The sequence below is a fragment of the Stegostoma tigrinum genome, chromosome 37, assembly GCF_030684315.1.
Source record: "Stegostoma tigrinum isolate sSteTig4 chromosome 37, sSteTig4.hap1, whole genome shotgun sequence".
NCBI classification, from domain to species: Eukaryota; Metazoa; Chordata; class Chondrichthyes; order Orectolobiformes; family Stegostomatidae; genus Stegostoma; species Stegostoma tigrinum.
Window position 1 is genome coordinate 12,892,448 of NC_081390.1, and position 141,216 is coordinate 13,033,663.

A 141,216-nucleotide genomic window follows, 5' to 3' on the forward strand; every position below is an offset into this window, starting at 1 on the left:
TTAAATCAAAGCCCTCAGGTCTCAGACTTCACACTGCTGCTTGAAGGACAGAAACTTGCCCTGGCAACATTAAATTTTGCTGAGGTGGACATTATTCAAAGCAAAAGCAGGGGTAATTAGTTTTATCAACATTTTAAACTGTGCATGCATTTATCGTGTGCACATTTGAAATTCAGCTAGACAGAGGCATGCAAAGGGCGTTCAAAGTTATTTTTTCAAATTATGCCTTCTTAAACTTGAATTCATTTAAGTGCATTTATCTTACTGGAATAAATGCCTAGTTATGCTATCTAATACACTTGACAAGATGCAGTGGAGTGCAGTTAATTTCAATTTTATTGGCATGTTTGTTCCACAGAAATCCAAAACCATGTTATTTTGCACATTAAGCACACAGCATTTTATGCATACTTCAGGCTTAATACATTTTATCATTTTCAGCTAGCTTAAATCAAGCAAATCTGTGGATTCCTGCAGATATCATACCAGTGACGCTTTACTAGGCTGCTCCTGTGGGGTACAGTGATACAACAGCTTCAAACTTTTAAAATGGCACTTCACATGAAAAACTCCCATCTACAAGTCTAGGGCTAGAGATTTATTTCTCATCGTTTAAGAGTGCTTCCAAGTAAGAATAAAATTTAACTTTCAGACCTCTCAACAGAAGTCACTTTAGCAGTAGGAAGATCAGGTAATTCATAATGGGGTTTAAACATACGAAAACAAGCAATATTCTGGAAGCACAAGGCAGTCACATAATTAGAAATATCCATCATTAAAATAGTCCATGCTGAAATGGGAATACAGGTTTAGATTCTTCCTCACTATTGCTCCACCTTGCTGTCACACACTGTATTAAAAGTTTTCAAAATACTCTTGATAATCACAGCTTAATGCAGAGTTTGGAAATAGCTGCTACCCTGTACCATCTTGCCAATTCCACATCCATAACCATTGCGGGGACTAATTTCTATTTGTGAAAATAACACAACAAAATCAACAAGTGCAAGTACATTAAATTTAAGCTGTTACTTATCCTTTCTGATTTTATTATTAGATTTCAATTCAGAGATTGGGATGGAACAATTAAATCTGTGATGTTATGGCCATTTATAAGCATCAAAATTTTAAACTCCTGATAACAGGATTTCCATTCTCTGCTGCAAGTGAATCAAGGCAAGCACAATTCTTTTCAAAGTTTCTGTCTAGCATCAGTCATGACCAAAATGCAGCCAAATTATACCTTCAGAATACCAAAAAAGGTAATTTGTTTTTTTTCTAAAAACAAATTCAAACTGCCAGGCAATCAATTAAAAATAATTCCAGAGAGTAAAGGTTGCTTTACACAAAGGAATGCATCCATTTCAGCCTGCAGCTTGGAATCCAAGATGAGATGAGAAAGTCCAAAGGAACAAGTTTGTACAGGGCACACCATAGTGCACAATTTAAATAAAATAAGACAAAGGACTACTTAGATATACCAAAATGCTTTGCTCAGAGTGACTGCCTACATGTTCGCAGAAGAAAGGAAACTGAAGGAGCATATAAATTGTATGACTATCAGGAATTATCCCAAAGCACAAAATTTAATTATATCACATGATAGAATGAAACAGATGCTGTTACTTTGGTCGATTTGTCACTGAACACTATCACACTAGCATGGCATCCTATTCAATATGAAATAACTACAAACTCAATTACTTTTCAGCTTTGAGAACAGTCATCAACTTATTTATTACCACTAAGTTACCTGAAAGTGTATTTATGATATACAAGGGTATAGCTACATGACAACCTTTAAAGTAATTAGTGCAATACAATTGTAAAATTGAGCACCTGAACTCAATGTCATTATGACAGCTATCACCTACTGTTGTTTTAAAAAAGTAATCTACATCCCTCAAATGATCATAAATGGAACAAATGTTGAATTAGGATTAAAAGCAAAAATAGACACTAGGCAAGAAGCAATCGCTTCCATTTGGTATTTGTCTTCATGACCACTCACCTTACCCATCATTCACTGGTGTAGAACCTTCTCCCACCGATCTAAAACCTTGAACCTACCGATTTTTTTTTTTTAAAAATCTTAACGTTTTTGTAAAATTCATCCACCTAAGTATACCAGTCATAATGAATTATCGCAAGGCTCAATGTCAATTACATAATTTAAAATTATGTAATTATGAAGATAATCTAATTTCCTCGATTTAGTGAAGTGTTAAAATTCAGGTGAATCTTCACTAAATTTCACACCTAGTTAAAACTCCCAAAGTAAAATATCTAGTACCAGAATACTAAAATTAATTTGGCCAGTTTCTCTTCCTCCTAGGTGCTTTGCAGAACTTAAAGCTAATGCAAATTAGGAGACACAGGCATTATGCAAGTTTAAAACAAAAGTTCAGCATTTTATCACTTCAGTTTTCTGACTCTGGCCTAAGAGTACCTCTCCACACTACTGGTGAAATAGCCTTCAGTAGTCAGCCCTACCACACAGAACTTTTCCAGCCCAAAAGGTATCCAGCTTTAAGTCTCTTAAAAACCTCTCCTACAGATTCCTTGTTATATCTCAACATAGTTCAATTCCTGAAAATCATGAGGCACCCAGGAACAATTTTCTACAAAAGCAATGTATTGCTGCCAGAGTCAGCTCATGCATTTGTGGTGCCCATTCTATAGAGACAATGAAATCTTGCACCAATCCCCTAGACACAATATGATGCTGCACTTCAATGCATGGCAGTCCGCGTGTAGGTGCAGCATGCACTTGGCTAAGCAAAAGCAAAAGGAAATATAAAACAAGTCCACAAAAGATGGTCATCTTTTACAGCCACCATAAAGATAGTCAGCTAATCCACTGCTCCTTCCTGGAAGAAGCATGAGTGACCATACTAAATTCAAAACGTCACAAAGAGGAAAGGGATAAACAACACACTGTATTTGAGATTTTTATTCAGCATCAACTGTATGGGTTTGGGATAACGAAAATAGTTGTTTGTTTTTTTTGCTATACACAGATTCCATAAAATTTAATTGCAACTTGGATAATTTCAATTTATCCAGACTTTTGGTGAACTGTCACAGCACAACGTCTCAAAATAGACATTAAACCAGGAAACATGCAGTCACGGCTTGAGTTTTGTAAAGGCCTACCCCATTATTATTAGGACTGTTGTATTAACAGTTAAATACATTTTTAAATTATGTATAAATGAGTGACATATGACTTCTGCATCACCTTCTAGATAACCAATTTCACTCAAAAAACAATTAAAGTACTAAAAATACAGGTATGCGGTTGATTTGAAACTTCCTTTTCAGAAAAGCCCATCTGTCAAGTTGGAATTACACGTAATGGCCAAATGCTGCTTTCTTCCGAAATCCCTTTGTCATTGAAGATAAAAAGGTGCACATCTTAAGCTTCCAATTCAAGACCCAAACCAAGTTTGTGACCGCCAGAATTGATGCTCTTTCCATCAATTAGGGAACACAGAGTGAGTTTTATACCTGCAGAAGAAAAGTCACATGGTTACAAAACCCAAATGCTGTACTAAATCTCTCCTGTCTTAACATTCAATTTTAGCAAGAACCACAGTAGAATTTTAAAGCAGGAACTAGAGCAAAATTATTGAGATTCATAACAGGACTTTTAAACTGTCTTTTAAAAATGATAATTGATACAAAAATTAGAAAGCAGTTCAACTTTGATCAGAGCAGTAAGGTACTTGCAGAGGAATCTAGTTTGAACCTTTCTCCAGTCTTTGCTCCACTTGAAGGGGAGATCTAGAATGAGGCGACTTGTTTATACTTTTATACCCACAGCATAGTGACAGGGACCTGTGCCTGGCCATCAGGTCCATGGCAGAGCACTTAAGGACACAGAAACATAGAAAATAGGTGCCGGCTGGAAGGACTGCACCATCATTCAGTATGATCATGGCTGAGTATTTCAGTATCTCACTCCTTTTATCTTTCCATACTCCGTGATCCCTTTAGCCACAAGGGCCATGTCCAACTTCTTCTTGAATATATCTAACAAAGTGGCCGCCACAGCTTTCTGTGGTAGAGAATTCACAGGTCCAGTGAAGAAATTTATCCTTGGACACCAGCTGGGGTGAAGAGTTAATTGCTGTTTAGTCATGTCCTTTAATCCCATCCAAATACAGCTGCTGTATAGTAGTTGTGGTAATCTTTCCTATTCAGTTTGAAATATCTATAATATTTAGAAACCATATTTCTGAAAAAGCAGTGTTCTAATGCTAAACAACCTTAGGAGATTCAGGGAAATTGTACATACAATAACGCTCTAGGCAACAATTTTACTGCCATCACACGTACTCAAATGCTTAGATTGTGAAACTTAATTCCATACAAACTAGAAACACTCATTTTTACATAAGCCTTATAAAGGAGTCAGATTTCCCAGCTGCTTCTGCCTCATGGCTAATCAATAGAGTCAATGGAATAAGAAATAAACTGGCCGAGCGTAGTACCACAATCTAAAAAGAGCCTTTAATCCGAGTCGAGTAGAAACTGGAGGATTGCACGAAACTTCAAAAAGGAATTCTACATCAGTCTATATTTGAATTTAACTACCAGAGTAATGAAGCGTAGGAAACAAAATAAACAGAAACATACCTGGCCTAAGAATCTGGCTGTAACTTATTCCAATTAGGCTGGAGTTATTGACTTTTGCCTGAAACACATTTTTAGAAATAAGTAACAAGGCCAAAAAGACAAGAAACACAAAACAAACAAACATGTAGGAATAGAGCAGAATAAAGAAAACCATACTTACAGAAATGGAAGCGGTAGAGTCGAGTTGGTACTTTGCAGCAATGCCAAAACGAGTACTGTTGTTACCTGCAGTCCAGGCAAGATTTACAGCAGTATCCAGGTTATCGCTCACCTTCTGGTAAATGGAACCTCCAAATTCAGCACCATCATTACTACACAAATTTAAAATCACAAAATTAAGATAAACATTTTCTTTGGATGCCTCAATACAATAGCCTAATCCAAACTGGTGAAATAATGTTCAACTCTTAGGAGGTATGTCTGTCACACTGCCCAAGCATTCATTATTCTAACATAAGCATTCGTACAATACAAGGGAAAATACATCAGCTTAAGTTCACTACCTCTTGATGGTTAAGTGCCATAGCAATAGCAAAAGCAGAACTTACACATTAGTGTGCAACTGGAAATCACCAGTTTTGTAGCCAACTGCAAAGTTGTTCTGGGTCAGCTTTGACTTGGCTGTGTCAAAGGACATTTGATAACCAGCAAGCCATCCTTCGTAACCAGCAACTGCTGAAGCATGGATTGCAGGGCCTGCAAAGTCAAAATCTACATCACAGCCCAGGTTGATATATTCACGCTTGTAGGCAGTCTTTACTCTGCCACTCTTCTTGCTGAAGACAGAAAATTGGGACAATTTAGTATCTAAAACACAAGACAATGCAGTTTTAAAATCTGTCCAATTTTTAATTGCTAGACTTACCCAGTGTTAGGTGAAAAGGTGGTGTCAAACGTCAACTTCAGACCTTTGGCAAGCTAGTAAAAGGGAAAAAAGGTGAGTGCTTCAGTGCACTATTCTAGATAAAAACACTATTCTTTTCAGAGTTAATGTGACCATTCTCATTTAACATAAAAAAGTGCTTTAAAGAAGTTAAGTGCCAATTGTTCTAAAAGTGAAAAATTGCACAATACTGCACAAAACTATAAACAGCACATCAACACCAGCTAGGTGAACCATAATGCTGACCGGCAAATTGGCACAAGATATTGTTAATATATTGCCTTCCTGATCTGTTCCCACCACAATCCAGCACAAACTAAGACCAATACTAGACTTAGATCTTCCACTCCAGTTGTTACCTGATCTTCAATTGCAATCTCTGTGCCCAAAGTGTTGTCAGTGTTCCACTTCTCTGTAAACGTGAGGCCATACTCAGACCACTTGTACTTGGTTTCCAAGCTTCCAGATACTTTGCCGCTTTCAGTGTTGGATGAACCTGAAGTTGTAAATTCCTGTCAATTTAGTGACGAAAGAGTGAGAACTCAGGCCTTTTCCATTCATTCATTTGCAAATACATTGTATTTACCAGTCAAAGAAAACAGCAATTTACACTTGCGTTTAAACAAAGCAATATGAGTGTTTTGCAGATTAAAAATGGATATCATTTTATAATTTATAGCTATTAAGGTACAGATCCAATTAAGTTTCTAATATATTCATATCCAGTTCTACAATAAAAAAATTTCCCTGGGGACAAATGCTGACTTTTATTCAATGCAACACTTGAATGTCAACATCCCAAAGTAGTCTGGAAAAACATTGGGAAGGGCCTCATGTCAGCTATGTTAACTGACCTTAGCTTATAGAGCTTAAGAGCATTTCAACCGCATGATACCTTCAGGTGTGTGGATGGCAAAGGATAACACTGCAGCTCCCAGAGCACCCCCCCCCCACCCAGTCCAATGGCATCCACAATATGCCTATGAACAGCAGTCACTGCTTCAAATAAAAACTCAAAAATGAATGGCACACAGGACAGCTGGGAGCACCACAACATCCTGCCTGAGGTTGTTGGAAAAGTGTGATGGAGAAAAACACTGGAGATTACAGTAACCAAAGGCTAAAACCAGTTCCAGAAGGTGCCATAGGCCTTACTCAATACTTCAATTGGCAAATACTGCCAAAGTAAGTTCTATCAGTGAATCCCCTCCCAAAAAAACTCAATTCAATGCTGTAAAGCTAAACTTTAGAAAATTCCATTTCTTCAAGTATCTTAGATTCATTATATTAATAGGGTGAGGTGAAGTATGATGGTAGGGACTGAGCTTTTTTTAAAATAAAAAAAGTACTTGGGAGGTATGGTTATACCTGGCTGGGCCAGCATTCACTGCCTGTCCCTAGTTGCCTTCAAGAAGGTGGTGGTGGTGAGCTGTGTGGATATACTAAGCCTGAATGACCCGATTTGGTGTTGTAAAACTATGAATTTCTATGTAATGGAGGCACAACAAAAGAAAGTAGTTAAATACTGCAAGGACATCTATTTACAGGCAGCGTGGGAAGAATTGTTATGCCTCACATGCACTCCACTGCTCAATGTTTAATCACTCTAAATAACACAAACAGTTGACCAGAATTAACAACAGATCCCTGTTTGTTACATGGCCCCGTTACAGGCAAGATCCAAGCAGTTTCTATAAAACAGTGGATTCAAGCCAAGATAAACAGGGGCACAATTCTAAGGCGGGAAGGAGTGGTTGATAGAGTAGAGAGACCTGGGCAAATACATGCACAGATCATTTAGACTGACAGGACAGGGACAGCAACCACAGTTTTATTAATATGGGCACAGAATGCAGGAGCAGGTAGTTGACGTTGAACTTACACAAGACATTTGTTAGACCTCAGCTGGAACACTGTGTATAACAAGGATGCTACATAATCAGAAGGATAATATGCATGTAGAAGCTGTTTATAAGAATGGTCCCAAAGATAAGGAATTTCAGTTATAAAGACAGACTTGAGGTTAGGACTCTTCGCCTCGAACAGAAGGCAGCAAAAAGGAAATCTGATAGAGGCTTTCAAAATCATGAACAGGTTAAATAGTAGATAGGGATAGTGCTCTTACAAAAGAAAATAGGAACAAGAGGGCATAGGTTTGAAGTGACTTGCAAATGAAACAAGGGTAAAGTAAGAAATACAATGACTCAATGAACAATTAGTCTGAAATACATAGACTGGAAGTGTGGTTGAGGTATGTTCAACTGAGTCACTCAAGAGCGCACTTGATAATTATTTCGATAAAAATAAAGTGCAAGCATATGGGAAGAAGGCAGGAGGTTGGCATCAGGTAATGATGCTCATTTTAATAACCCAGTGTGGTAAAATGGGCCGAATAGCCTCATCATTTCAATTAGACACCAAAGAATCCATCATGACTGACTGCACATTCATTTAAAACATCTCACCCCACATGCCTTCCTCCAACATTGAGGAGAAACAGAAAAACATCAAGTATGATAAACAACAAACATACAATGCATCAAATATACACACACTTCAATATTATCACATCATTGCTCCAAATCAGCCTGTAAGCTTTTTGAGTATTTCTTCAAGGGATGTACGCATCATTGACTAGGCCAGAATTTATTGCCCATCCCCAATCACCGTAGATGTGGTGATGGCAGTGAGCTGCCTTCTTGAACATGTGCAAGTATTTCTGCAGTGTTATGGCTAGAGTTCTAAAATTTGAACCTAGCTACAACAATGGAACTGCTACACAGTTCCAGGTCAGGATGGCGAGAGGCTTGTCTCATGACGAAAACGTTAGACAGGCTAGGTTTATAGTTCTCTGGTGTTTAGGACAAACAAGAGACAACTTAAATGATCCTGAAGGGTCTTGACAGGGTCCAATAAAACATTTCCTATTTAGGATGAAGAACTGGGAATTATTGTTTCAAACAAATAGGTGACTGCTCATCTAAAACAGACAAACACAGCAAATGTTTTCCCTCCTCAGGGTAAAGACTTTTGGGACTCTGCTTCCACCACCCTTCGAATATTCAAAACAAAGGCAGATAGATTCTTGACAATTGAGAGAGTGAAAGGTTCTCAGGAATAGACTTGCATGTGGAATAATAAGTTCAGCTGTGATATTACTGAATGACAGCAGAGGCTTGAGGAGTGAAATGGCCTACTCTCAATTTGTACATTTGTATGTTGTTATCTACCCTAAAAGCTACCTTTCCACCCTTCCACTGATGAAAATGGTTTCTCACTACTCATGCTGTTCAGGTCTCTCAGTATTGAGCACATGCTGCTGAACAGCTCCTCTGGATGCTGTTCAGCAAAATATCCATAATATTGATTAACAGCACATATTTATCCATTAAAAATTATTTAACAAATATATAAAAATGCAGATCTTACCACTCCACTTTGTGATTTGGTTTTCACTTCAAGCTTTATCAAACCAAACCCTGGAAAACAGAAGAATCACATCACCAATGCCCTCTGAATTCTAATGAGGTACATCTGCACTTTACAGATTAGTCACCAGTTGAAATAGATCCTATACAAATGGCTGGTAGCAAAGCAAAATGTCCCACATCAGGAAAAAAATTAATCCTTAATACCAAACATACTATCCGTAATCCTATTTGGCCCCTTAAGGTTACAATACTTTGAATCACTTGTAAATTTACACAGTCGCTGTTTCTCCTGGTTGGCAAAGCTGCTTTCTTCCTCCCTCTCTCTGGATGGTCAGCTGTTCTCTGCCTTTTGCCATGTCTGACCTAAAATGTCAGCTCTTATTTAACTGATAAAACCCTCAGTTCTCACAGGGCAGTGACTTGAAAGAAATTCAGGGATTTACATATACATATTAATTAAAACCTCCTAACCAATTAAAGATTTAACAGCATCTTTAGGTTTGATACATCCTCAGTTGCATGACCCTTTGATCTTTTACTTATAAATTCTGCACACTGCTTCTTTCTCACTTCACCTGCCAAAGGGGTTGCGCTCCAAAAGCTTGTGCTTTCAAATAAAGCTGTTGGGCTATAAAGGTGGTGTTGTGATTCTGACCTTGCCTCACCATGCTATTCTCGTCAGAAGGCAGAGTGTGGGGCTGCAGGGAAGCCCTGTTTTTATACTTTCTAGATGGTTTTCTGGAACTTCCTAGACTTCTGGCCAAACAAACAGGGAGATACACTTAATTTTAAGCAACGGTCAATCATTTAGATGGCATGGTATTGTTAGATTCTGCATGTAGCAGGACCCAGTGCCTTTCTACATGAGCTCTTTTGTTTAGGGGAAGTGTTGTTGGGGTCTGTCTGTCCAGACTAACTTTAGCTCTTTACATTATATTAATGTTATTAGCACCTGGCTGCTGTGTTTGCAGTGTGGGTTTTGTGATTTCAGAGTTTTACTTGGCTAATGTACCTAGCATCCCTTGCTGTTTGGCCAAGTTACCAATGTGTGTTTTCACAGCCAGGAGACTGCTACAGCACATAAGTAAATTTTAAAGAAAACATAAGGGTCTAGGCCCGAAACGTCAGCTTTTGTGCTCCTGAGATGCTGCTTGGCCTGCTGTGTTCATCCAGCCTCACATTTTATTATCTTGGAATCTCCAGCATCTGCAGTTCCCATTATCTCTGATATCTATTATGATCATTGTCATTGCTGGCTGCAGCATTTATTGACCATTCCCAGCCATCGTCAACGTGGCTGCAGCTCATTGCCTGTCTGAACTTCTACAGTACATTTAAAACACCATTAAGAGGAAGTTCTAGTATTTTAACTCAGCAACACGAAAGGAATGGTGATATATTTCCAACTCGGAACTGTGAATGGCTTGGAGGGGAACTTGCAGGTGGTAGTGTGCCCATGTATCAGCTGCACCCGTTCTTCTAGATGTATGTGGTCACTGGTTTGCAAGCGCTGTGGAAGCAGCTTTCAGGAATTCCTGCAGTGCTTTTATAGATGGAGTATATTGCTGTTACTGTGCTCATCATTGAGAGTGATGGCAAATATTTGACAGTGTAGAGCCAGAAGAGCTGCTTTATCCTGAAGGTGTCAAGTTGCTCAAGGGTTGTTGGTGCTACATTCATCTGAGCAAGTAGGAATTTTCCATAACATCCCAGGCTGGTGCTCACAGATGAATGTGTTTTGGGAGTCAAATGAGTTACCTACCACGAGATCCCTAGCCTCTAATCTGCTCTTGCAGCTAGAATGTTTAAATGGATAATTAAGTTTAGGTCAATTTAAGCAAATGCAAGTATTAAATAATTTTAATATAGACAGCTGCTTTAACACCAAGCACAACTGACTCATGAAAATTGTGTATTTGCTGCTAAATGCCAACTTTAAATCTATAGTGTACCAAAACCAAAAGCTTATATTACAATCATGCTGCTCAAATAGCCAAACAGCAGGCTTTGAAACATTAAATAAATGCTGGCATCGTATCAATTCCAGGTCTCTCAATTACACTGCCCTACAAACACTATTTTTAATCTAATCTCAGTCTGTCCATTTACGTTATCACTTCTGCCATGTTACAAATTCTAAAAGTGGGATTTCAGTAAAATGGCAGGCCAATTGCATATGAGCAACTGAACGAGTCTATGAACCAGGCATTAGCTGGCTGATAGACAGCGCTGTTGCATTGGTATACATGTCCAAGGTGACACTTATTTATCACGAGTGCTGGTCTGGTTTGTCAGTGACCAAAGACTGGTCGGAGTTTTCTTGCTGCATGCACAATTGCATCAACCAGCAGCCGTACATGCTGTAGAGAGACAATAACTCTGCACTGTAAATTAAGTGCCATAGCCCAGACAGAGGCTGAAGACAATACTTCTTATAGATATCTCACAAATCTGGTATCTGAACTATGACTTCAGACATAGATAAATTAGTGGATGAGAGGTCGGTCTGCCTGTTACTGCAGTCTTTCTTACTTGTTCAGCATGGCAATGGGTCATTTCTGACTCTCTAGTTTCACCATTTTAAGCAAAGATACTAACTCAAAAAATCTTGCATACACTTGTAATAGAGGGCAATACTGTACCTATACATATTTAAACACCTACCACAAGAAGCAAAACAAAGCTTCACCAGCTCTGTTCATGTTATCATCTCAACCAAAATTCATGCCTGGTAAATAAGAATAGATAGCAAATTCCCAAAGTCAACATCTGGATACAGCTAACATACTGTACACAGATCCAGTGGTACAAAGTTCACTCATCAAGTTTCACAACTTCATTCTTGTACTGATCAAAACATTGTACACTTGAGGCCTTCGTTTCACTATTAATAGAATAGCTGTTGGCCAATTTTGTTGTGCCAGGGCAGTAAAAAAGTAATTCATTTCTAACTGGAAGCCAGCCACACCTCATATGGATGGGATTAAAACCAGAAAAACAAAACAGGATCTATCCTAACCAAATAAGAAAACAGAAAGCAAGCTATGAAAAAAACTTGCAACATTAGATGTTTAGGTGAAGGACAATATTCAAATTGTGAACAGTTGTTCAAACAAATAATGTAGAACTGCTTTTTCTACTGTAACTCAACTTGTAAGAACAAAATACAAAACAAATTTTGTGAACAACTGAGAAGTTGAAATAAGTGAGCACCATGGAAAATGTTACCTAATGGGTGGGGTGGGGGCGGGGGAGGAGAACATTTCACACTTCATTACACAGCAAACTTCCTTCCAAAGGAAGTACTTTACTTTGGTCCAGGGCACTCCCTACCTTCAGCCGGGACACAAACCCCCACTACTTCTTCAGAAACTTTCAGTTTTCTGGCCCCCAGCAGTTCATCTTTACTATGGACGTTCAATCCCTACACACATCCATACCCCACAAAGACTGCCTACAGGGCCTGAGTTCTTCCCTCTCCAACAGACCCAGCCAGTTTCACCCCACCAATACTCTCCCCCACCTGGAACTAGTCCTCAGTCAATTTTTGCCTTCAATTCTTCCCACTTTCTCCAAATCTCGGGATTTGCCATGACAACTCACAAGGGCTCCCAGATACACCTGCCTCTGTCGGTTATGTTGAACAGTTCGTCTTCAGTACGTACACCTATACTGTTCCCCAACTCTTCTGCTGTTACATTGAACACTGCATCAGTGCTGCATCCTGCACCCAGGTTGAACTGGATCAGTTAATCAACTTTGCTAACAACTTCCATCCAAATTCACTTGGTCTATCTCGGACACTTCCCTCTCCTTTCTTGACCTCTGCAACCAGAAGTGGCAACAGTTTACAGACCAACATTTACTATAAACCCATAAACTCCCACAGCTACCCAGACTACATCTCCTTCCACACGGTATCTCAGAAAAACTCCAACCTGTTTTCCAAATTCCTCCATCGCCATCACATCTGCTCTGATGAGGAGATGACATTCCACTCCCAAGCATCCCAGAGGTCTTTTCCAAACAATGCTCTTTCATTTGCACCTCCACCCCCATCATCCAGCCAGCCCTCCATAGCTCTAAACCACATGCCCCCCAAATAAGAAAAATAGGGTCCCCCTTGTCCTCATTTTCCACCCAACCAGCTTCCGCATCCAACATATCATCCTCAAACACTTCCACCATCAAGGATATTTTCCACTGTCCATGTCTCTCTGCAAGGACCATTCCTTCCGCCATTCCTTAGTTCACACCACACTCTCCACCAACTCCTCCCCCAACCTTCCCCTGAAAGCGTAGAAGATGCAACACCTATCTATATGCTACCTCCCTCACCTCCATCCAGGGCTCTGAACAGTCATTCCCAGGTGAGATAGAGCTTCACCTGCAACTCCTCCAACCTAGTCTACTGCGTCCAGTGCTCTCGATGTGGTCTTCTCTATGTAAGTGAGTCCAAACGTAGACTAGGTGTCCATTTCACCAAGCATCCTAGCCTGGCCCATAACAGCCAGCCTAACCTCCTGGTCACTGCCCGTTTCACCTCCACCCCCACGCCTCCCAACTGCCCATCCAACATGTCTGTCCTTGGCCTCCTCCTGTTGCAGCGATTCTGAACGCAAATTTTTAGGAACACCTTATCTTCCTCCTGGGCAGTCTACAGCCCAGAAGACTCTGCTAATTTCAAATAACCTTCCCAGCCACCCCCCTGCTCCAGCCCCATCTCCTCCCTTCCATTTCACCTGCTGACCATCCCATCAACCAACCAGGTTGTACCTACTACCTGTGTCCACTAATCTACCACACCCCTCTTGCCCCACACATACCCCTCTTCCTTTTATCTGCAGCTCCCCTGACAAACACATGCAGCTCTGAAGGGTAATACACAAAATGTTGACTTCTCTCCTCCAAATGGTGTCTGGCTTGCTGCGTTCTTCCACCCTCCTGTTTGTCTACATTAAATACAGGAAACTGGGGTACAAAAATGGATTAGTCACAAGCCAGAGATAGGGCTACATGGTGTGATTAGCTGATTTGAAACCTAACTGAACAGTATTAAAGACAGCAAAAAGAAAGGAGAAAGTTAGAAGTTAACCTAATAATTTTATAAACATGCTGAACATAAAAATAGCATACCATAGCCCTTGTTGAAAATATCTCTGGCCGCCTTGCCAAGGTCTGCATATGATGGAGGTACAGCCATTCTACCTGTTGAGGACAAAAAAAATGCAACAATTGACTAAAATGTCACAGAGCTTCCACTTGTTGTCTCTCCCACTCCTCTGCACTTGCTCAAAACCTTTTCTGTCATTACCTTTGTCCAGTTGTCAAAGACAACAACTGATCTGAAACGATAATTGTTTCTCTCTTCACAAATGTGGCCAGACTTCATTTTAAACAAACAATTTACCATCCAAAAACAAACTACATAATTACTAAACCAAATAGTTCTCTTTAGGAATTCCCCAGAAAATTACTCCAAGATTGTCACTACCTCTACACCTCACAACTGCAATGAGATTGCTCAAAAAGATGAAAGTTGGTACTAAGCTTTGCATTAGGTGACAATGTGCAGCGGACAGCAGTTTAACAACTGCGGAAACTGACAGGAAAAGAAAGGCGCAACAGGCACCTGTAGGGTTACATTACGAAGACAGGGTTGCATAGACAAGGATCTATTCTCTCTAGTACAGAAGATTAATGGGTGATCTAGTGAAGGCATTTTTTTAAAAAAAAACTGTAGAATTTTTCTCCAAAGACAGTCCAGAACAAGGAAAATAAAATAAGAGCTCAGCCATTCAAAGATCAATATCAGGAAGGTACAAGCCATCTATTTAAAAGAAAAAATTAGTGCAGCTAAATGGCCTATTCCTGTTCCCAAAACCCCATCTCCAGAAATTTGTCTGAAAGCAACTGCCACAATTGGAAATGCAGCAAATATTGGCAATACAAGTTTAAAATGTTAGGTTTGTGTTGCAAATAGCCCCCAAATATTCCTAAGACCAGTTTAAATACTGAAGATGATGTTAGTGGTAGATACAGGATTAGTTTTAGATAGCTTAAGCATAGAGTCAAGGGCCAAACAGCTTCCCTTCTGTGCTGTAACTTCAACATTTGGAAAGGTTTCCAACCTGAACAAAGCGTTGCCTGCTTTCATGCATAATGTAAATACAGTATCACACTGAATAAAACTCAGTAACAGCCCTGACAAAATTTTAAAGGCACAAAGGCCAAACCTGTCCTTCCCAAGACCTTCCTGTTTTGCAGGGCTAGCTGTCAGAATTAAGTGATAAACCTTCAAAGCTTCAACCAGGATCATGGGCAAGAAAAGTGCCAACATCCCCTGCAATCTAAGAAATTAAGTCTTTGGAAACAGTGGGTTCATTAACCATTTAATTTTTCACCAAATGACACCCGAGATTTCCTACATAAAATATCTACCAGTAGCTTAATGTACTAAAATATTGTCCCTCAACCACTAAGCAAAGCTACATATAGTGCTATTCTATTACTGCTCACTACTAGACAAAACATTGAAATATGCAATCCAGTCATACAGCCTTAAATGCAATATAATAATCAGATCATAAGCCCTCCAGTCACAAGGCTTTTATTAACTTACATATTTGATTTGGCCTATTATAGTTGATATAATAGCCAAGAGCAAACATCCAAAGGACAGATAGATGACCAAAACTCAACTACCGGGCCAGGATTAAATAGCATCTTACTTTAAAACAAAACCTCAATGGTTTCTTCTTTCTTTAACAACCCATGTTTGTAGCTGCAGTCAGTGGAATCCTGGCCTGTCAAAGAGTAAATACAGAAAGATTGCCAGGCAGCCTTAAATATTTCACCATTTTATTCTGCAATGCTCAATGCCAAAAAAAAAACACTAACGTTCCCTGAATCTCCTCTACACTATTCTTCACCGCCACCCCTCCCCTAAATAAGGTAAATCATATGCTATTTGAATATTGCAAAGAAATACCCTACTTCTGTTCTCCTCACTTGAGGTAGCTGCTAGAAGGGTCACACAGAAGTGTGAACCAATTTAATTTGTTGAAATTAAACACATTTCAGCAACATAGTTGAAATTAAAAACACTACATGAAGACAAATTGAGCTATGCACAAAATGCACCAAAACTGGCTACTGATATAGCCCTTCACTGCACAGAAAGAACACATTCAAAATCAATAATCTGTTTCTGATCTTGAAATATTATCTAGACATTGAAAATTGCACTAAGTGCATCTTTGCACAAATATCAAATGATTTAAAGTGTGTGTGTTCCTGTCATCCCTCTCTCCACTCCCTGTGACCATTCGTCCACTACGGTTTTGTTTTAGCTGCAGCCATTTCTCAAAAAAATCTAAAACAAGAAAGATTGATTACTGATCATCAAATCTGTCATTTTATATAACTTTCCTTCAGCTGTGCTTTACCCCAGCAGTGAAACAAGGGGATCAAAGACACAGGTGACTGAGTGGGAAGAGGGGTTGAACCCTCCAGGGCAACAACGGCCATAAAACAGATTTGTCTTAGCCTGCCTGGCAATAGCAAATGCCTGACAGAAGTTAGTCTACAAGCAAAATAGATTTGAAAAGTACATCTTTTAATTCCTGTGTCATACAGGCAAAATACAGTCATGCTCTTCTTTAAATGGGTGGGGTGTCCATTTACAATGCAGGATAACAAAGCCAGGGTGAAAAATTGCTGCTAAGATTCAAGCCATTTGCCAACAAGTTGCTTCATTACTTGGAAATATAAAAAGCAGCCCTTCTCGTTAATGTCTACAACTGCAGATATTTAGCCTTGACAGGACAAATGCAAAGAAGATTTAAAAATTCAGCGAGTGTACAATTCAGTGGAAAATCTCATTGCCAGGATTGAAATTGAAGAATCTCCACAATCGATATTACTGCGGTGAGGAAGGTAAAGCTAAACAATATACCATGGCTTCTTTCACTGGTTTTAAGCCAGCTTGGAAAAATGACAAGATATGTAAAAGAGAACATGATCCTGAAATTCATTCCCTGGAGTTCAACGGCATGAACACTGCAGAAGCAAGGAGTGTAAGAATAAGGCACGTTGATCAAGTTAATCCATTCTGATAAATAATACCACTGATGAAACAAAAAAAATGGAAGTAGCATATATTCTGAAAGATGTACATCAGTGCATAAATAATAAGTCATAACCTTCTTCCGTGACCTTGTGTAAGATTTTTTCCTTATCTTTTCACCCTGTTTTCCGTACTTGATTGCAGATGCTTTTTTACTAATATTTACTGCCATCAATGCGAATTTTAGTTACATCCAGACCAAGAATGGACATAAAGAAACAAAGACGATGCATTTTCAGAATGAATTTGACATTTAATTAATTAGGAAGCAAGTTTATAGCAATCCATGGCTTTCTCCTGTTGTTGGAGCCCAGGAGGCACAATGTAAAAATGAGGGGCATGCCATTTTCCTCCAAGAAGGTGGGGGAGGTGCTTTTATGCAGAGGGTGGTGAATCTTTGGAATTCTCTACCCCAGAGAGCTGTGGAAGCTCAATCTTCCAAGTATTTAGAGATCAAACAATTTTTGATTATCAGTAAGCATAAAAGATTATGGGGCTAGAGCGGGTAAAAAGCAAGGAAGTATTCGATCAGCCATGATTGTATTGAAAGGAGGAGCAGGCTTGACTTGGTGAATGCCTGGTTCTGTTCCTATCCAAACCATAGCAGTGTTGTAACTAGAGAGAGTTATCTCCTTTGTCCCAGTTCTACTTAATGAATCCAGTCATGTGACTGGATATCTGATCTGGCCAAAGTCATTGGAGTGACCACCTCCATAAAAACGGCCCAGGGCAAGAAAATCATGGAAAGCGGTTTCCTGATTAGTTCAGATGCCTACATTCCAATATCTTCTTTGTAAAGTGGGCAGATGAGGAGTCTTGGGGACTTGGCATGCTCAAGTGACTCCCTTAAAGGGAATTATTTTTGTTAATTGCATTTGCAAGGATATTATGTTTGAGTATAAATAGGTTTGCGTTTTTTGTTTCATTTCCCAATAATCCACTTCCTTAATTTTGTTTTGTACAACTGCCATATGAGCCTTCTCATAAGGACTGGTGACAATATAACTTTCTTTGAGGCTTCCAAAAACCCTAATTATTGCAGTTGAGGATTAATTCATGAAGAGCACCAAAAACTGGTGCAGTGATACTGGAAGCATTTTTTTCTTACACATCAGTACCCCAAAATTCATCAAATTTTCCATCCCTCCACAAAACTGGACATACTCTCTTGATGAGGGTTGGGTTAGTATGTTTGCTGATGACACAAAGGTTGGAGGTGCCATTGATAGTATCGAGGGCTATTGCAGGCTTCAGCGTGACATTGTTAGAATGCAGAGCTGGGCTGAGAAATAGCAGATGGAGTTCAACCTGGATAAATGCGAAGTGATGCATTTTGGAAGGTTGAACTTAAATGCTGAATATAGGATTAAAGGCAGGATTCTCAGCAGTGTGGAGGAACAGCGGGATCTTGGTGTTCAAGTGCATAGCTCCCTCAAAGTTGCCACCCAGGTGGATAAGGTTGTTAAGAAAGCATATGGTGTTGTGGCTATCATTAACAGGGGGATCGAGTTTAAGAGCCACGAGGTTATGCTGCAGCTCTACAAAACCCTGGTGAGACCACACTTGGAATATTGTGTCCAGTTCTGGGCGCCCTATGATAGGAAAGATGTGGAGGCTTTGGAGAGGGTGCAAAGGAGGTTTACCAGGATGCTGCCTGGACTGGAGGGCTTGTCTTACAAGGACAGGTTGATGGAGCTCAGACTTTTCTCTCTGCAGAGAAGGAGGAAGAGAGGTGACCTGATCGAAGTGTACAAGGTAATGAGAGGCATGGGTAGAGTCGATAGCCGGAGACTTTTCCCCAGGGCAGGACTGACTGCCACAAGGGGTCATAATTTTAAGGTGTTAGGAGGAAGGTGTACAGGAGACGACAGAGAGAGGTTCTTCACCGAGAGAGTTGTGAGCGCATGGAATAGTTTGCCAGTGGTAGTCGTGGAAGCGGAGTCATTAGTGACATTTAAGCGACTGCTGGACATGCACATGGACAGCAGTGAATTGAGGGGAATGTAGGTTAGGTTATTTTATTTTTGGATTAGGATTATTCCACAGCACAACATCGTGGGCTGAAGGGCCTGTTCTGCGCTGTACTTTTCCATGTTCTATGTTCTATGTACCAGATTTCACTCCCAGTATAGATTCTATCTAGGATAAAATAAATGTTTCATTTGACAGCCAATTTTTTGAGTTCAAGTCCCCTAAGCATTTTCCTTTTTTCCTCCCAGACAAACTTGCTTATTTCTACTTTAATTATGTGGTCTATGCTCATCTGAGTTTCGACTTCATATGACATTCTAATTGTACCATTCTGCACCCACTGTATAGACATCAATACCGCGTTTTCTATTCTGGATTAGTTGTAGCTAGTTTCCTCAGTTGTCCCCCCTGACTACAACTCAAGCTTTTGAATCACAAAGCTGGCACCAGTTATTTGTCAATACTTGTTCAAACCGCTCCCCCCCACCAACTATCCTGCTTATGCTTTCCAAGCAAGTCACAACCAAGAATGACACAGCTAATACAACACTCTTAGTAGATAACATGACAGATAAACAAAACCACTTGCCACAGTTGTGAAGTGCAGAAGAAGAAAACAGTGCAGCAAGACTTGAAAGTTATTGTACACCTTTGATGATATTGGCTAAAGCCATTGCAGCTTCAACATGGAAAGCAGTTCTCAGCCTCTTAATAAAGAATATTGCCAAGAGCATCACGTACAGAAATGCTGAGTACTGCCAGTTTTGCATTAGGTGTCAAATTGCACAAGATCACACGTTTCTACAATTCTAGTAACCTTCTAGTTTAGGGATGGCAAATTTGAAAAGTATTTACAGGGTCATCATTTAACTGTGGTGAAACTAATGGCATCATTGATGGAAACTAACTTTTAAAAACGTGATCCCAGTAGTGAGATGGAATACCAAAGCATGGACTGCCCCATCAATGCGCTTTATCCTTCAGAATCCTCCCTCAGAACAAACTGGCCTCAAATTCCATTCCTCATAGTTAATGAGGATCAAGACGACAGTATTGGGGGAGGAATGGAAATATTGTCTGTCACAAGAGAATGTAACATAGCCCAATAGCATTTCTTTACAAAAACTGCAACACTGTGTACTTGGTTTATGCCATAACAACATTTACAGGGTACATGTTGTTCATTATGTGAAGACAGACATTTTTAAATGCAAAGATTAAGGACATTTTGTTTTAAAAGACTTGATGGCGTGTAACAAACAGCAATCAGGAGTTTATATGCTCCTTTCAGTGGAAATTGTGACTCACTGCTTCATTTGAGCAAGACTAAAATGAAAACCAAGGAAATGGGAGGAATAAGCCATTCAGCTCTTTCAGCCATTTAATACAACCACGCAACTCAACATCCTTTTACCACTTTCATCATTTACCCTTTAATCCCCTCACCCCAAGTTATACCAAACTCACCAGTCTCTCAAGAAATTTCCCCTCAACTGTGTCTTAAATGGCACATCCCTTTTCCTTCGACTATGACTCCTTGGAACATCCTTCTGGCATTTAACCTGTCTAATCCTGTGGAGAACTTTATAGATCCTACCTTATTTTCTAAACCCGCGAACATAGTCCTAATGGATCTAGTCTCTCTTCATAGGTCAGTCTGACCATCCCAGGAATCAGTCAGTCAGTCAGTCTGGTATATCTTAGCTGAACCCTCTCTGTATCCAGAACATCCTTCCTCACGAGACCAAAACTGCTCACAATATTCCAGGTGTGGTCTCACCGTATGAATGCAGCAAGACATCCCTGCTCCGGTACTCAAATCCTCTTTCTGAATTACCATCCAGACAATAATCGGCTTTCCTGACTTGTTTACCAGAGTGGATAACATTACATTTAATCCACATTATACTTCATCTGTCATGCACTTGCTCACTCTCAACTTGTCCAAATCACATAGGTAGAATTGCCGCAATTCCTCTCAGTGCACACCTTCCCAACCAGCTTAGCTCGCAAATTTGGAGACATTACATTTCATTGCTGCATTAAAATTTACATATTGAAAACAGCTGGGATCCAAGCACTGACCACAAGGGACCCCACTAATCATTGTCTGTCACTCAGAAAAAGACCATTTCTTCTTTGTTTCCTATCTACCAAACTGTTCTCTATCCATGTCAGCACACCAGACCCAATCCTGGATAGTTAAACTTTACATGCTAATCTCACATGGGACCATATCAAAGCCCCTCAATGTCCAGGTAACCATATCAACAGGCTCTCCCTAAACAGCATTGAAAAAGTCCAGTAGATTAGTCAAGCTCTATTTCCCTTTTCTAAGTCCACTTTGACTTTGCCTAATCTTGTCACTGCTTTTAAAGTGTTCTGTTGTCAAACCTTTTTATAATGAACTCTATAATTTTCCCCTCTTACTGCTGTCAGGCTAACTAGTTTTCTCTGTAACTCCCTTTTATAAGTAAGATAATAAAATGTGGGGCTAGATGAAAACAGCAGGCCAAGCAGCATCTCAGGAGCACAAAAGCTGACGTTTCGGGCCTAGACCCTTCATCAGAGAGCTCTCTGATGAAGGGTCTAGGCCCGAAACGTCAGCTTTTGTGCTCCCGAGATGCTGCTTGGCCTGCTGTGTTCATCTAGCCCCACATTTTATTATCTTGGATTCTCCAGCATCTGCAGTTCCCATTATCTCTGATACCCTTTTATAAGTAGTTGGGTTACATCAGCTAATTTCCAATCTACAGTTATTCCAAAGTTTATTATAACCTTGGGGAAAAAAAAAATCACCAACACATATACTACTTCTAGAGCCATTTCCTCAATTCTAGAAGTTAGATTAACAGGCCCTAGGGATTTATTGGCCTCTAATTCAATCAATTTCCCCAACTTTTGTTCCTTACTACTACCGATTTCCTTCAATTTTTCCAGTCAATACAGCATGCGTTTTTAGGATGTACTTGTATCCTCCTGTGAAAGCAGAACCAAAATATACATGTATTAGCCATCTTTCTCTATTAAAAGTGCCCACTTGACAGTAAGATACCCACATTTGTCTTAAAATATTTCTTTTCCCTTCAAATACCTATGGAAGATTTTACAATCAGTTTCTACACTTCCTACAAGTTTATTTTCAGCCTATTTTCCACCTCTTAATCAATTTCTTTGTATTCTTTTACTGAAACCTGATTTTCTCCCAAATCCTCAGGTCTGTTGCTTTGAGACCATTTGTACACCTTTTCTTGGATCTCATTCTAATTTCAGTCAGACCACCTTTCCAGTTTTATTTTTGTGCCAGACAGGAATGAGCCACTGTTGCAGTTATTCCATGCACTGTTCAGCCCTTTCTTTTTTTAAAATTCAAGAACAAATTTTCAATAACTGCAAATTTAGTGGGTTGCTATTTTGATTTTTAGGAGTGCAAAACAAATTGAAATTGAGTGTAAAAGTGTCAAATAAATGCATCGAGAATAAAATTTAATTTACAACATCTTTCACAATCAACCCAACAGCTTGTTGGTTAAAACATAACTTGATCTGCAATTACTTATTTAATGTTTGGATATAATTCCACTTGCACAACAATTGATTCCGTGTAGCTAAAAATTTACCGTGGACTCATTAAACAGAATCTGTTGGCAAAGTTACATGTCAAAGAATCTGCATTTCCTTAAAACATTGTAAACAAGTGCAAAAACAAGTTATGGAAAAGCTCAGCATCTGTGAAGGAAAAAACAGCTGATATTTCAGGTGTGGAGACCCTTCCTTTGAATAGTTCTGAGCAAGGGTCACTGGACCAGAAACATTAACTGTTTTCTTTAAAGATGCTGCCACAGCTTTTCCAGCAATTTCTGTTTTTGTTCCTGATTTACAGCATCTGCAGTTCTTTCAGTTTTTAATATTGCAAATATGATTTCTTAGAACCTCTAAGTTATTAATATTTTAAAAATCATAACTTTGAAACAAAGCCACTTGAAAAATCAAAAGGTTTTACCAAAAATGCAACTGAATCAATTTATCTACAACTAATGGAAATGTTTCAGAAAGGGCTGACAGTAGTAGATTCCATTGCAGATAAAGCCCACTGTCAGAAATGAAACACATTCAAATTAATCAAAAATATGAACATGAATTTAAAAAATAGTTTATTCCTATTCTCCTTCCCTTACATTCTACGTACATACTTTAACAACTCATCATGAATTCAAGTGAATTCAGTGTCTAAATTTGAGAGAAAAACTACAAAGATTATGCAGCCACCGTAAATAATTGGCCAAGACTAACGTGAACATGCTCAAAGGGATACCTACCCAACCATGGTCATCTCCAATAGCCTGTAAAACAAGCAGTGCAAGCTGACAAATTCTTGATCTTTAAAAGGCAGAATAAAGTGAGAGAAATTTAAACTAGTCTAGTCTATTCTCAGGTAATTATTAGTATCAGTGGCAAAAATAGAAAAGCTCACTAGAGTCTGGGAGCTTCTGTGGACAGAAATCAAAGTTAAAGTTTCAGGTTGAGTGACCCTTTCTCAGTTCTGCCAGACCTGCCGAGCTTTGTCTCTCGTTTACAGTTTCCGCAGTTCTTTCGGTCTTTATGTTAATATCGGTGCTCGTTTCAAATAGAATGGCAAACCTAGGGGAAAATGTTGCCAATTCAATACTAAAAAGCTTTAAAGTATTTACTCTAGCCCCACTCCCCAATAACAAAACCGAAGAAGCATATTTCATTTTCTTTTAAAACAGCAAATAAAAGTCACTAGTTCACTATCAATATCGTAACAGAAAACAGAAATCTAATGGACACTGCAGGTCAGACATCACAACATCACAGACGTAAAGAAAAGGCGTGACCCAAAAGAAACGCATGACATTCACTCAGCCTCCCAAACGCACATGTCGTCCTTCCATGCAATGCAGCAATATTAGAATATTAACCCCTTAGGGAAAATCCCTCAATAAATAAATCTTGGGATTTTCTACATTTGGTGGCAAGGCGAACAATCGGCACGTGGGAGGAATGAAATATAACAACTAGGTCAATGCAAATTCGGTGAGGTGTGGCGGTGGTGGGGGAAGGCGTTTAATTCAATGAGATTCAAGGGATGCAAAATCCAAGCACTGATCGTCAGGCCTAGCAGGATGCTGCCGAGGTCAAAGCGATCACCTTGACTCAATGGGAGGCTGCTGCTAATCTGGGCCCTAGAAACAGTAGCACCGGTTTATCGCCTGGAAAGACCTCAGTTCCATCTACCCAATTCCTGACTTTCACAACCCAGCCGAGCCGCCCAGACACAGACGCCGGCGCCATTTTACACGGTTTAGATTTTAAACCGGAGCCCGGACTCCTCCTCGCCCGGACAAGGTGCCGATCACCACCATAGTCCCCACCTCGCAAGGATCCTTGGTGTTGAGACTAGGCTCCCCTCCCCGAAGACAGCGATCACTGTAGGGTTTACTCACACTCCTAGCATCTATTACCTAGCTCTTTGCTCGGCCTCTGGAGCTCTCACCGGCTTTAAGGGCGAAGTGAAGGAGACAGCACCCGCGCCTGCGCACTATCAAATAGCCTGAGAGGGAGGTGGGGCCACAGCAGCTGGGCTTGCGCGCTACCAACGAGCCCTCCAGGAGGAAGGAGGAGCGTGCTATTGCGTCTGCGCACTGTTAAAACTGCCGAGCGTGAATACGGAACACTTGCAGCGCCTGCGCACTGTCAAAATGCCGTGTAGGATGGTGTGGTCGCTGCGGGGCCCTACGCACTATCAAAGCGCCGGGATGGGTTGCGGGGAAACGCTCCAGCGCCTGCGCATTGTCAAGGTGCCGATATGGAGGCAGGATAATATTCCAGCGTCTACGCTCTATCAAATACCCAAGAAGGGTCGGGCACAGTCAGAAAGATTACGTTTGCGCGCTGTCAAATAACTGCTGAGGGCGGGGTAAAGGAGACGTCAACCCAAGCGTGTTGCCAAAAACCGAAATCGGGGCGGAGCTACAGCGCCCGAACATGCGCATCGTGCACTAGCGGGCGGGGACTTTAAAGTTCCAAAACCTGCCTTAGTGTGCCGTGGATGAATCGAATCAAATCAAAAACCTCAACGGCAAAAATAACTCAAAGCGTTTGCCCCTTTTCCCCTGCGTCCGATCTACTGGAAAGTATTTTTTTTCTTTCCTTTGCTAGTTTCATGCAGGCCGTGCGCTAGTCTGGGAAGGATCCAACATATTGGGTGCCATTAGTGGCACCTTTGTCTCTTGGTCCAAGGTCATCTGGTTCTCATAAAACTTGTGAGATGTGGGATGGGGGAAGTGAAGACGACACTGACAGCATACCAGAACTTCAGCAAAATGGTTGTCTAGCAGGTGGGTGGTGTTGTGGAAGCTGACCATTGGTGGTGATCTTTCATAAAATGCTGGAGTTAGGGAGGGTTCTTGACAGCGGAAAAATGGCTAACATAACACTCCTGTTTAAGTGTTCTGCGTAAGGGTCACTGGGATAAGACAGCAGTGTAATTGCAAGACCATAGTAAATAGACTGAATCAGAATAGCTTTGTCAAGGGGAGGTCATGCGTGAAATCTATTAGAATTCTTTGAGGAGGCAACAAGCATGTTAGACAAAGCAGGCAGTGGATGTATCTATTTGGATTGCCAGAGGGCAAGGTGCCACAGAGGAGGCGCTAAATAAGAGCCCATGGTTAGGGGGAATATACTGGTTTAAGAGGATTGACTGCATGGCAGAGAGTAGGGATGAAGGGGTCTTTTTCAGGACGATGACTAGTGGAATTCCAACTATTCATGTTGCACATCAACAATCGAGACAAAGGAGTCGAGGCCATTGCTCATAAATTTGCAGATGATACAAAGATAAGTGGAGTGGCCCATAGTGTTGAGGAAGCAGAGAAGCTGCAGAAAGACTTAGGCTAGAAGAGTAGGCAAAGAAGTGGCAGATAGAATACAGTATGGGAAAGTGTGAAGTTATACACCTTAGTAGGAAGAATTGAGGTATAGACTATTTTCTAAATAGGGAAAATCTTTTGAAACGTGAAGCACAACAGACTTCGGAATCTTATTTCAAAATTCTCTTAAGACTAACATGGAGGTTCAGTTGTCAGGAAAACAAAATGCAACATTCGTATTCATTTTAAAAGGGCTAGAACATAAAAGCAGAAATACACTGTTGAGGCTGTATAAGGCTCAGGTCAGACTGCAGTTGGAAATATTGAGTAGTTTTATCAGAGGAAGGATAAACTGGCATTGGATGGGTTGCAGAGGAGATTCACAAGAATGATCCCTGGGATGAATGATTTGTCATATGTTGAGGTCTCTGGATATGTATTCAATGGTGTTTAGAAAGATGGAGTGGGGGTATCTAATTGAAACTCTCAGAATACTGAGAGGCCTGGAGAGAGTGGACATGGGGACGTTTCCACTAGTGGGAGAGACAAGGACACAAGCACACAGTCTCAGGGCAGAAAGAAGACCCTTTAGAACTGAGATAAGGTGGATTTTTTTCAGGTAGTCAATCAGTGGAAGTCATTGCCACAAATGATTGAATATATTGAGGACAGATAAATTCTTGATTGGTAAAGGGATCGTGGGTTACGGGGAGAAGGCAAGAGAATGAGATTGGGAAATGTATCAGCAATGATTGAATGGAAGAAAAGGAAGTAAGGGCCAGTAGGCCTAATTCTGCTCCCTTGTTTGATGGTCTAATGGTAAAGTAGTAGCCCAGATTGAGGAAAGGGAGCAACAACTTAAAGATGTCACCTTGCTTGCAGACGCCCAGATTTGTTTTTAAAAAATTCACATTTATTTTCATTTTCAGTGATTTTCATCAAGCCTTCGCAAAGCACTATGCTATTGAAGAGATAATGGGAACTGCAGATGCTGGAGAATCCAAGATAATAAAGTGTGAAGCTGGACGAACACAGCAGGCTCAGCAGCATCTCAGGAGCACAAAAGCTGACGTTTCGGGCCTAGACCCTTCAGCGGAGAGGGAACTGGAATAAATAGGGAGAGAGGGGGAGGCGGACCGAAGATGGAGAGAAAAGAAGATAGATGGAGAGGAGAATATAGGTGGGGAGGTAGGGAGGGGATAGGTCAGTCCAGGGAAGACGGACAGGTCAAGGAGGTGGGATGAGGTTAGTAGGTAGGAAATGTAGGTGCGGCTTGGGGTGGTAGGAAGGGATAGGTGAGAGGAAGAACAGGTTAGGGTGGCAGAGAGGCAAGTTTCCATATTATGCAGAGGTTCCACAACCGCCCAAAGCGGATCCCCCTCGTTCTCACACACCACCCCACCAACCTCCGGATACAACGCATCATCCTCTGACCCCACCACCCAAGTCATTTTTCCATCCCCACCCTTGTCTGCTTTCCGGAGAGACCACTCTCTCCGTAACTCCCTTGTTCGCTCCACACTGCCTTCCAACCCCACCACACCCGGCACCTTCCCCTGCAACCGCAGGAAGTGCTACGCTTGCCCCCACACCTCCTCCCTCACCCCTATCCCAGGCCCCAAGATGACTTTCCATATTAAGCAGAGGTTCACCTGCACATCTGCCAATGTTGTATACTGTATCCATTGTACCCAGTGTGGCTTCCTCTACATTGGGGAAACCAAGCGGAGACTTGGGGACCGCTTTGCAGAACACCTCCGCTCGGTTTGCAATAAACAACTGCACCTCCCAGTCGCAAACCATTTCAACTCCCCCTCCCATTCTTTAGATGACATGTCCATCATGGGCCTCCTGCAGAGCCCCAATGATGCCACCCAAAGGTTGCTGGAACGGCAACTCATATTCCGCTTGGGAACCCTGCAGCCCAATGGTATCAATGTGGACTTCAACAGCTTCAAACTCTCCCCTTTCCCCACCACATCCCAAAACCAGCCCAGTTCATCCCCTCCCCCCACTGCATCCTAAAACCAGCCCAGTCTGTCTCTGCCTCCCTAACCTGTTCTTCCTCTCACCCATCACTTCCTCCCACCCCAAGCCACACCTCCATTTCCTACCTACTAACCTCATCCCACCTCCTTGACCTGTCCCCTCCCCACCTATACTCTCCTCTCCACCTATCTTCTTTTCTCTCCATCTTCGGTCCGCCTTCCCCTCTCTCCCTATTTATTCCAGAACCCTCACCCCATCCCCCTCTCTGAAGAAGGGTCTAGGCCCGAAACATCAGCTTTTGTGCTCCTGAGATGCTGTTTGGCCTGCTGTGTTCATCCAGCTTCACACTTTATTATCATGCTATTGAAGAAGTTCTTTTGAAGTACAGTCACTGGTGGTAATGTAGGAAGCACCAGTGCAAAATTGCACAGCAATGGGGTAACAAACAGAAAATGTGTTTTTGGAATGTAATTCTAATTGTTAATCACTTCCCATATTTTATGCCCCAAATTGGTTCCCTGTCCGGCCACACATTAAGTTTAATTTTTTTTCTCATTGTAATCAAATTACTGCATATCCTTAAATTGTCAGTTGACCCAAAATTCAAGTTTATTGTTTCTGCCACAGGTCTAGTGATTGATCAGGGCAACTTTTGATCAACAGATCTTTGGGTGAGAGAGGCAGGTTATCCTACAAGGTATGATATCCTTCTCTTCCATCATGCTGCATCATCATTGAAATGTTGGGAATCAAACTGTGATGTAGTTTTATGGGCAGTTGCTGAGTTTCAAGGAGAGCTTCGGAATATCTTTGAAGCAGTCTCCTTGCCCTCCTTTGGAACACTGGTCATCTGTGAGTTGACAGCAATGGACCAGATTGGAATGATAGATTTCAACCATTTCCAATCTATCAAAGTTACTGTGCAAGAATTTTGCCTCAATGTTTGTTGACCTGTCAACAGACAATAAACAAGCATTTAATGCAGTTACAGGAAGAAAGGATCCTTTGAGGTGTCAGACAGATCACAATGAAACAGTGATGGTGCAAAACACTCTTCGGAATTCAATGTTATTATCATAACTTTTGCTATTTTATTGATCAAAAAAAACCCTTTTCACATGATTGAGAAGATTTGACAAATAGCAAGTATTTTGTCCATTAAAATATCAAAGCTCCAAAACAATGCTCTCTATGGGAATAGCAAACTAGTTGGAAATCTGAGTTTGAAATAAATCAGATTCCAGGACTTGAAGGAAAAAATGTCAGACCCTGAAACCAAGTTTTGAATGGCAAATGAGAATCTCGCTAATGAAGTGAGAAGCCTATTTGCAAACATTTACATGTTGTTAGTATCTAATCTCTTTGATATTCAGTTTCCATTCACCAGAGAAAAACTAACAGCAACTAGTCCAAAAATGAAATTCAGAGATGGTACCTGGCAGCTCCAGCTCTCAGCAGTGAGCAGTTAAGGAAGTGGACGGTGATGTCAAATAGTGCCATACAGTGAAGTCCCACCAACAAAATGTGCTTAGTGGCAAATACACATGCTTCCACAAAATGACTGTGACTCAAAGTCTAAGGGGAATAGTCCTCAACTAAATCAAGGGAGAGTGTTATCAGTCCAGCCACAGTTAGTCAAAGCCAGTGTCTTATCTCAAGCTTGAGCATAGTCAGTCAGTTACTTGAGGCAGTCAGGGTTTGGGGTTCTGTATCACTACAATCCAAGGAGTGGGCGACTGTCAGTCTGAGCATGTGCTCAGTACAAGTTATCAGGGCTGTGACTGGGAACTTGGGGAGTCAAGTGTGAGGATTACAGGCAGCTCTCAGCCTAGTTAAGGCAGGTGAGAGGAATGGAAGAGAGACAAAACAAAAATAATGATAGAGAACAAATTTATTTAAAGTTATACACAAAATCATTCCGGAATTCTTACTAGATGCCAGCAAGAAAAGGCACCATTATAGTGATATAACTACACTGAGCTGATGTACAGGAATCTGCAAAACATTACTGTTTCATTTAGTTCACTTTATTAATTTCAGTAAGACAAACAATGTAAATGTAAACATTAAATACCTCTGATCCAAACTTATTTAATAACATTTAATACTGAATAGCATTTAAACTCAAATGAAAACAGCATATTAAGTTATTTTACTTTGTGTTTCATTCTAAATATATACCTGTATACTTTTTATAAAAAAGGGAAATAATGGGGTGCTTGGGACAAATAACGTATTAGGTAAATTTTGTTTCTTTTTTCTAATGTTGTCACTGGTTTACATCAAACACTTCTGTATTGCACAATCATACACAAGCCCCAAAACCACCCTAAAGTGAACTATTTTTTGGAATTTTTGACATTGAATGTTTATTTTTAAAAAAAAAACTTATAATCTTATAAAGATGATTACTTTAGGGCATGAGGAAGGCCACCTTTCCACCCTGCCTTGCATAACTAGCCACGTCCTTGCAGCATCAAGTTCAGATTCACCCTAAATAGCTGCTACATGCAGTTTGTGTTTTGCAAAAAAATATAAATAGCTTTTACTGTTGTGCTGCCATGTTTCCTTTGCTTCAATCCTCTTAGTCTTATTTATCCCTTCTTTCCAAGGTCACATCAACAATTCTAATTGTGCAAATATTACAAGACGATGTCCTATTCAGGGAAAGGGAAGGTGTGGGTTCTGCGTGTTGAGAAGAAGAAAATAGCAAGGTAGAAAGCACAAGTAGTCAACAAAACCCAAGTAATAAAGATTGAAATATAATGTTTTATCATTTTAGAATAATTCATATAACTTGCAAATTTTCCTATTTTGAATTCTATAGCCACTAATAAATTCTTGTTTCCTTGACAATTAGTATGACTCAACCTTTCGCTCTGCAATGGCATCAAGGTGCTGCCTAGTCAGAAGTTAAAATGCCTATTTTCCAACAAAACGTGGTTTGGCTTTTTCTAGTTGCTCAGATTACTAGAGAAGGAAAGCTCTTGTAGCAAAATGGTCCCCTATTACATTCCTTAAGGTACAAAATTTATTAAGCTGCCTTATCTTTGGAAATGGCTGATGTGGTGTATTGCTCTAGCTTCAAACACTCTATCAGTCTTCCCACTGGGTGGATGGCCATAATGAATTAGTCAGAATAAAGCCATGCCATTGGCAGCTCTAACATCCAACTCAAGATGATTTTGGGAAAAGGCTTGCGAACAGTTTATTAGCTCACTATCTTGAAATGAAGAATAGCAGGAGGAAAAAAACAAATGCATTTAACATCACTGTAACAATATTAGAATATCTCAAATTTGTGACTACCACACACATTTCAAAGTTCAAGGGAACCCCAAGAATGTGCACAGAACATTAGAACAGATTTTAAAAAGTCACTATCCCTCTCAGCACTTTTCTCCCGCAAGACATCAAGCAGCAGATATTCTGCATGATAGTCTGTTCTGCATTTCAATTTGGTTCTTGTAGCATTGAGGAGTTAGCTGTGAGCAACAGTACCCAGCCACAATATTCTGGTGTACAAGTTTACTTGCATTACACGCAGAAGATGTGCCTAAAGAATTCTACCCAATAAATATCAGCCACTAATATATAATTCAAGAAAAAGAACAAATATCAGGATAGAGTGAAAAATAAGCTCATCTCTGGTCATCATCCTCTGTCAACATTTCCTGACCTAATCCTTTCCCGACAATTGTCGTCATAGCGTTTCAAGCAATTGCAAGTTTCTAATGGTTATAGGACTAAAGCAGCCAATTTCATCGATGACTATGTGGGAGTTGGCAATGCATGCAGAAACTGGGGGTGGTTATTTCAGTTGTTTCACAATTAAACCTAAAATTTATGTTTGTTTCACACTGGGATTGTTACATAAACATTGCAACATACATGCTTGATGTGACAAAGCAACAATGTGAAATTTTCGATAAAAGTGGCTGATCAGTTAAAGCCAATTAAATGGAACAACATAGGACAAAAGCGAAACAATCTTTTCCAAAAGTGATCATTATCACACTGTCTGCAACTCTGTTTTGAGACAGAGTTAAAAATTTGACTGCAGAAAGGGGTGTATTAAACATGCAATTTTGCAATATTATTCAAGAACTAAAAAAATTACTTACTATTTTGTAATAAAGCAGGAGGGGGGAGGAATATATTTCACCTCTTGCAAGCCACAGAGCTCATCATTTTTGAACTGAACTTGGAAACTGAAAAACTGTTGACTCAGGAAGACCAGGAAAATAACATTCAATATCAAAAATATTTAGCAGGGTTTGTGGATGACCACAGACAATTTTTGTCAGTGTAGCCATATGATAACACAACCATTTATTAAAAATTTGCCTTTTTATGTCAGTTGCCTTCAAGAATATTAATTTTTCAAAAAAAGTTTTCAGTGCATGCAAAAAAACTCATTCATACATATTTCATCATTCTAAAGCTAAAATTATTAGATCTGCTATAAAGATTTGTAACACATACAGTTCAGGGAACTAACATTAAAGTGGAGTAGAATTCAATTTGCATCATTAGACAGCTATCAAAATGAATGGAATGTAAACAATCAATTACTGACAACCAGTTGTGAGCATGGTACAGTCACCTCATTCAGATTCAGTGCTACAGGTTATTTTTATATATATAGAAGACTTATACAATTAATCACACATGCAGGGAAATGCTTTGCTTTTCAGTTTAATACCTAGGTAACTGACATATGCTCCAGACAAAAGCAGCCAATTCTGAACTTGCTGATGTTGTTTAATACAAAAGGTAACACATTACTGTGAGACACACCTATATTTAACCAGGCAGTGGTAAACTTTTGGTGACAATTTGGAGAATGAATATTTGAATATATGAATTGCAAAACACTTCAAGTGACAAACTAAAGTTGGCAAGTGTTTCAATGTCAACTAATATTGATTTTAGTCATTACCCAATACAAGACACAAGTTAGAATATTTCAAACTAATTGTGATTTTCAACTGTGGAACAAAACACTTCAAGGAACTGCAGAGCCAATGATGAGCAGATCCCGCAAAAAATGGTTTTAACCGGTCATTTGCATTGCTGATGCCATTCCATTTCCAACAAAATAACGATCAGCACCATGAGACATACACACACTTCAAAAACAAAATCTAAAAGTAATAAAAAGAACCTGACAGATATATAAAATGTCAGCCCCTTATGTTTAAACCTGTAAACTTAACAGCAGGAAAACCCTCCCACAATAATTATCAGAGGGTAATTATTTGCATTGAAATACAGTGGAATTCTGCTTACGATATACATTATAATTCAGTCTGTTTCAATTAAATGTTGATAATGGCTGATTGAAGGAAACTAAAACTGTAGTGTTAATTTCTTTACACAACTGTCAAAATATATTCATACATTTTTAGATCAGTAATGTGTGCCTGGTGTCTTATAACCACCAAGGTATGAGTCCATGAAAGTTTTTAAACCCAGGCAAAATAAACCAAATCAACATGTAAAAGGTTCTCATGACAGGTCACTAAAGACTAAGACCATCACAATACCTACAAAATTACAGTAGTGATTCTACCAACCAGAAGTAAGTTCTGCATAGTAAACTATTCAACGGTATCAATGCTCAACACCTTTTAAAAATTAAGAACTACTTAACTTTTTAGAGTTGTGCCTAATTATATCTTAATCATTCAAATAACTATTCATTGCAAATAGCGTACTCTAGTAAATGCTATGTAAAGAGATTATAAGTGGTTCTTTGAATTTTCATCTACACATGCATTGAGAGGACTAATTTCCAGGAGTTACGTTACACTATTAATACTGTATGTAAGATTTGAGGTCTGTAAAGAGATGAAGTGAAGCTACAGCTAACAGGTAAACACCTCAAAACAAAAATGATTAAGACCTATATATATATCCCACAACGGGATAGAATTGAACAAAATTTTTTTATTGCTTGAAGAACAGACACAGTAATTTTTGGTTGAATGCCCATGTGATATTCAAGACGATACTGATTATACCACATAATGAAGACACTTCCATTGGCTTTTTTTCCACAGATTTCTGTTAGGTTTTTGTAGTGTTGCCTTTAGCAAGTATGAAAACACATCTCCCAGAAATAAAACATCAGGAAGAAAAAAAAACTCCATAAGTGGATTATTTTTTAAAGGAAATACTCTTAAAAAAACTTGCCACTATGAAAAATTCTTTCAAATACTCTGAAAAATTCCAGATTCTCACCAACTTAAAAAAGTTAACCGTCCTCTGCAGGATAACAAAACTTTCTTTCCTTGCAGCTTTACTCTATGGGATTCCCACTGCTTTTTCATTATCATAACCAAGGCTGGAAACTTGGTGGTCCATCAGGCACACTGTCGCTCCTGGGTGAAATGCTTGCCTGTTCAAAACACACACACTGCATAAGGCCACCAAATGCAGCAAAAATTCCCAAATTAAGACACTTTGACTTATTTGGGGAAAGTACATTTCCAATTTAGTGGACTAATCATGAATCAACCTAACCACCAATTAATTTGTATCAAAGTCTCCTTTCCACTTTATGTTTGCACCTGGCTTGACACAAGCCATTGTACTAATCTTGGGTGTAAAACCAACTATTGCTCCATTAATAATGTATTTTCCTAACAAATGTAAGATAACTCATTCATATTGACTACTATTTATCCTATTAGGGATTTCAATAGTCTCGGTTTAGAAAGTGGCCAGCTATATTCATTTGGTACAGGGCCATTGACATTACATTCAAAAAATGAAAACATTGGGAACCAAATCCGTGCTCTTCGGCTTTGCTGATAGGCCCGAGTGTTGGCTAGTGTATGGTAATACAAAAAGAGTCTTGTGGTAATATAAAATGCGATGAAGACATCAATTGAATAATGTTCATGTGCAGCAAGGATAAAGAAGATCCCGAACAGGTTCAACACCCAAGACAAGGTGTGCAAGAAGTTCCAGCTTCTTGGAGTATCTAATTCACAGATTAAAAAAAGAACACATTAAGAATTATGTTTACATTTCTATTTCATCCTAGTTACCAACACAAGCATAAAATAAAAACAAGGAGAGAATCACAGAATCCCTACAGTGTAGTGAGACACCATTTGGCCCATTGAGTCTGCAACAACGCTCTGAACAGATAATCCACCTAGCCTGTACATCTTTAGTCACTACAGACAATTTAGCATGGTCAATCCACCTAACCTGCACATCTTTGGACTGTGGGAGAAAACCAGTACACCATGTGCGAACACATGTAGACATGGGACAGAATGTCCAAACTCCACACAGTCACCTAAGGCTGGAATTGAACCCAGGTCCCTGGAACTGTGAAGCGACAGCTAGCCACTGAGCCACTGTGCTACCTCGATGCAAGAATGATCTTGAGCAATCACGTTGCAGCCATAATCCACCACCAGAAAAAAAAAACTTTACCTATAATCTTAGAACATTCAGCAGAGAAGAATTTAGTTCATACCAGATCTTTGAAATAGCTTTCTAATCAGCCTCACTCCCTTCCCTGGAAATCTTTCCCTTTCAAATATGTGCCCAATTCCCTTTTGAAAGTGATATTGAACCTGTTACATATATTTCACTTCATAGATTTGAACACACTAAATAAGAGCAAAAGCAAGTAATTCAGCCATCAAGCCTGCTCCATCTCAAACTCACTCTCCTTGCTTACTTACTTTGATTCCCTTGTTAGGCAATCATTTATCAACCTCTGCCTTCACAATATTCACTTACCATGCTGCTTGGCCTGCTGTGTTCATCCAGCCTCACATTTTATTATCTCCAATATAGCCTTGGTTTTTCTTCGTTGATACCTTAAATCAGTGTTTTCTGGTTATTGACCTTTCTGCTATGTAAACAGCTCCTCTTCATGTACTCCGTCAAACTTGTTCATGGCTTTGAGCACCTCTATTAAATTTTCCTATAACATTTTCTTCTGAGAATATCCCACCTTCTCTAGTCACTCTACAAAAACAAGGTTCCAAATCTCTCGTGCCCAGTTGAGTTCAATATCAAATATCATCACTAACCCAACAGTTCGATAGAACACTATCGCAATGGAATCAAGGAAAGAACCCTGCAGATACATACATACCCAAATGTGCTTAATGAGGAACAAATAAGTTGCAGTTTAAGTTAAAACCTAATTTGAATTTATAGTCTCAAGAGGTCATATATGATCCTTGACCACATAAATAGGAAATTGCTATTCTGGTTTATAGATGCAGAATCTTCTTTGTATGTAGATGCTTACTAATAATAAAATTGTTCAGCACAAATCCACTCAATTGGAAACCACTAAATCCAATTTGTTCCTTAATGATCAATCAAGCTAAAGGAGTTTTGCAACTAGGTGAAAACGTCATCTCGATTCTGCATATTTTCTGTGGCTCAGGCCAAGGCTGGTCAGGTGCTAACTGGTGTCCAAGTCACGAATTGCTGACTGTCCCAAATGCCTAGAAAATCTCTGTCAGATATGGAGTTTCTCATGCTGAATACTGTCTGTGGCAACATCCCTAGGACAGGGTAATGGATGAACATGGAAACAGTTTCTGCAGCATAGTTCGAGGAAAGAGAAAAATGTATTTGCATTTATAATAATTCTTTTCACAACTACCAGATATGTGTGTCCTAAATAAGTATGTACCTGGCAGGCAGGGAGGAAGCTGTACAGCACGGGAGCCGTGATTTATGAAGGAGGTGAAAGACCTAAGACAGCTCAGAAGAGCCAGGAGGGGACATGAGAAGTTGTTGGCAGATAGGATCAGGGTAAACCCTAAAGACTTTCTATAGGTATTTTAGGAATAAAAAGAATGACGAAAGTAAGACTAGGCCCAATCAAGGATAGTAGTGGTAAGTTGTGAGTGGAGTCAGATGAGATAGGGGAAGCGCTAAATGAATATTTTTGAACAGTATTCATTCTGGAAAACGACAATGTTGTCGAGGAGAATACTGAGATACAGGCTACTAGACTAGGTGGGATTGAAATTCACAAGGAAGAGGTATTAGAAATCCTACAGAGGGTGAAGATAGATAAGTCCCCTGGGCTGGATGGGATTTATCCTAGGATCCTCTGGGAAGCCAAGGAGGAGATTGCCGAGCCTTTGGCATTGATCTTTAACTCATCGTCACTGTCTACAGGAATAGTGCCAGACGACTGGAGGATAGCAAATGTGATTCCCCTGTTCAAGAAGGGGAGTAGAGACAACCCTGGTAATTATAGACCAGTGAGCCTTACCTCAGTTGTTGGTAAAGTGGTGGAAAAGGTTATAAGGGATAGGATTTATAATCATCTAGAAAAGAATAAATTGATTAGGGATAGTCAGCACAGTTTTGTGAAGGGAAGGTCGTGCCTCACAAACCTTAGAGTTCTTTGAGAAGGTGACCAAACAGGTAGATGAGTGTAAACTGGTTGATGTGGTGTATATGGATTTCAGCAAGGCGTTCGATAAGGTTCCCCACAATAGGCTATTGTACAAAATGCGGAGGAATGAAATTGTGGGAGATATAGCAGTTTGGATCAGAAATTGGCTTGCTGAAAGAAGACAGAGGGTGGTAGTTGATGGGAAATGTTCATCCTGGAGACCAGTTACTAGTGGTGTACCACAAGGGTCGGTGTTGGGTCCACTGCTATTTGTCATTTTTATAAGTGACCTGGATGAGAGCGTAGAAGGATGGGTTAGTAAATTTGCAGGCGACACTAAGGTCGGTGGAGTTGTGGATAGTGACGTAGGATGCTGTAGGTTGCAGAGAGACAAAGATAAGCTGTAGAGCTGGGCTGAGAGCTGGCAAATGGAGTTTAGTGCAGACAAGTGTGAGGTGATGCACTTTGGTAGGAGCAACCAGAAGGCAAAGTACTGGGCTAATGGTAAGATTCTTGGTAGTGTAGATGAGCAGAGGGGTCTCGGTGTCCATGTACACAGATCCTTGAAAGTTGCCACCCAGGTTGACAGGGCTGTTAAGAAGCATACTGTGTTTTAGCTTTTATTAATAGAGGGATCGAGTTCCGGAACCAAGAGGTTATGCTGCAGCTGTACAAAACTCTGGTGCGGCCGCACTTGGAGTATTGTGTACAGTTCTGGTCACCGCATTATAAGGAGGATGTGGAAGCTTTGGAAAGGGTGCAGAGGAGATTTACTAGGATGTTGCCTGGTATGGAGGGAAGGTCTTATGAGGAAAGGCTGAGGGACTTGAGGCTGTTTTCATTAGAGAGAAGAAGGTTGACAGGTGACTTAATTGAGACATATAAGATAATCAGAGGGTTAGATAGGGTGGGTAGAGAGAGCCTTTTTCCTCGGATGGTGACGGCGAGCACGAGGGGGCATAGCTTTAAATTGAGGGGCGAAAGATATAGGACAGATGTCAGAGGTAGTTTCTTTACTCAGAGAGTAGTAAGGGAATGGAACGCTTTGCCTGCAACGGTAGTAGATTCGCCAACTTTAGGTACATTTAAGTCGTCATTGGATAAGCATATGGTCGTACATGGAATAGTGTAGGTTAGATGGACTTGATATGGGTATGACAGGTCGGCACAACATCGAGGGCTGAAGGACCTGTACTGTGCTGTTATGTTCTATATTTCGAAGCATTTTACACATATACAAAAACATTTTCTGGGGCGGCACGGTAGCTCAGTGGTTAGCACTGCTGCCTCTCAGCGTCGGGAACCTGGGTTTGATTCCACCCTCGGATGACTGCCTGTGTGGAGTCTGCACCTTCTCCCAGTGTCTGCGTGGTTTCCTCTGGGTGCTCTGGTTTCCTCCCACAGTCTAAAAGGTGTGCAAGGCCAGATGGATTGGCCATGCTAAATTGCCCACAGAGTTCAGGGATACCAAGAATAGGAGGGTTACAGGGAAATGGATCTGGGTGGGATGCTCTGAGGGTTTGTGTGGACTTGTTGAGCCGAAGGGCTTGTTTCCACACTGTAGAATTCTATTAGAGAGTGAGATGACTGGTGGCTATATAACAGTTCAGTCAGTGGTGATTATGTAAAAGCTCGTGCAGAGGTTGTGTGCTATGGGCAATGATAGGAAAGTGAAGTGCTTTATTTTCTTTTGATCAAACTAACTCAAACTTAATTTTAAAAGCTTTTCTTCTGTCCATTTATATTTACAGCAGTCTACATCAGGAACATGTTTTATACCAAAGGAGTACAAGACTTTAAAATCAACTATTTACAGTTAATATTTTAATATTAAATATTTAATATTTTTCTACTTGCCTTCGAATCTACTTTTAGTGCAAAGTTCATGTACTTGCCAAATGCATAAGTACAATAACTGTTTTTAAATCGAAACCACTGGCTTACAAGGTCACTTCAGCAAGAAGGTATGATCAAACAGGAGCGAGTGAGAGCCATAAAAATTATATAGCAAGGCCAGGATGGCAGAAAGTCTAGAAGGGGCAGGGGGCAGTAAACAGCCCTTGAGCAGCTAAAGTCCCATCTGGAGGGGAATGCCTAACAGAAATGCGGTGGATCAGGCAACAAGCCCAGGAATGAGCGATAATGGGAACTGCAGATGCTGGAGAATCCAAGATAATAAAATGTGAGGCTGATGAACACAGCAGGCCAAGCAGCATGTCAGGAGCACAAAAACTGACGTTTCGGGCCTAGATCCTTCATCAGAGAGGGGGATGGGGTGAGGGTTCTGGAATAAATAGGGAGAGAGGGGGAGGCGGACCGAAGATGGACAGAAAAGAAGATAGGTGGAGAGGAGAGTATAGGTGGGGAGGTAGGGAGGGGATAGGTCAGTCCAGGGAAGACGGACGGGTCAAGGAGGTGGGATGAGGTTAGGAGGTAGGAGATGGAGGTGCGGCTTAGGGTGGGAGGAAGGGATGGGTGAGGGGAAGAACAGGTTAGGGAGGCAGAGTCAGGTCAACCAGCCCAGCTCTTCCCCTCCACCCACTGCATCCCAAAACCAGTCCAACCCGTCTCTGCCTCCCTAACCTGTTCTTCCTCTCACCCATCCCTTCCTCCCACCCCCAAGCCGCACCTCCATCTCCTACCTACTAACCTCATCCCACCTCCTTGACCCGTCCGTCTTCCCTGGACTGACCTATCCCCTCCCTACCTATACTCTCCTCTCCACCTATCTTCTTTTCTCTCCATCTTCGGTCCACCTCCCCCTCTCTCCCTCTTTATTCCAGAACCCTCACCCCATCCCCCTCCCTGATGAAGGGTCTAGGCCCGAAACGTCAGCTTTTGTGCTCCTGAGATGCTGCTGGGCCTGCTGTGTTCATCCAGCCTCACATTTTATTAGCCCAGGAATGAACCTTGTTGTGGTGAGTATAACCATCAGCGTTATTGAGCCTGCTGTGTTCATCCAGCCTCACATTTTATTATCTTGGAATCTCCAGCATCTGCAGTTCCCATTATCTCTCTCTCTCAGCGTTATTAACCATTGCTTTAAATGTTTCTTTACATTAGAGGGCGCTCTTGTGTCAGAGCACCACCAGTTCAATGCTAGTTTAAGAAATTATTTCATGACACTTTCATCCGATTTCATGAAGATTTCTGTCACTTTTGACACAAAAGTCAGATACAAATTCAGGAATATGTACTAGTTACTTTGCTCTTGCATTTATATTAAAACTTCACAATCACTGCACTTTCTACAAAGTTGAGAATCAGATTCTAATCTGACATCAGCAGCACAGGTGAAAGACAATATTTCTCAAATCTCTCACTGCTGGGTGTGGCACCACAAAAACATAATTGCAGGGCAGAGTCACATTTGAGTTTTGAAGTGTATCTGTACTCACCCTGCCTGACATTCTATCAACTTAATTATTGGGTGCAACACTAAACTCGCAGCTGAGGGGTTATCATTCACGTTGTGGTCCCACCCAAGCAGAATTTCTGTCCTTTCAGGCCGTTTTTTGCAAGAAATTTGATGTTTGACAGTTTAAGAATTAAGCAAGTTTTAATTAAATTGGATGGTTCAATAAATAACTAAGTTGGAAGAAAATGGCCTTACTTCTGCGAAATCTTAATTATGTAAAATTACACACAGGTTACAACACAGAAACATATCATACTACACAATTGATCTACGCACTGAGCCCTACCTATCTTTACTTCATCTCACCCTATGACTGCGTCTTTCTAATCCTCTCTTGTACCTACTACCTGGAACTTTAAACAACAGAAATAGCTTGTTAGGAGTTAGCAGTGAGAATTTAGTTTGATAAACATATGTAACGCAACCATACTTTTGTTTTGGCCATCCATTGTTTTATGAAGGAAACAAAAAAAAACAAGTCACATAAGAAGTCTAACCTACATGTGACTTTAGACAGCAATGTGGGTGACCCTAAACCATGCTCTGGCCCAAAAAGCATCTTAGTGCAAGAGACACTAAGCTTAGACAACAAATGCTGGCCTTTCCAGTGACACGCACGTCCCAGGAAAGAATAAACAGCATTCAACAATTGTCTCAGGCCTTCTTTAAATATGAGACTCAAGTAGGAACATTTCATATTTACTGATTCATAGTAAATCTATCTTATGAATCTTTAAACAATGAAACCCTTCAAATATTTGCTTTCAAAATCCGACTCACCAGACACAATCATTTAAGTCACTGCATTAACAACATCATAGCCTTTTCTTAATAAAAGTCAATACCCATTATGGTACAAATGATAGACGCATTTTTATACCTACATTCTGTGACAAAGAAGTTAAGCATGGTAATAACAACTGTATGCCCACTGAACATGTAGTCTCCGCAAGTATGCACGCCTGTTAGAGTCATTCCAAAACCACTCCAAATTGCAAGTGCTCGTTGAAACTTGGCCCATACATCTCCATACAACTGAAAAAGAAAATACACACTGTTAAGTAACTACTACACATTTTTTGCTGAGACATCTGGTAATTAATTTACAACCTCTTCAAAACAGCATGAATTTAGACAATGATTGTATTATGATGATACAAACTGTCTGGAATAGAGAGTGACCCTACGCAATGCTTTAAAAATTTAAGTAAATTGTCAGCATTCCGTTTACTGATATAATAGGTTGCTTTGTATCTTTGTCACTGTAAAGTTGAATACGAAGAGAAAGGTTTGTGTATTTGGAAGTGTGACTTGTAGAAATTTGATGTGCTCACTTTATTAACTCATCATACCAAACTAAACTGAGCAAATTAAAGGCCAATTATTTAATTAACCAAGAAGAAATCTCGCAATAATTTTGTTTTTAAAACTACAACCATGAACCACCTTTCTGTCCAACTGACTATTTGCTCAGCATGGTTTACACAAACTTACTTTTCCAGAACACTGCAGATGATGGCCAGGCACAGAAAGTGAGGTAACAAACATAGTAACACAACGCAATAGAAACACCGTTCCCATCAGGCTACACATGCGACGAAATAGGATAGACCTATAGTGTCGTGAAGAAAAACAGCCATAAATACAGTTAATACACAAAGCAGTTCAGTCCACAAATCTAACTTCACAAATCTTTATTTTTACCATTACATTTAAAACACATTTATATTTCCCAATCCTCTCAGAAGAGTCACACTTTCTCCTGATCTGCTACCCTAACACTGATGGATGTTCCTGTCCAATTTCACTGGTAGTACTGATCACAACAGATCCTAAGCATCAATGACAACAGCTTACATTTTCAAAAAAAATCATAATTAAAAAGAGACAACAAAATATGTTCTCTTTAAAACTGTTTCCACTCTTGTGGTGGTTTCTCTGCCTTATTAACCAAGAATAAGTTAACTCGCAACCCATCCCATGATACTGCATACTCAAAGAGAATGTAATGGATGCCCCCAAGTGAAAAATTTTTATTTGAATACATCATTCATTTGTAATTGTAGCACAGGCAAGATAACTATCTCACTCTGACTACAGGATAGAACATTTAATTTTTTCTGAACTAGAAACCCTAAAAAGTTCAAGAAATTCTTTTGAAACCATCAGATTTTTGCTTTAGATTGTTGATTTCTTTTAGAGAATAGAAGTGAGATGGGTACATTATTTTGCTTTTAGCGCTATGACTGAACAGATAACGAGCAAAATTCCCCTCTCTGCTCCAATAAATTTGTCAAAATCAATTAAAAAGCATTCCTACTTCAGGTTCCTTTACTGGTCAGCCTCATGATCAGGAGTTGATAATGTAAAGTAGAAATTAGGCAAGTTCCGCCCCCCCCCCCCCCACCCCCGCGCGAGAGTTGCAAGTCTTTGGAACTTTGGTCCTGAAAAGGTGATAGAAGCAGAATCCTTGAACATTTTCAGATTCTTATTATGCAAGGAGGAGGTCAAAGGTTATCAAGGGGGGGTGAAAGGTTATCAAGGGTAGGCGGAAAAGTGGATTTGACATTACAATTAGATCGTTGTATTGAATGGCACAGCAGACTTAAGGGATTGAATGGCCTACTCCTGCTTTCAATTCACATGTTTGTAACACTAGGAAAATTTCTAATAATATTTCTGTAGCCAAATACAAGCTTCAGTGAAACATGAGTCGTATTACGACATCAATGGTGGTTTCTGATTGCAAAGCCATGCATTATGCAAGTAACCACTTTCAAAATGTTCATATTCCTGTCCCAACTGACTGGTTATTATTCAATTTATTCTAGAGTAAATGAACTTAGGCTGTTATTTCATGCACAGTATATTCTCAACCAGCCTTTTGTTTCTCCCACAGAATTAAATCAGATTGACTGTTCTTAATTAGAAAATCAACACTGCAGAGGAGATGCTTTGAAACTTGGTCAGTCAGGTGATTAAAAAAAGTGAGCAGTTGACAATTTAGTTGCACAAAGAACTGGGATAGCCAAGCACTAGTTGCCAGGGAAGACCACATGCAAATAGCTTTTGTAACGCATCAGTCAATCATATAATGTGACCTAAATATGGGGGATAAAACTCATGATATATTCTGGGAAGGATTTCATATGAATTAAAACATCTTACCTTATAAGCTCCTTCTTTTTACTTCAATTGCTTCCGCACAAAATGAATACATTGTGAAACATGTGAGCTTAGAGGTACATCAGGTTGTCTTCATGTACCAGCCAGATAGTCAGAGCTACTAGTGAGGAGGGTGATGTGATGGGGAGTGGGAAACAATAGAACAACAAACCTAATGCAAATCCCAGTATGTCTTCAATCCACACTCATACAATAAAGCCACTCCAGGTGAAGCCTCTGGAAAGACATCAGGTATTGGATGCCTCACCGTTTATTACTTTCATTAACTGCTATGCATGTCTTGAACCTGAGAGATTATGAAAAGGAATCAGACTGGTGCCTTCCTGATCTGGCTGATCATTGCCGCATCATAGGATCAAATTTGTTTTTGTTCCAGGCAACAGGTTAGTTTAGAACTATTAGAGCTACTGCATTAATTACTGTCCAATCTAAAACAGTGTTTTTTAAAAATTACTCATTTAGATTATTTTACATATTTTAATACCTTTTCAAAATGCTAATCTTTTAGTTGTGATTTCATTCTTAAATGGTTTTACAGCAAGGAATATTTCAAAAAGACTGAAATTTTGCTGAATATTTGGAAGGAAACTAATCTGACCATGAAACTGAAAGAAACATTTTTTGTACCTGCTGAGAAGGGCAACTTAGAAAAGTTGTGTCAAGTTATCAACAGTAACTTGCAATTTAAAAAGTGCTCACCAATCCCAATGTAATTTCTCAAAAAAAGTTTCTTTTCTTCACTTTTGCAGAGCAGGTAAACATCATGAAAGATCAATGCACTAAATAGCAGCAATTTTGAGGAAAGGAATGCAAGACTCCATTTTTAGGAAAATAACCTTGTTGTCTTTTTAATAAATAAAATGGATTGCCTTGTAGAGGATTATTGATGCACCTTAAACATCTTCAGTCACAAAAAGCAATTAAACCCAGATTTGTATGGTCAATTCCTCTCCATTGATATGCGTTTTAGAATGGAAATTTAAGCTCTTCGTCACCCTCTTCTCATCTTTCTCTGCTTTTCCTTTGTCCACCTCCAAAGATCCACAGTAAAAATCAAGATTTCAACATTTAAATTGAAAAACATGCTTATAATAATCAAAATCCAATGTAAGGAGACCTGAAACTTACCGATGCTTATGAAGCAGCAACAGCAACAACCAAATGCTGCAGAGCACAACACCACAGACTTCAGCCATTGCAAAAGCCCAGGGTATTCGAGGGACACTGCCAACAGAAACACAACAATAAAAAGAATGTATACTTGGGAACATAATTAATCTGGAAAAAGTAGATTTTTTTCCCTTTCTAGGAATTTATAAACTGCATGATGAGTCTCAACAAAAACAAATTTCAGAAGTTTAAACACCATTCAATATAAAAGGGTTACTCACTGTCTTCCTCCATTTTTCCACCAGTAATCAATACAAAAAAAAATCGAAGGCAAGAGAAGCTCAGAACATAACCTTGTATTTTCGGAGAAAAAGTTGCTTCAATTCAATAGAAGTACAATTTTCAGCAGAAATCAGATGAAGCGCAAGAGTGAAATCAAAAATTTCAATCACAGGCTTCTCCAGTACAAAACCGAAAATGCATGACTAAGATCAGATAAAACAGAGGTTTGAATTCAAGTCAGTGCTGAATGAGGTGAATGAAATAAGCAGTTGTCACACTGCAGGGCTGTACTGGTCCTTTCTTGCTATAAAGACAGATGGGATGCCTCAAGACATTGTTGTTATAAGCGACTGTTAGTTACATTAACTACATGAACATGTTCATTATAACTTTAGAAGGGGCCTCTCCAGCTAATGAATCGTTTGCTGTAATTTCAAAATCAATTGTCCCTTACGTGCAACCCTGGTGCCTGAAGTAAACAAGCAAAATAGAACAAACATTTTTCAACAGACCTTCTTACTCAATAAGAGTTGATAAGAAAATCAAATGAGCACATTAACACAAAAACTTGATAGAATAAAAACAGTAAAATGAACTCTGAAAAATATTCTTTAGGTTAAAAATGATTGCAGCGGACAGCTCAAAACACAAGATTCTTCAGTCATATTTCTAAACAAAAGCCTCAACTTCTATGTGTCTGAAGTAGAATATAATATCAGATCATAAATATGTCACACTTGAGATGTGCACTGTATGACATCAGAATTTTCATCTGCAATACAATGTGACAGCAATCTGGCTTCTGCTTCCTGTCCCACATTGGTTCCAGGTAGAGCAACGTTTCCACTTTAACCTTTTCATCCAGATGTTCAAATTCTTCCAATGCCCCTGTACTCACCATTTTTGTAAACCCCTTAGCCTTCCAACTCTGGTTTCTTGTGCACTATCTATTTCCTTCAACCCACCAATGGTGGCTGTACCATCAGAAGTGTAGTCCCTTCATTCTGGAACCCAGAACTCATTGGCTGTCTCATCTCCTTTAAAAATATTGGCTAATATCTTTACAACTTTGCCAAAGGTGTATCACCAGGCTAAAGATTTCTTCTTTTGACTCTCTGTCCGTATTTCTGATTACAGTTTTGTGAAGTGCCTTACTTTATCCATTCATGATATGCGTCCATCACGAGATGCCTTGAGAACATGGCGGTGACCTGCCTTCTTCAACCACTGCAGTCCATTTGCTTTAGGTAGACCGACAATGCCACTCGGAAAGGTGTTCCAGGACTGTGACCCAACCAAAAAAATTGAAGGAATGGCAATATATTTCCAGTCAGGATGGTAAGCAACTTGAAGGAGAATTTACAGGTGGTTGCATTCCCATGTATCTGCTGCCCTTGCCCTTCAGGATGGTGGTGGTCATGGATTTGGAAAGTGCTGTCCAAATAGCCTTGATGAACTTCTACACATTATCTTGCAGATGGTACACAGTGCTGCTACTGGACATTGGTGGTAAAAGGACTGAATATAGTGCCATTCAAATGAGCTGCTTTGTCCTGGATGGTGTCAAGCTTTCTGAGTGTTGTTAGAGCCGCGCTCATCCAGACAAGTGAGACATATTCCATCACAGTCCTTATTTGAGCCTTTTCAACGTTGGACAGGCTTTGGGGAGTCCGGATGCGAGTTAATCGGTGCAAGATTCCCAGCCTCTGACCTGCCCTTGTCACCACAGTATTTATATGGCTATCCTTGTTCAGCTTCTCATCAATGGTAATCCCTAGGGCATTGGTAATGGGGAAATGTCAACGGGCGATAAGCTTTCTTGATGGAGATGGTCATTGCCTGGAATGGGTGGTGCAAATGTTACTCGCCACCACAGATATTCTCCAAAACTTGTTATACTTCTACAAAGGCTGCTTTAGTATCTGAAGAATCACAAATGGTTCTGAACATTGCTCACTGACATTGCACATCATCACTTCTGACCTTTTGATGGAGGGAAGGTCATTGATGAAGCAGTCAAAGGTAATTGGGCTCAGCATTAAAGGTACTACATAAAATTGCCAGCTGTTAGTTTGAAATGAACACGCTATACCTAGGTAAAGCTCTGCCTAAAACCGGTTGAAAACACTATTCATTTGCTTGTGTTCATAACTGCAAAGAATAGTAATGAAATTCTGTTAAGAAATTTGGAATTTTTAAGGCATTGCTCCTCATTATAGTAAATTCACCTTACATCCTCCTCATGATTAATATACAACAGTCAACAGGATAATGAATAACTTGCATTGTTGTTTGTGTCCGTCGAGGCAAATGTAGTGCCTTGAGAGCAAAAACAAATGCAACCAGCAGCAAACTTTATTAGCAAATAACAGAATAAAGTCACACTAGAAAAACATTTTACCACATTAACTGAAGATGCCCAGTAACTGAAGAATCTTTCGGAGACAGAGACACACTATTCTATTTAAATAAGAACCATTGATCTCTATGCTTTGTTTATGGAGTGAACAATTAAATCATTACCAATAAAGGTCAAGTAATTTCACCGTTGAGTACATCAACAACTCATTTATTAGTACCATCGTGGGAGGAAAAACATCCCATGACATTTCAGGGACAACTGTACCAACAAAAAGAGGGAATTGCTCAGGCAAAAATCAACAGCTAGCCAAAAATAACTCTTGGTTACAACATCTAGAAATTGACTGAGAGAAGTGACCTTTACAGAGGGCCTCACGAGAAAAATAAAAAAAATAAAAAAAACTAGAAGGCATAGGTTTAAGGGGAGAGGGGATAGATTTACAAGGACCTGAAGGGCAACTTCTTCACGCAGAGTGTGGTGTGTATATGGAACGGGCTGTTGGAGAAAGTAGGTACAACAGCAATATTTCTAACAATAACCATCTCGAACAATAAACTAACCATAATGTCCTTAATGTTCAAGGCTTTTATTGCTGCTGAATCCCACATTATCAGCATCCTAAGGATTATTGTTAACTAGAAACTGGACTAACTATATAAATATTCTGGCTACATGAGGCGAGGAATCCTGCAAGTGACTCACCTCCTGACTACCCAAAGCCTGTCCACTATAACAAGGCACAAGTCAGGAGCCCGATAGAATATCTCCCACTGGCCTAGACGAGTGCAGTTCCAACAACACTAGGACAAAGCGGCCTGCTTGACTGGCACCCCATTCACTTCCTCCACCATTGTCACCCTGTAGAAGCAATGGGCAGTACAGAAATTCATCAAGGGTCTTTCAACAGCATCCTCCAAACCAGCAACCAGTACCATCTAGAAGGCCAGGGCAGCAGATACATGCTAACACTACCACTTGTAAGATTCCCTCCAAGCCACTCAATGTCCAACCTTGGAAATATATCACTTTTTTTTTCAATGTCACTGGGTCAAAATCCTGGAACTCCTGCAACAATAGCACTCTTGGCGTACCTACACCAGATGGACTGCAGTGGTTCAAGAAGGCAGCTCACCACCAATATGTTATGACAACCAAGGATGGACAAGAAATTTTGATCTATCTATAAATGTCCACATCCATGAATTAATAAAACAAGATCACTTTCAAACAAAGGAGAATCCAAGCCTGATATGTAACTACAAGCAAGAATGAGCCTTTCTGGACTTATAATATCTCCATACACACTGAAAATAACTAACAATTAAAAATGTTTTATTCAAGTATGATTTAATCCAAAAGAATTTCAAGTTGGTTATTTTTCACCTACATGGCCAAGAAAAGACCCCCATCCATATCCTACTAAATTGATACTGATGGACGGGAGAATTAGAGGTCGTACGAATAGCAAATAGTAAAAACAAAGTTCAGAGTGAAGTCGGTTAGCTGAAGAATTACCAATACCTGTGGTGTTCTCCATTGTGATTAAACACTCACTCAATGTTCAAGACTCATTAAATTCTGTGTGGGAAATATATATTTTACTCCAGTGCATCACTTGATTTTTACGTGGTTTTTACTCGGATGCCACAATTTTCACAAACTAAGTCTGTGTCAAATAATCAACTTACACCACATGATAGACGAGAATTACTTCATAAAATTGCTCTCAGAATGATGCACTATATCTTAGGGGCCGATAAAAGTGTTTCTTTCCAACTGCAGGATGGCCCAAAATTCGAAAAGAAGACAACTTCAAAATCAACTGGACTCTAGTTTCCTGATCACAGATTTCGGACATATTTTGAAATCCTCTTCCTCTATTTTGCAATTAAGCAATTAGATCTGATCATCATGTCCTTTCTTCTTAAAAGGTACAAACAGCTTAATTTCACATTACAGTAAAAGTCCAAAATTGCAACATTTATAACACTTTACTGCATTTAGTGTGTACAGTGCTTAAATTTTTGAAATATACTTAAATCCCTTCTTTCCTTTGAAGAGGCATTTCATAACACTACTGAATGACAGATTGCTCACGGTTACAGACGCTTTAAAAAGTCAATGTATGAAAAGACACAGCTCTAACTATACTGATATGCATACAAACATATTAAATCAGCACAGAAATTCAGACAGTCCTATATGTGGTCTTGTATCAAACAGCTGGAAGAAGGCAGAAGGTGGTGGTTGATGGGAAATGTTCATCGTGGAGTTCAGTTACTCGTGGTGTACCGCAAGAATCTGTTTTGGGGCCACTGCTGTTTCTCATTTTTATAAATGACCTGGATGAGAGCGTAGAAGGATGGGTTAGTAAATTTGCAGATGACACTAAACTCGGTGAAGTTGTGGGTAGTGCGGAAGGATGTTGCAGGTTACAGAGGGCCATAGATAAGCTGCAGAGATGGGCTGAGAGGTGGCAAATGGAGTTTAATGAGGAAAAGTGTGAGGTGATTCACTTTGGAAGGAGTAACAGGAATACAGAGTACTGGGCTAATGGTAAGATTCTTGGTGGCACGGATAAGCAGAGAGATCTCGGTGTCCATGTGCATAGATCCCTGAAAGTTGCCACCCAGGTTGATAGGGTTGTTAAGAAGGCGTACGGAGCGTTAGGTTTTATTGGTGGAGGGATTGAGTTTCGGAGCCATGAGATCATGTTGCAGCTGTACAAAACTCTGGTGCGGCCACACTTGGAATACTGCGTACAGTTCTGGGCGCCGCATTATCGGAAGGATGGGGAAGCACTGGAAAGGGTGCAGGGGAGATTTACCAGGATGTTGTCTGGTATGGAGGGAGGCTCCTATGAGGAAAGGCTGAGGTACTTGAGGCTGTTTTCTTTAGAGAGAAGGTTGAGAGGTGACCTAATAGAGACATACAAGACGATCAGAGGTTGAGATAGGGTGGACAGTGAGAGCCTTTTTCCTTGGATGGAGATGGCTAGCACGAGGGGACACAGCTTTAAATTGAAAGGTGATAGATATAGGACAGATGTCAGAAGTAGGTTCTTTACGCAGAGAGTAGCAAGGGCGTGGAATGCCCTGCCTGCAACAGTAGTGGACTCGCCAAGTTTAAGGGCATTTAAATGGTCATTGGATGAACATATGGATAATAATGGAATAGTGTAGGTTAGATGGGCTTCAGTTTGGTTTCACAGGTCAGCGCAACATTCAAGGGCCAAAGGGCCTGTACTGCGCTGTAGCGTTCTATGTAAACAGTGAAACATTTGAAGAAGCAATGATAGCAGCAATAAAGAATAGGATAGGTGCTCCACATGAACAAGATGTTACAGTTTTAGTTGCAAGTTAATTTCTTTTATACAGTATTGTTTATAATAATGTTTGCAAACATAACAGACAGTTAATATTAATTCTGATGCCATTAAATATTGGCCAGGACATTAAGCAAATTCCCAAGCTTCTCTGAAAATCTTTTACTTCCACATAGATATTTGATCAGTATTAATCCAATAGTAATAGTCCATTGGAAAACATATAGTGGTGCATGTAGCTGAATTCGATACATAAAGCCACAAGCAACACAATAACCATCAAAAGAATAATGCGCTCGTTGGCATTGTCACAATTCATCTGCAAGTTGTATCCTAGTTACAAAAAAAACGTTGATTCAAAGCAATTAAGTGACTTACAGGAATGTAACTTCTTTAGTCTTTACACAGCAGATCATAAATTCAAAATTTAATTAATAAGACTACATTTGGTGAGCAAATTGTAATTTACAATTTTTTAAATTACAATTTTTAAAAAGTTTTATTTATAGGGATGAAAGCAGTCTGAATTCCATCAAATTAGTAAATCTCTAATACTTACATTTCCTTAGAATGATATCAGTGATTAAGTGGATCACCATAAAAGGAAGAGAAATAAACAGGAAAGTTTCACACAAATTCACAGTATGCTTTGTTCAGTGAATCACCTTTTGTCTTGTAAAAAGATGCTATCTCCGTACTAACAGAGCTGAAGAGGAATAACACAGTTCATCCAAAACATTAAAAAAAACTTAAAATTGCTTATTTAAATGATGCATTTTTTCTTAGTAAATATTAGGTAAAAAGTAAACACTGAGGAAGGTCATCTGAAATTTCCATCTCCTTAATGATAAATAATAATTGAAGGCAGGAGGTGATGTAAACTGGTGTAACTTGTACATATTATCACTTATTTTAGAATTTAGATTTAGAACTAGTCGTTTGTGGGTTTTGGTCAGTGTGTGAGGAGGTTGCTGATTAACGTGTCAATGTTTTTGGAGCTGTAATTGTGTTTTAAACAAGTATGAGGGAGAGTGACCCAGAAATGATGATGGAAATTTGTTTGCATTGGGAGAGTTTTACAAGCAGACAGCATCAACATTGGTGAGCATTAGGTGAGCATTAGAATATTAAAGAATTTTGGGACTGATAATTGCCTGAAATTTGTACACAGTACTGCAGATGCCAGAACTCTGAAATAAAGGCAGAAAAGCTGGAAATTCAGCAGGTTTGGCAGCATCTGTGGAGAGTGAAATATGATGAAAGGCCACAAGCTTGAAATGTTAACTCTTTTGTCACTGATGCTGCCAGACTGCTCAATGTTTCCAGAAAAATTGTCCTGGATAGTTCAGAAAAGCAGACCAACATACATTAGTTACAAAAATAGTTTCACACTTTTGAAGAAGGAGCTGCATCCCAGTGTCTCTAAACATTCATTCCACTCATTAATAAGCAAAATACTTTCAAAATAGAATAAAAATCATGTTGATTTAATACTTACCTATCCAGGAATATGTCTGGTAGGGGTGGGTATGTTTGCATATCAGGCACACGTTCATGAACTACTACCATGACAATCGACGTAAACCCAAAGACTATGAATACATAAACAGAACTCAGAGCTGTCTTCCAAAACTCTGGGTCAAGTCTTCGTGTTTGATATTTGAAGTATTTGCCATTCTGATATTGTTCAGCTCTTAAGTCTCCACTAGAAACCGAGTCCCTGGAGTGATCAACGCCATTACACTGACAGTCTCTGCTTTGAGATGAATTACCAGCATGTGCAACAGTACCAGCAAGGCACTCATCACTGGCGTAGCCCATCTCTGCCAAGATGTCTTTGTGCTGCTTTTGTAGCTTCCGAATGGATACCATAAGCCTTTTAATATCACCCAACACTTTCAGTTCTAAAGGTGGGCAGCGTAAATCATATTCAGTCAAAGTTAACAAGGCAATACCATCTAGTCTGTGCTTATTACAAAGAAGATCAACATATTCACTGAAGCCTTCCTCCTTTAGCCACTTGGCCACGTGTTTGCTGGTCCAGCTCCTGATATTAAACTGGCTTCCCATCATATTTCAACTGTGGAATAAAAACACAGAAAAGGTCAAATAACTAGGTGAAACTATTTTGTCTGGCATAATATTAGATCTCGTATAAAAAATTATACTGTTGTATCGGAGAACATTTCCAAGAATGAAGTTTCCCACTTTACTTGGGCATAGTTATTTGGGTGGAACTGAGAAATAAGAAAGGGATGATCACCTTATTGGGCTCATACTACAGAACTCCCTTCAACAGTCAGTAGGAAATTGAGAAACAAATTTCTAAGGAGATCTCAGTTAACCGTAAGAATAATAGGGTGGTATGGTAGGGAATTTTAACTATCCAAACGTAGACCAGGACTGCCACAGAGTTACAGGCTTAGATGGACAGCAATCCGTTAAGCATGTACAAGAAGGTTTTCTGATTCAGTATGTGGATGTACCTATTAAAGAAGGTGCAAAATGTGATCTAGTCTTGGGAAATAAGACAGGGCAGGTGACTGAGGTGTCAGTGGGGGAGTACTTTGGGGACAGCAACCATGATTCTATTAGTTTTAAATAGTGATGGAAAAGGATAGACCAGAACTAAAAGTTAAAATTCTAAATTGGTGGAAAGCCAATTTTGACAGTATTAGGCAAGAACTCGCAAAAGTTGATTGGGGGTGGACGTTTGCAGGTAAAGGAAAACGGAAAGCCTTCAAAAATGAGATAATATGTCCAGGGACAGTATCTTCCTGTTAGGATGGTGAATGGCAAGGCTGGTAGGTGTAGGGAATGCTGGATGACTAGAGAAATTAATGGTCTGGTCAAGAAAAAGAAGGAAGCATATGTCAGGTACAGATAGCAGAGATCAACTGAATTCTTAGAAGAGTATAAAGGCAGAAGGTATACACTTAAGAGGGAAATCAGGAGGGCAAAAAGGGGACATGAGATAGCTTTGGCAGACAGGGTTCAGGAGAATCCAAAAGGATTTTATAAATACATTAAGAACAATAGGGGAGGCGATGGTGTAGTGGCATTATCGCTCGACTGTTAATCCAGAGACCTACCATGTTCTGAGGACCCAGTTCCAATCCCAACCATGGCAGATGATAAAATATCTGAAATAAAGAATCTAATGATGACCGTGAAACCATCACTGATTGTTGGGGAAAAAACCCATCTGATTCACTAATGCCCTTTAAGGAAGGAAATTGCCATCCTTACCTGGTCTGGCCTACATGTGATTTCAGACACACAGCAATATGGTTGACTCTTAATTGCCTTCTGAGCAATTGGGGATGGACAATAAATGCTGCGTTGCCAGCGACTCTCTCATCCCATGAATGAATAAAGGAAAAAAATAGGTACCTAAGGAGGAAATAGGTGGCCTTATTGATTATTAAGGGACCCTATGTGTGGAACTGCAAGATACAGCAGAAGATACTAAACAAATATTTTGCATGTGTTTACTGTGGAGAAGGATATGGAAGATATAAAAATGTGGGGAAATAAACAGTGATGTATTGAAAAATGACCAAATTAGAGGTGGTTGTGTTGGATGGCCTAAAATGCACAAAGGTGGATAAACGCCCAGGGTCTGATCAGGTGTGTCCTGAAATTCCGTGTGAAACCAGGGAAGTGATTGCTGGGCCCCTTGCTGAGATATTTGTATCATTGACAGCCACAGGTGAGACTGATGGTTGGCTAATGTGGTGCCACTATTTAAGAAAGGTGGTAAGGAAATGCCAAGGAAAACTTTAGACTAGTGAGCCTGACATCGTTGGTGGGAAATTTGTCGAAGGGAACCCTGAGGGACAGGCTTTACATGTATTTGGAAAGACAAGAATTGTTTAGGGATAGTCAACATGGGTTTATGCATAGGAAGTCATGTCTCACTAACTTGATTGGGTTTTTTGAAGTAGTATCAAACAGGATTAACAAGGGCAGAGAAGCGGATTTCAGTAAGTTGTTTGACAAGGTTCCTCATGGTAGACTGGTTAGCAAGGTTAGATCACATGGAATACAGGGAGAACTAGCCGTTTGAATAAAGAACTGGCTAGAAAGTAGGAAGCAGAGGGTGGGTGGTGAGCGGTTGTTTTTCAGACTGGAGGCCTGTGACCAGTGATGTGCCATAACTTACGATGCTGGGTCCAGCAGCATCAGAGGAGCAGGCAAGTTGACATTTCGGGTCGGGACCCTTCCTCAGAAATTTCTGAAGGGTTCCGACCCAAAACGACAACTTTCCTGCTCCGCTCCTCCAAATCCACACTGTCATCTCTGATTCCAGCATTGGCAGTTCTTACTAACTCTGAGTGCTGGGTCCACTTTCTGTCATTTATATAAATCTGGATGTGAACATAGGAGGTATGATTAGTAAGTTTGCAGATGACACCAAAATTGGAGGTGTAGTGGACAGTGAAGAAGGTTTCCTTGGAGTACAACAGGATCTTGATCAGCTGGGCCAATGGGCTGAGGAGTGTCAAATGGAATTTCGTTTAGATAAATGTGAGGTGCTGCATTTTCGAAAGACAAATCAGGACAGGACTTATACACTTATACACTTAATGGTAACATCCTTGGCAGCGTTGTGAACAAAGAGACCTTGGAGTACAGGTTCATAGAACCTTGAAAGTAGAGTCGCAGGTTAGTAGGATAGTGAAGGCACACTTGCCTTTATTGGTCAATGCATTGAGTATAGGAGTTGGGATGTCATATTGTGGCTGCCTAGGACATTGGTTAGGCAACTTTTGGAATATTGCACACAATTCTAGCCTCCTTACTATAGGAAGGATGTTGTGAAACTCAAAAGAGTTCAGAAAAGATAAAGCAAGATGTTGCCAGAGTTGGAGGGTTTGATCTATAGGGAGAAGCTGAATAGGCTGGGGCAATTTTCCTTGCAGTGTCAAAGGCGGAGGGGTGACCTTATGTAGAATTTTTTAAAAACCATGACAGCATGGAAAGGCTGAATAGCAAGGTCTTTTCCCTGGGGTGGGGAATTCCAAAACTAGACGGCAAAGATTTAAAGGTGAAAGGGGAAAGATTTAAAAGGGTCCTAAGGGGCAACATTTTTACGCAGAGAGAGTGGTGCATGTATTGAAAGAGCTACCAGAGGGAGTGGAGCAAGCTGGTACAATTACAACATTTAAAAGGCATCTGGATGGGTCTATGAATAGGAAGGGTTTAAGAGGGATATGGACCAAATGCTGGCAAATGGGACTAGATTTATCTCGGATATCTGGTCGGCATAGACAAGTTGGACTGAAGGGTCTGTTTCCATGCTGTACATCTCCGTGATTCTATTTCAATGCAAGATATTTCCTACTCTAAAACTCTACACTACTCAAAACTAAAAAGCCCTTTTACATAAATGGAAGTAACTCGAGACACCTTGATTCATGAAACATAAGATAATATAAATGGTCTGTACTGCAGTCTCAAAATAAAAGAATTCAGTTTATCCTCATAAATTTTGATGCAGGCTTCAAGCCCATTAATTCAGGTATTCCTCAAAGCAAAATCCAATCATAAATAAATTAGTTAAGATTCAGAAACATTTTTAAGCCAAGTACACAGTTTCATTGGAATTAATGAAACCACTCCCATTACAGAAAAATACTAGATGGAATTAACAATACATGACTGTTTCACTGAACATTTTACGTGTTACTGGAAATTATTTTCGAACAAAGTCCTTTTGTTGGGATCACAACTGAGCTGCAAGTGGTTATCCATGCACAAAAATATCCAAACAGACCAAATGAATAAGCTTGTTAAAAGGTTAAAGATAAAATTCCACATCTGAATATATTGCACAACAGTGTCAACCTCTTGGATCGCTGTCTCTGCTCTTTGTGAATCACACTTTCAACCCAACCCTGCATGATAAGCTGTTCCCTAGATACAAAATATACAAGCAGTATTTCAAGATATTGTTACTAACACCAAACAAATATCTTTATTAAATGTTTCATTTCAATCTTGGTATTATCCTGCAACCACTGGAGACATAAAAAAAAGAAAAAGAAAGAATGAGAAGAGCTCGTCAAACAGTCAAATGTGTTCCAGGATATTCAGAAGATAATCTAAAACAGGGAAGAAAGCCAAATTACTAACATCAAATTGCAATGAATATTCTTCCAAGAGTAACGATGTGCTGGGATTGTCAATGTAACACTACCAACAGAGTCACACAATTTACAGTAATGCTCCAGGATTAAAAATAACTCTTTCCCTTTATGCCTGCTCTTAAGTGCAATATTACTTAAGTGCAATTATTCCACAAGAATCTAACAAATCTAAATTTGAGAGATTAATTGAATTCCCGCTTTTCAAGAATAGTGGAAGAGGAAACACCATTTAATGGTTGATCAGTCAATGTAACTTTGACACTCTTCAAAGACTTGTCCTCAGGATATTGTCCAGTCCTTCCTCAGCCTCTATCCTGGGAGACTCATATTTCTTGCTGGTTTTAATCTCCAATCAGCATCTTTTACAAGCATCTGAATTTGTTACCTTCTTTTCCTTTCCAAACCTCTCCTATCATATTCACTGTCACCCCTTGTGGTATCTCTACTCTCATCGTCTCTATTCCAGAAATGTCATGTTTTAATTGATTCATGAGATATGGGCATCAGCAACATCACCATCATTTATTGCCCACCCCTAGTTACACTTGAGAAGGTGGCAGTGAATTGCCCCCTTGAACCGTCGCAATCCATTTGCAATAGGCACACCGATGCCGTTAAGGAGGGTATTCCAGAAATTTGACCCAGAAACTAAAGGAATGGGCAATACACTTACAATTTAGGATTGTGTGTAGCTTCAACAGGTATTTCCATGTGGTGTTGTTCCCATGCATCTATTGTACTTCTCCTAAGATGGTACTGGTTGCAGATTTGGAAGGTGTTGTCTAAGGACCATTAGTGAATGTTTGCAGTACATCTTGCAGGTAGTACACATTGCTGCTACTGAGCATCTGTGGTGGAAGAAGCGAGCATCTATGGATGGAGTGCCAATCAAACAGCTGGTTTGTCCTGGATGGTGTCAAGCTTCTTGAGTGTTGTTGGAACTGCACTTATCCCAACAAAGGGGAGTATTCCATCACATTGCTGAATTGTGTCTTGTCAAAGATGGACATATTTTGGACAGTCAGGAGTTGAGTTATTAGGATTTCTTACCTCTGACTTGTTCTTGTTGCCATGGTATTTAAATGAATGGTCAGTCTAGTTTAGTTTTAGATCAATGGAAACTGTCAGAATATTGATCGTGAGGGATTCAGCAATGATCAAGGGATGATTGTAACATTCTCCCTTATTGACTAGCTTCTTGTATTTCTTACTCCCTCCAATACCCTTACCCAGTTCCCTTGAACACTTCCACTGACCAAGATTGTTTACAATTTCAAAATCCTGTTCAACTCTTCAGTTTCTGATCATGTTTTTTCCCTATTTGCACCATCCATCCACTTCTAGCTCAATCCACCTACATTCAAAACAATCACTCACAAACTTCAAATGGTCCAATTCTTCCCTGGTCAAATTCCCATCCCTCAATCACTGTAAACATCAGCTGATCCAAAATTCTGCTGCCTGTTCTCCTTCCTGCAACTTATCCCACACCCATCCTTCCTGATTGGAGTTTTTTGAGAACCGGAGTCAAATACAAAAATTCTGAGTTACCTGCTTAATTCATTTTTCAGCCCTACCTTTCTCCATCTCTGACTTCTTGAAGCCCTGTTTGCCTCTCTATTCCTCTGACTATAGCTGTATCTATAATCTTATGACATTTTTTTGCAGTTTTGAAGTTAGCCACATGAGAACTATGATTTGAAATTACCCACATTAACCTATCCACTATTCTGTCTCTTTCTTTAAAACACGTTTTTAAAATGACACATTTCAAACTTTTGTTCAGCTTGCCTGGATTAGCGGAGTGTCCATCTACTTCTGAAGCACCTTTCTCTATAACATAGGGACTACATAAGTATAAATTTTTTTAATTAAGAATAAAGAATCAATACAAACAGAATAAATTTAGCACAATTACAGCAAACATGTTCAACACAACACAGCATAAGCTAGTATATTACAACTAGAGAGGAATGCAGAAAATATAGTGCTGTGCCAGTGTTTTTTCACTAATATAATCACTAGTTAAATCAAATTAATTATCCTCTTCAAGTTAAAGTTTTTGCCTTGCAAATAATTAGATTGCTGTAAGACAACATGTTAAATTGGTGCTGCAATACACAGTCCCAACCTCTCTTGTCTCATGATGTATTGTTTCTGGGATCCACGTACTGTAATCGGGACTTTTTAGCTGATTTTAGCAAGTTACTCTCTCACCATCTTCAAGGACGTGCAGTGTTTGCAGTTATCAAAATTATCAAACACAATCTGTCAACTGTGTTGTGAGCACAGTCTAATTGCTCTGCAGAAATCTGGCTTTGATAAAATTCTTCTGAACTAATATTAACAAAATTCAAATGAAACTCAAAAACTTAAGGTTTTTCTGCAATAGTTGTGTGATATGTAACCCATGGTTGATACCCTTGGGCAATAAAATAACTCACCTAAATTAGCAGTAAATTTACCGTGATTGTGATCCATTGTCTTCCTTGATGTGTAAACACTTCCTTTTATGATGTTAATCAAGTCTCAGCAAAGCAAGTATGCTGCCTTTCCCTTCATTTGCTCAGAGTAGAGACATTCTGTGCAAACAAGCTACAGAGGGTGTACTGTATGTGCAAATGGGCTGCATTACATCATTTTCAAACACTGTTTTTGCATCAGAGATAATGGGAACTGCAGATGCTGGAGATTCCAAGATAATAAAATGTGAGGCTGGATGAACACAGCAGGCCAAGCAGCATCTCAGGAGCACAAAAGCTGACGTTTCGGGCCTAGACCCTTCATCAGAGAGGGGGATGGGGGGAGGGAACTGGAATAAATAGGGAGAGAGGGGGAGGCGGACCGAAGATGGAGAGTAAAGAAGATAGGTGGAGAAGGTGTGGGTGGGGAGGTAGGGAGGGGATAGGTCAGTCCAGGGAAGACGGACAGGTCAAGGAGGTGGGATGAGGTTAGTAGGTAGCTGGGGGTGCGGCTTGGGGTGGGAGGAAGGGATGGGTGAGAGGAAGAACCGGTTAGGGAGGCAGAGACAGGTTGGACTGGTTTTGGGATGCAGTGGGTGGGGGGGAAGAGCTGGGCTGGTTGTGTGGTGCAGTGGGGGGAGGGGATGAACTGGGCTGGTTTAGGGATGCAGTGGGATGCACTGTTTTTGCATGTTGATTTCATGATTCTGCATCACAATACAACTACGTAGACTCAAGTGGTTGTCAATATAATTTACTGGGGAACAGCAGACTTGCAGCTGTGGTGATTTTCAGCTTTAAGATAAAAAGAGGCTAACATCCATAATCTTAAATTTGCCCAGTTTGGGTTTCTGCTGATTGCGTAAGACAAGCAAACCAGCAGTGAGCGGCACAAGGACAAGATAAAAGCTTACTGCTTCAACATCTCAATAACAGTGTTCTACTTATTTGCAGATGATGATAATGATGATGATACAAGCCTTTAATTTCATTGTTATTGATTGGCCATTCAAGAAAACGACATGGATAAACTTAAAACATTTTAAGGCACATGATCCAATTTTCGCTGCAGGAAAATTACTTACGTTTTGAGAACTGATTTACATCATGTTCTCCTCACCAGCCCTGGAGATGTCGGTAATCCCAACACTGGACTCGTGATCTCAGATGCAGAAGGAAAAAAAAATTCTGTAACTGTATTTGTTCCCTCCTATTATTACTTTCTTACTGCTCCTCCCAGTTTGAATAAATGCGGGGGGGCGGCGGCGGCAGGCAGGCAGAGCCGTGATTACTTAGCTCTTCCTCAGTGTAGTCCCTGCTCTTGCCCACAAAAGCTAGGAGACGTTTGAACTCTGTGAGACAATTGTAAAGGGCGAGACTCTTCCATTGCTACCTTCTGGAACCCTATACCTGTTTTTCCTATCATTTCACCCCGATAATCCCTCAACACAGACTAAATTTCAAATACCTTCCCCAAGGGGTAAAGTGCCTCCTTGAACTATTTTTTAAACTTTAAACTATATTGTGTACTAACAGTATATTAACAGAATAAATCACTTTTAAGAAGGTGAACCAGCAAATCTGACCACAGTTCCTGGCTGTAATTTTTAAATGTAAATGTCTTAGACCAAAAGCACTTCTAACTTGTTCCATTTTTATGACTTTGGAACTTACAATTCAATATATTCCATATTTGTACAGTTATCCAAAGACTGTCTAACTGAATCCGTGCCTTACTTACAGGGCCTGACAATTCAAAATTGGGTTAAATTAGTACAGAGACACAACACTGGCAAATGTTTCAGGCTTTGTATTTAATTTTTTTTAAAATTAAAATTATTCTAACTTCCCAAAGTATTTATTAAGAGCCTCACAACTTGCTCCACCGTGTACAGTCAGAACCTGAAGCCCGACAAATAGATAACAGTTGTAATTGATTAATAACAGTAAATCATAAGAATTAGGAGCAGGTGTATTTTCGTTAGCCTGCTTCACTACTTAAATAAGATCATGGCTCAGCTGATTGCATCCTTAATTCCACACTCCAGTCTGTACCCCAAAACGCTGAATTTTCTTGCAGATGCAAATATTGTCAAACTTAAGAGATAATGGGAACTGCTGATGCTGGAGAATTCAAGATAACAAAGTGTGGGGCTGGATGAACACAGCAGGCCAAGCAGCATCATAGGAGCACAAAAGCTGACGTTTCGGGCCTAGACCCTTCATCAGAAAAGCTCCTAAGATGCTGCTTGGCCTGCAGTGTTCATCCAGCCCCACACTTTGTTATCTATTGTCAAACTTAACACTGAATGTATTAAATGATCCTGCCTCCACCACTCTCTGCAGAAAAGAATTCCTAACATTAACAACCTTGCAAGAAGGAATTTCTCCCAATCTTCTTATTTTTCAGTGGTGCCCCCAAGCCTAGATTCCCCATGAGGGAAGATCCTCTCAGGATCTAGCCAGTCAAGCTTCCTGAGAATCACAAGTTTCAATAAGATCACCGCTCATTTTCTTGTATTCCAATGACTACAGATCCAACTTGCTCAACCTCTCCTCAAAGCAAAATCTCCATTCCAAGAATCAGCCAAGTGTGCTGATATACAGGGGCTTTCAGACTTGCACAAAAGCAGAATTAGTAGAATTCACATAGTCCTCTGTAATCATCATTTCTCTACTAAACATAAACCCAAAAAGACAAGGAAAGTATTAATCTCTGCGACTCAGCAGTACTTAAATAGGCACAAGACAGCAGACATAATTGCTTTACTCAAACAATATCAACACACACATATACACTTCTGTATGCAAAAAGCTATCACCCCAAACTTGCTTTTGGCAGACGGCAGGGAGATTGGTGTATTTGTCTGTAATAAAGGTGTCTGCACTTTAAAGTTTAAAAAAAGTTTCAAAATACAAATCTTCATTTGTCCAAAGATATGCAAGTTAGGTGGATTGGCTACACTAAATTGCCCATAGTGTCCAGGGATGTGCAGGCTAGGTGGGTTAGATATGGGAAATGCTGGGTTACAGCGATAGGGTAGGGTGTGGATCTGGGAGGGATGTTCTTCAGATATGGACTCAGTCTGGTGAATAGCCTGCTTCCACACTGTACAGATTCTTTGATTTTAAGAATCTTCTGTCTGCTGCCTCCAATAAAATATACTGGGGCAGCACAGTGGCTCAGTGGTTAGCACTGCTCCCTCACAGCAAAAGGGAGCTGGGTTCAATTCCAGGCTCGGGTGACTGTCTGTGTGGAGTTTGTACATTCTCGCCTTGTCTGCGTGGGTGTCCTGTAGGTGCTCCGATTTCCTCCCACAGTCAAAGATATGCAGGTGAGGTGGATTGACCGAGCAAAATTGCCTTTTGCATCTTGGAATGTATAAGCTCTGTGGATTAGCCACGGAAAATGCAAGGTTACAGGGACAGGGTGGGATGCTGTTCGGAGGGTCGGTGTGGACCTAATGGGCCAATTGGCCTGTTTCCACAATGTAGGGATTCTGTAATGATATCCCTCCTTAAGTAAGGAAATCAACTGTGCACAGTACTCTAGTTCTGGTCTCACCAATGCTCAGCACAACTATAGCAAAAATCTTTCCTACTTTTGTACTTCATCCGTTTTTTAAATAAATACCAAGATCCCATTTTCCTTCTCAATTACTTCAGTACCGATATTCTAAACTTTTTGAGACACATTTATAAAAAAAAAATTTAAATGCCAAAAAACCAAACCAGGGAATTCATGTATGGATAAAACAAATGGATTGCCCTTTCTCTTTTACAAAAAAGGAAATGTCTTTAAAAATATTACCTTACTATCCAATCCCATCTACACAGTGTTAGCGTGTAGCCATGCATTTCAAGACAGATGCTGCTGTATAGCTGGAATTAAACCGCATTTCATCAAACAAAAAGCATATCATACAGATTGCTTTCGACTTCTCAAACGATGAAGCGCTTCACGACAGGCTCAAGTAACACTGAACATTATTCAGCCAACGAACTTGAGAACGCGACCTCTGGCTATTCCTTTGGAAGGGATTTAAACTCTCTGGCAAAAGGAGAGTTTGTTGTTCTCTTGGTAACAGGCCCTGGTCAACATACTGTATTATAATAATTTTTTTATTGAATACAGTATACATGACTGTAGAAGGATGATAAAGGTCAATGGACGCAGGCCACTTTGACCAAACATTTACCTCAAAACACTAGGAATTGAATAGACACACAAAACTTATCCTTGATTGACTCAAATGGATTGGCGTAAAATCTTTCAGGCCCTATGTATATATAATATCCACAACTACATTGGCTTTTCCAACACAAAAAATGAATGTATTCAGAAATAATGTTCAATGCCTACTTAGAGAGGTTTACCCTCTCATGATAAGCTTTAAAAGAAAACACCAGCATATGGATGAGGATTTTGAAATTCTTGTTTCAAAATAACTAACTTTGTCCAACCTTACGGCCAAGCCCACACCTTCAGTTTCACAGATCATTTGGTTGATTGGTTAATTGGTTAATGGCTAATGAGGCTCCATCACATCCCTAAGTGTAGAATTGGTACAAGCCATCAATACAACAAATTATGGTAGCTTCAACTAACACCATAAAGAGTGATTGGGACCAGTCTTCAACAAAAGAAATGGATTCAGCTATTCCAATTCTTGAAGGTGCCCACATAATTAGTTAAGAAAAATACTGACTCATTGCGATTCTAAAAAAAGTATAACGCAAACATTCAAAAAGTTTTTAAGAAAACAGACGATTCCAGCGTGATGAGGATTTGGTTGAGTGAAATTAGCTAATCACTTAGTCACAAACACCGTAAGTCCAAATAAGCCCATTTTGCAACAGGGCAAATTACCTTCATTATGCCATTATTGACTACCTATCTCACTAGTGTCTCCTGGAGTGTAATTCAGCACTTTTACAGTCCTGCCTGTTCCAAATGTGTGTCACAATATGTATGAACAGGTTAAATCAAAATATCTACAGGGCAGACAGTGCATGGCATTAAGGAAGGAAAAACAGTTACTTTATCACTTTAATTCAGGTGGCAGTCACTCCCTTGACATTAAGTGCTGGTAGAGGTCAGGGATGTTAGAGTACGACAGAGTCACACAGATAGGGAAAGCTCAGGTACAATGCTGGATAACCCTCAGCTTTTGACTTTATTCAACAGGTACTAGATTCTTACTACCTGCATAAATCAGGAAACAGTCTGCAGGGCAGTGACAGAATGGCCATGTGGTGAAGTGGCCATACAAGGAGTGAAAAGGAATATATTATGCTCGAGGACAGCAGAGTCGAGGGAATGGATACACTATTCCGCAGCCAAGTCTAAGGAGTTCTGAGGGCTGTGTTGTCTGACCAGTATCAGGACCAAGAGCATCACCTCGTGGCTGAAGAACATGTGATGTGGGGAGTGCGGTGAGAGGAGAGAGCGAGAAGGATGCAGTTCTGAAGACACATGCAGGCAGCAATAACACTGAGTACAAATCGGTCTGAGTTTATGCTGAAATGGCTCAGGGAAATAGGGTCAAAATTAAAGCAAAAGTCCTCACAGGTAATAATCTTTAAACTATTACCTAAACCATGTGCAAACGAGCAAAGACTCAAATTAATCAGGATTTTCAATTCCTGCTGAACCTAAAAAATACGATTCTGATTAATCTATTCATTTGAAATGGACTCCATTTAAGCTGGAATGGAACCAATGAAGGGACAGTGGAACATTCCAGATTGAGAAATTCAAAATGTTGAGAGATATTTCAAGTTTACAGGGCACAGTTATAGTTTTGGTAAAAATTATGCAATAGGTCAGGGAGCTGAACAAGGTAATAACAGGGTATTAGCGATGAAGGCGACATTGTAGGAAAACAAAAAACATTTAATAAATAAAAAGAATCAAGAGCACAGATAGAAGTAAAAGGATCTCTTCATCACTCCAGAGACACGGTTTCAGAATGAGCACAGCTTAGTGTTAAATATTCCAGGAAACTTGGTTTTTTTGAGCACAGATTGGTAAAAATGGCAAAGTACGAACGACGGTAGCCTAATAAAGGATAAGATAATCTTGGCTTTGTAAAATAAAATGTAGAATTGATTTTGAGGTGGGGCTGAGAGAATAACAGCCAGAAAGCACTAGTGGAAGTAGTCCAAAGGACTCTGCCAACAGTCATAATGACAAGGAGGAGTATAAATTGGAAAATTAAGATGCATATATCATACATAACACTGTACAGGAATCACGGACATCTTTAAACTTCATACAGGTTAGGCAAACCAAATCTGCAGTCACAACACAGTGGACAAATCAAAGAATGCATCCAAAATAATTTCCTAGATCAATATGGTAGGAAACAACTAGACGGCAAGTTACTTAGATCTCAACCTGTGAAAGAGTTAATTACATGAATCATCTGTTAGTAAAGAAGTCTCTTAATGGATGGAAGTTTACTTTGTAATGAACCCAGCTGATGTTACTACTGGATAAGACAAATCTCAGAATGAAAACAGAGATTTCATAGAACATATTTTTAATTTAATGTGGCAGTCTTTTACTGAAACATAACCACACATAACTAAAGACTTGTATTCAGCAATAAAATAGAAGATTATTGTGCAAAATAAACAACAAAAATATAACCTGAAGTATCAAAATATGATACACTTTGAAAGATTCTGAAGCACACAGCAAAACATAATCCTATCTAATCCCCAACATCATCACTTTCTAATTACTCAGAAACAAGAATCATTTCTTCTCCATCAAATCTGTAGGATATAACTGCCTCTTCTCAGTTCTAGTCCTGTGAGCCAAGAGGCCCTTTCCCTCGACTACTGACAGAGATTTTGACTTTCTCAGTCTTTTTACAGTCTGCAGAGATCTAAGCAAATAGCCTTGTCATGGAAGTTTCACAAACTTCATCCTTTCACTGAAGTAAATTATTTAATTAATTGTTCTGAAAAATCTCCTTTTCCAGGACAGGCTATACTTGCATTAGAGATTTTTTAAAATTCTCTCTTGGGATGTAGGTATCACTGGCTGAACCAGCATTTATTGCCCATCCCCAAATGCCCTGCAGAAGATGGTGGTCAGGTGTCTCCTTGATTAGCTGTAGTTCATTTTCTGCAGATACCTCTGCAATGTTGTTGGGGAGGGAAATCCAGCATTTCAACCAACGACTTTGAAAGAATGGTGATATAGTTCCAAGTCAGAATGGCGACCAGCTTGGAAATGCAGGTGATGATGTTCCAAAATGTCTGCTGCCCTTGCCCTTCTGGATGGCAGTGGTTGTGGGTTTGGAAGGTGCAGTTGAAGGAGCTTTGATGAATTGCTGCTGTGCATCCTGTAGATGGTATTCTCTGTTGCTACTCAGCATTGGTCATAAAAGGAGTGAGTGCTTGTGACTGTGGTGCCAAGGGCGTTGCTTTGACCTGGATGGCATCAAGTTGCAGCTGTACCCATCCAGATAGATAGGAAACATTCCATTATAGTCTTGACTTATGCCTGGTGGAGGATTTCCCGATTTCATTGCATTAAAATTGCAGCATCTACTGCAGTGGGATTTGAACCTGGGTTCCTAGAATATTACCTGAAACATTCTAGGAAACCTGGAGGTGCCACGTGCACTAACTGCAGTCACATGTGGACCTCAGAGGTCTGAACAACACAAAGGAAATTTGAGGAAATGTTGAGCATTTGGAGACCTTGTCCAATACCACTTTGCTATTTACCTCTATTGTGAGGTCTCAGTCAGGCCCCCTTGAATTATCCAAAAGTTTTTGAACTATTTCTTTAAAACTTGCTCATTCTTGCATCTGCCAAAGTTTTAATATTTTCTCTCTCCAGTCAAAACTCCCACAGTACAAAAAAAAATCTGACATTAGAAACAAACTTTCTTTAACACTCCAGGAGTCATGTATTTGTTTGAAGTCACAGTTCCAGAAAGACTGACCTGGTTAAACTTTAACCCCCCCCCCTCAGAAAAACAGACCGACTCTCATATGCTACTAGTTTGAAATCTAAACTATTATGAAATTCTTATATAAATCACACACCTTTCATTACAATTTCAAGACAGAGATAGATTTAGTTAAACTTAAGGCTAAGGTCTTAAATCAGAAAAACAAACCATGTAGGTACAAAGGACAAGTCAGCCACAGCAGCTGAGAAACTAGTCTTAAAGATAGGATGGCTGGTAAACAATTAAATAAATAATTCCATATTCATAATGAACCTACACAATAAAAGAATAAAATCCCTTCAGTGAAAAACTAGTCCAACTATGGCCAAGAGAATATAAGATTGCATCATCGTAAGGAAAAGCATTGTAAATTTGCCAGAAAAGCAGTAAACTTAAGGATTTAAGAGAATTCCAGAATTCAGTGATAAATTGATAGAAAAAAAGAAATAAATGCGAGCAAACTAGCAACAGACATAAAGAAAATTGTGATAGCTTGTGTAAGTAAAAAGAACAGATCAGCAAAGTAACCATGTGGCCCTGACCAGAAAAGGAAGGATTATTCAGAAAAGGAATAAAGAAATGACAGAGACCTTAGGCATATACTTTGCATGCATCTTCACAGTAAAAAGTCCAAATAGGATACTGCCACTGATTCTCCTCTATCTGTCCTCTAGTTACGAGCTCAGAAACTTCAAGCTGATCTGTCAGATACCATTTCAACATTTCTGAAATAGTGCAGAACCAATGCTCAAGTAAGAATGAGGTACTGAAAGAATTAATATTAGAACAAAATTAGTACTGGAGAACTTAATTGGACCAAAAAAGAACAAATTCATTGGACATACATGCTACAGTTTTAAAAGAAATGGCTACAGCAAGTCGGTGCAGTGGCCTTGATCTTTGAGAATTCACTGGATTTTATAACAGATCCATAGACTGGAAGGTAGCAAGCCTAAGAACAAAGGGAAGAGAGAAAACAGCAAATTATAGGCCAGTTAGTTTGACACAAGTAATAGCAAAATATGGTTGGTATAATGGATAAACAATGCACTCAAAAAACATAAATCTGCTACAGCCTACATGGATTTACTACAAGAAAATCATGCTTGAAGAATCTGAGTGATGCTTTGAAGTTGTAATTAGCAGAGTGGACAGAGGAGAACCTATGTAATTGGATTGTTAGAAAAAAAAAGTGTTCTAAAAGATACCAAACAACAATTTGTACTTATATAGTACATTCAATAATAGTCCAACATCCCAGTGTGTTTCACTGGAGTGTAAGAGTCATTTGATACAGACTCATATACTCCTGTTATAAGCTGCATCCCACCACAGCTTGACATGGAATTCAGTATAATCATAGCACTGGCCAGTGCATTCAAGGCATTGTTAAAACTTTTGGCAACAAATTTCACTATCAACAAGATTTAGCAATCTAGTCCAAAGTCCCTGGAAGAGTCTCCTAAACTCGTAAAAGTTGACTTCCATTTTCAAAAAAATGTAATTGAACAGAGGCAAGTAGTAACAATCTTTCTATTCCATACATCTAACTGTACTTGTGAAATTTCTCGACACCTCTTGGCTAGTTATTAAAAAAAATCTATAACATAACCTAGTCTGTGAAGTAGCTCACATCAGGAAAGTCTATCAAACTGTTTGGAGGATCCATCCATTCTCTCTTTGCCTTAGACTGGCTCAAATTAGTGCAATCTGTGGCCAATGGTATGACAAAGTTTTATTAACAGGCTACATTAATTCTAAGTAGTCACGCACAGCAGGAGAGACCACACTGTCTGTGAGCCCTCACACACTACATACCTCGGGAGTATGCCTTTACATACTCAATATCTGAGTCACTGAGTAAGCCCAGCAATAAAAAAAAAACTCAGCATACTTTGACTTCTAAGAATTCCTAGTCTGAGAAATGACTAAGTTAAAAATGTAGTTACCACACTGATTTACTAACAGATTGTTGATTGCAATTAGTAAAGTACACACGAGCAAATGATAACCAGGTACACAGAATTTAGCTCCTGCATCTTAGAATACAGGTATAAAGAATAACTGCACTAACTGCAGTAAAATGGTTATGTAAAACTAAACCCTTACCATTTTTTTATTTAAGAGAGAGGATCTTGTTGACTTTTGCTTTGTCTTTCTGTTAGCTCTGGAGCAACAGTCGAATTGGATCAAACCAATTTCAATCATACTTTCCAATTACTTTGCAGCTCACCAAGCAAACATTAAGTATTTCCAAAGTTTCCCTCATATCCACAAGTCAATAGGTAATATCCTGAATTGCTTGAAAAATGCCTCCAAGGTGTGAACTAAGGTCAAATGGCTTCTTCCTGTGCAATTTCTACTGAACAGCAGGACTGTTATTTAACTGCACCAGATCTTTGGAACTAATATGAAATAAATCCTCAATTTTCGTACTTTCGTGCCCTATAATTCTGTACTGCAGCTTGCACAAGGTACATCTGCATTTTAATTTATAACAATCTATTTTTATTTATAAATAATATATTTTTCCAAGAGTAACAGTTGAAATCTACTACTACAGAGGCTAAGCAGTCTAAGGCAGTGGATTCACGGTCCAGTGTTTGCAGGCATGGGTTTGAATGCCAACATTGCTAATTTTGCTGGTATACTGACATTTGCAAGCGTTGTTATCTTTCAGGGTAAGCTGCACCATCAGGGTAAGCTGCACCGTCAGGGTAAGGGAGACTAAGGCAGATCTCCAGAGCGTGAGGGGAGCAACAAGGGAAATGAAGTATGGATCAACAGACTTACTTGTACTGAGATCAATGGTGATGCATTTCACGACTGCAGAGAAAGCAACAGATTGGTGAGAATTAGTCAATACTTCCCATATTTTAAGTAAAAGTTGGATATTTAGGGTATCTAAGTTTGTAGACCATTTTTTCCCCTCTCTTTTTCAGAGAAATATCTTTTCATAATAAGTCTGTATTTACTCAAAAGGTAACCATTAACTTTGGAAGAGTTGTAAGATGGCAGGTCATAAGAGCCAAGTGGAGTGCACATCCTACGGTATGTATAAAGCCATCAAAATACCATGCACCCCTGATAAACACACCTGCAGAAAGTGTCACCAGCCACACAAGCATAAGCTCCAGTTTTCAGAACCTGAGCAGTGACTGGAGTCACTGTTGTACATCACAAGGAAGACGGCTACACAGGGAGGGAACAGTTCGCACCACAGGTTCGAAGCTCACAGGCTGAGATGAATAGGGTAAATATCCACTTTGGTAGGAGAAACAGATGTGTAGAGTAATTCTTAAAGGGTAAGAGGTTGAAAAGTACAGATGTACAATGGGGGTCCTTGTTAATGAGTCACTGAAAGCCATTAGAAATACATAATGGGGATACAATTTTAAAATAAAGGGAATGCCACTTGGTCCAACTCAGTTGCAAACCTTTGGAGTTCTCTACCACTGTGTTGAGTATGTGTAAAGTAGAGATGGATAGCTTTCTGATTACCAGTGGCGTACAAAGTTATGGGAACTGAGTAAGGTATCAACGTTTTTGGCCTGCCATATTGTACTGAATAGCAAGAAAAGCTCAATGAGCTACCCCGATTCTATATTCCTAAATCAAGATACTGAAGCATAAAAACCAATTTGAAGAAACATGAATTTTAGTTTTAAGAGGCACACGGGATAAAAATACACTGTAGCTAATGATGAATCAGTTCCCATTCAAGGTTATATTCCTAATAATGCAATCAATTTCCCTAGCCCTCCACCCCATTGTCATTCGTCCGCATCACGTGACTAAAAATCCCCCAGAATCTTATTTATATTCTTCATAAGTTCCTATTTTCTGAATGTGAAAATTGAAAGAAATTGAAACAAGCATTAAGTTAATTAACTAAAAGCAAAATACTGCAGATGCTACATACCTGAAACAAACACAGCGCTTGAGAAAGCAGGTTAAGAGTCATCATACCAGACTTAAAACATTAACTTTTACTCTCTCCAGAGATGCTGCCAAACCTGTTGAGTTTCCCCTTGCATACTCTCTCCCAGTTTATTATAGAATTTCTAAAGTACAGAAGGTGGCATTTGGCCCAGTGATTCCACATTAACCCTCCAAACAGCATCCCACTCAGAGCAACACCCCTGCTCTATGACTGCAAGCCTGCATTTCTCGTGGCTAATCCACCAAGCCTGCACATCCCTGGACACTATGGACAGTTCAGCATTGCCAATCAACCTAACCTGCACATCTCTGGACTAAGAGGAAACCCACACAGACACAGGGAAAATGTGCAAACTCCAAACAGACAGTTGCCTGAGGGTGGAATCAAACCCAGGTCCCTGGTCATGAGGCAGCAGCACTAGCCACTGTGTAACCCAAAGTTTATTTAACTATTTGTAGCAGACAGCAATTTCACATAAGTATGACTGGGAAGGCTACAAACAGCACAGCAAAGTTCATTAGACTGATTCACGGAGTAACAGGGTTGGTCCAATGGTGGAAGATTGAGTAAATAGATCTATGTTTTCCGAAGTTAGAAGGATTTAAAGCTCAAAAATACAAGAGTCTCGACAGGGCAAGAATCAAGGATACTGAAAGGTTATTCCCTGTATTTGGAAAGGGTGACACAAAATCAGGATAAGAGACTGAGATACAGAATTTTTGTAATTCCTAGTCCAGGGACTTGTTGATGCCCCGTTGTTACATGGTGTTCAGTTTTGAAGAAGGGTCACTTGATCCGAAATTTTAATTCTATTTTCTCTCCATAGATGTTGCCTGATCTGTTGAGTCTTCCAGCAGTTTCTGTTTGTCCTTCAGTCTATTCAGCACAGTTCTGGTCTCCTTATTTAAAGGAAGAATGCAAGTACTTTTACAGGCAATTCAGAAGAGGCATACTCAATTGATATCTGGAAAGAATGGATTGTCTCCTGAGGAAGGGTTGTAAAGACTGCTTGTTTCACTGGAGTGTGAAACAGTGAGGATAACTTAATTGAATGAAATAAGATCCAAAACTTTCTTGACAAGGAGACATGGAAGGAGTACTGTTTAAAAATTAGGGGTCCCTCCTAGTATTGAGATGACAAGAATTTTATTCTGTCAGACGTTTGTGCACTTTGAAACTCACTACCTCAGAAGTTTTCGTTTCTTTATTCATTGGAGGTGGACATCACTGAGCAGGCAATATTTACTTCCAACCGTAAGTGCCTAGATGGCATTGTTGTGGGTCTGGGTCTGGAGTCACATGCAGACCAGACTAGGAAAGGATCACAGATTACAATCTCTAAAAGGACATTAGTGAATCAGATGGGTCTTTCCTGACAATGGTTTCACTGTCATCATCTGACTGTTAATCCCAGATTTTTATTGAATTCAAATTCCACCATCTGCGATTGGTGGGATTTGAATGTTGGTCCCCAGGATATTACCTGAAACTCCAAATTAACAGTCCAATGATAATACTACCAGGCCATCCCCTCTCCTTGGGAGCCATACAGCACGAAAACAGAACCTTTAGTCCAAACAGTCCATGCCAAACATAATCTCAAATTAGACTAGCCCAACCTGCCTACTCCTGGCCCATTTTCTTCCAATCTTTCCTATACGTGTACTCACCCAAATGTCTTTTAAATATTGTAAGTGTATCCACATCTACCACATCCTCAGGAAGTTCGTTCCTCATGCAAACCACCCTCTAAAAATTTGCGCCCCAATGTCCTTTTTAAATATTTCTCCTTTCAGTTTAAAAATAAACCCTGTTTTGAAACCCATCATCCTAGGGAAAAGACAACTACTATTGATGCTATCTATACCCGTCATTATTTTAAAAACTTCTATATGGTCACATCTCAACCTCCTACACTTCAGTGAAAAAGGTCCTGGCCTATCCAACCTTTCATTCGCGAGATGTGGGCATCGCTGGCTAGGCCAACATTTATTGCTCATTTCCAATTACCCAGAGAGCAGATAAGAATCAACAGCATTTCTGTGCACCTGGAGCTAGACCCGATGAGAATGGCAGTTTTCTCCCCTAAAGGATAATAATTAACGAGATGGGTTTTTCTGACAACCAACATTGTTTCATGTTATAATTAGATCCTTAATTACGGATTTTCTTTTGCTGAAATCCCAACTTGTGTCTATCTTTACAACATGCTCAAAAGATTCATTTATGTGGATTAAACCCCCTTAGGCAGATAGTACATGGAGTTGTGCAGTCTTCTTAACAAGTGGGCAGGACTATTCTGTCAGTTGATATTCCTCTTTCTTAGTATTAAGGATCTCACCTTCCTAGTGTTTGGGCCTGCACAGCAACTTTGCTAAGTTGGAGTCAGTCAGGTGTTTGGAAATTTTTACATGTTACAGGTCAATCTTTATGGATGTTGTGATGTCAAATTTCCGGTGAACTCTATGCAGTGAGACACTGTTGACAGCCAGAGGTCCAACTGTAAGCAACAGGCCATGATCAAGATGATTCAGGAAAATCACACACTTAACAACCGTGGTGAGCAGTAAGCATGATAAGCATACAGGTGACAGATGCATAGAGATCCCTTTTGTGCTGGCTGAAAGGTTTGTTACCATGGATACTCCTTTGCGAAGGACATCTTCAGTGGGGTAATAGCATAGCATTTTGCAGATTCTGATGACATGGGAACCACTATTTTTGTCTCCTCCAATGAGCCTGATCATTGAAAAGGGGGTATTCTCCTTCAATTTCTTCTCAATCTTTGACTCAAGTGGTCTGTATTTTCACTTGTATATGGCTCTCCTAATATACGTGGCAGAGGCCCTGAGCCAGCACAGGGTTGTGGCTACCTTGGTGACGTGGTATCTTTTGTTCCTTTGTATCTTCCACCATCAATTCCTTCTCTCCTGCTGTCTGCCACCGAATTCAAATTCTACCATCTCCCATGGCAGGATTCAAACCCGGGTTCCCAGAACATTCCCTGGGTCTTAAGTGTCGAAGGCAGGGTCATTGAATATTTTCAAAACTGAAGATCTAATCTTGTTAAGTAAGTGAATCGAAGGTTATCTGGGGGTAGACAGGCTTATGGAATCCTAAATGCAAACAGATCAGCCATAATTTTCAGATTATTACGATGGCAGGCACAAGGGACCAAATAACCTACTTCTGCATCTACCTTCTTTATTTGGAAACATATGTAACACTAGATAGAAGGATGTATCGTCTCTTAGGCAATCAAGAAATTGAGAGTGGACAAAAGGCTGGAGTTGTAGCTGAAGAGCAGCTTTAATCATATAGAAGACCAAACAGGCAGATTATCTTCTCTTGCTTCTGTTATTTCTTGTATAATACTATATATTCAGAATCAAACCCCAAATCTGCACTAAGTTCTTTCCCCTTTTCTGATTTCACTGTTTCCAGTTCCTACTGTCCAATTTAATTATTCCTACGGAGCTGCCACTGATTGACAAATTACAGACAAAGAGGACATTACAATAAGAGACAGAAAATGCAGTTAATGGTAATGTTGCTTCTATACTAACAAGTGTCATATTACAGATTTATCTTGTTCAAGTGCATGTTTTGCAAGAAATTTAGAAGCTCAGAATATTAGGCAGGATCAGCTGTATTTTAGAATAGCCCATGAATGGGAAGAAATTTTGTCACATTTATTCACAAAGATTAGGGAAGCAGGAGGGAATTGAGTGTTTTCTTAAATGATGTGTCACATCTATAGGCAGCCAACTGGTTCAATTTCAATATGACACGACCTTACTTGCTCCAGAGTCAACTGACAAAGGATGCTCAGTGCAAACCTCAAGCAGCTACTTACATTGATTCACTGCTTTCCAACTTCTGGAAATACTTTTCAAATTATTATTTTTCAAAGCAGTAAAATTTCTTAACAACATTTTCATAACACTGGTCAGCATACGTGGAAACAGCCACATTTGGTTTTGGCCAATCTATTCCTGTACACCACATTAAAGGACGACGATGAAAGATCTAAGATAATGGGAACTGTAGATGCTGGAGAATCCGAGATAACAAAGTGTGAAGCTGGATGAACACAGCATCTCAGGAGCACAAAAGCTGACGTTTTGGGCCTAGACCCTTCTGTCTGTCTGTCATTTACAAATCACAAGTCTTAAGTCATGATCATGAGTCAGAATAAGGAAGCTGATGACGAGGCTTCTTGAGGAATGAAACACACCATTACTTAACATTGATCAAAATGTTGGCCCTCAGTAACTATGAACCCTGGCCAATTTGCTGAGAAAATGGCATTACGATGCCAGTTCTCTCAGTTTGCCATAACTCTACTGTTGAATCTTTTTTCCAATGATGGACTGTTCACACAAATGTATAGAAGCAATTCGAAATAGGATGATTAACTATGTCACAGCCTATGGAGCATTCAAATTTTTTTTTAATCATTGTAGGTGACTGAAACATATACTTCTGAGCATCATGGCCCATAAAATTTCCTGGCTTAAATTTGCAATTTTTGAGAATTTGAGTTAACTTTCCCAGTGGTCTATTCCGATTTCCCCCTAACTGCAGGTCATTTTCTGATTTCAGATTGTGTGTTATTCTGGCAGCTGTGACTGCCTGAAGTGGGGTACAGATTGGAGGTCTCCAACAGTCTCACAATATAACACTATTAAAAGCCTCAGCACAATGTGCTGCATAATTCAAAGGGGCTGAATGAATACATGGACAGGGACCTGTCGTGAGATATTGTGTTGCCTACATTCCACGATTAGTCAGATGGACTGCACTTATCTTGTTTATTTTGATGTAAACTATAAACCGTACCAGAACCCTTCAAGCAGACCATGTGGTTAGGCCCAGGGAAAAAAAATGAAGAACATTAAAAAAAATCTGGTTTTGACTACATGAGAGTTTGGCCACTTAATGTTTCAATAGTCTGTCAGAATATGAATTTTAAGGCAATTCATGCTCAGATGTATGAAATGTTAGTCTTAGAAAAGGTTTCACTGCAACAAAGTGAAGTCTAACACTGAAAAATGTTAACTTGCTAGCGTTACAAAACTCCATATGATTTCATTTTCAGAAGTACGTCTGCTAATGACTCTGCCCAGCCAACCCAAATCAAAACCCAAACTTGCCAAACACTAATTTGCGTCTATCAACATCAAGAAGGATCCGATCTAGGCTACTGCACTGTAACAGTAGCAAAGCTACCATTTCCATTTCATACAATGGAAAATTCGTCAGCTTATATGAGAGAAAGAGAAATGAATCAATTCACATCCAGAAATTCATCTACTCGCTGGAGCCAGATCAAATGGGAACAGATCCTACAACTTGTTTCCTCATTGGTGCAGTATTGTATCTATGCTAGGGTTCACCGATCCTCAGCCAGATATGTTAAGCAGAATAAACTGGCCTGATTTCGCACAGAACATAAGGTGGGGATTTTATCTGGTAAAGGTTTGTCAGTAAACAGAGTGTCGCTCAGGCATTCGGGGGATCAGTACAACCAGCGCTCGAGCTCTGGCTCTGGGTCTGGGTCTGGCTGCAGCCCTGAAGACCCTCACAACTGGGCCTTGACAACAGTCCCGCTAACACGAACTTAAAACACCCTTAAGTAGCTGTTACTTACCGGCACAGACCCGCTCCGTAACAGGAGCAGATACTGCTTCTTCTTTTAACACCGGAGCCCGACCCCCATGTCAGATGAACACGCAAGAAAAACTCCACCTCATCGTCGCCTTCCCACACGCACAACATATCACTGCGTCCCCCGTAGCCCCGCACAACTCGGATAGTGAGCCCCAGGTACAGCGCCACCTGCCGTTCCGGAGGGCCAGAAATACTGCACAACCCCCAGTGTGAACCCCAAGTACAGCGCCACCTGCAGAACCGGAGGGATAACAAGTCTCGCACGCTCGGAGGGTAAACTCCAGACACAGCGCCACCTGCAGAAGCGGAGGGACAACAAGCTCTGAGGGAGCTGCAAGTGCAGTAGGACGGCACAGTGACCAAGATTAGCCAATGATCAGGAGTTTGATTACAAAGTTTTGTTTCCTCGTGTACTTTGCACTAACCGCAGGACCAGAGGAGAATCAGTGATATGGTGAACAGGTGGAGCGATTGAATGACAAAGGAGTTAGTTTTATAGGACCAAAGCGAAAAGTGATGTAAAAAGAAAATAGAGACCAATGATTAGCAAGAAAATGATCTTTGGTCTTCTTCGAATGTGTTATGAGACCACTTAACGTCCAGCCACCTGAGAAAGCAAATATACTCTCAGTTTCAGGTTTTTTTATGAAGGAGCCCTTAAGTACCACTTGAACTTTGACAGGGTGCCGCACAGGAGTCTGCTGAGTAAGATAAAGGTTCTTGGTGTTAGAGGTAAGGTGCTAGCGTAGATAGAAGATTGACTGTCTTGCAGAAAGCAGAGTGGGGTTAAAAGAGTCTTTCTCAGGATAACGACAGGTGATAGGTGATGTTCCACAAGCTTCAGTGTTGGGACCACAACTTTTCACTCATTGATGATCTGGATGAAAAAACTGAGGGCATTCTGGCTAAGTTTGCAGATGATACAAAGTTAGTTAAAGGGACAGGTATTATTGAGGATGCCAGGAAACTGCAGAAGGATTTGGACAGGTTAGGAGACTAGGCAAAGAAGTGGCAGATGAGTACAACATGGGAAAATGTGAGGTAAGAAGAATAGAGGAATGGATTATTTTCTAAATAGGGAGAAAATTTAGAAGTCTGAAGTGCAAAGAGACTTGAGAGTTCTAGTCCAGGATTCTGTCAAGATAAACTTGCATGTTGAGTCAGTATTTCAGAAGGCAAGTGAAACTTTTGCATTTATTTTGAGAGGGCTTGAATATGAAAGTAGTGATGTAAATCTGAGAGAGTGCTTCTGAGGCTCTGCTCAGGCCACATTTAGAGTATTGTGTGCAGTTTTGGGCCCAATATCTCAGGAAAGATGTACTGGCCCTAGTCTGCGTTCAGATGACATTAACAAGAATGGTCCCAGGAATGATTAGCTTAACATATAAGGAACATTTGAGGACTCTGGGTATATACTCAGTGGAGTTTAGAAAGATGAGGGGGATCAAATTGAAACTTACAGACTACTGAATGGTCTGGACAGTGTATGTTGGGAAGATGTTTCCATTGTTAGGACAGACTAGGACCCAAGGGTACAGCCTTAGAGTAAAGGGAAGACCTTTTTAGAATGGAGATAAGGAGAAACTACTTCAGCCAGAGACCGGTGAATTTATGGAACTCACTACCACAGAAAGTTGTGGAAGTCAGGTCATGGACTATATTTAAGACAAAGGTAGATAGGTTCTTGATTGTTAAAGGGATTAAGAATTACAGAGAGAATGCGGGAGAATGGGGTTCAGAAACTTATCAGCCATGATTGAATGGCAGAGCAGACTCAATGGGCTGAATGGCCTAATTCCTACTCCAATGTCTTATGGTCTTATAGCTTACGTTACATTCTATTGGAAGACGGGATTTCCCTGTCATGTATAATGCAAACTGTGGTGGGGATTATGGGCTGCCAATGTAATATCAGTTGTCTAGATAGGAGGTGGGGATAAACTGCCTAAAAAAAACAGACTCTCAGACACCACGTTTAACCTTTTCTTGTTGAATAGATTTAAGTTAAAATACGGCCTTAGGATCTATAATCCAAGATCAAATTTCTAAATGTTTGGAAAATGTGTAAATAGTCAAAGGGAGTCTGTTATGTACCTCCACAAGTTGTTTGGACTGTATCATTACTTTGTAATTAAACACATGGAAGCATTAAATTATAGAATGCCAACTTTAGGGAAGTAAAGAAACAGCACACAATCACTTACTTTGGCAGAGTTAGGAAATTGTGTTACTGGATAATTGAAGGCTTGAGTCAATTTAACTCATCAATGAGACATGGGGTTTAACTAGATCAGTTGGCTGAATGGCTGATTTCGCAACAAAGTGACACCAACGCTCTGGGTTGGCTTCCTATACCGGTTGAAATTACAGTAAAGGCCCTGCCTTCCCAAACCTCATTTGAAGTGTGGTGATGCTCAGGTTAAGCTCTAATGCCAGAGCGGACCATGGCTCTCCCTGAACGTGGTGACTTTCAAAAGGATAATGGAATCATGTGTAGAAAGTTTTCAGTCAGCGACCTGTGATGTTGTCATTGAAGGAAAGTAACTCAAAATCATTGATCCTGCACCTAAAAATGTGATGGGGAAAGAGTCTCAGTCCAGATACATAGAATTCCTCAGATGTTGTGTGGCCTCCTGATACAGAATGAGGCTTATTCTTCTGATATGCTGTCAGCCTGAAAGAAAACTAAGTTTGACAGATTTGGTTTCCAGTCAGATGGGGAGTGGGGCAGAGCTGCAAGTACAGAGTCTGCAGTTACAGAGGCTCATAGATAGTGCGAGCATGGAGGTGGCTCAATCTCTACCCAGAGAGAGGGCTTGATCCAATTTGGGAGGTGTCTGATCCCCGAGCTGAGGAGGAGGGAAGTGTTATAAGATTAATCTTCTTCATAGTGTACCATGTTTCCTGGTAAGACTCAACAGGGCTTGTTTGGTTGAGTGTAGTAGAGGAAAACCACTTGGTAGTCGAATGAGAAACACCTTTTATCTTACACAAGATATAGTTTATTTCATTAAAGCAACTCAGTACAAATTACATCGATATGACATGTATTCTTACTCAGACGGAGCATCCCCCCCCACCCCATATGTACATAAAGATAAGCTTTAATGAATAATGTATATTTTTGCCATAAAAAATCATTTATGTTTCTCCACAAACTTTACTGATTGAATGTTGCCTTATTCAAGTGAACAGGAGACTCCTTGACACCTCAGTTCCAAGGTGCATGTCAGGGAAAATTTGCACAAACTTTGGATTAGTTGTGTGTGCTGAGGAGAACTCGACGTAGTAGCAATTTCTTGATTGAGTTCTGGGCGAATGGCTATTGTTTTGTGTTTGGACAATACAGCAGTAAGTTCAGCACAACATTGTGGGCCGAAGGACCTGTGCTGTGCTGTACAGTTCTATGCTATATGTTCTTGCATCCAGCCCATGAAGCAGATATCATCTGTCTGCCTCTCTTTTCTGTGCATGGAAAAGTTAAAAAAAATTCCAAGCAGGTAGCTCCTCTCTTTTTTCCTTGCCAATTAACCTCTTGAAAAAAAGAGGAAGAACAGCTTCAAGGACTATGAAAGAGTGAATCCTCAATGGTAAATTGAGAAGCCAGGGTTCCACAACCCCATGTCCTTAGCAAGGAGTCAAATAGAACGAAAAGGAAACTGGAGGAAAACATCTCAGCAATGCCTAGAATCTGGTCTGGTGACAGAAGTGTGCTTAATGGATCTTCTTTGTTTCTTCCTCGCCTGAAGTATTGTCTCTTGCGCGTGTGTGTACGTGTGCTGCACGGATGCTGCCTGACCTGCTGTGATTTCCAGCATTTGTTATTTTCGATACAGATTCCAGCATCTGAAGTAGTTTGCTCCTGAAAGATTTTAAGATCCGTTTCTCTTCAGCTTAGTGCAATGGCTACAGTCACTTTTTCCCACGTAGGCCACAGTTACAAGAAAATCATTGTCCTTCCAACATTTTAGGACCAATAGACATTAATGCCTGAGGCAAATTGTCAGGATCTGCAGGGCACCTCACCTGCGAGTGTGCGTACATGAGTGTGTATGTGTGCGCGTGCATGAATGCAAGTGTGCGTGTGTGTGTGCGCGTACATGAATGCGAGTGTGCACGTGTATGTGTGTGCGTGTGACTGAAGTGGCTGCTGCCATCACCAGAGGCCAAGGAATGATGGGGAACCCTCGCCAGGTCATGCCGGGAAGGGTTTTCATGGGGTGGGTGTTACAGGCAGTAGAGTAGGGGCTGTTGGCAGCATGTCGAGAGAGTGGCTCTCAGCTGTTCCATCACGCCCACCCTCAATACTCAATACTGGAGCCCTCAATTAGTCAAATGAGTGCCTTTGATGAGGGAGGCTTTCAGATGATGATTGGCATCCTGCACTGTCTTACCAGCTGTGCACGACACACTCCAGGATACCAACTCTGCTGCAGCAGAGACAAGGCCCTTACAAAGCTCATTAATTATTCACTTAACGGTCTGATTTGACAGACATTGGGAAATCCAATGACAGGCCTGCCTGACCCAGATTTCATTTCAATGAAAGTGGGAACTCGGAGGTGGGGGGGGGAACTGATTGAATACACTCCCTGCCTCCAAACATGCCACCAGAGTAGAATTCTTCTCCCTATGTCTGAGAAAACTTTGCACCAATATTTTGTTACCAAACTGAAAATACAAGGATTTTGTTGAAAATTGTTGACTTAATTTGACTTTCATTGTCTGCTTCATGGTGTTTTATTTTGGCACCTGTAAGATCCAATGAGCCGCTGAATTGGAATATATCATTACTCAGCAGATTCAGCGTGTGCACCTGCTGATATACATCATATCATCTGGAGATGGTCCAAAAACTGGCAGGGAGCGAGTCCACACAGTCAACTGGGAGCAGTCCTTCTGAACCACAAAAGTTACTAAACAAACCTATATCACAGTGATGTCAAAGGAGGCAAATCAAACCGGTGGCAATCCCAGTTTTTCCAAGAATTCCAGCCCAAATGCCAAAATGCCTACAGTCATGGAGCTGGAGGAAATCTTACGTCAAAACAGGGTTCCGCTCAGCCGCATCGACGAGGTCTGGCCTAATCTATACATAGGAGATATGTAAGTACTCCTTCAAACGGCAGAAACACCGTTGGCAAGGTCAGTAGCATTGATTATACAAAAACGTGAAATGCGGATGGCACAGAGTGGGCTGGTAAGAGAAGCTAAAATGACGCCAGCTTGTCAAAGCTATCACTAAACTTCAAGCTGCACCAGAGGATCAGGAAAGCTGATGCATCAGAAGGGGCTGGGCCTGAGGTGTCGGCTTTCCTGCTGCTTTGGTGCTGCTTGGCCTGCTGTGTTCATCCAGCTCTACACCTTGTTATCTTAGATTCTCCAGCATCGGCTGTTCCTACTATCTCTCCCACTAAACTTCAAGCAGTTTGGTTGTATGCTGGGTGGGGTCGTTTCAGTAATTTCAAGGCTTCTGAATTCTCACTGTGTGGCTGGCTTAATCTTTTACTAAATTGTCCAATCCTGAGACACGTTTTCTACGAACTTTTAGTACCAGTATCGTGGGCTAAAACAGAATGCAAACAAAAACTTTTCACACTCTTTAGCAGAGCTGACATGAAGTCACTTCATTACTTCATGTCAGCTCTGATGAAGAGTCATCCAGACTGGAAATGTTAGCTCGCTGACCCTCCACGGATGCTGCCTGACCCGCTGTGATTTCCAGCATTTGTTGTTTTCAATGTAGATTCCAGCATCTGAAGTAGTTTGCTCCTGAAAAATTTTAAGATCCGTTTCTGTTTAGCTTAGTGCAATGGCTACAGCCGCTTTCCCACGTGGGCCACAGTTACAAGGCAATCAATGTACTTCCAACATTTTAGGACCACAACAGACATTTACGTCTGAGGCAACTTATCAGGATCTGCAGGGCACCTCACCTGCTGGTTCAATCAATGCTTTCAAAATAGAGATGGCAAGAATGGAATGAGAAGTGAAACCTTACCATTTTACCTGCCCAGCAAATCTCTTCTCACCAGCAGGAGGAGTTAAACATCCCTTTGCCACTGACAATGACCCTGTGCCTGCGTCACCAGCCTCAAAATCTCTCCACCCTCAACCTGTCCATCTTCCTGCTCACCTATCCACACCACCCTTCCCACTGACCAACCACAATAATCCCTCACCTGCATCCACCTATCTCCATTTCACCTCTTCTCCCACAGACCCCAACCCCCTCCTGTATTTCTGTGTTCCCCTCCCCCTCCCAAGTCCTGACAAAAGGTTTTGGCCCAATACATTGACTTTCCTACCCCTCAGATGCTGTCTGATGGACTGTGCTTTTTCAGCTCCACATTTATTGACTCTAGCTTCCAGCATCTGCAGTCCTTATTGTTTCTGATCAGCTGAAGCTGGCAGGATGGAGGTAAGGTGAGGATCTTAGAATCCCTCCAGTATGGAAGCAGGCCATTCAGCCCATCGAATCCACACCATCCCTCCAAAGACCATCCCACCCAGACCCACCCTCTACCCCTATCCCTGCAATCCCACGCCCTCCTGCCAAGGCATTATAGGCAATTTAACACAGCCAATCCACCTAACTTGCACATCGTTGGACTGTGGAAGGAAACTGGAGCACTCGGAGGAAACCCACACAGACACAGGGAGAATGTGCAAACTCTACACAGACAGTCGCCTGAAGCTGGAATCGAACCCAGGTCCCTGGCGCTGTGTGGCAGCTGTGCTAACCACTGAGCCACCGTGATGTGACAAAACATTTTTGCACAACTCTCAACATTAGCTGGATATTTGCATACTTCATTTCAGGAATTTTGTTTTTTTTTAGCTAGGCATCTGAGAGATAAGTAAATTAATGATTCCTTGAGGTTCCTTGAGTAATTACTGAGTATTCTTATAATTAATGTATGTCAAAGGGAGTAAGGGAACACCAGGCTACAAAAGTAACAACAAATACAACAACAGATGGGAAGTATCTGGTTTGCTGCTTAACCAAGGAACCGCAACCTGCAAACTTATGTTTCAACAAAGTAGCAGTGTCATGGGCGATAGCGAGCTGAAACATTACACCAAACACTTTGAATCATGTGTCAAGTGTATAAATAAACTGGGACAGTTGTTTTAGTTCGAAGACTTGAATTGATTCAATCCAGACTGATGTGCTGATCGCTTGACATTTTTAAAACGGTACCCTTTTGGCTGTGGAGACCTCAAGACCAACTGACATTCCTTCAGATATAGTAGGAACTGAAGAAGGGTCTAGGCCCGAAACGTCAGCCTTTCTGCTCCTTTGATGCTGCTTGGCCTGCTGTGTTCATCCAGCTCTAAACCTTGTTATCTGACATTCCTTCAAATAGTCTGTAAAATATGATGACACAGAATTATATAGTTATTACAGCAAAGAAAGATGCTGTTTAGTCCATCACATCTATGAAAACTTTTCGTACAGTAATCCAGTGGGTTCCATTCCCCATTCCATCCCTGTAGCCTATTCCCTTCAAACTTATTCCCTTCAAGATCCCAACCAACTTCCTTTTATAATCATTTGTCACCTGTGCTCATGGACTATTACACTGGCTGAGTAAAAGAGTTCTTCATTGCATCACTCCCCACACAAAACATTCAACCTGTGCCCCATACTCCTTGCATCATCATTTCAGGAATGGCCTTCCTTGTTTACCTTATTCAAGCCCATCATAACCTCTGGACTCCACTATCCAAGAACTTGTCAATCTCTTGTGCTCCATGCAGACCAATCTCACCTTCTCTAATCTAACCTCCATTCAAGCTAGAACTTCTCACTGTCAAATCATTCTGGTAAATCTCTACTTTATCCTCAGAAAAATCCTGACTGGTACAAGGAAGAATATTTGGTAACGTGGTCTGGTGAGTGTAAAAGGAATATTACGTTAGGAAATACTGCACCTGAGGAGTGCCAGTTTGATGCTGACACAATTGGGTTGAAATTGGGGAAACTGAACCATTTTCATAAGTGGCTTCCCTGACATTGACAAACACAATCCCTTGCCAACTGTGCAGAGAAGGATAAGCCAATAACATTGTAAACATGTTTGTGCATTCTTGAAGTATTTTATAATATCTTTTGCTTCATTAGGACAATAGCTCATGACAGATTTCGTCTTTGGAAGTTGGGTATCACTCATGTGTTAAATGCAGCACACAAACAGGTTGCGTCCAGTGGATGCCAAGATTTCTATGGTCCCAGTGTGGATTATTATGGTATTGCAGCTCATGACGTACCAACGTTTGACATTGCTGCCCATTTCTATTCTGCAAGTGACTATATACATAAGGCACTCGATATATTGGGAGGTAAGAGACCATTCTAGCATGTCAAATAGTCCTATAAGCTGGCTTGATTCTTAATTTCATTACAAAGATAATAAAAAGAGATGCTGTGGATAATGTTGTTCAGTAATTCAGTTAATTAAGGTTATAATTAACTGAACTATATGTAGTCCAAGGTTTTATCCTCATAACTAACTTCCTAGAATCAGCCAGTGCTAAATTTGTACATCTATCAGGAGTTCCACATTTGGCTTTATCAATTTGGGTAAGTACAGGAAAATTTCTTTTTCGTTTGTTCACGGGATGTGGATATCATTGGCTAAGCCAGAATTTACTGCCCATTCTCGCTTGCCCAGAGGGTACATTGCTGGATGTCCAGAGTCAAATGTAAGCCAGACCAGGTATAGTTGGCAGGTTTCCTTCCCTAAAGGATCAAATGAACCAGATGAGCTTTTACAATATTCAACGGTAGTTACATGGTTGCCATTAGGTTAGCTTTATATTCCAGATGTTAACTGATTTCAGATTTCACCAGCTGAAATGGTGGGACTCAAACCCATGTCCCCGGAACATCAATCCAGGATTCTGGGCTACTAGGGCAGATGCTGCCCACTACGGCACTGCCTGTCCAATTGGGTCACCATCGATAATGTACATTCAGTGATCTCTTCTGGAAGTGTACGTTCGGGAACCTTTTGAGTTTAAACAGCCTTCTTTATCATAGATGATCTGGCCATACCTGTGGCATAAAAGTGGCAAATTTTGTGCATTAGAATTAGTTGAAAGAAAGGGCGTTGGAGTTGTTTCTTAATAAGTAAAACAAGACCCCCTCCCCAATTTACAGACCACCTGTGCTTGAATCAGACTCCTGAAGGCTAAAATCCATCTCTGACAATCATTCCCACATTACGAGATAACAGGACAGGCAAACAACAGTTATTAGAGTTAAGGATAAGGAACATCTTAAAGAAAAGTTTGAGAGAGTGAATTTTGGATGCATAGGGCAGCTAGCTACATGGCTATCAATGATTGAGTGAAGGAAATTGGGATGCAGGAGACCAGAATGAGAGGATTGCAGATATCTCGGAGGTGTGTTTGAGGAAGGGCAGACGGCGGTTACAGAGGTAGGCAAGGCTGAGGCAAAGGAGGGATTTGAAACCAAGGACAAAAATTTTAAAACTGAGGCCATAGAGGACCAGGAAGCAATGTTGATGTGATGGGCCTTAGTATGCGTTAGGATACGTACGGCAAACTTTGATACAGCAGGTCCTGTCAAAAAAAATGGTACTTCATAAACCATGCAACAGTTATGTACAACAGAAAATATATGGATGAACAAAGCAGAATTCATTTCTACCCCAAAACATCCTTAATTACATTCACTGTTAATGCTAAAGAAAAGACTGATTGACACTGTGCCCCTTGGCTGTTAAAGCTCAATGCTTGTAATAGTTTGCAATGTAAAATGTGGCTTCACTGTAACCATGGGCTCAATACTCAAATGTTAATTTAAGGCTAAGTTGTCAATTTGTAAAAACACAAACACAGATGGGACAATTACCCAAAAAGCAAAAAATCCATACGATAGTGGATTTCTGTAATGGTTAGGCTGTTTTGAAAAAGTAGATTGTCCCAATTGTTGATGAGTTAGTTCTATTGTTAAAAAAAAAACTCACTTTGATCAATTCTTCTTGATTTTCATCAAGATGTTTGAATGTCAAAAGCTTTTAATGCTGTTTTGTCATTCTCAGGAGCTCAAAAAAGCTCAAAAACTTTCTAAAGTTTTAGCAAAGATTTGTAGCTCGGGTTGTGGGGGAGATTGTTGACTTGCTCACCGAGCTGGCTTGTTCTCGTTCAGACATTTCGTCAACATGCTAGGTAACATCATCAGTGGGGCCTCTGAAGAAGCGATGTTATTCTACTCTGCTTGGAATTTATACTGTCTGCTCCATTAGGGTGAGTACTGTCATTTCCAGTTTTGTTCTCTATTGGTTTGTATAGGGTCCAATTGTTTTTGTTTGTTGATCAAATTATGGGTTGAGAATTGTTCTGCTAGGAGTTCCCATGCATGGCTGTGTTTGACTTGGGCTGCTATGGTTACATTGTCCCAGTTAAACTGATAGCCTTCACTGTCAGAGTGTACTGATTTTAGGGAAAGTTCATCATGTCGTTTTGCTTCTAGCTGATGTTCATGTATTCTGATGGCTAGTTTCCTTCCTGTCTGTCTGATGTAATGCTTGTGGCCGTCAGGTGTGGCATGGTATTCTGCATGTTGGGGGAATAGAGTTTTCAATCCTTGTGAGTGTTTGTCATTGAGTGGCTGTGGGCTTGTGCGCCGCATGATTCCTAGTGGTCCTAGGAGTCTTGTTGTAAGTTCTGATATGTTCTTGATATTGGGCTGTGTGGCTAGTGTGTTAGGATGTACTGTGTCCTCTTCTTGTTGTCTGTTTAGAAGGCAAGTGCAGATGAAGTTCTAGTTCTGAACTAGACTCCAGTCATAATATGTTGGAATTCAGTACTATAATGAAACAGGCTACTGTTGAGGAAATTTTTAAAGAGTGAATAAAACGTTCAAGAAATTAAATTCAGAAAAATGTACAATAAATCTCACAGCCTTCTCTGTCATAGAAAATATAATGATAGTCCTTTTTAATGATGCTGTGTATTCCAGTCTTTAGAATGGCTACCTCAGTACCGCAGAATCATCTATCATAGTCTCAGGAAGAAAGAACAATAAAAGCTGTCCATTTTTCTCAGAAGCCAAACTATAGGATTTAAAAGTATCTTAGCTGCTGAAATATTGACATTAGCAGAAGGTATAGATACAGCGACGTATGTAAACAATGTTCTAAAGGAAATGCAATCTCAAAAGTCTGCCCATAGAAGGTTATATGTGGACAACTGTTCTCTTTGGGACAAAGTACATTTGACAAAGGGCATCACTGAGAAAATGTTGAGGATCAGCCTTCTAGCATCAAAGAAATATTAGAAAGAAAAAGGATTTCCAAAATAATATGGGCTGTTGCAAATCACCAGTTGTTAGATTATTTCATAGAAGTGCTTGCTCCAAGGAATTACTGAAGAACCTCAAAGACGGATGTCCGGTGGTATGAGGAGTTATAAGAACATTTAAAAAAAAAGCTTGTGTATAGGCTTGTTTGTGACTAAAAATGTTGCTGTTGATGGTTTAAAGAAAGAAAGGAAAATATGAATTGTTGATTGCATTGTATGGAATACGAAGAAAAAATGTTTTTTACAGGTTATCTTAATTTACATTACTTTTAGTTCATAATTATATATTTCCAAAAGTTTTATTTAAAAAGACGAGGGAAGTTTGTAATTTAGCAAGGAGTTGGGTATGTGTTTGGGATCAATTATTGATTCATTAATTGACTGGGCAGTTATTGATTGGGAATGTGGTCTCTTGTGGCACACTGGTAGTGACCCTACTTTGAGCCAGAAGGTCTGGGTTCAAGCCCCACCGGCAATAAGGTGTATAATAACATCTCTGAACAGGGTGATTAGAAAAATAGGTAAGACTGAATAATAAATCAACTCTATCTACCAAAACAACAGCGTCATTTTCTGACATTTTTGACATTTCAGCAGATCCACCTGAACACCTTTGCTCATGACCTCCACCCTGCACAACTCCCTGCCCCCAGTACTTCAAAAGAGCTGTCAGTCTCTGACTCAGACATCACAAGAACTGCTGGTGTCAGAGATAACAGTGTGGAGATTGAGGAAAACAGCAGGCCAGGCAGAAAGGGTCCTGACCTGAAACGTCAACTTTCCTGCTCCTCTGATGCTGCCTAACCTGCTGTGCTCTCCAAGCTCCACACGGTGTTATCTCAGTCTCTGACAGACTGACTGGCGGCCCTCAGTAGATAACACTTTCAACCCCTGGGGAGGCAGGCCAGGCAGAAAGGGTCCTGACCTGAAACGTCAACTTTCCTGCTCCTCTGATGCTGCCTAACCTGCTGTGCTCTCCAAGCTCCACACAGTCTCTGACAGTCTGACTGGCGGCCCTCAGTAGGTAACACTTTCAACCCCTGGGGATGCTATCTCTGCTTAATTGGCTTATGGTTTGGTGAGCCTTCACAAATAGAGACAGTGCGAGTCTCCAGCTGGCATGCAAAACATCTCATCAAGATTCCGCCTGCTACTTCCAGCTCTTTTGAAGTTTATTTCAAGCTATAAAAACTAATATTAACAACTGTACTTTAATTTTAATAAAAGCTTTGTTATTCTCAGAATCTGTTTTGATTCAACAAACAGGAGGAAACTTGTAGACTTCACAAAAGATCAAGTCATGCACTCACGAGTAATTAATCAAAGCTGCATATTTCTATGGATGAAGTTAAACAGCCAAGATTGTATTTTATTCATAGGATTAAACTTTTTTCACTGTCGAATGAGCTAGTTGTCAATTTTAGTACAGTGATGCAAACTATGAAGCTGTGGCATTTAAGATTTTGTATGTAAGCATGACACATTGTTTGGCTACCATACTTAGAAAGGTTTTGGGATGTGCCAATCTCACCACACTATCGTGTATTGGTAGGTAACACAGGCCTTAAAGAACAGTATTAATAAAGCGAAATAAAAAGTCCATTCTGTCTAGAAAGTTCTGCACCAAAAGGCGCAACATCAAACTGATTTCAGTAATCGGTAAATTAAATCCAAAACAAACCTGACTCCTGGAATTGAAGGCATGATTAACAACAATTAAAATCTAATGGATTTCAGGAAAGGGTCAATAATTAGATGCTGCGTACTTAAAAGAGCACTCAGGTTATAATTTGGAATGTTGGTTACTCTTGTTATAAAGCACAAACTAACCGTCCTGTCCTACAGTGAAATTGTGATGCTTCAACACAGTCACAGGACAGAAAACAGTGCACAGCAGGGCCATAAGGGCAGATGACATTGTCGGCAGGAAGTGAGGTTCTATCCAAAAAGGAAGATAGAAAAGCTCAAAAAATTAAACCATTGACTGTCAAAATTAACAACATGAATGTCAATCTCAGAGAGAGCATCTTTTAGGAAAGATATTAATTTGAGACTCATCCGCCTGATCAGGGGTGAAAGATCATATGGCTCAAATTGAAAAAAGAGAAGGAATGTTCTTCCAGTGTCCAACCACAATATTGGTGTTCCTTAATTCCCAAGACCACCCGCAAGACTTAACCTTATTTTAGGAGCTCACATACAGTATATGGGTTCGGGCCTAGATACAGCTATTGTGTCACACTTGTATGAATAACCATTGATTTTAAGGACGAACATCTTAAAAACCTATTTTGACACTACAGTTTTGAAGTACAGCAGTTGAAATGTGACTGTTAATCACCTACTGGTCGGCAGGGGGAGCACTACAACAACATTCACAAGATTTCACAGACCAGGTCCCGATCCAATATAATTGAATTTAAGAACTGCAGATGCTGCAAATCTGAGACAAAAGCAGAAATTGCAATGGAAACTCAGTAAGTCTGGCAACATCTGTGGGAAGAAAACCTTCTGCTGAGGTTTTCAAGCAATTTATGTTTTTGTTTCAGATCCTGATCCACTTCTGTGCAATCTTTCCCCTACTCCATTCTGTACTTCTTCTGGCTGGGCATAGTTTCACAGGTACCAGCTGCTCCTGGTACAATGCCTGTATGACCATTCCTCGTGGGTGAGCTATTGCGCTGGAAATGGAAAAGCAAAGTTTACTCCTACCTTGCTCTTTTTCAAGTGTAAGCTGGTGATATTGGTGAGGAGCTGGTGTAGTGATAATGTGGCTGGACCTATAACCCTGAAGCCTGAAGTAATGTCCTGGGGAAATGTGTTCAATCACAGCAGCTCATGATGTTTGAGTTCTATGAGAGGAAAATAAAACTCGTAGAGTTTAGTTTTCTTTATATAAGCCTGATGGCAATCATATTACTAGAGTCAATTGGTCAGTAAAAACCCATCTGGTTCACTAATACTAATACCATCCTTACCTGGTCTGGCCTACATGTGACTCCTGACCCACAGCCATGTGGTTGACTCTTAACTGTCCTCTTTGCAGTTAGGGATGGGTTATAAATGCTGCCCCAGCTGGTAATTCCCACATCCCATGAATAGATTTTAAAATACTGTGTTCGCTGGTTATATTCACCCAATCTGCTCCACTTATAAAACATTCCACTGGGAAATTTGCTGCCTGGATTTAAACCGTCAATCTACAGGAAATATTCAACATGGAGCCGTATAACTGAATGTTAATCTCCTGTATTTTAAACATTGTTGTTAATGTCACAAAGCAAAATTAAAATCATGAGACATATTCCGTCTGTTGGCATTGGCTAATAGTCCCCACGGCTAGTCTGAATCAGTGTCTAATTACAAAGTGGTTTTGTTCTGTCACATTCCAGGTTATAAATACAGTATTACAGAAGATGCTACGATGTACAAAATGATACAGAGATAACAAGGTGTAGAGCTGGATGAACACAGCAGGCCAAGCAGCATCATAGAAGCAGGAAAGCTGACGTTTCGGGCCTAGACCCCTCTTCAGAAAATGAGAATTTTTGTTTCAGATCCTGATCCACTGCCTGCTCCTCTGATGCTGCTTGGCCTGCTGTGTTCATCCAGCTCTACACTTTGTTATCTCAGATTCTCCAGCATCTGCAGTTCCTACTACCTATAGAATGATACATTTTATCCAGAAATTTAAAACAGTGTTTTGTGGTTTTCTCACCCACAGGGAAGATCTTTGTACACTGTGCTTTCGGATACAGCAGGTCAGTCTCCTTAGTACTGGCCTACCTCATGATTTATCATCACCTTTCTCTGCTCGATGCAGTGAAGACAGTGGCTTCTCATCGACGGATATTTCCCAATCGAGGGTTTTTAAAGCAGTTACGAAACTTTGACATAAAATTACAACAGGAAAGGATTGTTTGACTTCTTTCCCTCTATTGAAACCAAACTGTGGCTTTTTGATAACGATAATATTTATCAGTATCTGTGCACAGCATGGTTCATATTTACTATTATGACCCTAATTTGTGCACCACCGTGACTGTAGCTAGAAGAGTTTAGAGTCCCACCACATTATGAGCAGAGATACTGCAATTTGATTCTTATCTCAGTCAGAATGAACTTATATCTGATTTGTAAATGTTTTTGCTTTTTATTTCACCACTACCTGAGCAACATGGCACAAAAGGTCCTGCGTCAACATAGGTTTTGCAGCATTATCATATCCAAGACCTTAGAGTCATTACAGGCCCCCATCACAAACCAATTCTTTAGTATTCTATTTAAATATAATCAGCAATTTTGTGTTGCCTCTCAAAATAGAATGAATAAATATTCAGCTTATCACAAGACTGTCATATTCCATTTGGGATATTGCCTTTCATAGCAATGAAACTAGTTTACTTGGTGAATGTTTTGTGTTTAATCCAGTGGCTCAATTTCAAAATGGTTTATTGTTACCTTCTGATTCAGACCACTGGTTTTAATTAAGACCTTTTTTTAAGGCTGAGCAGTTGACCTGATGACTTAAATGACCTGATGATTTTTAGGTCAAACTTGGAAGCTTGTGGGTTCAATCCCCATCTTAAAGACTTGAGCTCTTAACCTCGCGCAGTACTGATGGAATGCTACAGTGTGGAATATGACATTTATTTTTTCTCTGTAATGAATTAAACTGATGCTCCACCTTTCTTCCCACATGAAAGTAAAAGATCCTGTGGCCCTATGAAAGAGGGTAGAGGAGTTTCACTGCTGGGCAACATTTATCCCTCACCAAACAACATAGCTCACATATTGCTGTTTGTAGGATTTTTTGGGTGCAAATTCATTGGGATGTTTGTCTATAAGTATAACAGTGAATGCACTTCAAAAATGATTCATTGCTTTGAAGTCCCTTCTGAGAAAAGGGGAAGAGGGAGCATAGGTGGGCTATCTTCACTCCCCAAACCTGGGACATTCTTACCATTTTAGGCCACGACTTGACACTCTTTCATTTGAGTTTTATTTTCTGCCCATTTTTAAATGGTTCTGCCTCTATAAGTGTTGACTTTGCTCCAGAAGTAACAGAATAGCCCTATTAACAAAACTAGGCTGCTGTGTACTAGTTGGAATCTCACTGGAATCCCATCCTGCAAACATAATCAGTCCCAATCCAAGCTTTCATACACTACACCACCTGCTCCTCACACACATTCAGTAAAATCCAAACCTTCCATTCCTGATTCTCAGTAGCAGCAGAGTATACCATCTACAAGGTGCACTGCAAAAATTCACCAAAGTTCCTTAGGCAGCACCTTTCAAACCTACAACCACAACCATCTAAAAGGACAAGGGCAGCAGATATATGGGAACACTACTACCTGCAAATTCACCTCCAAACCACTCACCATCCTGAGTTGGAAATATATTACTTTCCATCTGTGTAGTTAGGTAAGAATCCTGGAACTGATTTCCTAACAGCATTGTGGGCGTACCCACAACAAGTGGACTGCCACAGTTCAAGAAGGCAGCTCACCACCAGCTGCTCAAGGGCAAATAGGGATGGGCAATAAATACTTGCCAAGCCAGTGACACCAACCTCTCATCAATGAATTTAAGAAGCACACACTTGCCTTAGGCAATCACACCTAAAGAATAGCAAGTCCAGAAGGTCTGCCATGCAGTAGCATCGAGTAACTGAGGGAGGGAAATCCTACTGGTTTGTCAATATGCCCAGCAAAGGTAGCAATGTGGCAGAATGTTTGATTACTAAACCAAGGATTGTGGATACAACTTCAAACTGTGATTTCACTGGGAAAGAGTTACTGAGCTCCCAGCCAACTCGTGAAAGTGAACTAAGGGAGTGAAAGTCTGATTGAAATAATCTTATCCTAGTTTCCAATTACATGGCAGGGAACTTAATGAATGGAACCATGGCTGACTAAATTTTGCTGTTCCTGATAAATCGAGGGAGTGGAGAGGTGAAGAAAGGAAAGTAGACATTTAACACATCACTAACTAGGGAGAACACAAAAGAATCCTTGAAAACATGAACTAAGTAACAAATAGTGGACATTGCAATGTAATGCAAATATTTTCATTAAAACTCATGTGTGGTTGAAGTTGGGAGGTTCAAATTCCAGTCCTTTTTATGATGGTTATATTTGATGGTGTATGGAGATTAAGTCACTGAATATATTCAAAAAATAAATCAATAGGTTTCTAGAGATCAAGAATGTAAGAACTAAGAAGTAAGAGAAAAAGTGGGCAATTCCACTCCTTGAGCCTGCTCCAAGGTGTGAATGGAAACAGGGAGAGAGCAGTAGTATCACACTGGGGTAAAGGGTCAGCCATGACCATAATGAATGGTGGAACAGCCTCAATGGGGTAAATGGTCTGTCCTATCCCTTATTTTCTATGCTTCTATCACACCATTATTTCAGAAGTCAGTGCTTTATTTTCAGTGGAGAGCTGTCAGAGCAGACGTACAGTATTGACAGCCCCCTTCACTAGCACAAAAAAACTAGCCTAATGGCAAAGATGTAACTAATTGTCAATTATTGTAAAAATCCACCTGGTTCATTCATGTTCCTTAGGGAAGGGAACTATCTTTACTTGGTCTGGTGTACACATGACTCTGGATCCTTGGGAATCTGTTTGACTCTTAACCAAACCCGAAGCGATTAGGGATAGGTGATAAACATCGTCCTGGTTTGTGACACCCTTATCCCCGAACAAATAAACAAGAAAAACACAAAGAAGTCAGAAGGTCCTCCAATCCACAGACAGGAGTAGCTAATAATTAACAGTCTATGTAGTACATTTGCTCCTGAGCCATTGGAGGCTTCCTTACCAAGTGTGAATAATGTAAAGTTTAGAGTTATTTAGGGATTCACTGATTTCCGTTAAGGGCAAAACAAAGACAAACCTGAAAGACTTCTTATAATAAAAATGAAATAAAGCAGACACTGGAAATCTGAAGTAAAAACAGCAAATGCTGGAGAAATTTGACAGGCCTGGCCACATCTGAGGAAAGAAAAACAAATTTAACATTTTGGGTCTGATGTGACTCTCCTTCCAGTTTCAGAGAGTCATGTTGGACTCGAAACGTTAAATCTGTTTCTGTCTGAAACATTTCTTTCCTGGTCAGTAGAATCAAAACAGATCACAAACAGTAGAGTGTATAAAACCATTTTTTGTTACATAGACATCTGTGGAAATTCTGGAAAGGTTGTGGTCCAACGATTGTGCTCTCACCTCTGACTCAAAAGGTTGTGAGTTAATGTCCCACTGCAGAGATATGAATATATACTGACATTTCATTGCAGAAGTTGGGGAGGGCTGCTTTGTCGGAGGTTCTGTCTTCATTTGAGATTTTAAACAGGTGTTAAGGTGGGTTCATAAGATCCTGTGGCAATCACTCCATTAAAAAGTAGTGTAGACTTCTGGTGAATATTTATTCTTCAGCCAATATGACTCAAAAAAAACATTTGATTATTATCACATTGTTGTTTGGGGTGAGTGTTCTATGTACAAATTAGACGTCATTGCTTCCAGCATTAGAACATTAATGGCATTCAATGAGCACCTAAAGGGTTTTAAAGCACATTGAAATGCCCTTAGCTAGAACATGATATGATCTCTCATATCAGAGAATCTCAACAGTATCGAAACAGGCCCTTTGGCCTAACAAGTCCACATTAACTCCCAGAGCATCCCACCCAAACCCATCCCCCTATAACCCACCTAATCTACACATCCCTGAACACTATGGGCATTTATCATGGCCAATCCACCCTAACCTGCACATCTTTGGACTGTGGGAGGAAACCAGAGCACCCAGAGGAAAATCCACACAGACAGTTGCCCAAGGGTGGAATCAAACCCAGGTTTCTGGTGCTGTGAAGCAGCAGTGCTAATCACTGAGCCACTGTGCCACCCCAGCCACTGTACTGCTCTATTTTCCATTGATCAATCTCCATTGATCTATTTTGAAGCTGAGACTGCCACTCTAGATAAGCCTGTTCAATTAAGCCATTGCCATCAAGCACAAAGCTTTCTTTTACATCTGTTCTGGTTGAAGTGTTGTCAAACCAGTTGTATAGGTAGTCTGAGCTCAGCACACATCAGCAATTCCTCTCCCTCTATCTGGCAGATCAGAAACTGAGAAGTTTTTTTTTCTTTTGCTGTTCCATGAGGTGTGAACGTCACAGGCAAGGCCAGTATTTGATGCCCATCCCTAACAGTCCTTGAATTGAGTGGCTCGCTGGATCACAAGAGTTATCTATGTTGCCCACACAATGGCTAGACCAGATAAGGATAGCAGATTTCCTTGCCTTAAAAGGCATTAGTGAACTAGATGGGTTTTTACAACAATTGATGTGCCATCATTACTGAGTCAGGCTTTTTATTCCAGATTTATTAATTGAACTAAAAGTTGCTATGTCAGGATTTGGATCCATATCCACAGAGCATTAACTTGTCCGTGTAGATTACTAATCCAGCAACATTACCGCTTCACCCGCATCTGTCTGCTTTTCTGCTTGCTCCTTATAAATCTTGATTCTCTTCTGGATCAAATATCTGTCTAACTCTGCTTTGAACATATTCAATGGCCAAGTTTTCACTGCTGGCTGAGGTCAGAAATCCCAAACACTAACAATTCTCTGACAGGTCCTTCTCCTCATCTCCAACTTGAGTAATGTTCAATGTTGTTGTTCATGTGGGTCCAAGATTCAAGTCAACCCCAGAACTTCAGGCCCTAACCAAAATTTCCTTCAGGGGCCTCAAGACATATCTGTGAAGCACCGGATTTGCATGTCACACAATGCAAGAAAATGTTTATTAACTGTGGCATACTCCTTTTCTGCTGTTGCAAGATAATTTAGTCACAGAATCATACCTTCTGTCTAGAGTCTGTAATATCCGCATCTCACTCCAAACGGGTTTCATAAAAATGCGCATTATATATTAAATAAATAATTAGAGACAACACTTCCTAAAGCACCACATGCCTGTTTGTCTAATTACTGGCACTGCTTCGGGCACCTTGCACTTGCCAACTCAAAAAGCAACCACTTTGACTCAAAATACCTTTCTCCTTAATAAACAATGACATGCAAACCAACGCCCCTCCGCCTCCGGCCACCATGATTCAGTCTCCTGCAGCCTAGCCTTCAAGTGAACTCTACTTATAACTACAGAATCTCTCCACTGTACATCATAAGGTTACTTTTCATATCTGTACCCTATCAAGGACAAACACATAGAGCGAGGCAGACGACAAACCCAACCTATGGAAACATTTCCTTTCTGCTTCTAACACAGAAAGAAAGCAAAGACAATGGCTTAAGGCCCAGAAAGATATTCAATCCAGAAACAAATCCTATAATGAGTTCTTTGTGCTTCAAAAATGCTAATTAAATACATACTAATTACTAAAAAAGCATGTTCTATTTGTGTGTACAGCCACTGCATCAAAGCAAAGAATTTAATACAAAACCTTAAAATATAAATGATAGGCAACAATAATTTATTAAAAGATTGCAGGCATCCCCTGTCAATCAAAGTATATCTGTATTCAGTCATCGACTGACCTGCTATCTGGTATATTGCCTCGTCTTGTCATCTATACAGTGTCAACGAACACAATATGATGATGTGGATTATGTTGCAATAGCATACATTCATGCGCGCACACACACACACACACACACACACAAACTGTGACTTTACTATCAGAACAGCTTGCAGTTAACAATGTCATGAGAACATGGGCGCCACGGTGGCTCAGTGGTTAGCACTGCAGCCTCACAGCTCCAGGGACCCGGGTTTGATTCCAGCCTATGGTAACCGTCTGTGCGGAGTTTGCACATTCTCCCCGTGTCTGCGTGGGTTTCCTCCGGGTGTTCCGGTTTCCTCCCACAGTTCAAAGATGTGCAGGCTAGGTGGATCGGCAATGCTAAATTGCCCATAGTGTTTAGGGGGATGGGTCTGGGTGGAATGCTCCAACAGGTAGTGTGGACTTGTTGGGCCGAAGGGCCTATTTCCACAGTAACGGAATCTAATCTAATCTAAACACTGGCACTTTTATTTCACACATCCTCTAGAACTTAAATGGTAAGGGGGTAAAACTCTTACCAGTGCCATCCTGCCCAATTATTTTCCTTTCTCAAACATAAAGTTCCCACCATGCTGCCCCTCCAAACACCTACACCCAATCCGTCAACATCCCCATCACATCTAGGGAGGATGAAACTTCACCCAAAGGTTTTGGTCTTCCCAATATTTAATTGAAAAAGATTTCTGCTCATCCAATACTGGATTTTGGAAACCTGAATGACAAATCGGAGGTTGTAGTCAGGTTGAGAGATGCTGGGAAGATGGGGCTGGGACATCAGAATCCAGCAAACTACAATTGAAGATTGTTAAAGTAAGCAAAGACAGAGATTCTCAAAAAACTGTGTACAATGCAATGAAATTTGTGATGCTTGAAAATCAACACACATATATAGAATGTCAAAGATCTAAAAGTCAACACTGAACTCAAACCAAACCATATGAACACTGGTGGCTACAAGTGCAGGTCAGATACTGTCAGTTCTGTGCAAAATAACTTTATCTCCTGACTCCCCAAAATACATTACTCATCCACAAGGCACACATCGAACCCACTTGCATGGATGGGTATAGCTCCAACAACACTCAAAAAACTTGACACTTTCAAGGACAAAGCAGTCCACTTGATCGGCATCACATCTATGATTTTAAATATTCACTCTTTCCACCACCATTGCACATTGATAGCAGCATGTACAGTCAATAAGATGTACTGCAGTGACTCTCCATGCTCCTTAGAAAGGACTTTTCAGACCTGCAACCTCTACTCCCAAGAAGAGCAAGTGTTACAGATGCACGGAAACAAGGCCAGCTGCAAGTTCCCCTCCAAGCAACACATTACCCTGAGTTAGAGCTGTATGGATGTTCCTTCACAATGACTGGGTTAAAAATCCTGTAACTGCCTTTTTCCCTGCACTGTGGGCGAACTGACATCACATGGGCTGCAACCTTTCAAGAAACCAGCTCATCACCATCATCACCATCTTTGAAGACTGGACGATAGCAAATGTTGTCACCTTGTTCAAGAAGAGGAGTAGAGACAACCCTAGTAATTAGAGACCAGTGAGCCTTATTTCAGTTGTTGGTAAAGTGTTGGAAAGGATTATAAGTGATCGGATTTATAATCATCTAGAAAGGAATAATTTGTATAGGGATAGTCAACACAGTGTTGTGAAGGGTAGGTTGTGCCTCACAAACCTTACTGAGTTCTTTGAGAAGGTGACCAAACAGGTGGATGAGGGTAAAGGGGTTGATGTGGTGTATATGGATTTCAGTAAAGCATTTGATCATGTTCCCCACAGTAGGCTATTGCAGAGAATACGGAGACATGGGGTTGAGGGTGAATTAGCAGTTTGGATCAGAAATTGGCTAGCTGTAAGAAGACAGAGGGTGGTGGTTGACGGGAAATGTTCATCCTGGAGTTCAATTACTAGTGGTGTACCGTAAGAATCTGTTTTGGGGCCACTGCTGTTTGTCATTTTTATAAATGGCCTGTATGAGGGCGTAGAAGGATGGGCTAGTAAATTTGCGGATAACACTAAAGTTGGTGGAGTTGTGGATAGTGCGGAAGAATGTTGCAGGTTACAGAGGGACATAGATAAACTGCAGAGCTGGGCTGAGAGGTGGCAAATGGAGTTTACTGCGGAAAAGTGTGAGGTGATTCAGTTTGGAAGTAGTAACAGGAATACAGAGTACTGGGCTAATGGTAAGATTCTTGGTAGTGTGGATGAGCTGAGAGATCTCGGTGTCCATGTACATAGATCCCTGAAAGTTGCCACCCAGGTTGACAGGGTTGTTAGGAAGGCGTACGGAGTGTTAGGTTTTATTGATGGAGGGATTGCGTTTTGGAGCCATGAGGTCATGTTGCAGCTGTACAAAACTCTGGTGCGGCCGCACATGGAGTATTGCATACGGTGCTGGTCGCCGCATTATAGGAAGGATATGGAAACATTGGAAAGGATGCAGGGGAGATTTACCAGGATGTTGCCTGGTATGAAGGGAAGATCTTATGAGGAGAGGCTGAGGGACTTGAGGCTGTTTTCGTTAGATGGAAGAAGGTTGAGAGGTGACTTAATAGAAACATACAAGATGATCAGAGGATTAGACAGAGTGGGCAGTGAGAGCTTTTTTCCTCTGATGGTGATGGCTAGCACAAGGGAACATAGTCTTTAATTGAGGGGTGATAGATATAGGACAGATGTCAGAGGTAGGTTCTTTAATCAGAGAGTAGTGAGGGTGTGGAATGCCCTCCTGCAACAGTAATAGACTCGACAACTTTAAGGGCATTTAAATGGTCATTGGATAAATATATAGATAATAATGGAATAGTGTAGGTTAGATGGGCTTCAGATTGGTTTCACAGGTCGGTGTAACATCGAGGGCCAAAGGTACTGCCTTGTAATGTTCTACGTTCTATCTTCCTATGTTCTGAAGGCCAACTACAAATAGGCAATAAATACTGGCCTGACCAGAACATCTACGTCATTTGGTTTAATAAATTAAAAAAAGTTGATGCAGCGTGTTGGATTCATACTCCAGAGTTGAAAAGATTTTATTCAGGAATCAGAAAAGCAGGAGAGTTCTCAAAGATCATTGACATCACAGAAACAAACCATTCAGTTCATAATGCTTATGCTGGTTCTTGGAAAGAGTTCCAATTGTCTGATCTCTCCTGTGCTCCTGCAAAATTTTCCATTTCCTTTACATTTAATTCTTTTACAATTTGGTTTCAATTACATTTTCAACTTACGCATTTCAGATTATAACAATTTGCTGTTCAAAAACAAAGGCTTCCTCATCTACCCTCTGGTTCTTTTCCTAATCGCATTAAATATGTCGACTCATTATCAACTTGACTGTCAGTAGAACTTGTTTCTTCCTATCCACCAAAATCCTCCATAATTTCACACATTCATAGAGTCATAAAGACATATAACATGGAAACACATCCTTCAGTCCAACCAGCCCATGCCGACCATGATTTCAAACTAAACTAGTCCCAACTGTCTGCATTTGGCCTATATCTCTCCAAACCTTTCCTACCCATGTACATATTAAACATTGTAACATTGTAACTGTACCTGCATGCATCACTTCCTTTGACAGTTCATTCTACACATGAGCCGCTCTCCATGTAAAAATGTTGCCCCACATGTTCTTTTTAAAACTTTCTCCTCCCAACTTAAAAATGTGCCCCTGAGCTTTGAATTCCCCCACCCTAGGGAAAAGACCCCTGCTGCTTCGACTTATGTGTATACCCCTCATGATTTTATAAACCTCTATATGGTCACAGCTAACTCTCCCACACTCCAGTGAAACATGTCCTATCCTATCCAGCCTATATTTTTAACTCAAACCCTCCATTCCTGGCAACAGCCTGGTGGATCTTTTCTGAACACTCTCCGATTTAATAATATCCTTCCTATAATAGGGCAACCAGAACGCGACGAAGTACTCCAGAAAAGGCTTCACCAACGTTCTATACAATCTCAAAATGACATCCCAACTCCATTGAAAGTTTTGAGTAATGAAGGCAAGTGTGCTAAATACGTTCTTAACAACCCTGTCTACTTGTGATGTAAATTTCAAAGAATTATGTACCTGAACCCTACGTCTTCCTTTACCTTTCACATCTCTAAAGAGAATAATTCAAACACTTTGACATCCTTCCTAAGGTGTGAAGGTTAGAATAGGACACAATATCCAAGTGAGGGATAACTAGTGTTTTATGTCTACCTTCTCCGGATGCTTTCATTGGTTTGCAAAAGGTACAGGATGGTTGGTTTATACTCATAAAAATTTATGAAAGAGTCACAGCTTTTAACAACCCTTGAAGGAAAGATGAAATTATTTTGTTCAGGCTTAATGCATTTTTTTTACTGTCAAAAGCAGAGAAAGCACCCGAGCCAGTGGAGATCTAAAGCATCCCCAACCTGTTCACAGCTACCTGAGAACCAATCAAGTAGTTGTTGTCAGGCAGAGAATGTTGCCATTGATAATGGTCATTTGTCCACAGACCAATCAGTTTCTTGCTGCCTGATGCATCTCCATTTGTATATACTGCTCAGCTCCAGCTCTGCTGCAAACTTCACCTCAATTACTGTTGTAACAAACAGCTATGTAAACAGCACTTACAATCAGTTGTGGTTACATGCTTTTAAAATCTACAAAAATCCTTCAGCAATCCTTGGTTTTAAAACAGTTTTTCCCCTCATTTTAGCCCACAATTAAAATACAGAAAAATAAAAGACTCAAGCTTTACACCTTGACCTCACCTTCTGTCTTAATCCTATCTGTGTTCAATATTGCCCTCAGCAAAATGTTCTCTAAGCTTCTGCTGAGGCTCATTGGAACACTGCAGTGAGGCCTGCAACAGAGACGTTGATGTGGGAACATAGTGGTGTGTTGAAGTGACAGGCAATTCATGGTTATTTTTGCAGACAGAGTGTAGGTTTTCTGCAAAGCAGCCAACCAATCTCTGTTTCATCACCCAGTGTAGAGGAGACCACATTGTGCAGGGAGTTCAGGACTGGCAGTTAAACATCCAAGGATTCATAACTTATCGAAGAGACAGGGAGGTGGGCAGAGGGGGCGGGGTTGCCTTGTTAGTTAAGAATGAAATTAAATCTATGGGACTGAATGACATAGTTTTAGAGGATGTGGAGTGTGTGTGGGTAGAGTTGAGGAACCACAAAGGCAAAAAAACCATAATGGGAGTTATGTACAGACCTCCTAACAGTGATCAGGACCAGGGGTGCAAGATGCACCGGGAAATAGATAGGGCATGTCAGAAAGGCAAGGTCACGGTGATCATGGGCAACTTCAATATGCAGGTGGGTTGGGTGAAAAATGTTGCTGATGGATCCAAAGAAAGAATGTTTGCAAGATGTCTTTTTGGAACAGCTTGTGATGGAGCCCACAAGGGAGCAGGCTATTCTGGACTTAGTGCTATGTAATGAGCCAGACTTTATAAAAGATCTTAAAGTAAGGGAACACTTAGGAGGCAGCGACCATAATATGGTGGAGTTCAGTCTGCAGTTTGAAAGAGAGAAGGCAAAATCGGATGTAATGATGTCACAGTTAAATAAAGGTAATTACAGGGGCATGAGAGAGGAACTGATGAAAATCAACTGGAAGCAGAGCCTAGCGGGGAAGACAGTTGAGCAACAATGGCAGGAGTTTCTGGGTATAATTGAGGACACAGTACAGAGGCTCATCCGAAAGAAAAGAAAGATTATCTGAGGTGGGATTAGACAGCCATGGCTGACAAAGGAAGTCAGGAAATATATCAAAGAAAAAGAGACAGTCTATAAAGTGGCCAAGAGCACTGGGAAATCAGAAGATTGGGAAGGCTACCAAAACAAACCGAGGATAACAAAGAGAGAAATAAGGAAGGAGAAGATCAAATATGAAGGTAGGCTAGCTAGTAATATTAGAAATCACAGTAAAAGCTTCTTTCAATACATAAGAAACAAACAGGAGGCAAAAGTAGATATTGGGCCGCTCCAAATTGATGCTGGAAGGCTAGTGATGGGAGATAAGGAAATAGCTGAAGAACTTAATAAGAACTTTGCGTCAGTCTTCACAGTGGAAGACATGAGGAGTATGCCAACAATTAGGGAGAGTCAGGGGGAAGAGTTGAGTATGGTAGGCATTACAAAAGAGAAAGTGCTAGAAAAGCTAAAAGGTCTAAAAATTGATAAATCTTCTGGCCCCAATGGGCTACAGCCTAGAGTTCTGAGGGAGGTGGCTGAGGAAATAGCAGAGGCTTTGGTCGTGATCTTTCAAAAGTCACTGGAATCAGGGAAAGTCCCAGATGATTGGAAAATTGCTGTTGTAACCCCCTTGTTTAAGAAAGGATCAAGGCAAAAGATGGAAAATGATAGCCCGATTAGCCTAACCTCGGTTTTTGGTATAATTCTAGATTCCATTGTTAAGGATGAGATTTCTAAATTCCTGGAAGTGCAGGGTCAGATTAGAACAAGTCAGCATGGATTTAGTAAGGGGAGGTCGTGCCTGACAAACCTGTTAGAATTCTGTGAAGAGGTAACAAGTATGTTAGACCAGGGAAACCCAGTAGATGTTTTCTATCTAGACTTCCAAACGGCCTTTGATAAGGTGCCTCACGGGAGGCTGCTGAGGGCCCATGGTGTTCGAGGTGAGCTACTGGCTTGGATTGAGGATTGGCTGTCTGACAGAAGGCAGAGAGTTGGGATAAAAGGCTCTTTTTTCGGAATGGCAACCGGTGACGAGCGGTGTCCCACAGGATTCAGTGTTGGGGCCACAGCTGTTCACTTAATATATTAATGATCTGGATGAAGGGACTGGGGGCATTCTGGCGAAGTTTGCCGATGATACAAAGATAGTTGGACAGGCAGGTAGTACTGAGGAGGTGGGGAGGCTGCAGAAAGATTTAGACAGTTTAGGAGAGTGGTCCAGGAAATGGCTGATGAAATTCAACGTGAGCAAATGTGAGGTTTTGCACTTTGGAAAAAAGAATACAGGCATGGACTATTTTCTAAAGGGTGGGAAAATTCGTAAAGCTGAAGTACAAAGGGATCTGGGAGTGTTGGTCCAGGATTCTCTAAAAGTTAACTTGCAGGCAGAGGCCGTGATTAAGAAAGCGAATGTAATGTTGTTGTTTATCTCAAGAGGGTTGGAATATAAAAGCAGTGATGTGCTTCTGAGGCTTTATAAAGCTCTAGTTAGGCCCCATGTAGAATACTGTGTCCAATTTTGGGTCCCACACCTCAGGAAGGACATATTGGCCCTGGGGCGTGTCCAGCAGAGATTCACACGGATGATCCCTGGAATAGTAGGTTTAACGTACGATGAATGGCTAAGGATTCTGGGATTTTATTCATTAGAGTTTAGAAGGTTGAGGGGAGATCTAATAGAAACTTACAAGATAATGCATGGCTTACAAAGGGTGGACGCTGGAAAGTTGTTCCCGTTAGGTGGGGAAACTAGGACCCATGGGCACAGCCTTAGAATTAGAGGGGGCAAATTTGAAATGGAAATGAGGAGACATTTCTTCAGCCAGTGAGTGGTGGGATTGTGTAATTCATTACCACGGAGTGCAGTGGAGGCCGGGACGTTGGATGCCTTCAAGGCAGAGATTGATAAATTCTTGGTCTCACAAGGAATCAAGGGCTATGGGGAGAGTGCAGAGAAGTGCAGTTGAAATGCCCATCAGCCATGATTTAAATGGCGGAGTGGACTCGATGGGCCGAGTGGCCTTACTTCCACTCCTATGTCTCATGGTCTTATGGTCTTAAATGAATCCAGTGAATTACATTGAGTGAAATGTAGGTAAATTGCTTCTTCACTTGGGAGCTGAGTTCGAGACCTTGAATAACTGAGAAGGGAAGAGGTAAATGGGCAGGTGTTACACCTTCTGCAATTTCAGCAGAAGTTGCCATTGGGCTGTGTGGTTTGTTGGGAGTGAAGGAGGAGTGGTCTAGGATGTCCTGGAGGGGACATTTCCTTTGGAATGCTGATAAGGGCGGGCACAGGAAGATGTGTCTGGTCATGGCATCCTGTTAGAGGTGGTGGAAATGGGAGCTTACAACCCTGCTAATTCAGAGGCTAGTGGGGTGGTAAGTGACAACCGAGGGGACCTTATCATTGTTGTGGGAGGGAAGGGAAGGGAAGGGGTGAGGGAAGAAGAATGGGAGATGTGCTAGACATGGCTAAAGGGCTTGTTGGCCTTGGTCTTAGGGAATCCTTGGTTGAGGAAAATGGTGGACATTTCAGAGGCCTCCCAGCTGAAACTAGCATCATCAGAATGGATGTGACAGAGCCAGAGGAACTGGGAGATTGGGATGCAGTCCCTAGAGGAAGTAAGGTGTGAGTATGTTTCGTCAAGGTAACCATGGAAGTCAGTGGGCTTATAATCGATTTTGGTGGCCAGTCTATCCCCATAGATAGAAACAGAGATGTGGAGGAAGGAAAGGGAGGAATCAGAGATAGAGAGCGGGGTGGAGATAGAAAACAAAATTGAAAACTTTTTCTAGTTCAGAACAAGAGAGTAAACAGCACCAATGGTGTCATTGATATGCCGGAAAAAGAGTTGCAGGTGGGGAAGCAGAAGCAGGATTGAAACAAGGACCGTTCCATATACTCTACAAAGAGATAGGCATAAATGGGGCCCATGTGGGTACCCATGGCCACCCCTTCGATCTGAAGAAAGTGGGTGGGGTTAAAGGGGAAGTTATGGAGTTATAGAGCCATACAACATAGAAACAGACCCTTCAGTCCAATTTGTCCATGCCAACCAGGTTTCCCAAGCTGAACTCGTCTCATTTGCCTGTGTTTGGCCCATATTCCTCTAAAACTTTCTTATTCATGTATTTCCAAATGCCTCTTAAATGTTGTAACTGTACCCACATCTACCACTTCCTCTGGGCAGCTCATTCCAAATATACACCATCCACTTTGTGAAAAAATTGCCCCTGAGGACCCTTTTAAATATTTCTTTTCTCACCTTAAAAATTTGCCCCCTAGTTTTGAACTCACATCTCTTAGGGAAAAGGCCTTTGCTCTTCACCTTATAGACACCCCTCATGGTGTTATAAACTTGTATAAACTCACCCCTCAACCTCCTATGCTCCAGAGAAAGATGTCCTAGCCTATCCAGCCTCTCCTTATAACTCACGCCCTCTATTTAGAGTTATTTTTATTTCAAAAGTATACTTTATTCATAAATATATTTTTGTAAATATACATCGCTGTAATTACAGTTTAGTTCTGTACAGTAGCACATCAAACAAACATAGGAGTTTGACTGTATCTAACTAGACCAACAGGATCTCTTACACATACAAGATTATATTCAAGCCATTAGGAAGGTCCAATAACTGAACTGACCCTCATTTAACTTCAGCAGAAAGACCTCAGACTGTGGTCTCTCCAAGCTGCTTCTTGGCAGCAGCTGCCCCAACTTTTGGCATGATCAGTTACAGATAGTTTCAGAGATGTGATTACAACCTCTGGAACAGTTGGGACTTGAACCTGGTCCTTTGAGCTCAGAGGTAGGGTCTCTACCACTGCACCACATAAGCCCTCAAAGACATACAGCATGCAGTTAACATCATTCCACCAGTTCTAAACTAAACTGTAATGAAATGTTTTGAAGCCTCCTCTTTTATGCATTGTGTTTAAAAGCTAAATTTAAAAGCTGCGCTGCATAAAATGATGACTACTCTTATTATTTTTGTAACGGCATGAAATGGAGCAGGGAATCACAGCTGTTTGCAAATGTCAGAGAGAGAGCAACACTGTTGCATTCACAGTCATAATCATTCGGACAGAAAATGTTGTGAAGGGCTGACGAGCCTTCAAAAGCAATACTTCTGGAGAAACTGAAGTGTACCCATGTCAGCAACAGAATCTCTTTCTGGAGTTGGTCTTGATTCCTCCACCGATAATATAATCCATGATCCAACAACACCTTCTGTAACAGAACTGGAGATGATCCTGGAGGGCAGCAAAGCCCAGCTTAACCATATCGATGAAGTGTGGCCTAACCTCTACATTGGGGATTTGTAAGTACACGCAGTCGTCACAGAGATAGTACACTTGGAGCAAACGCCACTTTGGATAAGTAACTCAGTATAGATTTATTTATTTAACCATATTCATTGGCACTGACAATTGGCTTTAGTACATTGTTTTGGGTGGTTTGCTATATGAGGAGACATTTGGTGGTAGGTCGGTGTAAAGTCTAAAACCCCCCACAGTTTGTGCAAGGATGGTACAATGGTTAGCACTGCAGCCTCACGGCACCAGTAACCAGGTTCAATTCCAACCTTGAGCAACTGCCTGTGAGGAGTTTTCACATTCTCCCTGTGTCTGCATGGGTTTGCTCCAGTTCCCTCCCACAGTCCAAAGATGAGCAGGTTAGGTGAATTGGCTGTGTTAAGTTGCCCCTGGTGTTCAGGGATGTGTAGGCTTTGTAGGTTAGCCATGGGAATAGGTGGAATATTGTTTGGCAGGACAGTATAGGCTGAATGGCTGCTCCCATGCTGTAGGGAATCAACAACTACAGTTTGTGCTGGAAACAACTTCTGAAATTTATATAATTGTGTGTCCATTATTTCCATAGTGAGTAATCTGTGGTAAAAGGAGGGGCAAAGATGTTTTTATTTTTTCTCCAATGATTAATGGTAATCTGAAGGAAGGGTGCTTCTCGTGAGGACAATGAGGTTTTTGATGTTTTATTCTTTGTGAAATAACAAGGCACTCTTAAGTAACAATGCATCAAAGTGGCCCAGGTGAAAACCAGCATAACTCTCCAAAGATGTTCGTTAGATCTATCAAAGCTAGCACTTGAATTCTCAATTGTGTATCAGAAAAATAGGACCAGGAGGTGACCATACTGCCTTGGGAGTTTGATCCACCATTCAGTCAGATCATAGCTCACTGTCTGAGGTGAGATGAGAACAACTCCCAATATTTTAATCATAATTGCTTCATCAGTGAGATAATCTCAGTCAGTTAGCTCCTCATGACTGGACCTGAATGTGAGATTCTCCTTCTGTATGCTGTGGACAAACAGTTAAAATGTGAACAGTTGTTTCTATTTGCTGAATTAACACCAAGTTGGAACATAAACATATGCATTTGATGCTAAAAATATTACATTTTTAGTCCACTTTTCATCCTCCATATCTGGAAGATGTGTAAGCAGTCAATTTTCCAGTAACTCATTGAACAACCAATACCTTGTACAGGAATTTAGACTTTTTGACCCCAGCCTAACCAATGTTCCTCCTAACTAAAACTCTCAAGTCCAGGCAACATCCTTGTACACTTCTTTCGTTTTCTGTCTCCACTGCAAACACTTCTTTCCATCATACGATGACCAGAAATTCATACTGTCATCTGGCTGTGACCTCACTCTTGTATGCTGTTAACTTCCAAGCTCTGAGACTCTGGCTAATGAAGCTAATAAAGGCCATTTGCCTGGATGGGTTCAGGCCCAACAAAACGAAACAAGCTTGCCACCATCCAGGTCAAAGCAGCCTGTTATATTGCCATTACATCAACAAGCATCTACTCCCTCCACCACTAACCCTCAGAAGCAGTAGTGTGCACAACCTACAAGATGCACTGCAGAAACTCACCCAAGATTCTCAGACTGCACCTTCCAAACCCATGAACACTTCCACCTAGAAGGACAAGGGCAACAGATATAGGGGTAAATCGTCACCTTCAAGCTCCTCTCCAAGCCACTCACCGTCCTAATGTGGAAATATATTGCTGTTCCTTCTCTGTTGCTGGGTCAAAATCCTGGAATTCTCCCCGCTAATGGCATTATGGGTCACCCCATAGCAGTGGGCTGCAGCGGTTCAAGAAGGCAGTTCACCACCACCTTCTCAAGAGCAACTAGGGATGGGCAAGAAATGCTGGTCAGCCAGCGACACCCACATCCTGCACGTGAATAAATAAAAAAAATGTTATCTTCTGGCCTAGTCACTTTCGAGGATCTGTCTTTCTACACTTCATCAGTATGCTCTTGTGTGTTCCTTTTCCTTGTTAGCTTGGATTGAATTCCATTTGCCACTGCCTATTGATATTTTCCTGCAGTCTAATACTTGCGTCTTCATTACCAACCACACAGTCAATACTGAATCACGTGCAAACTTCTCAGTTTACCCCCTAACATACAGTTCCAAACCAATGGTATATTCCATAACAGAACAAGTCTCCTAGTACTGAGCCCTGCGGACATATCACTGACTGAGCTATTGACTAACTCAATGCACACTAGAGACTGTGCCACAGGCTTTCCTAATCTTTACAGTAAATAGTATAACATCACATTGTCGTCTTACATGATCATTCTGTTCTCGTTATAGAGTGATAGCCCATGACAAAAAACAATTAAAGAAGATGGGGATCACCCATGTGTTAAATGCTGCACATTCCAAATGGGGTAGTGTGGGAGATCAAATCTTCTATGGCAAGAAAATAAATTACTTTGGTATAGCAGCTGATGATTCCCCAGATTTTGACCTGAGTGTATATTTCTACACTGCAGCTGAACAGATACATCAAACACTGAACTCTCCGAATGGTAAGGCATGTTTTGGCATTCATTATATTTAAATATACTAAGCCGACAACACCATTATTGGCAAACCTGCTTATTGTATGAAAACACTCCATTAGTGTAGAAGAGGAGGGTGCTATATTTTGTAAAATGCTAATCCTTTCATAGTATAAGGCACCACTCTGCCGAAAAGGGACAGTCGTGTGGTGTGTTCCATTGGCACATCATGGACCAGCAAAGAGGTTCCGGATGTGAGTTTGCTCGCTGAGCTGGAAGGTTCGTTTTCAGACGTTTGGTCACCATTCTAGGTAACATCATCTGTGAGCCTCCGATGAAGCGCTGGTGTTATGTCCCGCTTTCTATTTATCTGTTTAGGTTTCCTTGGGTTGGTGATGTCATTTCCTTCGTTCGTGGTGTCATTTCCTGTTCTTTTTCTCAGAGGATGGTAGATTGGCTCCAAATCAATACGTTTGTTGATGGAGTTCTGGTTGGAATGCCATGCTTCTAGGAATTTTCGTGCGTGTCTCTGTTTGGCTTGTCCTAGGATGGATGTGTTGTCCCAATCAAAGTGGTGTCCTTCCTCATCTGTATGTAAGGATACTAGTGATGGTGGGTCATGTCATTTTGTGGCTAATTGATGTTCATGTATCCTGGTGGCTAGTTTTCTGCCTGTTTGTCCAATGTAGTGTTTGTCACAGTTCTTGCAAGGTATTTTGCAAATGACGTTCGTTTTGCTTGTTATCTGTGTATGGTCTTTTAAGTTCATTAGCTGCTGTTTTAGTGTGTTGGTGGGTTTGTGGGCTACCGTGATGCCAAGAGGTCCGAGTAGTCTGGCAGTCATTTCGGAAATGTCTTTGATGGAGGGGAGAGTGGTTATGGTTTCTGGGCTGGCTTTGTCTGTTTGTTGGGGTTTGTTGCTGAGAAATCGGCGGACTGTGTTCATTAGGTACCCTATACAGACAACAAGCAAAACAAACGTCATTTCCAAAATACCTTGCAAGAGCTGTGACAAACACTACATTGGACAAACAGGCAGAAAGCTAGCCACTAGGATATATGAATATCAACTAGCCACAAAAAGACATGATCTACTGTCACTAGTATCCTTACATACAGATGAGGAAGGGCACCACTTTGATTGGGACAACACATCCATCCTAGGACAAGCCAAACAGAGACACGCATGAAAATTCCTAGAAGCATGGCATTCCAACCGGAACTCCACCAACAAATGTATTGATCTGGAGCCAGTCTACCATCCTCTGAGAAAAAGAACAGGAAATGACATCATCAACACAGGAAATGACATCGCCAACCCAAGGAAACCTAAACAGATAAATAGAAAGCGGAACATAACACCAGTGCTTCACCGGAGGCTCACTGATGATGTTACCTAGAATGGTGACGAAACGTCTGAAAACGAACCTTCCAGCTCAGCGAGCAAACTCACATCCAGAACGTCAACCTGAGCTACAAATCTTCTCAAAACCCGCTACCAGCAAAGAGGGGCAGGAAGACCCTGCATCTGCATTTGAAGCTTCTAATTTTAAGGGGTGGAGACAAAGGAAAGGCTAAATATACAGTTACAATGAGGGAGAGAAAGAGATTAAGCATTAAAGGAAGTCAACTTACATGCGAACATTTGAACTAGAAGCAAGAGTAGGCCATTCAGCCCCTCGAGCCTGCTCTGCCATTCAGTAAGGACTTTTGATCTGATTGTAACCCCCTAATCCCATTTTCCCACCTACCCTGGTAAGCTTTCAGCCCCTTCCTTAACAAGAACCTAGTGATGATTGTACACCTATTCACGACCAGGTACAGCAATGCGTTGAAACATGACAACATTTAGTGGGGTCAATAATCATCCTTCATGCAGTGGATTAATTCTAGGACCCAGCAGAAACACACAATATCATAAGAATTATTCTTGAATGCATAGACAATACCCACATATGCTAAAGATTAAAACCACAAACCTTTTGCTAAACAGACAGTAATTAGGTTGGAAGAATGCTATGGGCTAATATTACTGATTGATATTTTAATTTGAGGCAGAGAGTGGCATGTGGTATTGTCATTGTTTTAGTAATTGAGAGACATAGACTAGTGGTCTGAGGACATAGCAGCTATAGAATTTAAATTCAAGTAATAATTCTGAAATTGACAGCAACCTGCAGTGATGTTAACTGTGAAACTATTATTGACTGTTGCAAAAGCTATGTCGTTCACTAATGTTCTTTAGAAAAGGAAATCTACTATCCTCACCTTGTCTGGCCAACACATGACTGTAGATCCACAGTAAATGTGCTTGACTCTTAATTAACCTCTGATTAAGCTGAGTAAATCACTCAGTTCAAGGACAATCACAGAGAGGCTGGTTTGCCAGTAACACATGTTAGAGTAAATGTTACAAAAGCCTTCACAGCATTCTTAGCTTGGCCGAGTGTCAATGCTCCCCCCCAATGTTGTGTGACCATTCAGCTTGAATGTTCCTACTCAGGCCACTTACCAGTTATTGCCTGCGCAAAAATAAATTAAACAGACCAGAAGCACATTCGGAAAGAAGTGAGAGGCCAAAGTGCACAGCATTTGTATTAATTGACAGCTGCACCAGACACAGTCTCTACTGGAATTTTTGCATTTTGTTTTGGCAACTCACCACCAAATGAACTAATTAAAATAACTAAACATGTAACAACAAATAATCACTGCCCTCCAGGGGCTGCCTAAGTCAGTTATTAATATTTTTAAGCAAGCTACTCAGAATCAAAGTGATACATCAAGTGTTGCTGGTATTTGCACCAAGATTTGCTGCACTGGAGATATGGACACTACCACTACGGCTCAAAAGCTCATCCTTAGGCAGCTGTTCATTTCTTTTGTATTGGCATCAAGACTTTATAACCAATAAAGATCAAAGACAAATTAAACGCCAAATTTTAATATCCCTGTGATTATGCATCAACCTCGGTATTCACCCAAGATTTTGGAAAAGGTAGTTAAATTAGCACAAAACAGAGAAAGGCTAGACTAATGTAAATAGAGTCAGAGGCATTTTATTTACTCTGGCTAATAATTCAACCTTTATTTAAGGAAGGATGCTAAAGCTGTGGAGAGGGTGCAAAGGAGATTTACAAGAATGATGTCAGGAATGAGGGATTTTAGATACAAGGAAAGATTAGAGAAATTGGGCTTAGTCTTCTTGGAGCAGAGAAGATTAAGAGATGACGTTATTGAGGTGCTCAAAATGATGAACAATTTTGACAGGGGAAAGAAGGATATTCTGTTTCTACCAGTTGGTATGTCAGCAACTAGAGATCACAACTTCAAGCCTGTCAGCCAGAGAGCTAGGAATGAGAGGAGGAGAAACCTCCTTTAATCAGAGAGTTGTCAGGATTTGGAATGTGCTGCCCGGGAGCACGGTGGAGGCGGATTCTTAGAAGTTTCATAAGAGAGCTGGATACATATTTGAAAGTGAAGAATTTAGAAGCTACACAGACAGGGCTGAAGAATAGGATTAGCTTGGTAGTGTTTTCTGGAGCTGGCGCAGACATGATGGGCCAAATGGCCTGCTCTGGTACTGTAAAATTTGATGCTTCTAGTTCCCTGAAGATAATTCAGTAGTGATATTATCTGTTTAAACAAAACTATTTGTTAATAAGCGAATAATAAGACAGTCACAATGTCACCTGGGTAGAGTTTCTGTCTCTCTTTTTCTGACACAGGGGCATTGCTCTCTAATGTCCACAGGTTTCTGTTCCCTCACCCACTGTCTGGATGTGAGGTTCACAGAGGGGTCAGCAGGTTGATCCTCTAGGAAGTTGATCTACTTCAGCCAAACCCTAATCCTGACGTCATGTCAACTCATGTCAATTTTTCAGCATGTGATTTTGGACAGTAACCGACATCAAAAACCCTCCACTGACCTTTCCCCTCCAAAGCCCTGGTGTAATATGGGTAGGTATTACCACCTTGATGAAAATCAGCCAATGCTGCACGAGTTGGGCCTTCCCAGTTGAGTCTAGCTTGGTGCCAGGCTCTTCTTCACACTGTCACTGGGAAGCCCAGTCTTTTCCCATGTTTGGAATGTAAAATGAAGCAATTCTGGGATGGCCTGTCACTAACAATCCAAACACTCAGGTGTTATCTCTTTCTCTGCAGTGAAGCTCCTGGTGCATTGCATTCTTGGGATGAGCAGATCAGCCTCCCTGGTACTGGCATACCTTATGATTCATCACAACCGCTCTCTGCTCGATGCAGTAAACCGGCTCATTTTATACAGGCCTGTTTCACCCAACCGGGGTTTTCTGGAACAATTACGCAAATTAGACATAAAGCTAAATGAAGAGAAGAAACTACAGTCCATCAAAGGTGCCTCATATTGCTGAGGACAACCAGCTGATGCTGTTATTGCCTCTTGCACAAGGTTTAAAATATTTTCTAACTGCAGAGGGATATTGCAATCCTTTTGGGCCGTTTACTGAAGTAATGTAACTGTATTATCTGCGACGTTTTGCACCGCGAATGTGTCCTGTAAGATTAATACAATAAAAAGATCACACAGTCCCTATGATCTACACAGCTATTTTCACTTTTGGAGATATGCATTGATCCACGATATTAGCGGCTCTCATTTCTTATTCCCCAACACCAGACAAAGTCCGCCCAGGAAAAGCCACACAGTTTTGCAATCAACTGGACAACACTTGTATTCTGATTTCAGTTTTCCTTCAATTCGAAGTGAGAGTCGACTGCAGTAACTTGCAGGCAATTTCTCTGATTGTCCCGTCTTCACTATTGGACTTCTGAGCCACCTCATATTATCCGTTTGGGACAAAGGGTTAAGAGATGGTTGTGATTTTTCAAATAAACAAAATTGAAATACAATTTATCATCAATGATTCTGTGTGTACTGACATCGCAATATTAAAGAAAAAGTCAGAAGTTAGGGAATACTTTGCATTATTTGGATAGCCATTACCATTGTTTCAACCGAATGATCATATTCATTGTTTATTAAAGGAATTTTCTACCTGAAGGAATAGTTTGTGATTTTCCATCACATCTAATTTCTCTAATTGTAACCCTTCCATAATATTTAACACTTTAAAAACAATTGTTTGTAACTCACAACGTGATGGAATAAAGCATATCATTATGTCACTTATTTGTAATGCCTTTTGTATGAAAATGAGATACCTGTGTGGTACGTGAAAAATATTTTCCAACACATTTTTTCCTCCTGCCTCCTAACACAATGGAACGTTGGAGAAATGCAATGGGAGGGAATTTAAAGGTTCCCATGTATCTGCCAGCCTGGGGTAATTAGCCATTGGTCACACTTTCTGGCAGTAACCCAGGCTGACGTCTGGCAGCAACCTGAGAAGTTGTGCAGTTTAGGCGATGACAGTGCGCACAGAGACAGTCATATGTTTTGCTCAGTAAACTGATAGGGGAGAAGGGCACAGCGCATCGCTTAGTAACTGGGGAATGGAGTAGGGGCAGGAAGGAAGAGCCCGTGAAACAAATTCACAGTAAGAATTAAAGACGGTAAGTTCCACAAATTGCATAACGGGGAGAGAGACAATGTTCGTGTCAGTTTAAAACTGTTCTTGCTGGCTGACAGGAATGCTTCAGAAGCAGACAGCTATTTTTACTGGAACAAATGTTGGATGGTCTGCAGCTTGAAAACCAAGTGCAGTTGATCTTTTTCAACTTTGGCCAAATGCTGTTCCTTGCTTTTGCATCTCAAAGCTTTTAACAGACAATGAGTTATGCCTTCTGATAGACAGTAATTGTTGCTAAATGGTCAAATGTGGCAGTAAATGTGCATCCCTACAGGAGAAAAGATTAAAATAAGTTAGCAAATACTGAATGGTGCATGGATTCATGCTATGATGGGCTATCATAAGGCATTAGATTGCAGATTTACATCTACGTGAATGTCCAGACATAACTGGGCTGTCACCAGATGATAGTTCACTGGACAAGAAGTGATATAAAAGTTAATGTCTGTATATACAACCAAATAAAAACAGAGCATACCTGTAGGCAAAGAATGTTTCGGTGATTTTACTAGCTGTTTAACCAGTCTAAGTGCATAATAGAGTTTAAAGAAAATGACTGATAGAACATAGAACATAGAACATAGAACAGTACAGCACAGAACAGGCCCTTCAGCCCACGATGTTGTGCCGACCATTGATCCTCATGTATGCACCCTCAAATTTCTGTGACCATATGCAGGTCCAGTAGTCTCTTAAATGACCCCAATGACCTTGCTTCCACAACTGCTGCTGGCAACGCATTCCATGCTCTCACAACTCTCTGTGTAAAGAACCCGCCTCTGACATCCCCTCTATACTTTCCTCCAACCAGTTTAAAACTATGACCCCTCATGCTAGCCATTTCTGCCCTGGGAAATAGTCTCTGGCTATCAACTCTATCTATGCCTCTCATTATCTTGTATACCTCAATTGGGTCCCCTCTCCTCCTCCTTTTCTCCAATGAAAAGAGTCCGAGCTCAGTCAACCTCTCTTCATAAGATAAGCCCTCCAGTCCAGGCAGCATCCTGGTAAACATCCTCTGAACCCTCTCTAAAGCATCCACATCTTTCCTATAATAGGGCGACCAGAACTGGACGATGAAAGCAAATATTCAGTTTGGTCACCTTTCTTCATTAACAAGTAACTGGTACAGTTTCCACAAGTTCTCCTTTGTTAAATTTTAATGTTGCTTATTTTTTTTTAACCAGAAGGCCTAGAAAAATGATCACTGATTTCTGACAGTGAGGTTATTTTATTAATGTGGAATTAACATTCCATATGGGGAATGCTGCAATTGACCACAATTATACTTATTCGCTTCTAAAGGTGTACATGCAGTAAATGGAAGCAAGTTGAAGTTAAGAAGCTTTTCAATGTAGTTTGAGAGTGCATCTCTGAAGTTACATCCCTGTTCTTCTCTGATGATTGTTGTGCTAAGTAGATGTCATGTTCAGACAAACACCTGCCCAGCTTTCAATGAGTGTGCTTCATTAATGGCACGGTGGCTCAGTGGTTAGCACTGCAGCCTCACAGCACCAGGGACCCAGGTTCAATTCCAGCCTCAGGTAACTGTCTCCATTCTCCCCATGTCTGTGTGGGTTTCCTCCGGGTGCTCCAGTTTCCTCCCACAGTCCAAAGATGTGCAGGCTCGGTGGATTGGCCATGCTAAATTGCCCATAGTGTTCAGGGGTATGTGGGTTATAGGGGAATGGGTCTGGGTGGGATGCCTCAAGGGGCGGTGTGGACTTGTTGGGCCAAAGGCCCTGTTTCCACACCGTAGGGAATCTAATCGACAGGATTCACACTTGCAGTCAAAGTAACTTCAACTATTGGGATACAATATCCAATGGTATAACATTCAACATTAAAAATCTGTTCAAAAACAAAGCTGGCTGGAAAAACTCAGCAGGTCTGGCCGCATCTGTTGAGAAAAGCAGAGTTAATGTTTTGGGTCCAGTGATCATTCTTCAGAACTCAGACTTAAAATGTTAACTCTGCTTTCTCGCCACAGATGCTGCCAGACCTGCTGAGTTTTTCCAGCAATTGTTGTTCTTGTTTCTGACTTCCAATATCTGCAGTTCTTTGATTTTGTTTTGAAAGTTCTGCTCAATGGTTTCCACAACAATTAATGTACGTTTAATAACAAAAAGCTGCTCGAACTAAATAATCTGATATTGATAGTTTAGTTCATTAATAACTGACATAGCCTTGTTCAGATAGGGGATCTAAACAGAAAGATGTAAGTTAATGTCCTCATTGATCTTCCTGGCAACAAAAGGACAAGACAAATAGATTTGATTTCATCGTGCTTTAATTACTATCATTGCTATCCAATACCAGGGCAGCAATGCAGATATAATGGAATATCTTGTACTCTGCCTTGTCTTTTTCTTCTACTTGTGGGTGTGAATGACTGATAAGAAAAAAGTTTAAAAATAGATAGAGCTCAAGCTGAAGTAAATGAACTTGATGCATATTTTTCTGCTGGCATACATGAATCAAATACTATTTCAGAATCTGGATGATTGTCCATATAAAGTAAGGCAGTAAAAAATGTCTAAAAGTTTTTGGAAGACTATACATGTTGTCTATCTTTAGGTCTAGGCTTGTGCCTAGAGAAAAAGACTCTGTGTGGTGAGAGTACTTTAAGGTTAGAATCATAAAATCCCCTACAGTATTGAAGCAGGCCGTTTAGCCCATCAAGTCCACACTGAACCTCCGAAAAGCATCCCACCGAGATCATATTTCTGCAACGCTGCATTTCCCACAGTCAATCCACCTAACCTGTACATCCCTAGATACAACAGGACAATTTGACATGACCCATCCATCAAAACTGCACATCTTTGGACTGTGGGAGGAAACCAGAGCACCCAGAGGAAACCCACACAGACACAGGGAGAATGTGCAAATTCCACACAGTCAGGCAAATGAGGGTGGAATCAAATCCAAGTCCCTGGTGCCATGAGGAGTAGTGCTAACACTTCAGCCACTGTGCCACCCAGCAGTTAGGTACAGCAAAACTATTTCCCCTGCTGCAGAAACCAGAGTAAGATAACACAGTCTCAAAATTAAACAAACACTACGGAGGACTGATTTTAAGAAATGTATTTTTCAGATAAAGATCAATGGAAATCTGGAAACCCTGTCCACCCCAAAGACTAGGAGAGATGTTGATGAACTGGATTTCCAAGTCCAAAATTGGTGGATATATGTTAGATTTAGGAATCAAAGGTATGAAGCAAAGATATGGGAATAGAGTTCAGGTGTAGGTCAGCCCTTTAGGTATTGGTGGGTCTGGATATGAAAGGCTGGGAATGGGAGGTTGGGTAGTTTGACTTCCATAGGAGAAGAGAACCTACCAAAGGAAGTACCTACTCCCTCTTCTTGTCTCACCCAGTAAAATGTGCCAGGCTTTCCAACTAGGTAGATAAAATGATTGAGAGATTTGGCACAAGGTGTTTATCTGGGCAGTAATTTTCTATATAATGATCTCTTAAGCTCCAGGGGTGGATCACTGCCTCCACCCATCAGTAAAAGGGATGAAAAGCCAGGGTAGGCAGGCCCATTCCTGAAAAACAATTGCTGAACTTGAAATGTTAACTCTACTTTCTCTCCACAGAGGATGCCAGACCTGCTGAGATTCTCTGTTTCTGGGCAGGTCACATGCTGTGTTCATTCAGCCATCTCCCATTCCTGGCATCCTGCTGCGCCGTGGAATTCGAGGTGGAAAATCCAGTCAGTTACATCCCTGAGTTTTTAATTGTTCACACAATGTGGGAAATACAAAGGATTAAATTGTAAATATCCACTAACTGGCAGCAAAAGATATCCAAAACGTTAGCTGGAAACATTCAACAGCCTGACTATCTGGCCTTAATCAAGGAATTGTATCAATAAGAAAACTGAAAGTCTAATCCCGTAGTGACATATCTGATTGCAGAATTTGCACAGCAAATTTACAATGAATTGTAGTAAATGAAACACACACGGACTCTCAAACTGACTCAACCACTCATTCCAGTTTCTATTCTTCATTTTACAATCATTATGCTTTAAAAACAGTGACAAGACTCAATAGCAACACGGAAGTACAACTTTTAAAAGAAATAATAACAAACCCTTGCATTTCAGAAATGGACACCCTTGTATCACGGTCTGGTTTAACACAGAGGAAGGATGAGTATGAGCCTCCGAGTATATCAGACCTCAATCGGCTTCTGTGGACCAAAGCTGGAGGAAGTGGACACGTGGATCGCGTTTGGCCAAACCTACACCTGGGAGATGCGTAAGAGCATGCCTGCAAAAGATTACTCAGTTAACAGCCCTTGTTGCATTGTCAAATACAGGGTGGGTATTAAAAAGGAGCAGGAAACCAGTGGGAATAGGCTCCTGAGAGTTAATGTCTTACTCAGCAGACAGTCTGGCGTTTTTAATCACTTGGACTCATTGACATTACACTACCTGCAGGGGTTAGTGGAGTAGCCCAAGCCACTCACTGATTCCAGGTAAGTACTGCAAAACAGGGCCCAAGGACAGAAAGGTGAGGGCTGGGAGTGTTGGGAGACTGGTGCAGGTGTCGTTCCCTGTAGGGACAGCATCGTGCTTCTCCGAGGCTTGGAACAGGAGAATTAAAATCTGTCTTACAGGCCAGAGGCCCTTGTGCCATTGTTGTTTCTGGCAACAGGTTAAGGCTGAATGTAATGATCAGCTCTCACTAGGTTTAACAGAATCACAGGATTCTTACAGGGCAGATGGAGGCCATTTGGCCCACTGTGACTGTGCTGTAGTTGTTTGAATGATTGTTTCACTTAATGCCCTTCTCCCTGTAACCCTGCAGTTTGTTCCTTTTCAACTAACAGTCTAACGCCCTTTTGAACACATTGACCTACTTCCACCACACTTGAGGTGATTATTTAACGTGCCCTCACAGCTTCATTAGTTAAAACTGGAACTGGTTATTGGTCATGGACAAGTAAGCAATGTGCTCACTTGAACTACTCACCAGAACAGTACAAATGTTCATTGAAATGTTATGGATACTTCCAAGTGCTTTTTTTAGGTCTTATTTTACATATCATTTTCATTCTATTATTTTATTTTTGTTTCAGGTGCACGTAGTTAGTGGCATGTTCTGCAGAAACGATGGGCTTAGAACACTAATACCCACTGAGCCGGTGGATTTGGTGCAAACATTCTGTCACCATTAGGTAACACTGTCAGTGTGCCCCCAGTGAAGCGTCAGTGTTCTGTCCCGCTTATTATTTATGTGCCTCAGTTTGCTGGGGTGGTGAATATTATTTCCAGTTTCTCAGTGGTTGGTATACCAGCTCTAATTCAATGTGTTTGTGGATGGATTCTGGTTGGAATACCAGGCCTCCAGAAACTCCCTGGCGTGTCTCTGTTTGGCTCGTGCCATTATGGATTGTGGATGCCAGTCGAGTTCATGTCCCTCATTGTCTGTGTGTAGAGAGGTAAGTGAGAATTGGTCAGGTCTCTTGGTGGTGAGTTGGTGTTGGTGTATCCATATTGTCAATTTTCTTCCAGTTTGGTCTATGTTGTGTTTCGCACAGTTCTTGCATGGTATTTACTAAATTACACAGTTTTGCTGGTTTTGGGTATGGGGTCCTTGACGTTCTTCAGTAGCTGTCATAGGGTGGTTGTTGGTTTGTGGGCTACCCTGATACCTAGGGATCTGAGTAGTCTTGTGGTCATCTCTGAAATGTCCTTGATGTACAATAGGGTGATAGGTAATTCTGGTCATGTTGTGTCTTCTTGTTGTGGTCTGATTAGAGGTGGTGGCGGATTGTATTTTTTGGGTATCCATTCCTTTTGAAGGCTTCGTATAGGTGCTCCTGTTCTGCTTTGCATAGTTCCAGGTTGCTGCGATGTGTTATGGCTTGTTTAAACAGTGTCCTGATGCAACTCCATTTGTGGGCATTGGGGTGTTTGTCAGTGTGACTGAGTATCTGGTCTTATGTGTGGTCTTTCTATATATGCTAGCCTGGAGTCCCCCGTTGTTTTTGCGTTGTACCATTTTGTCCAGGAAGGGTAGTTGTTGCTGTTCTCTTCTTTTGTGAATTTTATCCCAGTGAAGATGTTGCTTATGTGTAGGTGGGTTTCTTCCGGTTTGGTGCGTTTAATAATCACCAAGGTGTAATCTCCATATTGGACCCAAAGTTAAGGTTGTATAGTGGGGAGCTTTGTCCGTTCTAACCTTTTTTATTACAGCTTCTGCAATCAGTCCTGATATTGGGAATCCCATTGGTGTTCTGTTGATATGTTTGCATAAATCGATGACGATGTAACCTAGCAGGGTGGCGAAACATTTGCAATCAAACCCACTGGCTCAGCGAGCATGTCTACAACCTCATGCACAACCCGAGCAACAAATCTTCTCAAAAACTTTAAACATCTAATGCTGTGTTGGCTCAGGCACTACCCAGGCCTGCTTTAAATCGGTGTGGTGTGCAGTTTATCAGTAGTCTGCCCAGCAAGTGTGCCTTGTTCTCAGCGTACCTGAATGTGGAGGGGCGGCAGTGACTAGTGTGGACTGCTGCTTGGCTATGAAAACTAACTATGAGAACCTGAACTTCGAGACCCTACCTGAAAACCTCTGTCAGTATCAGACCTGGAAGTGGAGAGATAACTGGTGATCTGCACTGAGACAAGAGATTGACAGCTGTGAGGTGTTCGGCTCTAGCAATGTCTGGGTAAATGCCTGTGTTTGTGCGTGTGAGGGCAGTGAAATTGCCTATCATCGCCACCACAACAAGTCACTGAAAGCATTTTATGTACTAAACCAGCTTAAAATAATTATTTAATGTTCTCCAGGTGGACTGCTCGAGACAAGGGAACTCTAAAGAGACTGAGGATTACACACATCCTCAATGCTGCTGATGGAAAGTTCAATATTAACACCGGAGCCACATATTATAAGGACATGGGGATACATTACTATGGAGTAGAAGCATTTGATGACCCAAACTTCAACCTTAGCCCTTTCTTTTACCCAGCTGCTAAATTCATCAGAGCTGGACTAAACACACTTGGTGGTAAGTAAATGTCCAGGGTTATTTCAAAGTAAGGTCAGATCTATCGTCTCATATGGTCCTGCTCTTTAGGTTTCATCACATTTCCATCTGCAATGGGATTAGAAAAAAGGGAAAAGTTTTACGCCACTTGTAAGAAGTGGTACACTTTATTACCTGGAACCGAGGTGGAATTTTTCCTGGTACAAGCAGAGATTTCTTTGTGTTTATAGCATGTTACACAAGCCCTGATTCTTTAGTGCAGCCGTGAATGGAACCCACCAAAACACTTTTCCAGGCAATTGCTCCTAGCTTTTTACAGACAATACAATACATAACAAAAAGTTGTTTTAACTAAAAACAACTGAAAGAACTGCGGATGCTGTAAATCAGGAACAAAAACAAAGTTGCTGGAAAAGCTCAGGAGGTCTGGTGGCATCTGTGAAGGAAGAAACAAAGTTAATGTTTCGGGTCCGGTGACCCTTCCTCAGAACTGATGGTGGCTGGGAAAACGCCAGTTTAGATGCAAGAAATGGGGAGGTGGATGGGGTAGGGAGTAAATGATAGGATAGAGCCCACAGAGAGAGAACGCAGTTGGACAGACAAAGGAGTTGCTAATGATCAGGCTGGGAGGGTGAATAGTTGTTAATGGGGACTGTTAGTGACTAACAACGTGGGGGCGTGTAGTGGCAGGCTATGTGGTAACAAGGCCCGGTGTGTGGGGTGGGGGGACTGGGACATGGGGGAGTTAAAGCCCTAAAATTATTGAACTCAATATTGAGTGCGGAGGGCTGCAGGGTTCCCAAGTGGAAAATGAGGTGTTGTTTCTCCAGCTTGCGCTGGGCTTTGCTGGAACACTGGAGCAAGCCGGAGACAGAGATGTTGGCCAGTGAGCAAGGTGGTCCGTTGAAATGGCAGGCAACAGGTAGTTCAGGGATTTTTTTACGAGCAGAACGTAGATGCTCTGCGAAGTGGTCGCTAAGTCTACGCTTCGTTTCCCCAGTGTAGAGGAGGCCATATTGTGAGCAGTGAATGCAGTAGGCTAGATTGTGGGAAGTGCAGGTGAAATGTTGCTTCACCTGGAAGGTATGTTTGGGCCCTTGGATACTGGGGAGGGAGGAGGTAAATGGGCGGGTGTTGCACCTTCGCCGGTTGCAGGGGAAGGTGCCATAGGGCTGTGGGGAGGTGTTGGGGGTGAAGAAAGTGAGGACCAGGGTGTCCCTGAGGGAACAGACCCTGCAGAAGGCGGACAAGAGAGGGGAGGGGAATATGTGTCTGGAGGTTGCATCTCACTGGAGGTGGCGGAAATGGCGTCTGATGATCTTCTGGATGTGGATGCTGGTGGGATGGTCAGTGAGCATAAGGGATTGAGGATAAGGTAGGATAAGGCTTTTGTGAGAGGGAAGAGAAGGGGTGAGGGTGGAAGTGCAGGAAATGGGGCGGACCTGTTTGAGGGCCTGATCAACAATGGAGCTGGGAATCCTCGGTTGAGGAAGAAGGTGGACATTTTTGAAGCTCCCTTGTCAAAGTTGGTCTCATCTGAACATATGTGACGGAGACAGAGGACCTGAGAGAATGGGATGAAGTCTTTACAGGAAGCAGGGTGTGAGGACATACAGTCCAGGTAGCTGTGGCAGTCAGTGGGTTTGTAAAGGATATTTGTGGCCAGTCTATCCCCAAAAATGTAAACAGAAATGTTGAGGATGGGAAGGGAGGAGTCAGAGATAAACCAGGTGAATGTGAGGGCAGGGTGGAAATTGGAGGCCAAATTGATGAAGTTTTCCAATTCTAGAGAGAGAGGGAAGCAGCACTGATGACATCATCGATGTATCCGAGAAAGAGTTGTGGGTGGGTGCCTCTGAAATAGGACAGGAACAAGGAATGTTCCATGTACCCCATGAAGAGACAGGCTAACTGGGGCCCATGTGGGTACCCACAGCAACCCCTCTTACCTGAAAAAAATGAGGGCAGTTGAAAGAGAAGTTGTTGAGGGTGAGGACACACTCGGCCAAGCAGGGGAGTGTAATAGTGGGTCCTATCGCAGGTTCAGGTCCTTGCTCCACAAAGAAGCAGACAGCCCTAAGACCATCCTGGTGGGGAATGGACGTGTAAAGGGATTGCAGGACCATGGTGAAAAGGAGGAGACTGGAACCGATAAACTGGAAGTTTTGAAACCAGTGTTAGGTCTCAGAGGAATCATGGGCAGGGATTGGACCAGTGGGGAGAAGACTGAGTCAAGGTAGGAAGAGATAAGTTCTGTGGGGCAGGAGCAGGCTGAAACAATGGGTCTGCCCCGGACAGTCCTGTTTGTGGATTTTTGGCAGGAGGTAGAAATGAGCTGTGCAGGATTGGGGGCCTATTAGCTGGAAGGCGGATGGAGGATGATCACCACATGAAATGAGATCAGTAACCGCAGTGGATACAATGACCTGATGTGCCATGGTGGGGTCATGGTCCACGGGAAGGTAGGAGGGGGTACCTGAGAGCTGGCGCTCAGCCTCTGTAAGGTAGAGGTCAGTACGCCAGACTATAGCAGCACCACCCTTATCGGCAGGCTTAGTGACAGAGTTAGGGTTGGATCTGAGTGCACGGAGTGCAGTCAGCTCGGAGGGAGATAGGTTGGATTTAGTGAAGAGGGCAGCAAAATTGAGATGGCTAATGTCACGTTGACAGTTCTCGGGTAAAAGGCCGGAGGGAGGGGTCCAGGTGGAGGGAGAGCGTTGGAACTGGGCGAAAGGGTCTGTGGGCTGGGAGAGGGCTCTTGTCCAAAGAAATGAACATAGAAGTGAAGACAGCAGGAGAAGAGTTCGGGGTCATGTCATGCCCAAAATCCCTAAAGGTGGAGATGCAGATGGATAAAGCTGAGGCCTTTGCTGAGTACAGAGCATTGAGGGTCAGACAGCAGAAGGTTAGGGGGGATGTGAATACCTTACAGGAGGTGGGGATGGGCGTGGGTGGGGGGTTTGGGGGAGGGGATGGAGTCAGAGGGAAGGGATGGGGTGGAAGGTCTAAGAGGGTCATGGGTATTTTTGAGTTGTTGCATCTGTGGGCCTTGATGCCTGAAAGGAAAGTTTCTTGTCAGCACAGCGAATGAGCTGGAGGATGAAGTGGAACTGCAGAGTGGTGCAGCCCTGAGCCAGTGTGTTGCAATGCTGTTAGAGAGAAAGGTTGAGAGTGCGCATGTGACGCCGCACAGCACAGAGTGTGGATCTCAGGATGTGGCGAGAGCAGCTGTCTGTGAAACATTGAACATCATGGAGATAACTGTGATCCTGGGAGGATTCAAAACATGAGGGATGAAACTTCAGTTGAAATCCACGTGGGGCGGATCTGAGCCAGAGTTGTTTTAACTCTTCGCTATGAACTGATGCTTGGTAACACAGCCCATGGAATCTGAAATCAGATTAAAAGTCAACCCTGAGCAGCACAAACACGAATTGTCACATTGCTATGAAGGAAGATGATGGAGATAAAAACACTGTTTATCTGAATCAGATTACCTGATGTGTGACAGAGACCTATTTAAGTCCATATCAATTTGGAAATGCAAACTCCAGTTTTCCTGTCCATAAAGTCAACAACCAGTAAAATGTACATTGTTCTGAAGAGATCCACTTAACACTCTACGGGAAAATGTTTCTCAGATTGGCCTTTGCATTATATTTCCTTGAGAATACTTGATAAATACACACCTATATCTGTAGCGTCTGCTAGCTCCAATGTTTCAGAACCTTTTAACTGAACTGTTTATTTTTGGGTTTCCCAGGCCATTGGACAATATTTATTATTCTTTCCCAATAAGTCTTATAAACCCTGTTGTACTCAAATAGATCCTGAATATTAGCATATGAATCACCACTGATAAGGATGAGCTTTGTGTTGTTACATTATACTGCATTAGCAGGTAGAAAACGATGCCAGCAATTCCCAGAGTTATCTCAGAAGTTAAAGATTTTACAAAAGTATACTAAAATCTACAATTTACTCACCTGTTAGACCCAAGTTGACAGGAAGGGCAGACTAGCACTTAGCAAGAATGACTATTTATTGCAAATGAATAGTTTTTAGCTCCATGTAAACAATTACGAATCATTGATATGTAACTCTACTAAAGGAAACTCTAATCCTTTTATAAAAAGTATTGGTGTTATAGGTAAGGGAAAGGCTAGGAATGCAGTTCATTGGTCCCCGTCCATGTAATTTGCTGAGATCACTGTTTGGCTTGTCAGGATCTGCTGCTCCTCACCCAACCGGTGGAAGAGTTGGCCCCTGATACCCATTGGTTCCATTTTAAATTAGATCACATGGGATCCAGCGAGAGCGAGCCAACTGGATAAAAAATTGGCTTGGTGGTAGGAGATAGAGCATGATGGCAGAGGGTTGTTTTTTGGACTAGAAGCCTGTGACTATTTATTCTGCAGCATTTGGTGCTCGTTCCGTTGTTTATGATTTATGTAAGTGATCTGGATGAGAATGTTGGAAGCATGGTTAGTTAGTTTACAGATTAGATTAGACTAGCTTAGATTCCCTACAGTGTGGAAATGACACCAAAATTGGTGGCAACGTAGTCAGTGAAGAAGTTTATCTAAGAGTATAACGGGATCCTGATCAGTTGGTCCAATGGGCCAAGGAGTGGCAGATATTGGTTAACTTAGATAGATATGAAGTATTGAATTTTGATAAGCCAAACCAGGGCAGGGCTTATACAGTTAATGGTAGGGCCCTGGGAGTGTTGTCGAACAGAGAGACCTTGGGGTTCAGGTACCTAGTTCCTTGAAAGTGGAGTCGCAGTAGACAGGGCGGTAAAGAAGGCATCTGGCATGTGTACTTCATTGATCAGATCAATGAGTCTATGAGTTGGAGCGTTATGCTGTACAAAGCAGATTGGTGAGGCCATTTTTGGAATGCTACATTTAGCTCTGGTCACCCTGTTATAGTAAAGATATTATTAAACTTAAAATGGAGCAGAAAAGATTTGCACAGGTATTACTGGGGCTAGACGGCTTGTGTTATGAGGAGAGGCTGGGTAATCAGGGACTTTTTTCCCTGAAGCATAAGAGGTTGAAGGGTGACCTTATAGATGCTAATAAAATCATGAGGAGCATGGATAGGATGGATAGTCAAGGTCTTTTCCCCAGGTTAGGGGAGTTCAAAACTAGAGGGCATAGGTTTAAGGTGAGAGGGGAAAGATCTAAAAGGGACCAAAGGAGCAACTTTTTCACACAGAGGGTGGTGCATGCGTGGAATGAGCTGCCAGAGGAAGTGGTGGAGGCTGGTACAATTACATCATTTAAAAGGCATCTGGATGGGTACATGAATACGGGCCAAATGCTGGCAAATGGGACTAGGTTAATTTAGGATATCTGTCAGCATGGATGAGTTGGACTAAAGGGCCTGTTTCCATGTTGTACACCTCTATGACTCTATCACTCTATGAGGGGGCAGCCTGAAGCTGCAAATGGCAGCTTCTCTCAAGAAAACCAGGCCACTACCGGAATGGCAGGTTTTATCAGGAACTGGGCAATGTTATCCCTTGATTATGATCCAGTGTTGTTTTTGGAAACCCCTGTACAGATTTACTGAGACTGATTCCTGTTAATTCTAAAAAAGCGGAGATCTGAGATGAGGATGAGGATTCAGTGGGAATGACTCAGCCTGTCACTGTGGAAGTCTAGGGAAAGTCACACTGATGGATTTATGGTAAAGACAGGACCATTCACTGTGTGGAAGATGAGGTTATTAAAACCACCACATGCCATTTGGTTGGATTTCTTCAATAATATTCACCAGTCATGGGTCTTCATCAAATTAGAGGCAAACTTCTTTTGCTTTAATCAGAGACAGCAGACCGTGTCTTGGTTTAATGCCTTATACAGAATTCAGTATCACTGAGAGTGCAGCATTCCCTCTGTACTGGCACCATAGTATTGGCTCAGATTTTTGTTCCAGTCTCTGGGCAGGGGCTTGTACCTACAATCAGTTGACTCGGAAGCTATGGCCTGGCTAATACTATCATACTCTTCATCGGGCACAAGTGCTAGACTGTCTCTTCAATAAACAAACCAGCAACTACTGCAACTGTACCTGCACCGTATGGCCTGCAGTGGTCTAAGAAGGCAGCTCATGACCATCTTCTCAAAGATATTTGGGGATGGACAACAAATAAGGACCTTTGCCAGCGATGTTTACATCCCAAGAAAGAATTGCAACAAGAATTCTCAGGATGGTAATGCAATCTAAACGTAGTCAGTTTCTGGTACACAGGATGAGTTTGAAGTTCAGCTTATGCCAGACATGACATGCATTTCTTCAATTTACACCATGTCAAGGAGATTGCTTTGTTTGCTTGACAAAAGCATCTTATAAACGAGAGTAGTTTCGACTGGAGGGTGCATAAGAAATTAAACAATGATGGCTTTCCTTGGGGAAGAACACCTTGCATCAATCACTTGCATTTGTATAGCACCTTTCACATGGAAGGACACAACAATCTGCTTCAAAGAGGTATGAACAGTGGCTGTTTGCCTGATTAAACAGCAAGCTCTTTCACAGGCACATCAAAAACAACATGAATACTATTCCCAGGAAGATGCAGTGCAGCGTCTTTCTTTTTTCCAAATTTATTCACAGGATGCGGGTGTCAATTGCTGGGCCAGTATTTCACACCCTGCCCCAGTTGTTAAGAGCCAACCACATTGCTGTGGGCCTTGAGTTGCAGAACCAGATTAGCCCCAGTAGAAGATGGAGCCACTCCTCCATGCAGACCAGGTAAGGATGGCAATTTCCTTCCTTGAAGTACATTAGTGAATCAGATGGGTTTTTCCAAAAATGTGACAGTGGTTTCATGGCCATCGTTAGATTCTTATTTGCAGACTTTTAAAAAAAAATTAATTTAAATTTCACCATCTGCAGTGGTGGGATTCAAACCTGCGTCCCCAGGACATTACATGAGTCTCTGGATTAATAGTCTAACAATAATACCACTAGGCCATCATCTCCCCTCTGTCTGATAAAGGGCACTGGGACCAGCAACATTGAATTCATACTATTTGTATATTGACTTAAAAGCAAATACAACCAAACTAAAAGTGTACATTATTACATCACTGGAACATTTTGATACTTCAAACCAACTCTTCCTGTAACCAGTGCGAGTGAGATAACTAGTGCACCGTCACTGTATTGTTTTAACTTGTTTGTGGTTTTTGGGTATCCCTGACTAGGTCAGCCCTTCGTGCCCAGCCCTAATTGCCAAAGGGCAGTTAAAAGACTAGCACATGAGCCTAAGGCAATTTGCAACTGGATTGAGACAGTACAAGCTGGCATCATTCAGGATCCTTTCAGTCCACAGAGAAAAGTAGAGTGTGGACTTGATGTAATCCCTGATCGATGGAGTGAAGTAACTGCAGAGCACATTGATTGCGTCATTCAGATTCCCTTTGTCTATTTAACACTATAAAGTGAATTGAAAAGGAGTCTTCTATAGCATCCATAATAGAGATATTATTATAAGACAGTGCCGGTGAATTGGCTCAACAATCTCAAGTTATTGGTAATCTCAGAAGCTCAGTTCCTCCTACATGCAGCACCCTAGGCCCAGTTCTGAGGAAGGGTCACTGGACTCAAAACGTTAAATCCGATTTTTTTCTTCACACATGCTTCCAGACCTGCGGAGCTTTTCCAGTAACTTCTGTTTTTGTAAGCACAGTCTGTGTTGTTACCAGTATCTATCTCCTTTGCAGGTACAGTGTTTGTTCATTGTGCTATGGGAATCAGCCGAGCAGCAACCCTAGTCCTTGCATATTTAATGATCTGTGAAAAGATGTCTCTGGTTGAGGCTATTAAAACAGTGAGTGCTCATCGGAATATCTCACCTAACAATGGCTTCCTCTCTCAACTCCAAGAGCTTGACAGAGCCCTAATGAAAGAAAGAAAGAGATGATTGGACATTGAATGCTTGACATATGGTGACCTCACGGCAAGGCTTCATTTACAAAATATCTCGATGGAAAATAGCACAGCGAAAGTAGAAAGTAGACAGAGATTTATTAACTTTATGCTCTCAATTTGGCTCAGCATCTTCTTGGATACACGAGATATGATTGACTGTTGTTTTATGATTGACACAGCTTTAGTAGCACCAAAGATCACTGTTTTTATCACCTGTATCAATAAAAGGAAATGCAGTAACAACAATAGGAATTCTGTGAATTCAACAATAGTTCCTATACACTGATGGAATGGAATAAAGAGTTTAGAAATTAGTGGTTTATTGCATCCAAGGCTGTCATCTTTGTTATGAGGTTGTGAAGAATTAATAAAGAAACAAAGATTTGCAATTCTATAGCACCTTTCGTGACCAAAGTATCTCAGAATTCTTTACAGTCAATGGCCTACGTTTTTGAAGTGTAATCACTGTGGCACTGTAGGAAGTGCAGCAGTCATTGTGCGCATGCTGTCCTGACTATAACCCAGCCCACAGCCCCCAGCCCCTATCCAGTCACATCCTCAGCAGCCTTAGTGTCTACTCCCCCATGGCCCTGGTAGAAGCTTCAGTAGCATTAACCACCACTCTCGATCAGTCAGAGGGCTACATAATGGTGGCATGAGCCATTGTCACAGTGAGTGGCCCCTGCTCCCTGCTCACCAGCGTTGTAAGGCATCCTTATCCTCAAACGCACCAGGTACACAGGATTGCTCCAGGAGGCATGCCAGGGTAGTGGGCACACGCTGTCCAGGAAGCCGTAACGGTGACCACAGATCACCAGCACATTCCTGATATAGTCCTGTTGCTGAATTCCCACAGCAATGAGGCACGGCTCTCTCAGTGCCACATGTTACAGTCAATAGCACCTGGAAGTAGCCAGCTACATTCCTGAATCCTACTGGCCGGGCCGTAGCACTCACCATGTCATGGGGCGGGGTAGTGAAATGAATTGTGGAGATCTCGCACAGATGGCATAGGTCACTGTTCTGATGCATTTGCAGGACTATGACTCACTTCCCAGATGGAAGCAATTGCACAGAGGTTCAGAGTGCCTACCACTTCCATTGCCCCAGTAGAAGATGGATCCACTCCTCCATGGCCCTCAAGTCCTACTGTAGCATCCAGCCACTTTCTAAGTTCGAGGCCATATGGAGCCAGCACCATATAAACACTGTGTCTGGCTCATCCCCGGGAAACAGAGCTTAGGCCATAAACCTCTGGCCCACCTGCGGATCCCCCGCATCGTGGGTGGGGGGAGGGGTGATGCTCTGACCTCTGCCTGAGCTTTAATGCTAGCATGGAAATGAGGGCTGAATGGCTGCCCTTCGTGCTGTATTTTCCACAATTCCTCAGGCTGCAATGTACATTGACCACTCATCTGTCCAGGGCTAATTCCCCTTTGGCTTTCTGCCTGCATTCAGAGCTGGAATGTGAGCCCAAGGTTTGGATTTCAGGCTCCAGCTAAAAACAGGCTAACCACCTGTGCAATGGTGACCCTGCCTTGGCTTGGAACCTACTCTTAGGCGAAAGTCAAAGTTAGCAACGCCCAAACTAAATATACAGAGGCGAGAGAGTTCGAGGAACAGAGAACGGAAGCGATAGAAGAACTTTGAGTCTGACAAATTGGTTCTGGTCCTTACCTCCTGTCTGTCTAAACTCACCGTGTACTCTTTGTAAGTAACTGTGATAAATATTCTTTTGCCCGTTTTCTAACAGGTCTTTTTTTATTGAAATCATATTCTTCACCTTATTTTGTCCGGTTTTAATTTTTAATGAAATGAAATTGTAATCATCATAGTTAGCTGAAATCTGTAGGAGTGAATTCTTTTCCAGTTTAATTTTAAACAAATATTGTGTCTCAATGTTTCAAAATCAATAGATAACATTTTATTAATGCTGGTTGCTTTATATCAAAGTGGGTTACAGAATTTGAATGTAGTGTCACACTGATTAGGGAACAGAAGACAAGAAGATTGTTACATAGAGCTGGAAGTTTGTAACTCACTTGATTTTAAAACTTCACGTAGATCTTTGATAAAATGAAACGTCTCAGTTTCTCCATGTTTTTCTCATTACCAAACTAGGGAAGATGCTAAAATCCATAATACAGAATGAGATAACAGGATACATAGAAAATGCTGGTAGCGTCAGCTGAACTGAGATCACAGCACACAAACAGCTACCAGCATTAGCCTTGGCTCACTGTCAACTTTGTAAGAATTTGATGGCCCAGTCTAATTTTGCACCTTGTTGCAGTACTGAGGGAGTCCTGAATTATCAAAAGTACTGCCTTTTAAATGTGACACTAATACAAAGTCCCAAATGCCTTTCATGCTGACATTGAGAGACTCTGAAGGTTAATGGTTTACTCAACATCCGTCCCTAAACTGAAGTCTGTAAAGAGCTAGCTCAATGCTCCAGTGGATATTTGTGGTTAAGCTTCTGTGCTTCCCTGTATCAGCAACACTCCAATAGAAGTACTTCAATGGCTGCAGAGACATTTGGGATGTCCCTTGCCTACAGAGTCATGTTTTGTTTTATTTCAATTCTTCCAGTTGGTATGCCTCATTATCAGCTTGAGAAGCATTTGGGACCTTAATTTACTGTCGCATCTAAAAGGCAGTACGTTTGACAATTCAGCACTCCCTCAGTACTGCAACAAAGTGCAAATCTAGACCGACCATCAAGTTCTTACTCAAAGTGGGCAGTGAGCCAAGGCTGATGCTGGTGGCTATTTGTGTGTTATGATCTCAGTTCAGCTGCAGTGCCATTCAATGGAAGAATGGACTCTCTGATTCTTCTCTGGTTGGTGTGAAGTGCAGTCACCCCGAGACGCTGTCTCACATCTTTTCCTGACCAATTGAACTAGATCAATAGCAAAGGTTTGGTCACCCGGCGCCACTTTCACTTGGAGAGCAGCACTTGCAGGGTTGTTGTCGATCTAGATGAACTCTGGGGTGTGTAGTAGGAAAGGGAGTCAAATTAATAAAAAACAGATTTGGGGAATACGTTACACCTCTGTTTTGTGTTGTTTAAACATCGCTATGCCTCTTGAAGGATTATCATGAGGATGTTTCACAGATTGTTTCAACAAGATGTAACCAATTTGGAGCCTTTTGAAGGCATAGACAGGATATGTATTGCAGGGACAAATTTTCCTTGTGTTCTTCAAATAATGAAATATTCAACATTTTCTCCTTAACGTTATTATACAGAGGAAGTCTATCCTGGGGTTGGTAAATACATTCCTGCGTGTAATCCTGTTAGAAACCTTCTTTACAATCAATATTTTAATTACAGATGTAATTTTAAACAATGGTGGCTTGGGTGGCAGCTGGCCCTTTCGAGAAATCAGATTTTCAGTCTGTCATTCTAACATTTGTAAACAGTACATTGTATCCAACACACAGGTCAATGAAACTTTGAGAAGTTTTCTACACCAGGAACATTATAGTGACAGCAATGTCCTCTGGAGGTACAGACATTTGCAAGAAAAGTGCCTACGCGGCTGTGAAAGTGGATCCCAACGATGATTACATTACTCCAGGGGCATTTGAACTGGAGCGACTCTTCTGGAAAGGCACTGCAAAATTTGCTCATGTTAATGAGGTCTGGCCAGATATTTACATAGGAGATGAGTAAGTTCAAATTAAACAGCAAAATGCATCTAGATTAAAGCTGTATAATATAGATTTTATAATGCGAAATGTACAACATCTGCATCATGCTGGGGGACTAAAATAAAATTATCCTCACTATTGCAAACATTTGTAAATCATTCAACTTAAATCCTAACACATTTCAATGTGTTCAAATGACATGGCAAGAAATTGTTAAAGATTCAGTAGAACTAAATGGGGAAATGAGAAAAAAAATGCCTTACTCATAGGGTGGTTAGCATACAGTTTAGTATCATAAACCACTGTTGAAGTTCAATTTAAATTCTTTTAAAAAGTATTAGAGGAATAATTAGAGAAATTAGTTATCACAAGAAAAGATAATGGTATGGGCATAGAAATGGAGTGGGAATAGATGGACTGGTTCATGAGGAAACATATACAGGCTTTAGGGCTAATGTTTTATCTCTGCAGTTCTTTATACTAAAAACAAATAAAAGTATGTTTAATAAAGCAAAATTGTTAGTCCCTGTCTAAGTGGCCTGAAGAAAGGTCCCATCCTGAAATGATGACTCTCCTGCTCCTCTGATGCTGCCTGACCTGCTGTGCTCCTCCAGCTCCACACTGTGTTGACATGATATAACTAGGTACCAGCAAAGATCACTAATGATACTTCTCCGACATGTTGGGTTTTCTGTTACCTTTCTTATTTTTGACGACAATCTGTTTTTTAAACTTTCTACACAGCCATTCCCTTTGGGAATTCATACCTTGCTCTTTGTACTGGTTTTTGGCTAGTCACCTCCTGCAAAATGCATTTCACTTGCTTACATCATGCTAAATGCATGCAGACAATCTGTCCTGAAGTAATAAGCAGCCTGGTCCTGCAAGCCGACCAACAACATGCACAACTTATTATAAAAATATGCAGCCACTTCTCTGGGGAAAGAACTGATTCTTGGACGTGGGAATTGAAGGATGGGTCAGCAAGTTTGCAGACGACACAAAGGTCGGAGGTGTCGTTGACAGTGTAGAGGGCTGTTGTAGGCTGCAGCGGGACATTGACAGGATGCAGAGATGGGCTGAGAGGTGGCAGATGGAGTTCAACCTGGATAAATGCGAGGTGATGCATTTTGGAAGGTCGAATTTGAAAGCTGAGTACAGGATTAAGGATAGGATTCTTGGCAGCGTGGAGGAACAGAGGGATCTTGGTGTGCAGATACATAGATCCCTTAAAATGGCCACCCAAGTGGACAGGGTTGTTAAGAAAGCATATGGTGTTTTGGCTTTCATTAACAGGGGGATTGAGTTTAAGAGTCGTGAGATCTTGTTGCAGCTCTATAAAACTTTGGTTAGACCGCACTTGGAATACTGCGTCCAGTTCTGGGCGCCCTATTATAGGAAAGATGTGGATGCTTTGGAGAGGGTTCAGAGGAGGTTTACCAGGATGCTGCCTGGACTGGAGGGCTTATCTTATGAAGAGAGGTTGACTGAGCTCGGTCTCTTTTCATTGGAGAAAAGGAGGAGGAGAGGGGACCTAATTGAGGTATACAAGATAATGAGAGGCATAGATAGAGTCGATAGCCAGAGACTATTTCCCAGGGCAGAAATGGCTAGCACGAGGGGTCATAGTTTTAAGCTGGTTGGTGGAAAGTATAGAGGGGATGTCAGAGGCAGGTTCTTTACGCAGAGAGTTGTGAGAGCATGGAATGCATTGCCAGCAGCAGTTGTGGAAGCAAGGTCATTGGGGTCATTTAAGAGACTGCTGGACATGCATATGGTCACAGAAATTTGAGGGTGCATCCATGAGGATCAATGGTCGGCACAACATTGTGGGCTGAAGGGCCTGTTCTGTGCTGTACTGTTCTATGTTCTATGTTCTATGTTCTAAAATCTACATTCCAACTCCTTGGAGCGTAATCTCACTGCTATATCTGGATAAGCACAAATACCAGCATTGTTGACTGTCATGAGCTCCTCCACTATCTGCAAAAAGGTGCTTACATGGATCAAAATTGTCTCTTGGTAATTTTGCTCCTTTGTTGTGTAGAAAGTGTCAAGTTGAATCTCAAAGCATAAATCTGTTTGAAATGATCAGAAGCCATTTTTGATTAACTATTTCTTTTAAAAATTGGGTAGATCTTTTATTACATCACTAAAAATTGCCCTGCATATTGTTAAAAGTATTTAGAGGAGATATGAAGTAAAATGCAAAACACTGAATCTATTTTGGAGTCTTACCAATTGTAAGGAAGATCTACCCAGTACTGAATAAATCTGAATAATCCCATTATTTAAGTTTCATAGAATCGCAAAGTACAGTGAGATTGGCTATTTGTTCTAATTTGTTTGTCCCAACTTATTGAAAGATCTATCCATTTAGAGTTCTGACAACTATTTATTCTTTTCTATAAAGAACACTATTTCTTCCTCAAAATGTAATGCGCTCCAAAAAGAAAATTGATTGTGGGTATAAAAACACTTTGACTTCGTTCATTTTGGCTGCGCTAGTAAGAAGGCACAGAAAGTAATGAAGCAGCTCCTGATGTAAGCTGAGTAAAATTTGGTTGCTCTCTGTATGTTCTTTTGATTAGTTATGGAGTGACACTGGCAGTGATCTGAGGCCGGCCACATGCACGTTCAGATGGTATGTTCAGAAGAAATGGTCAGGAATGTGAAGATATTTTATTCACTGAAAATTTGGCAGTAGTAAAAAGAAATACACTTTCATTCACTTTCACAAGCCAACTAAATTAACATAACTCTGTATATTTTATTATAGAGTAACAGCATTGGATCGGTATACAATTGAAAAGATGGCTTTCACTCACATACTAAATGCAGCCCATGGTCGCTGGAATGTGGACACAGGAGATGAATACTATAGGGGTATGCATATTGATTATTATGGTGTGGAGGCTGAAGATGTGCCAATGTTTAATTTAAGTGAATTCTTCTATCCAGCTGCCCAGTATATCGACAATGCACTAAGCACTTCAGGGGGTAAGTGATAATTCACATTCTAACCACTACCATTGCAGTGATGCATATAACTATTAAATATTCAGGAATGCTCTCCCATCAAATGTTCAGTACTAACAACTCTTACAACTCTACAATCATACATGATTTAAAAGTAACAATTACAAAAGTGAATATTTTTAAACAAGTTTTAAAAAGTTAATCAATATACTTTAAATATGGCTTAAAACTAAATTTGTTGAATATGGTACTCTAAACAGATCTTAAAAAATCTGCCTTTTTAGTTTCCATTAGGAGCGTCCTCTCCATTGTGTTACCTATATTCTGAACTTTCAGAGTTCTCTAATTCTAGAGATTATTTCCTGCCAAGAGGAAAATAATCTTTCACAGTTAGAAAAGTGTGTTAGTATTTAACATTTGTGTTTCTTTTGGTTGTTTATTGTGATGAGTTGAGAAACTGAGATTGTTCTCCATGGAGCTGGAAAGGTTAAAAATAGACACTTTTTAAAATTCACTTGTGGCACATGGTCATCGCTATCTTGGCCACCATTATTGCTGTTCCTAGTTGCCCTTGAGAAGCTGGTGGTGAGCTGCCTTCTTGAACCACTACAGTCTATGTCCACGTACTTAGCAGAGATGTACAAAATGATCAAAGATTTTGAGAAAGTAAATAAGGAGAAGTTGGTTCTAATGATAAAAGTAAATACATATTTAAGGTAATTGGCAAAAGAAACTGAGTTAAGATGAGATTAATTTCCAATGAAGGAAGTTCTTCTGAATTGGGACAGACTGGCTCAAAAGAGAGGTGGATCAGATTCAATAGTAACTTCTGTTGTGTAACAATGATTCTGTAAGGATTAATACTGGACACTGCACCAATCTTATAGTGTCATACCGTCTTGAGTGGAGAAGCGAGGATTTCAACACTAGATCCTGATGTGTTTACACACAACATCCGTAGCGCCTGATGGTCTTAGTAGCAATTTCTAAATAGCTAACGCATCGTGCACTTATTGCTGTTGAATATCTGGTTGTTAAGCCAAGTGTTTATTTTTGTTAAGATTCTCTAGATAATAGTGGTAGAGGATAGACTACTAAACAGGCCCTGTTTGAAAATAAGGATTGCCAGCAGCATTCTACCACAATCATTAACCAGTAATGGTTGGTTCCACAGCTATACAATAACTTCACCTGGGAATTCAGTTGGTGTTTGAAAAGGAATGTCTTATAGGGCAGTAGAGTAAGAGCAAGGGAGTTACAATAATTGAATAGCTCAATGGACCGAATCATCAGTTTCTGTTCTGCATCATTTTAAACTTCTGATAAATAAACTCCATAAACAAGGCTCAGCAAAAGTCAAAAATACCAGGTTGAGACTGCAATGAAATGGTTTTGAGTTGCTTCTAAAATTAGGTGCCATTTTAATGAGTTATGTAAGGCGGTATTAGTTGTCCTGGATTAAAATCTTCAGCAGTACTCTCCAATAACAAAGTTCATCATAACTCAAAGCCCTATGTTAATTTGATGTGTTGCAATCCGACACGCATTGCGGTAATCTTCAATTCTGATGTAACATTACTCCGCTAAGGTTCACAGGTTTAGTCAGGCGATACACAATGGTCATTAAATGATTCTTTTTAAACAAGATTCATTTTGCAAATGATCCTCCCCCAGCAGAGAGCTCAGTTGCAGAAAATATGACGTTTATATACATCACTAAAAGCCTAAAGAAGTATAGCATGACTACTAATAGCAATAATAAACCATCAAGTTCATCATAGTCACTGCTGCCGAAAGATATTTCAAAAGGTCTCCAGTTCCAAGTTACAGCGGTAGCTATTTCATGAATGTTAAGACATTCACAATATCTTCCATTGGTTGTAGGTGCACAGGTAGAAATTTTGAGGTGAAGACCGTTTTATTATGGTTTGTTTTAAAGACTGTACTTGCTTCCAGATGATTCAGTTTCTTATTAATGTTTACACAGCATTACATTTAAATTGAGCTTGTAGCTGAATATAAACATTAGATTTGCCAGCATTTTATGCTTTAAGATACTTGCCAATATGGATATCTGTGACATTTGATTAAATTTTGCTGTTGTCTTCTTTATACCAAATGGTTTCCTTTCACTGAGTAGGTGTGTTAAGTAATTATTGATTCTGACTTACTCAGGAAGTTCAATTTTGGCCTAGGGTCTGTGCAAGACCAACTATCTAAGATCCCAAAGTGTTTTGCATCAAAATAAAATAATGCAGACATTGACAACCTGAATTAAAAACATAATGTGTTGGAAACACTCAACAGAGAAGGAAGCATTGCGGAAAAAGAAGCAGTAATTTCATGTTATCTTTGAATTAGCATGTTTAAAAAGGTGGCACAAAAATTCTTTGTTATCTTTAGATATTTAGAAAAATATCAATTTGGTCTATATCTTCAGCTTTTTTTGTTTAGGATCTGTTCATTGCATATGGTCTAGTGACTCTGATATTAGAGAAGTGCGCCCTCCTAACTTGTAATAAAGTGGACCATAATATATATTGCTCTGCTTTTCCAGCTAAGCTCCTAGTCCATTGTGCAAGGGGCCGGAGCCGATCAGCAACACTTGTCCTGGCTTACCTGATGATCTACAAGAATATGACAGTGGTGGACGCAGTTCAACAAGTAATTAAACACCGGTGCATTTTACCAAATCGTGGCTTCCTGAAGCAACTGCGAGCTCTTGACATAGAACTGGCAATGGAGAGAAGTATTGCAAAGAATAGCACCAGAGCAAGTGATGGAAAAGAAACCTGTTAACAATTCCTTTATTAGACACAATTTAACATTTTTACATAGAAAACCACAATCAGCTGTAAATATAATGTTGTTATTTTCTGATATACGAAGAAAGTTTTAATAAATTAACTACAACACTTTCCGATATGACATCCCATTGTCCCACTGATCTATGCAATTTTATAAAATGAATGAATTTTATGGAAACCTCAACAAAAGAAAAGTGGTGTGATCTGGATGTGGAAGTTCCTACTTAGACCACAAAGTGTGGGAGCAGAAGTGACCCTAGGCCATTTAAGCCCATCGTGTCTGCTCCACAATTCAATGAGATCAACTCTGATCTGATACATCTTAAGTCCACTTTCTTGCTTTATCCCCATAATGCTTCATTCTCTTACTGATTAGCAACCTATCTCAGCAGTGAAGATACTTAACAGCTCCTGCTGTTAAAAAAAATCCAGATTCATTAGCCTCTGGGGGAAAAAAGTGTTCTTTCTCATCTCTGTGTTAAATGGGTGACCCCTTACTTTGAGATTATGCGCTGTGGTCCCTGAGGGTAGATT

At 40.8% G+C, this 141,216-nt stretch overlaps 6 protein-coding genes and 1 pseudogene across 9 annotated transcripts; 4 read left to right on the forward strand and 3 right to left on the reverse strand.

Annotated features, from left to right (window-relative positions):
* Positions 1 to 318: 318 nt before the first annotated feature.
* On the reverse strand, positions 319 to 24,671 carry vdac2 (voltage-dependent anion channel 2). Of its 3 annotated transcripts, none has more exons than XM_048563356.2 (9): positions 24,541 to 24,671; positions 14,092 to 14,163; positions 8,954 to 9,003; positions 5,884 to 6,036; positions 5,507 to 5,559; positions 5,190 to 5,417; positions 4,802 to 4,952; positions 4,642 to 4,699; positions 319 to 3,510 (listed from the first exon to the last, which is right to left on the reverse strand). In XM_048563356.2, exons 2-9 carry the CDS (start codon positions 14,156 to 14,158, stop codon positions 3,419 to 3,421), a joined length of 852 nt encoding a protein of 283 aa, XP_048419313.1. In that variant the 5' UTR covers positions 14,159 to 14,163; positions 24,541 to 24,671; the 3' UTR covers positions 319 to 3,418. The 3 variants fall into 3 exon arrangements, with proteins under 3 accessions (XP_048419313.1, XP_048419314.1, XP_048419315.1); XM_048563357.2 differs by having other exon boundaries at positions 24,523 to 24,603; XM_048563358.2 differs by lacking the exon at positions 24,541 to 24,671 and adding an exon at positions 24,451 to 24,472.
* A 5,155-nt stretch (positions 24,672 to 29,826) lies between these two features.
* Positions 29,827 to 77,352, reverse strand: samd8 (sterile alpha motif domain containing 8). The gene is made up of 6 exons (XM_048563557.2): positions 77,206 to 77,352; positions 52,518 to 53,099; positions 45,069 to 45,164; positions 42,249 to 42,366; positions 41,639 to 41,789; positions 29,827 to 34,930 (listed from the first exon to the last, which is right to left on the reverse strand). The coding sequence occupies exons 2-6, from the start codon at positions 53,090 to 53,092 to the stop codon at positions 34,626 to 34,628; spliced, it is 1,245 nt and encodes a 414-aa protein (XP_048419514.1). The 5' UTR covers positions 53,093 to 53,099; positions 77,206 to 77,352; the 3' UTR covers positions 29,827 to 34,625.
* Positions 73,847 to 81,293, reverse strand: LOC125467448 (large ribosomal subunit protein eL6-like; annotated as a pseudogene).
* Positions 81,294 to 82,233: 940 nt separating this feature from the next.
* On the forward strand, positions 82,234 to 92,483 carry LOC125467449 (dual specificity protein phosphatase 13-like). Its single transcript, XM_048563272.1, has 3 exons — positions 82,234 to 82,331; positions 85,354 to 85,571; positions 92,284 to 92,483. The coding sequence occupies exons 1-3, from the start codon at positions 82,234 to 82,236 to the stop codon at positions 92,481 to 92,483; spliced, it is 516 nt and encodes a 171-aa protein (XP_048419229.1).
* A 15,442-nt stretch (positions 92,484 to 107,925) lies between these two features.
* On the forward strand, positions 107,926 to 115,875 carry LOC125467595 (dual specificity protein phosphatase 13-like). Its single transcript, XM_048563674.2, has 3 exons — positions 107,926 to 108,202; positions 110,519 to 110,736; positions 114,874 to 115,875. Exons 1-3 carry the CDS (start codon positions 108,033 to 108,035, stop codon positions 115,098 to 115,100), a joined length of 615 nt encoding a protein of 204 aa, XP_048419631.1. The 5' UTR covers positions 107,926 to 108,032; the 3' UTR covers positions 115,101 to 115,875.
* Positions 115,876 to 116,111: 236 nt separating this feature from the next.
* Positions 116,112 to 131,553, forward strand: dusp13a (dual specificity phosphatase 13a). The gene is made up of 4 exons (XM_048563304.2): positions 116,112 to 116,262; positions 120,393 to 120,546; positions 123,093 to 123,313; positions 131,032 to 131,553. The coding sequence occupies exons 2-4, from the start codon at positions 120,395 to 120,397 to the stop codon at positions 131,229 to 131,231; spliced, it is 573 nt and encodes a 190-aa protein (XP_048419261.1). The 5' UTR covers positions 116,112 to 116,262; positions 120,393 to 120,394; the 3' UTR covers positions 131,232 to 131,553.
* Positions 131,554 to 132,849: 1,296 nt separating this feature from the next.
* On the forward strand, positions 132,850 to 140,798 carry LOC125467465 (dual specificity phosphatase 29-like). Of its 2 annotated transcripts, none has more exons than XM_048563301.2 (4): positions 132,850 to 132,949; positions 134,687 to 134,914; positions 137,676 to 137,896; positions 140,433 to 140,798. In XM_048563301.2, the coding sequence occupies exons 2-4, from the start codon at positions 134,739 to 134,741 to the stop codon at positions 140,672 to 140,674; spliced, it is 639 nt and encodes a 212-aa protein (XP_048419258.1). In that variant the 5' UTR covers positions 132,850 to 132,949; positions 134,687 to 134,738; the 3' UTR covers positions 140,675 to 140,798. The 2 variants fall into 2 exon arrangements, with proteins under 2 accessions (XP_048419258.1, XP_048419260.1); XM_048563303.2 differs by having other exon boundaries at positions 137,676 to 137,782.
* The last annotated feature ends 418 nt before the right edge of the window (positions 140,799 to 141,216 follow it).

Bases quoted from the DNA above. Each gene is read 5' to 3' on its own strand.
- vdac2 (XM_048563356.2), bottom strand. From the start codon at position 14,158: ATGGCTGTACCTCCATCATATGCAGACCTTGGCAAGGCGGCCAGAGAT. The intron at 9,004-14,091 runs GTATGCTATTTT...TCTGTTTTCCAG, and splicing joins TATTTTCAACAAGGGCTATG to GGTTTGGTTTGATAAAGCTT. The intron at 5,418-5,506 runs GTAAGTCTAGCA...TTCTGTCTTCAG, and splicing joins ACCTTTTCACCTAACACTGG to CAAGAAGAGTGGCAGAGTAA.
- samd8 (XM_048563557.2), bottom strand. From the start codon at position 53,092: ATGATGGGAAGCCAGTTTAATATCAGGAGCTGGACCAGCAAACACGTG. The intron at 45,165-52,517 runs GTAAGTATTAAA...TTCTGTTGGCAG, and splicing joins CCAGACATATTCCTGGATAG to TGTCCCTCGAATACCCTGGG. The intron at 42,367-45,068 runs GTAAGTTTCAGG...ACGACACTATAG, and splicing joins TTGCTGCTTCATAAGCATCG to GTCTATCCTATTTCGTCGCA.
- LOC125467449 (XM_048563272.1), top strand. From the start codon at position 82,234: ATGCCTACAGTCATGGAGCTGGAGGAAATCTTACGTCAAAACAGGGTT. The intron at 82,332-85,353 runs GTAAGTACTCCT...TTGCTTCATTAG, and splicing joins AATCTATACATAGGAGATAT to GACAATAGCTCATGACAGAT. The intron at 85,572-92,283 runs GTAAGAGACCAT...TCTCACCCACAG, and splicing joins GGCACTCGATATATTGGGAG to GGAAGATCTTTGTACACTGT.
- LOC125467595 (XM_048563674.2), top strand. From the start codon at position 108,033: ATGTCAGCAACAGAATCTCTTTCTGGAGTTGGTCTTGATTCCTCCACC. The intron at 108,203-110,518 runs GTAAGTACACGC...TTCTCGTTATAG, and splicing joins AACCTCTACATTGGGGATTT to AGTGATAGCCCATGACAAAA. The intron at 110,737-114,873 runs GTAAGGCATGTT...CTTTCTCTGCAG, and splicing joins AACACTGAACTCTCCGAATG to TGAAGCTCCTGGTGCATTGC.
- dusp13a (XM_048563304.2), top strand. From the start codon at position 120,395: ATGGACACCCTTGTATCACGGTCTGGTTTAACACAGAGGAAGGATGAG. The intron at 120,547-123,092 runs GTAAGAGCATGC...AATGTTCTCCAG, and splicing joins AACCTACACCTGGGAGATGC to GTGGACTGCTCGAGACAAGG. The intron at 123,314-131,031 runs GTAAGTAAATGT...TCTCCTTTGCAG, and splicing joins TGGACTAAACACACTTGGTG to GTACAGTGTTTGTTCATTGT.
- LOC125467465 (XM_048563301.2), top strand. From the start codon at position 134,739: ATGTCCTCTGGAGGTACAGACATTTGCAAGAAAAGTGCCTACGCGGCT. The intron at 134,915-137,675 runs GTAAGTTCAAAT...ATTTTATTATAG, and splicing joins GATATTTACATAGGAGATGA to AGTAACAGCATTGGATCGGT. The intron at 137,897-140,432 runs GTAAGTGATAAT...CTGCTTTTCCAG, and splicing joins TGCACTAAGCACTTCAGGGG to CTAAGCTCCTAGTCCATTGT.